The sequence below is a fragment of the Rattus rattus genome, chromosome 2 (genome assembly GCF_011064425.1).
Source record: "Rattus rattus isolate New Zealand chromosome 2, Rrattus_CSIRO_v1, whole genome shotgun sequence".
NCBI lineage: Eukaryota > Metazoa > Chordata > Mammalia > Rodentia > Muridae > Rattus > Rattus rattus.
The window spans coordinates 83,150,938-83,289,150 of record NC_046155.1 but is presented as its reverse complement, the minus strand read 5'-3'; the positions used below and the strand labels follow the sequence as shown (position 1 = coordinate 83,289,150).

The 138,213-nt window shown below is 47.9% G+C and overlaps 2 protein-coding genes across 7 annotated transcripts; both read right to left on the bottom strand.

Annotated features, from left to right (window-relative positions):
• Positions 1–16,611: 16,611 nt before the first annotated feature.
• Positions 16,612–83,174, bottom strand: Syt17 (synaptotagmin 17). Of its 6 annotated transcripts, none has more exons than XM_032892812.1 (8): positions 82,774–83,174; positions 78,370–78,387; positions 77,628–77,776; positions 71,800–71,948; positions 69,507–70,126; positions 44,836–44,956; positions 42,975–43,130; positions 16,612–17,930 (listed from the first exon to the last, which is right to left on the bottom strand). In XM_032892812.1, the coding sequence occupies exons 1-8, from the start codon at positions 82,786–82,788 to the stop codon at positions 17,734–17,736; spliced, it is 1,425 nt and encodes a 474-aa protein (XP_032748703.1). In that variant the 5' UTR covers positions 82,789–83,174; the 3' UTR covers positions 16,612–17,733. The 6 variants fall into 6 exon arrangements, with proteins under 6 accessions (XP_032748703.1, XP_032748707.1, XP_032748708.1 ...); XM_032892816.1 differs by having other exon boundaries at positions 78,370–78,392; positions 82,774–83,173; XM_032892817.1 differs by lacking the exon at positions 82,774–83,174 and adding an exon at positions 78,905–78,927.
• A 38,718-nt stretch (positions 83,175–121,892) lies between these two features.
• Itpripl2 (ITPRIP like 2) lies at positions 121,893–125,398 on the bottom strand. The gene is made up of 2 exons (XM_032895063.1): positions 125,332–125,398; positions 121,893–124,004 (listed from the first exon to the last, which is right to left on the bottom strand). Exons 1-2 carry the CDS (start codon positions 125,396–125,398, stop codon positions 122,155–122,157), a joined length of 1,917 nt encoding a protein of 638 aa, XP_032750954.1. The 3' UTR covers positions 121,893–122,154.
• Positions 125,399–138,213: the final 12,815 nt, after the last annotated feature.

Below are 138,213 nucleotides of genomic sequence, written 5' to 3'. Positions count from 1 at the left end.
TATCACAGGCCCAGGGACCCCTGAGCCAGCTCCTGTGGCCCCACCTCCCTGGGCTGCCCTACAGCCCAATACCCACCTGGGGACCGCTTAGGGTAAGCATGGTCGACTCCCCGAGTCCCGCCTCCCCGAGCAGCTGAGTCTGTATTGAAACAGTACTGAAGACTTGCTGAAGTTCCCAGATCTGAGTTTTCCAGATTGTTCTGCACTATCATGTGATTGATGAGTAACATGGCCTGGTCTGGACTCTCACAATCGATACCCAAGGCTGGGGGGTGGGGGAGGTGGGGGTGGCAGTGGGGTCTGGCAAAGCACATGGTGATAACAAATATGGGTGATTGAAAAAGTGTGAAATCTTGGAACTGCTCATCTGTAAGTAGAAAGATGAAGCCTGTAGAAGGACCACTCTTTCTCCCTCCCTCCTCCCTCCTCCCTTCTTCCTCTCTCTCCTTTCCCCTCCCTTCTCCCTCTTCCCTCCTTCCCTTTTCCTTCTCCTTCCCCCCCTTCTCCTCCCTTTCCCTCATCCTTCCATCTCCCTTCCCCCCCCCTCCCCCCTCCCCCCTTTCCCTCCCTCCTCCCTTCCTCTTCTTTCTTTCATTCCTCTTGCCCTTCCCTCCTTGGATAGGGCTTGGTAAAGAGGAATTAATAATTAATGAAGTGGGGCTGGGTGGTAAGAGGAGGGGCAAATGCCATTTGGTCTCGAAGCCTTCTTCCCTCAGGAAGAAAGACTTCCAGAACTACTTGCACCTCCCTAATTCTGGTCTCTTTGAAGACACCCCCACCTCCCCAGGAAAGAGGCGTTCCTGCATGCCTGAGCTGAAGTGAACCAGAAAATGGGCTGTGACAGGTCACGCCCCATTGCTCTCCTTTGGTGCAGGCCAGCAGAGACCTTTAATCAGAGGGTTGGGCCCCTCTGGAATTTCCCTTCTCCCATTAGCTTAGCAGCTGACCTTCCTTAGAGGGGTTTTCATCAACTGGACCCCTAACCGACCTCCGCTAGCCTGTTGGTCTTCACAGTCACACCCTTGGATTTCTATGTCGACCTTCAGAAAGCAGTGGTAATGTAATAACCAAACCGACCTTTACTAATCACTCGAGGTGTGCCATGCACCATGCCAAGAGCTTTGAACATACTAATTTAATCTTTACATATCTGGTAAGGTAAACACCACAACTGCTGCTGCTGTACAAAGAAAGGCAGAGCACAGAGAGGTTGACTACCTTGTTAAAGGTCACAGAATTCCTCATAGGTAGCCGTGGGACCTGAGAATTGACAGAGAGAGAGAGAGAGAGAGAGAGAGAGAGAGAGAGAGAGAGAGAGAGAGAGAGAGAGAGAGAGAGAAGGGGGGGAGGGAGACAGAGAGTCAGAGAGACAGAGACAGAGAGACAGAGCTCGCACACAGAAATGATGTCATTAATACTTAACTTGTGGATGTGAGTCTTGCAGGCAAAACTGGAAACTTGTTATTTGTTTGCCCCTTAGGGGGAAAGATTTAATGGCTCTCTGGTCCCTGTCAATGAGGACCTCACAAATAGAACAGAGCACCTCAAGCCTCCCCCAACCCCCATGGGTGAGGGCAAGGGTTAGTCCTGAAGCATCTAGACACTGCACACAAGCCAGATGTGAAGATTCAAGAGGCTTCCTGGAAAAGGTGATGTCAGTAGAGACCAAGGATGGATTGAATCACAGTGTTTGAGGCAGAGGACACGGCTCAGGCAGACGATGGAGTTGGTGGGGTGGGATGGGGGGGAATGGTTCAGCAGGACTAAGAATCTGAGAGGAGCAGGAATCCAAGGTGAGGCTGGAGGAGGGTAGTGGGGGGGATAGAGGGAGCAAGGCAGACAGGAGGTGCCAAGCAGGAGGAGGAGGCTTGTTGCTCAGGAAACCAAGAAGCCAACTGCATGGTCTTTTTCTCAATTAGCAGCAGCCAAGGTCTCCCAGCTGGGGGTGTGGGGGGAGTCGAAGCCGTTGAGAGCTTGTTCTGGGATGAAAACACATCGGTGGAATCCAGCTCTCCCACTTTGAAAGAATAAATTGTCACCTTCCCACTCAATCTGGCTGTGAGCTCCCCTGGCCCTTCTCCAGCCGCCCACAGATGCAACACTCTGCTCTCTGCTGCCTCCTGCAGATGCACTGCTTTGTGGCCACTGCCTCCTGCTGGGATCAGCGGGGCGGGGTGCACCGGGGACAAGAAGGGAACAGCGGATGGGACGGAGGGGGTGGGGGAGAACGGACAGACAGCAGACCAGACACGAGGGGAGGTGGGGAAGTTATGAGGCCATTCACCTTCCTCATTCCCAGAGTGAGCCCCAGACACTCCTGGGAGCTAAAAGGAAGTTTTCCAGACTCCAGCAAGGTGGTGGAGGGCGGGGTCATCCTCTTGTCTGTCTTGTGGCCTCAATGCTTGGCAATCCTTAAAAGTATGCCTTGCTTTTTTCCATCTTGAGCTCTGCCTTTCCCTCTCTGAGCCTCTGCAGAGGCCGGAGAGCACAGAGGAAAAGCTCGAGACCCACTGCTTAGATTGACCTAGCAGGGAGCATTCACTGCGTGCTTCGTGTTTGATTCCAGGAGGCCAGGCCTGGAGAGATACTAGACCTGAAACGACTTTGCAGATTGGAGAGGCTACCACTCGCTCCTGACAATCACGTGCATAACTCTGTCACTCCTGAGCACTGTAATACTGCTGGAAGACATGGTTCCGTGGTCATGGTTCTCTCAGTGGTAAAATAAGAGCAGTTGGCCTCCATACCTACAGGCTTTGATCCGTGAATTCAACACAGAGTGGAGAGAAAGCATCTGAGGGGCAGGTACTGCATCTGTGCTGAACATAGACATCTGGGTCCTGGGAATCTTGCCTGGGGACTTGAATATGCCAGGCAAACACTCTACCCAGTCCCCAGACTTTGGTGTTTTGAGATAGGGTCTCATATGGAGCTCAGGCTGGCCTTAGATCTGGGATTCTCCTGAGATTCCTAAGTGACATAGAGATAGACCGTTTTTGTTTGCCATCATCATCTCTACACAACACACTCCAGCAACTGTTGGCTTTGCATTGATATGAGTGAGTTCCAGAGCACAGGAGATGGCGCTTGGTTAGACGCAACCTTCTACAGGAGGAGCCGGCATCTGAGAATGTTGGCATCCTCAGGAATGCTGGAACCGATCCCCTGCAGATGGCTGAGGGACCACAGTCTATTAAACACCAGATTTAACCATGATTTAATTAAAGACATCAGCATTTCCTGGGTTCCTATATGTCCCTAAGCATGTGACCTCACGCTGTTCCCATATGGTATTCGTTACCGTATGCTAAAGAGCATTTCAAAGCATGTGTAGAGCACGCTGTGACTACAGAGGAGGAGTAAAATGACCCAGAGTGCCTGAGGCTCGCTCCAGGACTGGGCCTGCTCTAGGAGGTAGGACATCTAGTTGCTCGAGCCTCTGTGCTCCAGCTTAGGAACTTGGACTCTAACACCAGATGACCCTGTTTGGGCCTTGCTTTCCTCCCTGGGCATGGGTGGGGCTGAGTGGGGAGATGGCTCTGTGGGTAAAGTGCCAGTCGAGTAAGCATGAGGACCTGATTTTATCAGATTCCCCAGCACTGATGCAAAAAGCCAGGCACAGCGACACAACTCCCAGTGCTGGAGAATTAGAGAGACGCAGGTCCCTGAAACTCCTTAGCCAACCAGCCTAGCCGAATCAGTGAGTCTCTGTATCCATGACACACACACATACACACACACACACACACACACACACACACACACACACACACACACACACACACACGCTCTGAGCACGCCTGATAATACTTTTTTTTTTCTGGAAAGATGCCTAGGCCGAGTGAGCACCCTAAGAGACTTTAGATATTATTACAGGAGACGCAGTCTGGGCCTCAGAACCTTCCCACAGCTAAGGATGCAAGGCCATGTTCCTGGAAGGTCAGGAGTGCTGACTAGCTTGCCTGCTCTCTCATCTGCACCCAGAGGCCCTGCAGCGGCAGATGCTGAGTTTCAAAGACCTGATGTCACATGCAGAGTTCTGAGTTCAGGAGCTGGGGGGAGGAACCAGCGTGGCTGAAGAATCCTAATAGCCGTTATCTTTGTATTCCTCCCAGGTGCTGGCTCTAAGTACTTGCAGGAACACACAGAAACAATGAGATCAAAGGCAATTTCAGAGGAAAGGCTTGGGGGGGGGGGAGTCCAGTCTGGCTATATCCTCCAAGGCATGTCTGAAGGATATTTTCTCAAAAGAAAACCCAAGAGTGAGGTTGGGAGGATCTGTGTCTAGATCAGCATGCTCAGGGGATGGATAATGAAAGGCCGGAGCTGTGGGGTGAATGGCCAATGGGTGCTCTGTGCTGCTTTGCATAGAATAGCTGGGGGTGTCCGGAAGAGGATGGAAAACCAAGCTTTGACTTCAGGGAGCACATTCACCCACAGGGTCTGCCAGGAACCACAGAGCCCTGTCAAGTCCTCTCTAGTCACCAGCAGTGCTTGCTCTCTGACTTGTATGTCCATCCCCTTGGGTTGACAGCATTTTCCTAGTCCTGTCTGCTGAACTGGAAGTCTGGGGAATGCAAAAAGTGACGACCTCCTCAGTCTGCAGCCTCGGTTTCCCTGCTGCAGCAGGGAAGGGTTGAGTGGAAAGGATTTATTGATTTGGGTGTGATCCTGGTTTACCTGTCTAAAAAGGAGAGTGGCATGTGAGGACAGATGTGGTGTCTGGAAGTTCCTGTCTACGACGAAGCCTGTTTGTCAAAACGAAATTCTCCTGCCTGTAATGTCATAAGACCAAGAACCACGATGACAGACGTGTTAAAAGAAAAATGATGCTTTTTCAATGCTTGTCATGTGGTCAGTACCGATCTGCACCATCACGTCATTATTATCCCCACCTCTGCGTTCGAGCATGCGTGCACATGTCTATGTGCACAGGAATGTATATGTGCATGTGTGTGTTGTGTATATGCTTCTGTGTGTGGGTGCACGAGTGGATGCAGGTGTATATGAGACTGGAGACTGAAGTTGGGGTTTTTCCCTCAGTCATTTTCCATTTATTTATTTATTTATTTATTTATTTATTTATTTATTTATTTTTGAGGCAGAGTCTTTCACTGAACCTCAGCTCACTGCTTCATCGAGGATGGCTGACCAGCAGGGTTCAGGATCCTCCTGCCTGTGCTTCCCCAGCTCTGTGATTGCGTGGTGCCAGGCTTTTTGCTTGGTACTAGGGTTAAACCTCAGCCGCTTATGTTTGTATAACAAGCACTTCCACACATAGGCTGAGAGAAAAGTGTCTACAGTTTCAAGCCCAGGCTGGATTCTGCCAGGTCAGCTTGAGTGGACACACAGAGAGCTTAGGTGGAGATGAAGCTCCCAGCCTTGCTCCCTACCTCCCTACCAGGATATCAACAAACAGAAGAGTGATTAGTGAGCTCAGAATTTTAGATAAATAACAAATGGCTTTTAGTATAAGTATGTCCAGGCAATAGCTGAGGTACATTTACAGTAACAAAGAACTTTTTATTGGTATCTATTTGCTGGTTTTATCTAGTATCCCTGAGCACCCTGCACTCAACAGCCCAATAAGTGGCCTTATAACGATTTTTATCTGGAGATTTCATGATAGGTTTCACTTAAACTGGGATAAATGACTGATCTCTGCCACAGGGTTTTTGTAAAGACTATATAAATCCATACTGAAAGGAACTTGTGCTGACTGATATGCAAAAGTACTTTTGTCGATTGTAAGGGACTGGCGAGTCTTTCCCGGCAAATGTGGTCTTTGTGTGTGTACGTGTACATACACACATATGTGTATATGTATTTAAGACAGCATCACATATGCACCACAGGCTGGTCTGTCGTGTCATCTGTCACCTAGTCAGGCTTTGAACTCTCTATCCTCCTGCCAGGGACAAGGAGACGCAGGGTGCCCTCAGTTGAGAGCAGTCCCCTGTGTTAGCACCCAGCCTCTCCTTTGCAACATGGAAGCTCTCAAACTCACCACTGCCCCTCATCCCTCAGATGGCATATAGGGAGGTCACATGCTTGAGGTTAACGAGTCCCACTTCTTGGGGACATCCCACAAAGCCCATAGGGATGGATATCGCTAAACCGGGTTGCCAGGGAGACCAGCAGAGGGACAACTGTACTCACCCTGTGCCCCCGTCTTCAGTGACTCTGCATCTGAAAGTTCCCTGGAAATGGGCATTGCCAAAGTTGAAGAGGAGGGGGTCCCAGATATAAAATTTCTAACAAAAATACCGTTTTCCCCTGGTGCCAGATACTGTGCTAGGCACCTTCTCCATGGCCTGGTGCAGGTGACCTTACGAGCTCCACTTTCTAGAAGACACTGAGGCTCGCGATGACTACGGACTTGCCAGTTGTAGCAACACAATCTGTAATGACAGTGCACTCTGGAGCAGGAAGCAGAGGAATGAGGCTTCAGGACCAGCGCTGGGTCAATCGCAAGATCCTGTCTCGAAAATAATGATCAAATAACTAAATTTTAAAGGAAGGAAGTCTCTCAGGTTATACAGCTTGAAAACTGCAAAGCTGGGATTTAACTTTAAGGGTTTTGGAATAAAGAGAATGCTCCCTCATTTGGGGCTGATCTATCAGGAGGGTCAGCTAAGCTCCCCTCCCCCCAACACTCCCCCTCAGCACTGCGGCCAGGTAACTGGCCTTACTAGTGGGTCCTTAAGTCTGTAGGAATGATCTCCCCAACCTGTCCCTGTGTGTGCATGCGCGTGCACACACACACACACCACAGTGATTGATAATCAGTATATAAAAATCAGGAGGATTTAAGGCCAGTTTTCTGACTCCTGCTGCAAATCTGAAAGTGGGATAAGCCTTGGCTCTCCTTTCTGCATCAGAATCACTGCCCAGACCTGAGGAGGGCACTAAAATCAGGGCTCTAGCAAGGTGTGCTGAGGTCCTGTCCACTAGTCTGACCTTGAGGTCTCTGGGGTCTCTCAAGCTGCTTCCAGGGTTAGGGAGGCATCAGTAGGAAGGACACACAGTGAATTACAAATGTCACAATGGTCATCCTTGGCACTCAGCACTGTGTGGCTTGTTCATTCTTAAATGTCTTAAAGCCCACTAGTGTTCCTACTGGAATTTCACTGCATATAGGAACATTCCTATTGTTTTCCCTTTTGTGTGTATATGAGTACATGCATATTCATGTGCACATGTGTATATGGAAGCCTGAGGTTGGTGTCAAACATCTTCTGTAATGGCTCTCTATTTTGCATTTAGAGACAGGGTCTCTCACTGAACCTGGAGCTCACTGATCCTGCTAGACAGGTTGGCCAGTGAATGCTAAGGTTTTATTCTCTCCTCAGCTCTGGGATCACTGATAAATGTGACTGCACACAGCCTTTTACACGAGTGTGGACATTCAAATTCAGGTCCTTATGCTTGAGTAGCAAGCACTTTACCAACTGAGCCATTTCCCCAGGTTGAGAATTCCTATTGGGGAAAGCAAGAATTGTTCTTGGGCAAGCCACACTGTCTGGCTGAGTCTAAGTTTCTCTCCGTATCTCATGGATGATAACTAGTACATATCTCCAAGAGATTAAGTGAAATTCTTCACTTATACCATTCTTCCCTTGGAGAAAGCTCTTGAGACAAGATATAACTATATAGCCCTGCCTGGCCTGAGAATCGTGATCCCTCTGCTTCAGCTTCCCCAGGGCAGGGATGACAGGTATGTGCCACCACAGCCAGATGTTTATTCTCTTTAGCATGGATGCTGGCCAGTAGGAGACGCTCACTAAATAACAGCATGTGTTGCTATTATTGTGATTGATCTCATGAAAGACTTTCCCTGGCACCAGCTGCCTCCTCTCCATCTTGTTCGGCCCTTATCCTCCCCTGAAATGCTCAGCGAGGTGCTCTGACACTTCACGTAACTGGCATTCATGAGTAAGATGGGAATGTGTCAATTTGGTTTCCTAGTCACTTACCCTCCTCCCAATCCTCACTGCTATGCTTGTGAGGAACAACTTAGCTCTCACCCACACAGCATGCTTTGCCCCACTGGTGTTGGCACTGAAGTCTGCCAAGGCATGACTCAGTGTACAGGCTCAACTTAGGCCCAACTCTAGCCTACAGCAAGTCTGGGGTATACCAGTTGTCTAAAGACCATTGCATTAGGGCAGCTGACAAAGTATGTGTGTTTATTGAAAAGTGGTCAGCACTTAGTGCATGCTTATAAGGGTGCTGGCATTACTGTGAACGTGAACAGTAATGTGTGAATATCAGTATTCATCATTGGCTTATCTGGATTTGGGATCACTTAGAAGACATATTTCAGACTGTATCTCTGAATTTCTAGGGACGTTTGTCTGAAGAGGGACAATCCACCTTAAATGTGGGCAGCACCATCTAACAGACTAGGATCCCAGACTGAATGGAAGAGAAAAGGAAGAAGTCAATCTGGCATCAGTATTCATCTTCCTTTGCTTCCTGTCTGGGGATGTAATATGACCAGTTACCCCTCACAGCTAGAGCTGTTCTCTCCATCATGTGTTCCCTGCCACAATGGACTGTACCCTCAAACCTGTGAGCCCAACAAACCCCTCCTTCCTTGAATTTCTGCGTCGGGTATTCTGTCACAGCAATGAACAAAGGTAACTATTATAACAAAGTATAAGGTAGCCTTTTCCCTTTTGTGCTATTATCCTGGGAGTAGAAACATGGAGGTCCCTGCTTTCATCTATGTTTGTTGCTATAACAAAATACTTGAGACTGGATCATTTACAATGAAAAGAGATGATGATTTTCAGTTTCAAGGTTGTAAAATTCAGTATCAGGGTGTCTCCATCTTGCTGCAGCATCACATGTGTGAGGGAGGAAGAGGAGAAAAGGGAGGAGAGAGGCAGAAGAAGAGATAAATTCCTGAGGTAAACACCTTAATCCTCTCTTTATGAGACTGAAACACCTCACATTGACAAAATTCAATGTGAATTTTGGTGGGGACAAACATTCCAGCCATAGCAATGTCCTTCTGAGTATGAATATGACAGAAAGGGAGAATAGTTCAAAAGAGTTGCCCTGGAGGTTCCTGTGAAGAAAGGATAGATGGCATGTAGATAGTTTATAGATGATAGATAGGTAGGTAGATATATAGATAGGTAGATGATAGATAGATAGATAGATAGATAGATAGATAGACAGATAGACAGATAGACAGATGACAGATAGATAGATAGACAGATAGATGATAGATAGATGGATAGATAAATAGACAAACAGACAGACAGATATCGCTGAATCCCTAACTATAGCCATCTGTCGTGCACGATGGTGTCTGAGTGCTGTTGTCCATCAGTTCTGTTCCCTCTAGGAATATGTCCTTGTGGCCTGTGGAAATGTATCAGAATTGCAGAGTATCAGGCTCTGCCAGGAGCTGAAACTGAATCAGAAACTGCCCTTGGTTTGCTGTTCCCCAGTGGCTTGTGTGTTCATTAAAGTTTATAGAATATAGCTCTAGACAGGGGTACAAAACTTTTCTGTAAAGAAAAAGTATGTTTTTTAGGATTTACAGACTTTGCTAACCTATCACTATTGAGTTTTACCAAAGACCCAGGAATAGGTCTGGACGTGTTTCAGTAAAACTTTATTTATAAAAGCAGGCAATGGGTTGGGCATAGCCCAGGGTTGTGATTTGCCAACTCCTGATCTATGTTTCAACTTTACAGATAAAAAATGGATGATTTTTTCTCTTAACAAATATGTTTGCTGTCAATTGAAGATTGTAAAGATCTCTTATATATGTAGTAATATATATTACTACATAAACGTGTGTGTGTGTGTGTGTGTGTGTGTGTGTGTGTGTGTGTATTTTCTAGCTTCTTAAAATGACATTTACCAAATGGTATTCTGTCCTCCCTATACATGTGTTTAATGTGTTTATGAGAGGCTGGTCAAGTCAGTGAAGATCTGTTTAAAACATCTACTAATTATTATTATCTATCCATCCATCCATCCATCCATCCACCCACTCATCCATCCATCCATCCATCCATCCATCCATCCATCCATCCATCCATCCATCCATCCCATCCATCCATCCAATCTCCCTCACAATCTCTTAGCTTCTAAAAGTGCTATTTATGAGGCTGGAGAAATGGTTCAGAAGTTCGGAGCACTTGGTATGCAATCATAAGGATCAGAATTTGGATCACAGCATCCGAGGTAACAAGCTGGACATCTCAGATATTTTTGTGACTTCAGTTCCAAGGGAGGCAGAGACAGAAAGATGGCTGGGGCATGCTGGCTCCCAAGCTTAACCAAGAAACCATGAGCTTTGGGACGGAGAGTCCCTGTCTCAAAGTGAAGAGTGATGGAGGGGACACCTGGTGTCCTCTTCTGCTCTCTGCTTGCTCATACACACACCTGCACACACACATGTATATGCACTCAAAAATTTAAAGATAGTGTTTATTTAGTAAAGTTCCTCTGTTCACAACCATGATAAAAGAGGAGCTGATGCTTATTCACGTCGTAAACTGTGAGGCAGACACCTTCATGTTCTGCTGTGATTAGATACCAACTAGTAAATCTCTCTAAGACTCCGCTTTCCTGCCTACAGAATGTGAACAAACTGACCCCTCTCCCATACAAGTACGAAGAAAATGCTCGGCTAGTAAGAAGCACCAGTCATCCCAAACCTTAAATATTCCTGGGTAAAATGACCTAAAGTTGGGAACTAAAGGAGCTGGTGTGATCTAGATATGGTTTGAGTGTCCCCCATAGGTCCTTGTGATGGATCTGGCAGTATTGGGAAGTGGCTGAGCTTTCAAGAGGTTGACCCTAATGGGAAGTCACTGGGGGCATTTTCCTTGGAAGAGGTTAAGGTCATTCATGTGTGATCCCTCGAGGGTTATGAGATCAGCAAGCTAGCACTCCCACCCCCGACTCTGCTTCCTAGTTTCAATGACCTCATCAAAATATGACTCCATTCACTGCCCTCAGCAGACATCAAAACCTTAGCCTGCTTTGATCTTTCATACTTTCTCTCCCTCAGGTATTTTGTTACAGTGATGGAAAGCTAATACACTCTCCAAAGGTTAGCCACGTTGAAACTTAAAGGCATTGCCTTCCAACATTTTCTTCTAGGGGCAAACTATTTGTATCTTTACCTACCAATCCCCTTGGAGTTACTTCTGTTGGAATTTCTGGACACAGTGAAGGGCAGTTCTCCCATTGGTAGTGGACAACAGGATACTCAGGAAAGGGATGCTTCTTCCTTACAATTACTTTTGATCTGATAGGAACAAAGTTCCAGTGCTGGTGCCCTAAATGGCCCTGTTCCTTCAGTTTAGGCAGGGTATAGGTCTGTAGTTTGTGTCAAGTCTGGGGGTGTGGTCAAAAACCCAAGTTGTTCTGGAGTTGGTCTCAGCTCAGAGCTGCAGCAGAGGAAGAAGAGGGGAATACTTTCTCCAAGAGGTGAGAAGACTCAAGGGGTCCTGGGGAAATGAAAGTATCTTTAAAACTCCCCACCACTGTTCTCCGCCCACCTTTATTCTTTTAATTTGGGTCTCCACACCACAGAGTGGCGAAGTGGTCCAGGCATCTCTTTTCCCACCTCCTACCTGAGGAGGAGGAGGATGCTAATTAAAACAATGGGTAGCCCAAAGCAGGGCACCTTGGGCTCTGGTTTCTATAGAAACACAGTCCTCCTTTCACCTTTCAACACATCTCTCTGTCTCCTGACAAACTCTATTCCTGGAGATGTGAATGGCTCTGATCTGAGCTGCCAGCATTCCTACTTGTCCCCAGCAAAAGCTGTCTGATGCATGCCAGGTAATAATAGCCACTGAGTGCCGTGCCAAGACTCAAGCGAGGACTTTGCCAGCTTGATTCCAGCATGTCCTTACATCTATCCCTTGGGGTAGTTACTAATTGTCAGACAAAACAGACCAGAGGGACGGGTGGCCACACCTACTCTGGATTACAGGTGTCTGAGGGGACTAGTTCAAGGACACCCTGAGATACCGAAAGTCACGGATACTCAAGTGCTTCACATAAGATGGTGCAATGTTTCATAGAACACACCCTCGTCCTACCATATTACCCAGGACATGCCCTCTGAAGAGTACATCATCTTATACTGCTCACAATCTCGTGCTCTGGCCATGCTACTGATACAGCTGTTGCATCCACTGGGGACGAGGAGAAATCTGTGTGCATCTAATACAGACTGCTGTGGTTTGAATAAGGATCGTCCCAAAGACTCGTATATTTGAATGCTTAGGGAGTGGCACTATCTGAAGGACTAGAAGGGCTAAGAGGTTTGGCCTTGTTGGAGGAGGTATGTCACTGGGGGTGGGTTTTAAAGTTTCAAAAGCCCGCGCCAAGTTCAGAGACCCCATTTCTCTCTGTTTGTGGATCAGGATGTAGATCTCAGCTACAGCTCCAACATCTGCCTTCATGCTACCGTGCTTCCTGCCATGATAACAATGGGCTAAGTCTCTGAAACTGTAAGTAAGCCCGCAATTAAATGCTTTCCTTATAATAACTGCCTTGGTCATGGTGTCTCTTGACAGCAACAGAGCAATGACTGAGATGCAGAAAATATTTATTATTTGATTATTTACTTTGTGCACGGGAGTGCAGGCACATGTGTGCTACCACACTCGTGTAGAGGGCAGACAACTTCTGGGGAGTCAGTTCTCTCCCTCTACCTTGTCTCCTTAGGCAGGATCTCTCTTGTTTCTGCCACTGTGGTTCGTGAGCTCCGGGCAGATAGTCTTAAGAGTGATGGGACTGTAGATAGGCACCGCCACATCTGGCTCTTTATGTGGGTTCCATGTGGAACCTGGGCCATCGTCAGACTTACGTGGGAAGCTGGGCAGGCCTTCCAGCATCACTGCTGGCTTCATTAGTCTTTGACAGAACAGCACGGTCACCGCTGTAGGTTCCTGTGGGGAGACATTTGGTACTTCACACTGTTAGCCTCTTGCTACTACTGAGGAGGCCAGTGGAAGCTGTGACTGCTTGATCTCATATTTGCAGTCCTGCTGAGCTTCTCAGTGGCTACAGTGGGCTGGCTGTGCACGCACACAGCTCGCCCCATCAAACTCATGCACATCTCTCTCAGGTCAGGAGTTTCTCTGCTGCTGCAGGAGCTTGCCCCACCCACACAGCACAGTCCGTACTATCAAACACTAAATGCTGTCAGGAACAACCCTAGGGAGAAGGCTCCGTATTAAATCCTCCATTGTAACAATTCTGAGCTCCCAGTGTCCCCACTGTTAACATGGTAGCCTTATCTGCCTTAGTCCTTTTTCTTTAACTTATATTTCTTGGGGCTGTCTCCCCAGTAAATCATCTGCTTCCAAGTTCCCTCCTTGAATCTGCTTTTGGGGGGCTGTAAGACAACAGAAAGGCAGAAGCTTGGGGGAGTTGCCTGGTTCTCGTCTGAGTGCAGCTGAGGAAGCGTGGGTCAGGATTTGGGCTGTGACTTCTTCAGTGCTAGAGCTCGTGAGCCTGATCATTGTTCATCCCATCTTGGCTGCCGTACCCATCATCTACCTGTCCTCTCTCACGTTTGCCTTTTATGCTTTTGTTCTGCTCAGCCCCAGGAAGGATGATGGTAGCTGTCACCTTGACAGAATCTAGAATCACCTGGAAGATGGGCCTCTGGTCATACCTGTGGGAGATTAGGTTGATGTGGGAAACCCCTCTAAAATGTGGCCAGGACCATTCCCTGGGCAGGGTATCTTGGGTTGTATAAAGCAGACAGTGAGTGGGCACTAGTGTGCACACATTGCTTTCTGCTTTTTAACTGTGGGTGTGATGTGAACAGCTCCCCCAAATTCTCCCTGCCTTGACCTTTCTTCAACAACTGTTCCTTAACTACAAGACAAATAAACAAAACAAAACAAAATCCCCAAATCCTCTTCTCCCTTGCATTATTTATATCAGGGTATTCTATCACAGCAACAGAAATGAAACCCAGACAATACTTATTGTGGCCAACAGAGGCAAGACTTTTTTAGTCTGTGTAGCGTCTCTCTGAGCAGTGCATGGCTGATAAAAAAGCTAAGCCATGAATCTGGTGTGGGACAAATGGAGTTTTATGGAGAACAACAGACATAGAATAACTGACCATGCTATGCTGCTTAAATCAGGTGGACACACAGCACATACTCCACGTTCCTCTGTGACGTGACACATGGCGCTTGGTGTTCACAGTGTCTTTTTGACATCTAAAGCGGGGAGGGATCATAACAGATCCTATTTCAAAAGGTTGCTGTGAGGATTAAATAGCGCCTGAGTTTATCACGGCATTTGGCAGGTGGTAAGCCCCAGTAAGTGCTGGTTTTATTACTATCGTTAAATATAAACAGAAGTCCTGCTGTTGGGAGGATGGGAAGGAGATGTTATTTCACCCTTGGAAAATCAGGAAGTAGAAACTTAAGCCACATATGTAGAATCCAAGTTGTTGCCTGGCAGGCACGAGGCTGTGGGTTCAATACAGAGAACGAGTTAGGACTCTTGGTAGTCAAGAGGCTTCTTGTTTTCTTTTAAAGATCTATTTATTTATTATATACAGTGTCCTGCATGTACATCTGCATGTCAGAAGAAGGCACCAGATCTTATTACAGATGGTTGTGAACCACCATGTGGTTGCTGGAAATTGAACTCAGGACTTCTGAAAGAACAATCAGTGCTCTTAACCTCTGAGTCACCTCTCCAGCCCCCACCAAGAGGATTCTTAAGCAGGGGAGAGACTATCCAAGAGACAGAGTAAGAGACATAACCTCAATGGACCCCATCTGAACCCTGAAATCCAGCTATGTCTGAGGCTGGAACTTCTGTTGCTGACGTCCACAGCCATCTAAAATAAACACCATTCCTTTCATGTGGGGTCATCTCTTTTTTCTTTTTTTCTTTTTTTCGGAGCTGGGGACCGAACCCAGGGCCTTGCACTTGCTAGGCAAGCGCTCTACCACTGAGCTAAATCCCCAACCCCATGGGGTCATCTCTTAGTCCTCAAGTTGGTAGTGTAGTTCAGCTGCTCCTCCTCCCTAGACCACACCTTGTGTCAATGATGTCCAGCATGACATTGTACAGTCTGATTACCCCACTGTGCTAACTGTGTTTTTCAAAGATAGTATGCCCTGCATACCACACACCTTACAAGTTCTTCATACAATCAGTTTCTTCTTTCTTGATATTCTCCATGTCTCTGCCTCTTAATCAGAGTAGGTGTTTGTGATTGCTTCCAATCAAGATGTGATGGTGAGTTTGAAATGTCAACTGCTATCTACAATCACCTGGGCTAGGAGCCCCGGAGTAGGGCATACCTGTGAGGGATTACCTTGATTAGGTTAATTGAGGTGAGAAGGACCTGCCCACTTCCAGTGTGCAGTGAGTGGTACCACTTCCAGGGTTTGGGTCTCAGACTGCATACAATGGAGAAGGTAGCTAAGCAGTAGCATGCATATGCTGTCTGTTTCCTGGTTGTTGTTGCCATGTGATGCTTTAAACTTTCATATCCTCCTCCTCTTCCTCCTCCTCGTCTTCCTCTTCCTCTTCCTCCTCCTCCTCCCCTTTCTCCCCTTTCTCCTCTTCCTCCTCCTCTTCCTCCTCTTCTTCCTCCTTCTCCTCTTCCTCCATCTTTGAGAGAGAGTTTCACTGTATAGTCCTGACTTTCCTGGAACTCTGTAGACCAGGCTGGCCTGGAACTCAGAGATCTGCCTTCCTCTGCTTCTTGAGTGCTGGGATTAAAGGTGAGTGACACTACACCAGCAAACATGTTCTTCTTATGCCTTGTCCTTGGAAGCCATGGAGAATAATTTCTGCCACACACACCCCCACCCCGTGTAGTGTCCCTTTTCCTATTGCTGTGATAAAATACTCTGACGAAAGCAACTTAAGGGAGGACTTATTTTACCTCATGGTTCCAGAGGACTTTGTCTATGATGACTTGGCCTAGCCCTTGGGTAGAACACTACCGTGGCAGTAGTGTGTGGCATGGCTGACTTGGAACCAAGCACTCAAAACATTAGTTGGTGGTAACATTTCATATTTAAACCATCACATCAGCTACCAGGCTATGAGGAAGTTAGCCCCTGGAGGAGGCAGACTGTGCTGAAGCCTCCACGGATAGTGAAGAAGCCTTAGACAGTTTCATGCCCTAACCGTTAAGTATTCCAGCTTAGGTCCCTTTGTGATGCAGCTGTCTTTGAGTCGCTTCTGTTCCTGTAAGTAATTGCTCACACATACTTTTGAAAGTGTCCCCAATTATACTCATTGGTTTGCCAAATTAAACTTTGGTAGTATCTGTACTTTAGTCTGTTGTGAACTCCTTATCTGGAGGTAAATAAGACATATATGTTGGATTTCTCCAAGAAAAGTCTTGTCACAGAACACACACATGCATACACACATGCACACGCATGCACATATCACACTTTACACTAGGATTACAGATGCTTCTGTGGGGCCTGTCTTTACATGAGTACTAGGGATCCAACAGCAAGCACTTTACTAAGCCACCCCGTCTCTGGCTGGATTGCTTTATTATGCATATCAGCAGCCAAACACCTTCCCATCTTCTGTCATGAACAAAACAGATAACTCCAATGCAAGTCACAAATAAATAATCTTTTATTTCAACAACAGATAACTCCCCATCACAGAGGACAATACGCTGTGGAGAAAGATACAGAAGCATCCTGTGAGGGAACTCTATTCTAACTACACTAAAGCCTTAGCACATGAGACATGACTGTGGTGCACACGCAAACACAGCAGGATCACTGGAGTCTGGTTTGGGGGAGAGGTCATGGTGGAGGGATGTAGTACCATTCTCGTCCCCATGCCAAACCCCCAATGGGTTATAACCACCACAATTCAGTCAGACATGTTACCTCTGCTCTATCATAACCCTATTATGGACATATGTGAACTATCACTACCTCAGGCTGGGTCTCTGATGTGTGAGAGGATATGGGGTAAACTTGCATTGGATAAAAGGCAGAGGTAAGACAGCTTCATGGATGGAGGTCCTGGCCACTGCCTTGCTGTCTAATGGGATGAACAGGCACACATGTACTTACCCGTGAGGGCACACTCACAATAACATACTCACACACACCCACTGGGAGTCCCAGCAATAAGTTAACACAAGGACAAAGCAGGTGAGAGTGTGCTCCTGACACGAACTTACTGTCTTTTGCTACCCTTTGGTCTCTCCAAAGGGTCTAATCTATTTATCATAGTTGCTAAGGAGAAAATAAAGATACTTACACCGTTGGAGAAGGGACCCCAGTTAACAGTGGCCTGTCAGAATTTTCCTGGAAGATATGGTTTTGAAGTGGGGAATCAAGCCCCCCAGATAACAGCTGAACTCTTGGTAAACTGAGTCAGGCTCTTCCTAGGAAGGCCTCCTTTCTCTGGCCTGAGGGTCGAAAGTACATTTTGGGACATAGGTGTGGATAAGAGTAGGCACTGCTAGTAAGTCCCACAACAGAGTCTACCCGGCTTGTGATTTATGCATGAATGGAGTGTCTGGAAACTTCACAAGCTTTCCTCAACGAGGGTGGCTGTTTCATGATCAACTGTCAGCTGGCTCTCGGTACAGAGAGGGCGTTGTGTATGCACGTGCACATGTGTGAAAGTATACGTAGGTGTGGGCTGAATATTTATGTGACACATTTTTTTTCCTCTTTTTTTAACAAATGAAGGTTGCCTTCCTTGTGGCAATCAGGTCACCTCCAGGGAGGCCGGAGACACTCGGTCACACTCAGCCCGGGACCTCAGGCTATGCCACTGTTCCACAGCAGTGCGGTGCGTGTTGAGCATTCGCCGCCAGTGGTTGGATTCCGAGGGGCCGGAGGAATACTGGCCGATGACGATCCTCCCGATGAAGTCGTTGCTGCTTTTCATGTTGTGACCGAACACTAGAGAGCCAGAGGAATGAGGGCAGGCAGGGAAAGTGGGGGAGCAGGGGAGATAGGGTGGGAGGTAGGTACAAGACAGAGGTCATTAGTTTACACACTGCTCAGCGGCAAGCATGGGGTTGTTACTTTGGGGACATTGCTTTTTTTATGAGGACAGTCTTCTAAGCACAGCTGAGGCTCCTAAGCACTGCTGTCCCTTACCAAGTCAGCCATTCCCATTTACCAACCTTTGCACAGGATATTCCTTCTTTGAAATGTGCCACTCACAATATGCGACTATGAAGTTACACCTCACTGATTTACACATTGCCTGTAGAACTCTGTGAATGGACAGTTCTGGTGAGACAGCCAGCTGTCACCATAGTCCAGCTAAGTGGACACGCCAAGGTTTTTTGTGTGTGTTCTAAGTGCCCATACATGTGCCTATGTGTGCATTTGCAGAGATCAGAAGAGGACGGCGTGTCCTGCTCTGTCATACTCTCCTTTATTTCCTTGTGAAGGGTCTCTCAGTGAACCTGGAGCTAGACTGGTGACCAGCAAGCCCAGTGATCTTCCTGTCTCTATTCCCCCAAAGCACTTGGGTTGCAGGCACGCTCAGCTCATGCTTAGCTTTCCACACGAGTGCTGGGGATCAGAATTCAAATCCTCATGCTCTCATAGCAAGCACTCTTACCCACTGATCCAGATCTCCAGGGTCAAACAAGGGTATGCTAACAGCAGTATTATTGATATCATGGTTTGAAAAATACTTTACTATAGAGACTTGTCTGGTGGTGTGATTAGCAGCAACTCTTTCATCTACTACCTACTAGATGCCAGTAGCAGCATCCCTCAGGCTGTGACAATCCCAAATGTCTCTTGACATGGCCAATAGTCTTGTAGGCAGGCAGTCAATCTAACTCAAGTGAGAGTAACTAGGGTTGAACTAAGAGGATAGACGGTCTGAGGTGAATCTTAGTACTCTGAAGCAAGCAGGGGCGATTATTGATCTCAGCTGTCAACTTTGAAGAATCTAGGATCACCTTGAGAGACTGGCTCCTGAACATGCCTATGGGGGATTATCGTGTTTAACTTAAGTGGAAAGACCTGCCCACTGTGGGTGGCACCATTCCCAAGGCTTGGTGTCTTGAATTATATGGAAAAGGAGAAAATTTGCTGAACATATTGATTACTGTTTCTTGACCAGTACCCAATGTAATCAGCTCCCTCAAACTTCTTCTGCTTTGACTTCCTACCATAATGGACTGTACCAGAACTGTCAGCTAAAATAAGTTCTCTCTCTCTCTCTCTCTCTCTCTCTCTCTCCCTCTCTCTCTCTCTCTCTCTCTCTCTCTCCCTCCCTCTCTCTCTCTCCCCCCCCCTCTTTTTGTCAGGCTTTTGTCATCATCTTATCACAGCAAACAGGAAAAGTACCTATGACATAAGGCAAACTCTCTTATGCCTCCCTTTCCCCATTTAGTCGGGACCATTCTCACTGTCTTCAAAGTTGATACATGGTGGAGATAAATCATGTGTGTAGGGCTCCCAGCACACAGTGGCAAATGATATATTATTGTTTTGATCCTAAATTTCTGTCCATTGACCTTATTAAAAAAACACTTCCTCTTTTTCTCACAATGAAGGCAAGTTCGCTGAGAGAAATGGCAGGGTAGTTTCGTCCACGCCTTGTCACAGCTGCCTCTCAGGATTCTCTGCTAATTCCAGTGCAAGCTTAATTAGTCAGTGTCTTTGAAATCTAATGAGATGGTCGGGCTGATTTATCTTCCTGGCCAAGTTCAGCCTCATTTTTCATCTGTGTAGATGGCTTAAGTGTGCTGTTTCACTAATGGGGAAGCAGGCTGTGCCTGTGCTATAAATGAAAGGCTAAAGAATGGGAAATATCACGGATTCGCCCAGCCCGAGCCAAGCAACGTCAGGTTAGATCCCAGGAGGGGTACTGAGTATCAAACAAACCAGCTCAAATCCAGAGCCCCAAACAGAGCTTGAGTGCTAGCAGTGAACCTCCATTCTCCCTTGTGGGGTTCACATAGAGAATTCCAAATGATAAGCAATGGGGGTTGGGAGAAGAAAAGTGCAAACGCAAAGTCAAGAACACCATCCAACATCTGAAAACCAAAATGCCTAGTGAAACGGGGCAGAAGAACATGATGCTTGCTCGAGGGTGTCTGGTGCTTGCCAGCTCTGGGGGCAAAATTGGAACATGTATACTTTTTATTCAGCCAGTAATGAGCTTGGTATCCATAGATAGATCTCATTACACGAAGGTCCCTTATGACAGGAGGTTGCAATGGAATCTTGGCTTAGTGAGAAAATTGGTAAGGTGATGCATCGAAAAAAATGTTTTTGTGTAGGTAACAGTCAAGACCCTTTCTGAACCATGTTTAGCAAGGAACATAAGGCTTGATTTTGCCAGACACGACAGGTTATCACAGCTCATGCCTACAGTCCCAGCATGTGAGCAGTTAAGGCAGGAGAAATCCTGTGCCAAGCCAGACTAAGTTATAGACTGAATCCCCATTGCAGGAATGCCAAAGAAAAAACTGACAGCACACAGAAGCATCCCTCAAGTGAGCATAGGTCTTGTATCCTGGAGAAAGAAGTTTTAAGGAAGGAAATATTGGGTTGAGGGGAAGGCTCAGTCAATTAACTGTTTCTCTGTTTAAGCATGAGGGGCCAGAGTTTAGGTCCACAGCATCCACTGAAATGTCCAGAGACATTTCAGGGTATTCCCTGGTCCCAACCTAGCTGAATTGGTGAGCTCCAGGTTCAGAGAGAAAGTCTATCTCAAAAAAATAAGGAGATTGAAGAAGACACCCAGTCTTGACTTTTGGCCTTAACATGCATATGTACACACATGTACAAATGAACATGTGTGCACACACACAATATAGAGAGACACAGATACAGAGAGACAGAGAGAAAAAGAAGAGACAGACAGACAGGCAGAGAATAGAGACACAGAAAGACAGAGAAGAGAAAGAGAGAAACAAGGAAAAAATTTAAACATTCTCATACAATGAAGACTGAGTTGGTTCAACTTTTGGAATGGGTTCAAACTAAAAAGCAACTTGTAACCCAGCACATCTGCTCTAGGAATGTGTCCCACAGCACCACCTACAGAGCCAGATACAGATAATACATACGAGAATGTTTTATACAGTAGGAATTGACAGCATAAAGCTTCCAAGACGAATACACCCCTCCACCTATTTTTGTAAATAAAGTTTTATCGAAACATAGCCAACCCCATTTGCTTACATAATGATGAACTTGTGCTGCAAGACAGGGATGAGATCTTTGTGTTGCTATGGAAAAAAGCCATAACCCAGGGGCTTGCAAACAATAGAAATCTATTTCTCATTTCTGAAGACTGGGCAGCACAAGATCAAGACACAGTGTAGTCTCTCAGTTGGCTTTTTCATTTTTGTTGTTTTGTTTTTAAAGACAGGGTTTTCCTGGCTTTCCTGGAACTCACTTTGTAGACCAGGCTGGCCTTGAACTCTACCTGCCTCTGCCTCCCAAGTGCTGGGATTAAAGGCCTGTGCCACCACTGGCCAGCTGAGGTGGCATCTTCTTACTGTATAGGCACACACGGGGAAGGAGAAGTCAGCTCTCTGAGGCCTTTCATCAAGCTACATATCCCAAAAGTGAGTGCTCTGTCCCCATGACTTAACCATGTCCCAACAAAACCACATCCTGATAGGGTGACACTGGGCCTTAAGGCCTCAGCATCTGGATTTAGTAGCATGTGTAATGGCGAATATGTAAGCCACAAAAATGTGTTCAAGAGACATTACATAGGCTGTGAGCATCCAGATATTCACTACTGGATCCTTCCTGGAAAAAGAAATGCCAACTTAGGATACTGCTTGCAAGGACAGAAAATAACGGGAATGAAGTCTCTTGGAGCTACCAGCATCCTGCCTGCCCCACAGTCACCCTAGAAACTGTTCTAGGCTTCTGTGGAGCTGGACCCACTTTGGACACCATGGCAGTATAACCAATCATGTCAACCTGTCTGTATAGACAGTGTGATTGATGGTGGGTGACTTCACAAGGGCCTGGAGACTGGCGATCAGCTACTCAGGGGCTTACCTTTGCCTGTGTGGCCATACCCACTGAATTTCCCAGACAAGGCTCAAGGCAGCTTCCCCAGTTGCCAGAACTTTGAGCATGCTGCCACTCAGTGCGACGGGAATATCCCTCAGGGGGGATGGCTGGATGCCTGGACTGAGTCTCTCTTAGACTCCGCCCTATTTGCCTGGCTTGGTCTGTTCAGGTAGCTACGAGAAACTGCTATAAATTAGGCAGCTTGAAAACACCACAAACTCGTTTCTTATAGTTCTAGAGTCTGGGAAGTCCAAGACTGAGGCATAACACATTCAGAGTCTGGTGAGGAAGGCTTAGTCTCTTCGAAGATGGCTCCTTCTTGCTTCACTCTGGGTGGTGTGTGAAGGAAGGGTGAAGAAAGTCTCTGGGTCTCTCCCCTAAGACCATGGGTCCCAATCCTGAGAGTGGAGCCCGATCACCTAACGTCCCCTGGGGGTCCCATTACTCTTCCTTAGCAGCTCATTTGCACCACGTCTTCAACTTAGAATATGATTTGCAGGGTCCAACACCAAGAGTGGAGAGCATTAATTAACCTCTGATGGCTTATAATGCCACGGGATCCATAGGACTGCTTGAAACGAGACAGAGCCACATATTCAAAAGGAGGGGGGCATCTCCAAGACACACCGTTCACCTAACTGTCAAGAGAGCCTTTCTCTGGAGGGAGCGCCTACTTTTTGTGTTACATAAGTCTATAAGAATTTGAACTTCGTGTAACGAGCACATATTATGTTGGAAGAAAGCAAAAACAACCGTTATTAGAGAATCCACATCTAAATCGCCAGAAGGGAAGGGAAGGAAACGGAAGCATTATAGCCTACGCTTCCCAGCCCAATTTGCAAAGTAACTTGGCTGGCGAATTATTAGGCCTGGAGAGGCGGGAGTTCTCCTGGTGATTCAGCCCTGGTGGATGGGAAGGCTGCCTCTATGGCCATCTGAAGTAACTGGCAGGCACCGGCACTTGCAAACTGCTTAGTAAAGTTATGCAGTCCTGACAGTCTGTGGAAAAATACACAATTTTGAACGCAAATGTTAAGTTGAGGTTGAATAAAGTTAATGGGATCGAGTGTAAAAGCAGTGGGAGAAAAGTCCAGAGATGACGTCACCACAAATACTTAGTTCTGTGTCACTGCAGAGAACAGAGAATTAAGATTAGAGGCCAGGTGTGGTGGCACATGCCTTTGATCCCAGCATGCAGGAGGCAGAGGCTGATGGATCTCTGTGAGTTCAAGGCCAGCCTGGTTTACATAGTGAGACCTTGTCTCAAAAACAAAACAAAAAGATTAGAATGTAGCCTGCTGGGGCATCTCTGTAATCCCAGCCTATATGAGTCAGAGGTAAGAGTATCAGAAGTTTAAGATGAGTACAGACAGCATCTCAAACAAGCAAACACAAAAGAAACTGGTGTCTGAGGCAGTGGGGCAGATATCCTGCTCCTCTACCCATGGCTTAAGGAACCAAATCCTATAGCTAGTAAGTGACACAGTATTGAAGCTAAGGAAAGCAACCCCTTCTAACTGGATCTTTATGTTCCTTCTCTTTAGAAGGCATTCTCCCTGCAAATATTCCTTACTGGTTGTCATGGAGCATGCATGTAAAAGCAGACATTGATGTATTACTGTAACACACATGCACACAAGCACACATACACACGGACATATGCACACAAGCACACATACACACACACACACACACACATGCATACTCTCCTACTTGTCATTTAAAATCAATTTTCCAGAAGCCTGTGTAACCCAGACCATAGACAGTCAAGACAGATATCACAAACACAGGTATCAGTGTGTACCATCAGGAGGAATCCTCGGCCCTCCCCAAGGACCTGTTTACACTTCATGGGTTTTGGGGCCTCAGTGTGACAGTGAGAAGATGGTGGAACCTTTAAAAGGCAGAGGCCAGGGCAGGTGTTTAGGTTATTGGGCTCCTGTTTTCAGAAGGGAATAAGGTAGTGCTTAGGGGACCCTGGTGTGGTGCTGCAAAAGTAGGTCATTGTGGAGGAGTAAGCCAATTTCTCTAGCTTTCCATCTTGCCAAGTGACCCCTGGCCCTTGATGCCTTATTGAGATCTTTAATAAGAGACAAAACGTTGGGGTTGCTCAATCTTGACTTTCAGCCTCTCTGTGTTTGAAACAAACCTCTTATCTTTAGAACGTACCCAGCTTTGGGTATCTTGCTATAGTAATGGAAAATGAGCTAATAAGATTGGCCATCTCCTCCCCCCATCTGAAATAATACAAATTAATGTGGTGCACTGTGACTTTTGGACAGCAAAGAGTTGGAACAGAATGAGGGCTCCTGTGGAAGAGAACATCAGCTCTCTTTGTAGAGAGATGGAGATTCACTCTGCCTTGATTCCTTTCTATAATTATGACTCTCAGTCTACAAGAAAGCTCAACTCTCCACGGCGAGTCAATGGACACATGAGAAGTTTTGTTTCAGTGAAAGTCTAAGGGGAAAGTGTTCAGTAGGAGGGACTTCTCCTTGGGCAGAGTCCTTTAGCCTGTTCCTCGGCTGATGAGAGCCTCTGAACCATGGATCTCAAGCATCCCGACTCTGTCGCCCACTGTGGACAGCACACTGAAATCCAGTTCCCCTTCTCAGGCACTGAATAGACCCGACCCCCACTCTGCCCTGTGGAGTCCACTTCCTGAAATTTTGGACCCAACTTATCTCTAAAGAGTTGTCAACTAGACTGCAGACTTCTGGCGAGAGAAAGAGGGAATGTCCTGGATTCCATAGTCCAGCTCTAAAGGAGCACTGACGGCGTCCTAGCTTTATTGAACATGCACTATGTGTTAACTCTGGGTTAACCCCACATGGAACCTTCAGATGAGCTCTTTCCAGAACAGGAACAGTTTTCAACACTGGACATTTGGGACTAATCAATCTGTGATGTGAGGGATTAGTCATCTTGAGAAATGTAGGATGCTGATCAGCATTCTGGATTCTGCCCACTAAAAGCTGGTAACACACCTAACACACACACACACGCGCACACACACACACGGTGGGGAGGGAGACAGAAACAGAGAGACACATGCACATAGACTGGGGAGAGAGAGAGGAATATAGAGAGAGGGAGGGAAGAGACAGAGGGAGAGAGGGAGAAAAGAGAAAGAATGAGTGAGAAAGAGGGGGGATAGAGAAGAGAGACACACATGGTGGGGGGAGAGTGAGCCCAATCACCCATTTCACATCTGGGAAAACTGAGGTCCAGGGAAATAATGAGAAATCTCTTCAGGCTCCAGTCACAATCTAGCCACCCCAAACGAGCTGTGGTGAGCTGAAGCATCCCATGTTAACACTTGCTGTGAAGATGAATTCATTCTCCCTGTTGGAGCTAAGCTCCTTTGGTTGCTAATTCACTTTGCCAAGGCAGTTCTAGAAGGGAAGCTGGATGCCTTCAAATATGGGTGTGATGAATGCTACATGTCAAAAGGGGGATGGTCCTCCGCTTTGTCAAGGAGAACGGGCTCAGTTTCCTTTTGTGCATGCTGGGTCATAGGTAATTACAGGTTTTCCTCCATGTCCTCAGACCAGCACTGCACTTGCAGTGTAACCTTAGGCCTGGAGCACAGCATAGGCCCCTCCCCCATCATGTGTGGGACCCTAACAAGTTCGTACTACACTTGGAGATCGGCCTCTTGGGTGCTGGAGTAAGTTGCCTCCCCATTTCTAGAAAAATAAAGGTGGTCAGCTAGCAAGACCATCCTAGGTCATTTTACCACCATGGGGAGTAGGGAGGGCCTACATTTCAGGATGTTCGTGAGTTAACCCCTGAGAGACCCACAGGGTTGATGCATCTGATTCCCCCGACCCTTGCACAGATCAGTTCTCCACACTCCAACAAGGTGATCCCCCGTTATCTTTACTTTTTGCAAAATCTTTTCAGAAGCAAGTGCCCTTCTTCTCTTTGTCCTTTCTGAAATCAGTAAGTGGCTTCAGGCTTGTCTCCACAGCAAGTTACCTCAGGAGGCTGGAGATAGGGCTCAAGCAGGAAGACTTGGGCTCAATCCCAGAACCCTTGTAAAGAGCTGACTATGGTGGTGTGTGCTTGCCATCCCAGAGCTGGGGAGGAAGAAATGGGCAGGTCCCTGGGGCTCACTGGCCAGCCAGGCTAGCCTAACCTAAAAGCCCTGGGTCTCTGTGAGAGAGTTTGTCTCAAAAATCAAGGTGGATAACTTCTGAGGAATAGCAGCCAGGGTTGACCTCTGACTTCCAGACACTCAAGCAAACACATGTATGAACACACACATGAGCCCCTGCCTCCATATACCGGTTCTATCTAGCCCCTTTCTGGGTCTCAGTTTCCACACTAATCAATCCATGGGCACATGCAGGTTTTGTGTGCCTTGTCAGATGCTGTTTCACTGGGCTGAGGCAGAGAGCACTTGCTTGAGAGATTTCACCCTGACTCAATGTCTTCCTTAGAAGCTTTCCTGGCTCTGTTCATGCTTCACAGCAGCTACTCGTGTTTTCCTCCACCTTTTTCCTTCCACAGCCATAAGGACAGTCTGGATAACCACACTTTCACCACTGAGAACCAGCATCACTGATCCTGACCTCTGCCATCCAGGCACTGGGAAACCGCTTACTCCACAGCTCTACTGGCAAGGTATGGTTCACACGCCCAGTTCGCAGATGGGATATCCAGGGCTCAGAGGCAGAAATAGAAAGCTAGGCACCACTGTCCTTTCCCTACCTTGTCCCTCCCATAGGGAGAGCACAAGACTGAGAGTACAGTGCAGGACAAGCTGAGGAGATAACTCAGTCAGCAAAATGCTCCCCACACAAGCCTGAGGACCTGAGTTCAATCCCTGGAGCCAGGCACAGGTACACACCTGCAATCCCATTGATGGGGAGTTGGAGACAAGTGGATCTCTGGGGTCACTGTGAACCATTCTATCCAATCTGTAAGCTCCAAGTTATGTGAGACACCCTGTCTCAAAAACTGAGTGGGGTGTGATTGACAAATACAGCCAATGTGGGTCTCTCTCTCTCTCTCTCTCTCTCTCTCTCTCTCTCTCTCTCTCTCTCTCTCTCACACACACACACACACACAAGATATACAGAGGCTCCTTGATTTACAATGCTTGTGTCCCAATATACCTATCATTACTTAGAACAACCTGGAGGGGGGTTATTTTAGTTCACAATTCCATGGTTTAGTTCATCACAGAGAAGTCAACTTGGCCAGATCTAGAAGCAGTGTTGTTCACATCCACAGTCAAGGGCAGAGGGACATGAGTGCCTGCGGGCTAGTGCTCAGTTCACATTCTCCACTCACACGGTTCAGAAATTCCTTCTTAGGGAATGGTGCCACCCACAGTGTGAGGTGGGGTCTTCCAACATCAATTAATGGAATCAAAACACTGCCCCCTCTCCGCCTTGTGGGGACACGCTACCTAGGTAATTATAGAGTCCATCAATAATTAAAACTAACCAGAACCAGGTTTACCAATTAGATTTCTTTTCCTTCCCTAAGAAATGGAAGCCAAGATTAAAATCTCTTCAATTCCTCCGAACCACTTCTCTATGCATGCGTGTGGAGTCTATGGAGCCTGTGTCTATCTGTTAAGATGACATGAGCTGAAACTCCACTTTCAGATGTGGGTGTGAATCACACCGTTTTTTGGAAGCTTCTGAAGGTGTAACTACATAGCAATGTTTTTGTTTCACACGAGCCTCCAAAATTTATACTTAGGACTGACGACCGTTTCTGCCCATTCGTTCCAGAGATGCTGGCAGGGCTTTGGGGGAAACATTTTCTACTGACTATCTTCACAGCTCACACAAGACACCTGCTGATGCTTTAGGGGTACAATGAATTGTGTCTTCCTTGCTTGACCGACTACTGCTTCAGAGAGATTCTGTCAGTGGTCAGACCTGGGGTGTTTTCCAGATGCACCCCAGGCGAGTCTCATGTATCAGGCTCTGCGTAGGATTAAAAATTGCAGGTGGACTGAGCTCTTTGATGGGCTGTATAAAGGGACCCACCGTGGTCTGATCTTCATTGCCAACTTAATAGGACCAGGAAATGTCTAAGGCCTTTGTGAGCACACTTTGGGTGTGTCTGAGGGTGTGTCCAGAGACGGCGACGAGGGCTCTAAGATCACTAGTAGATTAGTAATCTGATGGAGTCCTAAGATGGTGGCATGGTGGCTTTATGGAGATGTGGCAAAAGCGGGGGGGTGGGGGGGGAGGCAGGGCCTAGAGGACAGAGGCCATGGTGGGAGGCGGGGTGCTGTGTCCCTGCCGCCTTCCTGCACGTCCACATTACTCTGCTTCCAGTCTGCCAGGAAGAAGCTCCTGGCTCAAAGGTAGAAATGGAGCCCTCTGAAGCGGTGGGCCCAAACCCCTCTCCTCCCCAGCTGCTCTCTCAGGGGTGGGCCACAGCTTTGCAGCCGTGACTAAATAGCAGTTGCCCCTGCTCTCTGCCCTCATTGGAACAAACCTTTGTGAACACAGCAGCCCTAACCAGAGGCTCGCTCGCTGAAGGGCTTATGGAGAACGTCGCCTAGGATGGGCAGGTCCCTTTAACACACCCTCTCACAAGACAACCAGGAATGTGTTCTTGGAAGTTCACCTGTTCCCAATTAAACAAGCCATCTCTCCCCTCAGGAGAGAGCAGATGGCTGCAAGACTGTGCAGAGATGTTACTTTAGGCCAGAGTGTATACACTGTGTCCATGAATAAACTGATTGGGAAGATTTTTAAGCTCTCTGCTGAAGTGATTCAACCGTGCTTTTTGAAGGAGAAACCAACTATAGCTGGTTGTCCACAAACAGGATATGACTGGGCATCAATAAAACTTTATTTGTAATAACAAGAAGTGGGCCTGGTTTGGACTATGGGCTGTAGTTTGCTCTCAAAGTGTGAGCCCCAGATCACAGACTTCTTCACTCTGCATCTGAAATGGACTCAAAAAGCTCAAACTCAGTTGCTACTAGGAGGTGGTGGATCCTTTAAGAGGCAGGGCCTCATAGGAATAAGTAGGTCATTGGGGTATAACCCCTCCCCCACTTTGAGAGGTGGGGAGAAAAGCATTTCATACATATGCAGCTCAAGTTGGTCTTGAACACACAATCCTCTTGCTTCAGGCCAATTGTCAGGATTACTAATTGCAGAGGGAAGGCCTTGAGGCCTACAATGGAGAGGCCAACAAGATGGCTCAGTGGGCAAAGGGCTTGCACTGCATCAGTCTGACTACTTAGGAGATCCCTGGAACCCACAGAGGAAGGAGAGAACTACTTTTCAAAGGTTTGTGTACACACACACACGCACACACACACACACACGCACACACACACACACACACACACAGAGCCACCACTACCATGATCATTATCAACAAAAGACCCTGTTAACATTTCCTCCCTCCCCCAATCAGTTCTGCCAGCCCTGCCACAGAGCTTCACCACAGGTTTAAAAGTCAACAGTGCCAATGACCTCCGACTGATACCCCTAAGGCTGTCAGCACAAAACAAATCTTTCCTTCTGTAAAACGCTCTAGCTCAGTTATCCTGTCTCAGGGATGGAGCAGGATGATGAATACAGGCTCCCAGCATCTGTGTTCTTTCTTTGCTTATGGAGACAGGGTCTCAGTGGGTGGCTCAGGCTAGCCTGAACTCGGCCAGTCTTTTGCTTTCATCTCCCCAAAGCTGGGGTTGCAGGTGTGTCCAGCCAGGTATCTGGACGCTTAAAATCCCTCATGGGTGACACCAATGACACCCAGGTTCCACAGGCACTGTCTGGCCTAAGAACCCTTGCAACATTAAGTTGGGGAATAGAATCCTCATAAAAATACCCAGAGAAATCGGATCCCCGTCCTTGGAATGGCTCCTTGGCCTTCCTTTTTGCTGAGCTTTGTTTCTGGTGACCCAGGCTGTTACAGACCTCTCACTTCAAAGGATAAAACTGTTAGCACAATGTTTGTCTTTTAAGATAGTATAGACTCTGAGATGTAGCTTTAAGATAAAAGGGAAGGTTACATGCTGTGAAGATTCCCTCGAGGGACCCACAAGATGGCTCAGTGGGTAAAGGCACTTGAGGCTGAGCACAACAACCTGAGTTTGATCCCCAGGATTTACACCGCTGAAGGACAGAACCAACGCCTGCAAGCTGGAGCCCAAACGTCACCTCTACACATGTGTTCTCTCTCTCTCTCTCTCTCTCTGTCACACACACACACACACACACACACACACACACACACACACACACAGGAGCACAGACACAGGAAACACACATGAGCACACACACACACATGAGCACATACACATGAGACACACATGAGCACATAAATACACACACACACATGAGCACATACACATGAGACACATGAGCACATACACATGAGACACATGAGTACACAAACATACACACAGACACACACACACAAGCACATACACATGAGACACACATGAGCACACAAACATACACACACACTCACACATGAGCACATACACATAAGACACACATGAGCACACAAACATATACACACACACACACACACAAGCACTTTCCTATAGGAAAGCAACAATAAACTGTTCAAAATGACTTCTTTATGTAGGTGAAATTTGAGACTCTTACTTTCTGTTCTAGGCCTCCCTTTTTTGGTTGCCAGGTATGTATTTGTATTTAATAATACAAATTTTATTTTATGTAAATATTACTAATATATAAATATGATAATTACTGTATTTACAGAAATGTATAGTGATACATACATATAAAATATAAATTATATAAATACAATATAAATTCTCATGTATATGTATACATACATATGTGTAATTTGTGTGTGTGCGTGCATGCGGGTGAGTGTGTGGAGACCAGAGGTCACCCCTCAGATGTCATTCCTCAGTCACCCTATATTTTAAGACTTGCCAGGCGAGCCTCAGAGCTCCATCTCTCTTCACCTCCCCAGCGCTGGGGTATATGTTGTGAGAATTTTAGAATTTTCATTTTTTTTAAAAACACATATAAAAATATTTTTTATTTTAATTCCAGGTGTTGAGATATGAGGCTGCTCTGGTCTGTCCTCAGCAGCTGACTATGATTTGCTTCGGGCTCTAGCAGAGGCATGGTTTTGCCAGCTGCAGATAGTTTCTGTGATTCTGTGGCCTTTGGAATTCTGGGGACTTTTCAGGGGGTACAAAAAGGCTAGGCCCCTGATAGGTGGTTTCAGTTTGTCAATGGTCATGCTCAAAGAAGAAATAAGAAAAAATTAGATGCAGGGATCTCTCTCTCTCTCTCTCTCCCCCTCCCTCCCTCCTCCTCTCCTTTCTCATTTAGTGATAGTGTGAAACTGGTGTGTGTGTGTGTGTGTGTGTGTGTGTGTGTGAAGCGCTCTGCAGGCAAGCACTGTACTAACTGATCTCTCTCTCCAGTCCTGGTGTCTGTGGTCCTGTATCTTTATAATAATATGGTGCCTTTGTGTCACTGTATGCAGGGGACATATACCCATGAGTCACAAGGTGCTAAAAGAGTAGAGACTGAATAGTAAAACCTCTGCTCACTCCCCAAGAGGCCTCCATCCTCTCCCTCTGTGGGGCCCTCGGTCCACCTGCCTAGGCTGCAACAGCTGGCCTACAGCATTTGTTTGCAGAGGAGGACATTTCTGTTTACACACATTTTTGTAGGGAATGGAGACAGGCAAAATGAAAGGCAGGCAAAATCTGCTGAAATCCACAAAGAGGAGCAGGCAGCTTGACTCCTCCCCTGCTTCATACTTGGCAGCTAAGGAAAGCTGCCCCAGGGAGAGTAACCAAGCCCCAGACAGGGCAGCAGAAGCCCCTTAGCTCCGCCCTCGCTGTGTGGATCCAGCCTTCTGGACTTCTGCCAGAGGCCACACCCTGGCACAGATCCCAGCTCTAGGCCGTGTGTCTCAGCCTCAACAGCACGGTCACTGATGCTTTGCCATTGTAACCTTCCTCTTTCCAGGACGCTGTACATTGCTGGGTGCTTAGCAGTGTCTCTGGCCTCTACTAGTACACTAGATGCCTGTAGCATCCCCTGGCTGTGGCAACCAAAAGTGGCCCCAGACATGTGCCAGAGGGACCACACATCTGATTTAACAGGTCCTCAGAGCATCCTGGGCTATGATTGGGCATTTAGTGATGGGACCTTCAAAGTTGACTCTGACCCTGAACTTGGAGAAAAAAGTACTCAGGAGGGCCAGAGAGGAAGCAGAGCAAGCTGTGCGGAGGCACAGAATAGCTTTGCTATTCGCTGGCTGCAGAAAAGGCTATGTGATCCTCAAAGCCTGATGGCCTGGCCTGCACAGCTGGACTACATTTCCCAGCCTCCTCTGCACTGATATGCATTCCTTCCATATGAGTGTGTGTGTGTGTGTGTGTGTGTGTGTGTGTGTGTGTGTGTGTGTGTGTGTGTGTGTGTGTGTAAAATCTCCCTATGCAATAATCAATGAATCAATGACTGTCCCTCTTTGGATCTCTGTCCTTGTCTCTTGTCCCTATTTCACCAAGTGGCTGGAAATGAAACCCAGAAAAACCCAAGATTATGGCAGAGTCCAGGAACCTGGGTCACACCTCCACATGGAAGCCACCCATGTTGGGAGCCTCAGGATCACTGTGCTGGGAAGCAGCAAGCTTCTGTTGCAGTCAGGCACACAGAGCCTCATGTGGAGGCTGACCTATTGCAGCAGATGCCCTTCCCTTAACTATACACGACCTCGAGCCTTTTAGTAAGTCATTTGAACTTTCCAGGCATTGCCCAGCCTTGAAAGATGGACTGATAGCAGCCCAGATGGTGCACCCCCAATTCAGACATGCAAAATCTCACACTTCCTGAGTACAGACATGATGAAGGATGTCACACCATGAGATCTTGTTTTATGCAAAAAATTGGGACACATTGTGTCAAAGTCTCTGTAGAGTGTATGTATAAGGTATACATGAAAGATAAGTGAACATCATGTTTATGCTTTTGTCTTAGTCCCAAGAGAGCTCTTTATGAATATGCAAATCATTTCTAAAGATCTGAAACACTTCTGGTCCTAGGCATTTTACACAAGTGGCACGTACTTTATCTGGTCATTGTGAAGTTCATTGAGACAGTGTGAGTGTCCAGGACAGGGCCAGGCAGACACTGTGTACTTTATCAAGGTTGGCTATTACTAGTGTGGGACCGTCGGACCCCTGCCACTCTCAGTTAAGAGTCCCCTGACCTCTACTCTGCTTTCTTGTCCAGCCTTCTGAGTAAACTTGGAAATGTTCTTAAACATCCTAGGGACTGGACTGGATTTTAGGAACACTTTTCCCCCTTTCTAGTACTGGGAGCCCTCATGCACTCTAGACAAGCAATCCGCCATTTAGCAACTCCCCCCCAGTCCTTTGTTTTCCTTTACTTTGCATTTTGAAACAGGCTTTCATTAAGTTGCTCAGACTGGCTGCGAGGATACTCTGTATCCCAGGTAGGACTTGAACTTTCCATCTTCCTCCTCAGTTAGCTGGAATTGCAAGCCAGGTCCAGCTGGAAATAGTTCTTCTAACAAGGGGCAGGGCACTTTCACTTGAGCATCAGGTTATCCGGACACATGTTAGGTGTCCTGCTTCTCCTCACTCAGAGGCCACTAAGAGGTCCAGGGTGGCCTTAAACTAATGGGACAGGAACTCAGCCATGAAACACCCAGAGATTCCTGCAGACTCTAATGCATTATGTAAGATGAGGCCCACCCCATAGCAGACACATAGTGACACTTTGGTTGCCACTTGTCAGTGGACAGGGCATGAGTCTGTTGGCCTAAAAGACCTGCCGCAAAGTCTCAAGTCCCTCCTGTGGCCAATGTGGGATGCCCCTTGATGAAGCTGGAAGGGAAGCCTGCTCCTTTGCTTCTCATGTATGTTAGCATATGTTCAGGTGTGTTCGTGCACATGAGCGCGCATACTTGGTGAGTGGCTGACACCAGTTGCCCTCCTCAGGCACTCTCCACATTACCTTTTGAGGCAGGGTTGCTTGCTGAACCCAGAGCTCACTGACTGGTTACCCTGGTTGGCCAGCAAACCGCAGAGATCCTGTCTCTATCTTCCCCAGGGTTGAGATTACTGATGCGTGTGGCCAGATCCTGTTTAATGTGGTTCTAGGGATCAGAACACAGGTCCTCATAGTTACATGGCCAGTACTTGCTCCAGAGTCCCTGCCTGTCCTTCGCTCCTGAGTGTTCTGGGTAAATGACACTGTCTAAACTTCTCCAAGAGTAACTCCCATAGAAGCAGCCACATTGTGCTCTGATGCTGGGGGGCTGAGGAAGCAGAAATCCAGAGAAGAAGTTTTCATGTAGACTTACAAACTGGAAAAGCGAGAAAGTGACACCCACAGAGCATCTGCTCTGTGCAAAGTCCTTGCGTGCACGCTGTCTTACCCAGTCCTTCACAGGACCATGAGCCGCATCTGTTCCAGTGCTAACAGCCTTAGGTATACAGTAGGTGTTGGATAAATACTCACCATCTACGCTCCTTACCGTAGCCCTGCACTCCCTTCATTAATTCTGATTTAGACATTCTGCCCCGCCCTTTCTCTGCCCTTATAATTTTCTCTATCCAGAATGTCCCTTTATCATCTTTTTTGCATAGATGGCCCTTTCTCAGCATCTGTTACCAAAGAGTTTCCCTTGGAACACTGTCTGGTAAGTGTTATATAAGTCCTTGTTATTACTATGGTCACTTATTTGCTTATCTGAGGGAGGGGTGGTGGTCAGAGGATAACTCTTGGGTGTTGGCATGTGGGTCATGAGACTCAACCTTGGGTTGTCATGTTAGCAGCAAGTGCCTTTACCCCACTGAGCCACTCGCTGGCTGGAGATAGATAGACTTTACCTGTATCTTGATAGGTGAAGAACAGGGGCCAAAGACATGAGACGGCTTTGCTCTTAGTGGCACAGTGGCTAAGCTGTGGGATTTGGGCTTCCCAGTCTAGGGTTGCAAAAGGCTCCCTGGAAATGGCAGACAGGGACACCCTCGTGCTCAGCGAGCTGTGTCTTCTCCTGCTGAGACCCCTCTGGGAGGGGTTCTTTGTTGCTCCTTGACTTCCAGCACATGCTGGTCCTGGCTCTTGAACAAAGGTAGCTTTGTGCAGCGTTTGAGACACAGCTGGGTGAAGGCCTGGCTCCTGCCGGCTCCCTTTCTCACCCAGTCTGGCTCAGGCCTTGCAGGACAGGTTTGATCCGTGAACCCTGGGCTTCCTGGTGCTTGCCCATCCCCTGCAGGTACCTTAGGTTCTTCGCTCACTGCAGAGATGAATTTCCTGAAAGAAGCAACTTAAGGGAGGAAGGGTTTGTTCTGGCTATGGTTTGAAGGATGGAGCCCATCATGGTGGACAAGGCTGGATGGTTCTCAGACACATCCGGGTGGAACTTTATCCTGACCTGACTCCCAGCTCTCTCTTTCCTGGCTGCCTCCTCCTGGCTGCTGTGGGGTCCACCCATGAGCATTTTATTTCAGTTCCACACCTTTGGTTCTGACGTCTCCACACTTCTTCTCTGCTGCTGGCTGACACACTCGTTCTTACCATTGTTCTCAAGAGGGTTTGCCCTACTTCTTAGAACAGTGGTTCTCAACCTTCCTAATGCTATGACCCCTTAATACAGTTTGTCATGTGGTGACCTCCAATCATTAAACTATTTTTGTTGCTGCTTCATAACTGTGATTTTGCTACTGTTATGAACCATAAAGTAAATATCTGATATGTAAGTTACCGGATATACGACCCCTGTGAAAAAGTTCTTTGACCCCCAAAGGGGTTGAGACCCACAGGTTAAGCCACTTAAGAGCGGTCACAGTTGCTCCCAAGTCCTGGGAAATTCCAACATCTGGGCAGTACTCCGGCTGGCCCCATCAACTCTATGTTTCCTAGGGAGTCTGTCAGGTTTTCTTGGTTCTTTATAACTATAATAATTTTGGATTGTTACAACATATATTTTGAACGCTCTGGGTCTCGTTTAATACCTATTTGTATGTTGGTGTTTAAACAAGTAAATCAGTTCGTTTCAGATCACAGGTGTGGCCTTCTGTGTGTCATTAGTCCACACAGCTCAGTTGTCAAGGCCTGTGCTATGGTACTTAGTCTGCCTGGGTATGTCCCCTAGGGACCAGTGAACGAGTTGGTGACTGCAGTTCAGCTCTCAAAGTCTCGGCTACACCATCTGAGGGTCATGTCCACTCCCGCTGACCCTGGGGTCCACACGCAGGTTGATGGGGACCCTTATCCAGCTCTCCCCTTTGCAAACTTCTCTAGTCTCTGGTTGCCAGGGTGACTTCACGGTCCTCTGCGGGACAGTGAGGACATTAACATGTCACTTAGCTGCTTGCTGCTCAGGACCAGGTCTGGGGCTAGAGCCTGGTGCAGACGCCAGCTCTTTCTCTGACCCGTCTCATATGCCTGGCAGGATGCTGTGTGAGCAACCCTGGTCAGGTCCTGAAGCTGGGCTGGCATGTCTGTGTCAGTTTCTGGGCACGGTACCAGCTGGTAGCTTTGGGGCGAGGGCAGTTCTGTGAGGAAGGTGCTTGGGCAACATCTGCAGTGAACTAGGCTAAGCGATGAACCTCCAAAGAGCCAGTGTATCAGCTCCCTCCCACACTGAGATGATTAAGACAGCAGACAGAACTCTTCAAGTGGCTGCCTGAGACAGGCAGGTCCATGGGCTGCTTTGCCTTTAATTCTCTGACTGGAATAATGTGTAGTGCATTTTACATGTGAGGAAGCTGGGTTCAGAGAGGTGGAAGGTCACATCTGACTAATGGTGGGTCAAGATTCATCCCAAGTCTTTGTAACTCCAGGGTCTGATCCTTCTAGTGCAGGACTACCTAGCATCAGCACCAGCACCAGCACCAGCACCAGCACCAGCACCAGCATCATCACCATCACAAGCACCAGCATCATCATCATCACCAGCACCAGTACCATCACCAGCACCATCACCAGCACCACCACCATCACCAGCATCAGCACCAGCATCAGCACCAGCACCAGCACCATCACCAGCACCAGCACCATCACCAGCCCCAGCACCCGCCCCATCACCATCACCACCATCACCAGCATCAGCACCAGCACCAGCACCATATCATCACCATCACCAGCACCAGCACCAGCACCATCACCACCACCACCACCATCACCAGCAGTGACTGGCCATTGAGACCCCAGTATCCCCCTGTCCCCACTCCCAAGTGCTGAGTTATAGCCATGTACCACCATGCCTGGCCTTTTAAACCTAATACTTCTTATGCACGCCATCTGGTGCCCATCAGACCCTAGGTCTTTTCAGGGTATGTGTTGGAAGCCCCACCCTCCAGCCTTTGAGCTGTTCCCACTGCCTCCCATCTACCTCCCTGCTGCAGCAGATTCAATTAACCAATTCTGTGCTCCAGCTGCAGAAAGATAGGCAATTATGGAACACAGACCAGGTGCCTTGGAACTCGCTCTCACACTGGGGCCTGGGAGACTTCCAAACGGACAGCGGGTGTGGGAGGGGGGAGCAGAAAGGTCCAGGCAAAGACTGGCTAACCTAATTTGTGCAAGAGAGCCACCACAAATCTTTGAGAGATAGATGTCCTGGCAGGTTCGATAACTGTAAGCTCTGAGGTCTGGATATCAGGATTTGAAAAAGTCCTTGTCAGGCTTGATGACTGGCAGGCTATGTTACCTGTCTGTAACCACAGCATTCTAGAAGCAGGCAGGGCATGGGCGCATGGGGGCAGGGAGAGCTGTAGAAGCAGGAGATGGTGAGTTTGAAGCCATCTTCAGATAGACAGCCTGTCCCCAGACATAAAACAAGTCCCCGTTTAGTTTGCTTTGCATTGCCGAGGAATTTATTAAGCATAGTGATTTACCTGCCTCACAAGTCTAATGGCCATGTAGCCCCAGCTGGTCTTGAACCCATGAGTTTCCTATTTCTCTCTCCTATGCACCAGCATTGCAGGCATGTGCCTTCACACCCGGCTAGACTCTGCATTGCCCCATGCATGTGAAAGTCAGAGGGTTGGCAGTGGGGGAGAGAGGGAGAGGTGCCTGATAGTCCCTGGTTTTCCTGGTCAGTTTCTATAGCATATACTCTAAGATCCAAGAAAGCAACTGGGTAAAAGGATGTGGGTCTTCCATGTGGACCCCTGCAGCCCATCGAAGAAGGATGACAGTGGCCTCTTTCCCTTCAGGGTGGGGCCCAGCTCTTTTAACAACCTGATTCCTCCACTGGTTGATGCTGCTCATCCCTTAGATCCTAGCTCATGTGCTTCTCTCACTCTTCAGTCTAGTCCTAAGCTCTCCAAGAGCATGGGACCTGAATATCTGAATTGAGTTGAATGTGTAGCATCTAACATAATCCCAGGTAGCCCAGAACACATAGGAGAACCTGAGGCAAACTGAGGAACAAACAAAAGACACAACTCCTTGTCCTAAGTTAAGTTTCCTTAAACTTCATCTCTGAGACAAGGTTTCTTGTAACTCTGGGAAGGAAGAGGTCAGAGGTGAGCTAGCTTTCTTTTAGAAGAGTCTCAAGGAGGAATCTGCCTGCAGAATAGTCATCTGTGGACACGTTGAGGAGTGATGATGCCAGGGCATATCTAGGGAGTATCTTCTCTGAAATAAGCAATATCAGTACACACACACACACACACACACACACACACACACACACACACACACATATATATATGTGTACATATGCTAATATATCTGAGCTTTAGAATAACCCATTGGGTGAAATGCTAGCACTCTCATTTTGCAGAAGAGGAAATTGAGAGAGGGAAGGTTTGCTTGGCGCAAAATGCCAACATGACAGAGCTCTAACCACTGGGTTATATTCCCTCCAGGCAGTGGAGGAGGATGGCTGGCTAGGGTTCCACATCCGCATCCCATCATGTCCTTAAAGTGCTTGAGTTCTCTGTGGTACAAACTGCATTTCTTTCCTTTGTTTAAAAAGTTACAAGTCGAGCATGCCTCCTAGTGAGAGGCAGAGGCAGGAGGATCACCACAAGTTGGAGATCAGCCTGGTCTACATAGCAAGTTTCAGGTCCAGCAGTGGCTGTATAACAAGCCTCTTTCTAAAAAGCCAACAGGGCTGAGGATGTTGGTCAGTCGGTAGAGAGCACAGAGAGCACCAAGTTCATACTCATGATCCCAGGCGTCCTACACAGAGTGAGCTTGTGCCTCTGAGACCCTGACACAAAACAGACAAACAAACAAACAAACAAACAAACAAACGCAAGCAAACCACAAAAGTTAGTGTACAATTCTGTGACACCTACTACACTGACATTAGTGCAGTCATCTCCGCTGTTTAAGCCCAGGTTTGAATGGGTGTTTTTCAGGGTCAGGGCCTCCCTACATAAGCTCCAGCTGGCCTTGAACCCATGCTCCTGCCTCCGTCCCCCGACTCCTGGTTTAAAGAAGTGTGACATCATGCTCAGACTAGAGAATTATTGTTTTTCGTCTTCCCAAAGTGAAACTCTGTGCCATTAAAAATAACTTCCAGGGGTTGGGGATTTAGCTCAGTGGTAGAGCGCTTACCTAGGAAGCAAGGCCCTGGGTTGGGTCCCCAGCTCAAAAAGACCCCCCAAAAAAACAACTTCCCATTGTCCTCTCTCAAGCCCAGAGACCTCCGTTCTCTACGTGTCCCTTTTTTGGCTGGCTTACTCTACGTCAAGCTTCATGTTGTAGCAGGCTGTGGAAGAGCCTCCCTTTTACATCTAATGGATGCGTCACAGTCTGGACAGGCCAGATTCTCTTTCCCTTCCGTCCATCACGGGACACCTGGGTGATCCCCCACCCCAGCTCCGTGGATGCTGCTGCAATGCCTTGAGATCCCCAATATCCCTTTCTACACCAAGAAGTAGAACTGGTGGACGGTAATAGAGTTCTATTTCCAAATGTGGAAAGAATCTGGTGTGGATTCTCTCCTCCCCCCCTCCCTCCTCTTCCTGCCTCCCATCCCCTTCCTCCCCCCCTCCCAGCTTCCCCTTCCTCCCTTCCTCTCCCTCCTTACCCACAGTTGCCATTTGCTTTCTAGTGCTGTGATAAACACCTGACCAAAAGCAATCTGGGGCAGAAAGGGTTTATTTGGCTTACACTCCAGCATCCCAGTAAGTCCCAGGAGGCAGGAGCTGATGCAGAGGCCATAAAGGGGTGCTGCTGCGTGGCTTGCTCCCCATAACTTGCTCAGCCTGCTTTCTTATGTACCCTGGGACCACCTGCCCAGGGGTAGCACCACTGGGTTGGGACCTCTCCTGCCAATCATTAAACAAGAAAATGCTCCACCGACTTGCCTATAGGCCAATCTAGCGGGGACACCTTTTCAGTTGAGATTCCTCTTCCCAGATGACCCTAGCTGTGTCAAGTTGACAAAAAGACTAACCAGCATACCTGCTCTCTCCCTCCCTTTTGTCCATCTCTACAGGGCCCCTCCTCCCTTCCCCCTCCCAAGCACTTCAGTGGCCAACTCACGTTCCCCTCTGCTCATGGAGGACCTTCATGGATTTTCCAGAAAAGTCCTGAATCATATGTTATGAAGTTAGGAAATCAGTCTTCCTCCCTTTTCTTTATTTCTGTTTAAACCTCAGCTGTAAAAATCACCTGACTGCGTGGCAGAAGCTTCCTCCTCCTACTGGAGAAGGGAACTGTTTAGAGTGCCCAGCCCCCAGGCTAATTACAGGTTTCCCCAGGGAGTCTCAGCAAATGCTTAAATTGCAGATCAACCTGACTTTCCCTGAGACGTGTTTGAAAACACAGGGCCTGGCTAGAATTCAGATCCTTGGCCTGGAGGTAACAGTGCAAGGCTGTCACCCAGCCAGCAAATAAAGCCAAGTCAGAGCTTTGTGGAGCTGCATGGGGAGGTTGTGGCTTTGCCTAGATCCAAATCACTCTTCCACATTTCTGCTACTACTCTAGTCCGAGCCCTTGAGGTAAAATGCCAGCCAGCTGTGGTTCCCGCTCATGCCTGTGCCTCGGCCTTAGAAATATCTGGGGTTCTTTGTAATGTGTATACAGTGGTCCTCCTTCATCTGTCGGAGACAGTCAGTGTGAGAGGTTCTGTGGGTGTACCCAACAGTTCACAGTACCAGCCCTGTATGCAATTCCTGTCCATGCTCACGACACAGCTTAACTTATGAACACAGCAGAGTAAGGGATGAGCAGTGACCAGTAATAAACACCACCACTCACATCTGGACACCGCCCTCCAGGGTGTGTGGCTGTGGACTGTGGGATTTTCCATTGAGTATCTTTGTACTTCATTTGACTGTGGCTGACTGAAACCCAGGCACCAACACGGTGGTGAGGTCCTGCTGCGATGTCTAGACCCAGTACTCTGCTCCAGTCTCTGGTTGCCGAACCTGACGACTTCAATTTGACCCTCAGGTCTTACATGTCGGAAGGAGAGGAGAATGGATACCATCAAACTGCCCTTTGCAAAACCATGTTATACAAATGTACAACACACACACACACACACACACACACACACAATTAAAAAGAGAGAGAAAACAGGCCTTGTCTGATGGGGCTTTGACAATGCTTTCCAACTAAAAACCCAAATCACCCAAGAGATGGGGCGCTGTGTGTGTGTGTGTGTGTGTGTGTGTGTGTGTGTGTGCGCGCACTGGAACATGTGTATGTGACAGCCAGAGGAAGAGGGTCGGTGTCAGCTGTGTTCTTACTCCCTTGAGAATATGACAGTCACTGTCAAGAGCCCCCAGTGCTGAGGTTACAAGCTCATGCAGCTATGCTTGGTCTCTACAGGAGTTCTGGGGATTTGAACCAAGGTCCTCAAGCTATTGCAGTGAGTACAGTGAGTACTCTTACCCTCTGAGCCATCTTTTCAGTATCGCATATAGATTTGGGTTATGGCAAGCATTCATGAAAGACCTAGAGACAAGGAGTTAGACTATCTACTATCTCTACTAAGGAGAGTTTCTGACAGCCCCAGGACTCCCAGAGCAGGACTCCCAGAGAGGGACATCAGATCAGTCAGAACTACACAGCACATCAGAGCTCTGCCCGAGTTTGTTTTTTATTTGTTTTGTTTTTAAGACAAGATCTCATGTAGCACAAGCAGTGGACTATAGCTTAGGCTGACCTTGAACTTCTAATCCTCATTAGGATTACGGTGAGCACCACACACCTGACTTATGTGGTATTGGGGATTGAATCTGGAGCTTCGTACATGCCAGGCAAGCTCTCTAGCTCCAAGCCCAGCTCCATGCCCAGGCTCTATGGAACTATGAGATGATACCTGTTCGATTGTTTGTTTATGCTATTAAAATTTAGAGTGATTTGTTATATAGTAACAGATAACTAGTAACCCCTAAAATTAAACACAATTATGCCCCAGAAAAGTAGATTATTTACAACCAGAGAGTGGCATGTGATCCCTGTACTTAAACTTTATATCCTCCAAATGCCTTTAACAACCGTCCTTTCTGTGTTAAGGGGTCTGGTTTTTTTCTATACTTACATTAAACCCAGCAACTTGAATCATCGACACCACCATCATCTCCAATACCAGGACCACCACCATCACCATCATCATCATCAAAGATGGTGTGGTATGCATCAGATGTTATTCGAGGGCCATAACTCATTTACTCTTCATCTACAGTAAACGTTTAACCATTATCCATATTTTGCAGATTAGGAAACTGAGACCAAGGGAAGCTGTTAACTTGCCAAAGCCCTCATTCTGTGATAGTTTCAAGGAGTCTAGCTTAATAATTATGTAACAGTTGTGTTCTAGGCTCCATGGGTCTTGTCCAAGCTTATAGATAGGAAGTGGGTTCAAATCTAGGTAGTCGACCATCAGACACCAAGTTTTCACACATAACGCTCTCTGGATGCCTTCCATTTTCGTGGAACAAGTTGAACATGCCTCACCAGGGCTTCCTTAGCATTTATAATGTTACCTTACCTGTGAATACTAGGCTGGCGTTTTCCAGTTCTTCCTGGGGAACTTTGAAGCTGAAGGATTCATTGTAGAAAGGATCGATTGTGCCTCGTAAGAATGATGTCTTCTTGGTTTTCACAAGCTTGAGTCCGTGTACCAGCTGGATTTTCACAAATGGGTCTGGGGATTGGACACAACATTATAGACTACTGGAGATGATAAAGTGTAATCTAGCCATCCCTCATCTCTTCAACTTCCTGGCCACCCTTGTCATTCTCCAGTTCTCCCATCCATCTATCCATCTATCATTTATCCCTCCATCCATCTATACAATTACTCATCCACTCTTTTGTCCATCTGTTTCCTATCTACTTATTAAGTCACTAATATACTCCATACAACATTAACTATTCTTTCATCCATCTATCATCCATCCATCCATCATTATCACTCCCTCCATCATCCATCCATCTATCCACATCCACCCATCATCCATCCATCCATCCATCATCCATCCATCCATCCACCCATCCATTCTTCCATCCAAGTGGTTATCTATGTAACAGAGTAACCATCTACCCCTCCCCATCTCTCTGTATCTTCACTGCTGAGGATGGAGTCTGGGGCCTCCTGTACACTGGGCAAGGGCTCTACTCCTGAATTCTTTTTTATTTTTCTATCAGTCTACCCACTGATTCATTTATTCATCTCACCACTCATCCATTTATTAATCTAGGTCTTAATCCATCAATAGTTTCATGTAATCATTCCCCATGGTCCAGCTGTTCTGTTGGACCATCCTTCCCACATCTAGCCAACTCCTCCCATAATTTAGGCACTGTGCTCATTTTAGAAATGGGAAAGTTGTAGACTTAGAGATTTGCTTCAGATCTAGCTGGTGAAGGCAATCCAGAAGCAGGAGCCATTTACAGGACAGTGGGCTTAGGAGAGTGAAGGCAGAATTAGAAACACCATGCTCTGGCCATTTTATAGTTTAGAGGGATTTGTGCAGGTTAAATTTAATATTTATTTAAGCAATCCGATCAGACAAATGCTGTCATTGTACAACTATAGTGATGAAGAGTTTGGTTAAGTAACTTCTCCGAGATCACAAGCAGCACAAAGACACTATGGCAGTCCGTGGGATGCCCTTTCTCACTTCAGCATCCTGACTCTACTGTAGCGGCTCTTCCTCCAGCTTTCGTGAAGCCTCTATTGTGTAGTGTGGCTTCCGAGAACACAAGGTGCATTCTAGATTCGACTGTCATCTCATTGCAAACAACTTCCTTTGGCTATTGGATCTGGAGAAGACAGCATTTCCACTACTGAGCACCCGTTGCTGTCATAGAAGAAACTACACACAGATGGAACAGAATCAGCTTTTTGTTAAGTGTGATTGAAATGGTTTTTAACAGAAAGTAGACAACACAGTAGCTCTTTCAGAGCTAGGATTTATAAAGATTTATGGTACACAGGAGACGAGCTGTAAAAAAAAAAAAGAAAAAAACCCTCAGGCTGGGCCTACTCTGCTTGTTGATCTGATCACTTGTGCACTACTGCCACCTAGAGTGTGGAATCTGCATTACAGGCATAGTATGTGGTGGGGTGGGATGACATGTTCTTAGGAAATCCAAAGACAGTTTCAGAAGTAATCACAACTGGCTACATGTGATAGGGTTCCTGAGATTCCCATCACTGACCTGTTCCATCCTAAGATATAGCAAATAATTTATTTTTCTTTTTGAACTAGTATTGTAGTTCTAGATGCTGTCCACCCTTGTGTTTCCTTAGCAACAGCATCCAGGACACAACACAACACAACACAGATCTCTCACACAACAGAGGGCCCCTTAGAGTCTTAGTGGATAAGGGGATTATACTGTACCTGAACCCTGGCTCACATCTGTCTGCAGGAGTTGCTTGGCTCGAATGATGTCCACATTCAGTCTGCCAGCACTTGGGAGATAGTTTAGAGAAAGCAGCAGCTCTCCCAGCTCCACTTCATTCTGGAGGGAAGAACACCATCAGAGGCCGGCTTTCTCCCCTTTCCTCCCGTGGTCCATGGTCCAGGAAACTGGTTCCCCAAACCCATGAACAAGTGCCCGAGAGCAGATCAGTAAACAGCAGGTGCCCTTTTCTTTTACTTTTTCTTTTGCATCTCTCTCTCTCTCTCTCTCTCTCTCTCTCTCTCTCTCTCTCTCTCTCTCTCTCTCTCTGTATGTATGTATGCATGTATGCACACGGGAGGACACTTTTATGTGCACATGTGTGTGATGTGTGTGAGTTTGTGTGGAGACAAGAGGACAGACAAACTTGGGTGTTGTCGTTTTGAACACCATCCACCTCATTTGAGACAGTATTTCTTATGGGTCTTGAACTCATAAACTAGGCTAGGCTGGCTGGCCAGTGAGCCTCCGGGATCCTCCTACCTCTGCCTTCCCAATGTTGAGATTATAAGCATGTGCTACCATGCCCAGAGTTTTTATGGAGGTTCTGGGGATTGAACTTGAATCATCAGGAGTATAAGTTTTTCACCAACTAAACCATGTTTGACTATTTTTGTTTTAGCTTCTGAATCCAACTATGTTCTTGCCTATCTTGGAAACTGTTTTCTTCTCTTCGAACCTCTAACAGCAACAACCAGCATCGCAACAATGGAAGTGACTGCCAAATGCTATGCTAAGTGCTATACATATAACAACTAATTTAATCCTCACGGTGAGTCCAAGGGTCAATAATGTTTGCTTCATTTAATAGGTGATGAAAACAAGACCCTGTCCAAAGTCACACAACTGGAAAGTTGTAGTTGGGACAAGAGAAATGATCCCAGACTCTTTCATCAGCAGAGTGGGGCCTGGGTAAGATACTGTTCTTAACCTGTGGCTAACATCAGAGTCCACACCCTTACTACAACCAAGCTCAGTGCATTACCTCTCCCTCCAAGTCAGGCTACCATACTTATAGAAAATCTGCATAAATACCAAGATGGGTGGCTCCATGTCGCCTAGAAAACAAAGCCTTCATTTTCATGTCTTTCGTTTTTTAAAAATTGTGAAAAGAATTGTCAGCCACTTATCGGTTATAAACTTTCACCAAATGGTGTTTTACTTATACTTACCTCTACATATAAAAAATTTACCTGAGTATTTTCAACAAAGTCCCAAGTGGGATATAACTTTATCTATGTAAGAAAGCATCTCTAGGTGATCAGGACATTAAAAGAAACACTCCTATGACACTGACAACCCTCAGGTGTATCCAAAGTCAAAAATGTCTAAGGAGGTGTCTCTGTCTCTCTCTGTCTCTCTGTCTCTCTGTCTCTCTCTGTCTCTCTGCCTCTCTGTCTCTCTCTGTCTCTCTGTCTCTCTCTGTTTCTCTCTGTCTCTCTCTGTCTGTCTCTCTCTGTCTCTCTCTCTTTCTCTCTCTCTCTCTCTCTCTCTCTCACACACACACACACACACACACACACACACACCATCATGTAGACTCAGGGATTGCCTTATGATCAATCTAGATTTGACATCTTCATTCAACTTCATATATGATTCTAAAGTACCTTCTAGACATACACCATTTTATTAGTAATACTTCAGAATGTGTCCCAAAAGATGTTTCATCCATCTATCCATGCATGCATTCACCCACCCATTCATCCACCCACCTACCCATCCATCCATCATCCACCCATCCATCCATCCATCATCCACCCATCCTCCCATAATCATCCATCCATGCATGTATCCATCCTTCCATCCATCCACGCATGCATGCATCTATCCTCCCATCCATCCATCCATCCATCCATCCATCCATCCATCCGTCCATGTATGTATCCATCCTCCCATCCATCCATCTATCCATCCATCCATCCATCTATCCATCCATCCATCCATCCATCCATCCACCCATCCATCCATCCTTCCATCCATGTTCTCTACTCCTTTCAATAAACTGATGGCAAATGATGTGTCTAAAACATGTATCACATTGCTAGCAGATGAAGACTCAAGCCAAGTGATTCATATATGGCCTGAGCATGGTGGTGCATGTTTTTAATCACAGTATTTGAGAGGCAGAGGCAGGCAAATCTGGATGAGTTTGAGGCCAAGCTGATCTACATAGGAAGTTCAGGGCCAGCCAGAGCTAAATGAAACCCTGTCTCAAACACAAAACAACAAAACCAGATTTCTATATGGATCAAGTTAATCTATAAACAAGAAACAACCTCATAGCTAACTACAGGTTTCAAACTTGTAGCCTGTGTGTTTTGTTTGGCTTACATCACATTAAAACAGTAGTAATTATGTATTTTTAAAGACCAAGCTACTTCACATTAAAATAAAAGGAATTTCTTGCTTTGTTTGAAAAACAGGAAGGTCTGCCAGTGCTGGGCCCATGTTCCCACTTGGCAACCAATGAAGATTCTTTGCTTGGGTAGACTTTAGTCCTGGGCCCATCTGTGTACTTACTTGTGAAAAGTTAGTTTTAGCCAAAGGCCCTGCTCCTCCCTTACTTTCTATTTATTTATTTTTTATTTAGTAGTTGGGGAGACACCCTTATACTGAGCCCTTGGTGGCCCCAAACCCCTGCTGTTAATATCTGACATCCTTACTGTTGGGTCAGGTTCCTCTCTTCCACCATCCCAAGGAAGGTGTCTAGTCACCTGGCTAATCACTAGCAAGGTTGATTTAGACAGAATCCCTCTTCCCTTGGAGGCAACCCTCAGTAAGAATTCCACTATTGATCCTGGATGAGGATTGAGCCTAATCTCTGCCCCTCTACAAAGTCTCATGGCTGTGCTCCCTATGCCATCAATCACGATGGTCCTGACCGAAGCTTGACTTACTGTGCTTTGAAGTATCATTTGGGAGCTGGGAAGATGGTTCTGTTGGGACCTGTTATCTGACACACAAGCCTGTGGATATAAGTCTCGATTCCCGCACCCACATGAAATCTGGGTGTGGTGGCACAGTTACTTCAGTGCTGCAAGTTGGGGGAGCAGAGACTGGAGGATCCCTGGAGCTCAATGGCAGACAGATCACCCTAGCTGAGTTCTGAGTTAGAGAAGCTGTCTAAAAAATGAGGTAGAGAGTGAATGAGAAAAATATTTGGTACACACCCACAAATGCATAGAAAACATGCACATAGGTATACACAAATATGAACATAAAAACATATATATCCACAAACATGTACACACTACACACACATGTATAATGCCCACACAAACATGTACATTCCCATAAATGCTTACACATGCACACAAATATGTACACACAAAGCATGTCTACCTGCAAACATGTATGCTACACATACACACTTACAAAAACATGTATACACTTACAAATATACATATATACAAATGTGTACACAGCCATATACACATAAATATGTACACGTACAAACATGTATACCCACAAACATATAATATCCACATATATATACACACACAAGCATGTACACACCCACAGACATACACTTACAAACATGTATACACCCAGACAAGTATGTACACATACACAAATATGTACATACCTATAAACATGTGCATACCCACACAAACATGTATACTCACATATATGTACACACGCACACACACACACTCAACACACACACACACACACACACACACACACACACTGTCTCTGATGGGGCTGGAGATGTATGTAGTTCAGTAATAGAGCACTTGCCTAGCAACCATAAGGGTTCCACCTCAGGACTGGGAAAAAAGTGTCATTTTAACAGCTCATACTACCCTTTCAGTGAGACCCAGCCTTGCCATTATGTCCCACCTGGTTGCCTTTGCCCTTCCAGGTTTTTCCTGCCTTGGCCTGGAGGGTAAGACTTTCAGGATAGGAAAGTTGACTTGGCCCTCTGGGTCATAAGAACAGTTCAGGGACTTGATGTAGTTGCTAGTGGCCTCCTGCTGGTCCTCTGGGGCAGAAGGCACAGCATCCTTAGCATCTGACCCTGCAGGAATGCCTGTGTTCCAGTGAGGCTGAGATTCCATAGATGCCCAGGCCAGGGGAAGCATCAGGTCCTCAAAAGCTTCCCCTCCCAGGCTTATAATCTGGGACCACACCTCCTTCCTTCTAATATCTGCAAGCTTCTTGTCTTGTGATGCTTTATATGTGGAGCTGGGGGATGGTGCCAGGAGGGGTTAATAGCTCACTCAGTCAGCCCGCCTAAACACAACGGAATAAACTTGAAGTGTTTAAAGAACAGAATGAAGGGTAAGATGGCTGGGGTTGGGGCTGGATTCTAGAGACATCATGGGAGCCATGACAAGCTGCTTAGCTGCCCCAGCGGGAGCCTGCTTTGGTCATTCTCAAAAGTGAACGAGGGCAGGAGGCCATTACCTGAGCTCTCAGTACCCAGGGACCTCTTGAGCCCTTTCTGCCATCTTCAAGGGCAGATAGATAGGGCTGCTGTCTACTTGGGCCACTGACTGAATTCTCTGAGGCAGCTGCATGGACTCATCCCCTTTCCAGGTATTTCGTGTCTTAAATAAAGCCAAGCTCTTTTGTGCTCTTGTTACTGTAGGCTTCACGCTTGCTTTCCCTCTCCCTCCCTCGTCCGCCCCACATCAACACCACCATGTTCGCTCTTATCCTCCCAGGGAAACACGTACATTGATCCAGCCGCTCCTCTTCTGGCTCATCTCGGGACTGATCAATCTGTAGCCTGAGGAGTCAGTGAAAACTAAAGAGAAGGCTGACTGAACAATAGCAGAGGCCTTGATGGTTCATTGAACAGGTCCTGGATCCTCAGTCCAGAAGGTGTCACCGTCATGACCAGCACAGCAAACTGCTGTAAGACATCACCGCAGGCCAGGCTCCATGCCTTGGACAGCTGCCATTCTGTCCTTCTAGAGGCTCCCCCTTCACAAATGAGCAAGGCCATCCTAACCATGCAGTTCAGATTCTGAATGAGACGGGTGGGATGCAAGCTCAGCTCCTGCATTTAGTCTTGCGTGACCTTGGCCATGAAGGTGCAGCCATAGACATTTAGCAAGCCACACACAGTCTAACGGGTGGGAAGAGGCAAAAAACAAATCAGAGAACCAGGGGCTGCATCCTACCAGCATGGTTATCACCAAGGCAAACAGATGAATATACAGGGGCAAGATTGTTCCGCCGCCATGCCGGAACACCACAAGGCAGAGATAGCTGATGCCTGCAAGTTGTCATCTGATCTCCATAAGCAAGCATAAGGCTCCCTAGAATTCATGTAACACACAGTGGACAGCACTGTAATCCCAGTGCCAGGAGGCAGAGACTAGTGGGTGCGTTCCTGGAACTTGCTGGTTAGCCAGCCCAACCAATTCGTGAGCCCCAGGTTCAGAGAGACTTTGTTTCATAACATCAGGTGGCAAGTGACTGAGGGACACCCCTAACATTGACATCTGAAGTCCATATGTATGTGCATACACACACACACACACACACACACACACACACACACACACACACACACACACACACACAGATACAACATTGTACCCATACACACAAAATTTGACACACAGTCATCATGGATCCAGCAATTCAGCTACTAGAGAAAAATAGATATTCACACAAAAACTTATCCATGAGCCAGGCTTGAGGTGTGGGAACCTCAGCATCTGGGAGGTGGAGGTGGGAGGTTCATGAGTTCAAGACCAAAAAACCAAAGCAAACCAAGAGAGAACCCAACGAAACTGCGCCAGGTGTTCATGGCAGTGCTGTGCACGGCAGCCCAGCGTCCGTCTGTAAGCACTGTGGTATATGTTCTTCAGTCAGAAGAAGGAATGGGGGTGGGCACCATGCTTAGTGGGTAAAGGCACGTTCCATGAAATCCTGCGTTGCAGGATAGTTGATCACATGTGAAACCCGAGATTGTGTTGTTTACTAGAAAAATCTGTTTCTGGTTGTGATATGTCTCAGCCCTAGCACACACCTTTAATCAAAGGGCTCTCTGTTTATCCTAAAAGGATCAAATAAAGGAAACCACGATCAAAGGTCAAGAGGTGGGGCAAGCAACCAATTGAGAGGGAGTGAACATGGGGGGAAAACAGAGAATAAGAGGAAGTCAGGAGGATGGATAGAGTGAGACAGGAAGTAGAAAGGAGGGACATTCAGTTTGAAGGGTTTTGAGACTGTGGAGAAGGACAGGTTCCTTTTGGGATGTCTGCCGAGGAGGAGGGTCAGGGGGTGCTTCTCTGCCTCTCTCAGCTAGCAGGCTTTCATCCCAGCATTTGGCTCCCGAGTCTTTATTGGTAAAACCAAATGTTTGAGATTTTGTTAAGAACAGCAAGCCCGAGGACCTGAGTCATATCCCTGGAACCCACGATGGGAGGAAAGAACTAACTCCAGAAAGTTGTCCTCCAACCTCCAAACATGCTGTGGTACTTATACGCATGCACGTGAGTACACACATGCTCTCTCTCTCTCTCTCTCTCTCTCTCTCTCTCTCTCTCTCTCTCTCACACACACACACACACACACACACACACACACACACACACACACACACTGAAAATATTTAAATGAAGGAATGAATTGCTGACACATGCTACAGATGAACCTGGAAAACATGCTTGACACAAAGGAGCATGTGCTGTACAATCCCATTAATAAAGGACCCAGGAGAGGAAATGGACACTGTGTGGTGGTTAACCTTGATGGTCCACTTGACTGAGTTGAATCACTCTTAGGTGGTTTTATATGCCTTGTGTGTCTGAGGGGATGTTTCCAGGGAGGCTTAATTGAAGAGGGAAGAAGCACCCTGAATGTGGGGCCCACTGCCTAATGGACTGGGGTCCCAGACAGAATGAAAAGGGAAAAGGAGATCAAGCTGAGGACCAGCTTTCATTTCTCTGTTCCCTGAAGGCAGATGCAGTGTGGCCCACTGCCTTTCTCTCCTGCCACCATGCCTTTCCCACTATGGCTGCCTGAAAGCTCAAATGAGCCAACTTCCTTCCTTAAGTTTCTCTTTGTAGGCATTTTGTCATAGCAACAAGGGAAATGACCCAGCAAGAGAGATCATAGTAGTGTTTTTCAGGATCTGAGAAGACGGGGAATGCGGGGTGGTCATTTCATGGATACAGAGCCTTGTCTGAGTGAAGGAATGTTCTGGAACTAGGTAGACATGGTGGTTGTTTCACCACTGATGGTACCAACGCCAGTGAACTTTAGACATCAAAGGCCTTTGGCATACTAGAGAGCCTCAAGTTTGACCCACCCACAGCTGGCTGTGGTCACCAAGGCTTCCTGGAGAAGGAGGCACTGGGGACAGGGCCTGAAATGTAAGTAGGATTTTGTCCAACTTATCTTGTTGCAGAGAAATATTGCTGGACGTTGGTGCCCAGCAGATGAAAAGAACCAGGAGCCTTTGCTCGAACCCCGTTGTCCTTTCTTGCCTAGATCCTGAATCCCTCCTCTTCATAACACGAAGTTCCAAGTAACTTGTTATTAATAATAAAGTATCTGAGATAGTTAATAGCTTAGAGTTTGAAAAAAGTAAATTATGACTCTCCTTTACAAATAGTCCCACCCCAGGCAATTAATTTCATGTTCCTTTTGGGTTGGTAAGTGGGGAAAATAAGGGCATCTTCCTACTTAGGCAGAATAGGGGTGTGCTTGGGACCCCTGTAGAAGCAGGTAGGACCCCCATCTCTATTTCAAATAAGACAGATGTATTTTGGGGGGCAAAAATATATTTCATAATAAGGAATTATTGAGAAACTAGAAAACTGGGGCCCGGGGAGATGAGTGAAAGTGTATGCTGCCCATGCATGAGGACCTGAGTTCAAAACCCCAGCATCCATGTAGAAAAAGATGGGCTGTGTGTGTGTGTGTGAGAGAGAGAGATGAGAGAGAGAGAGAGAGAGAGAGAGAGAGAGAGAGAGAGAGAGAGAGAGAGAGAATGAATATGAATCACTGGGACTTGTTGGCCACCAGCCTAGCTTCACATTCAGTGAGAGAACCTGTCTCAAAGGAATGAGGCCAAGAGTAGATGAGCAGAACAAGATACTAGATGTCCTCCTCAGGCATCCATGTGCATTCACTCACACAGACACATTCACATACATACCTGACACACTCATACACACAGAGAGATATGCATAGAGAGACAAAGAGATAACACAGCAAGAGAGATACACACACACAGACAGACACGGAGAATAAACAAAGGAAAAAATATGAGGTGATGGTTGGTGCAGGAGTCCTGCAGTTTCCAGGGAAATCTCAAATGTCACCTTCTTATCTAAGCTCCTCATTGAATTAGAAACAGACTGCCCCCCCCATCATGAAACCTTATTTATATTCTTTGTGGCGCTCTGTCCTTAACAGATGTCTTCGTGTTCTCCATAAAGGCCATCACAATGCCCATCTGTCTACCCCTATATAGAATGGGAGAGTCCACTCTTTTGAAATATGACATAATCATTTACAAATGTGTCAGGCCACATTCACAGCCACCTTGGGACACGTGTGGCACACTGATACAGACAATCCCTGACTTCCAGACTCAACTTGGCATTTCTTTTTTCCATATTGTCTTTGAGTTTAGTGTTTTGATCATTGCCTGAGCTGGGAGGCGGGACATGCATCTGTAGTTTCTCTTGCAGTGTTGTGAGCAGTAGACGTAGCTTCCACCACTCATGCGAGGACAAGGGAAGACACCAGTCCACAAGCGTGCTGTTCTACTAAACCGTGATGTTTGGAAGGTTAGATGCCATTTCCGTCATTCTCACTAAATGCCTGAGACTCTCAACTTATAAAGAGAAAAGGTTTATGGGGGTTTTAGTCCACCGCAAGCTGTCCCCTTTGCTCTGGGCCTGTGTGAGGCTTCATATCACAGTGGGAGTTCATGGTGGACCAAAACCACTTACATCGCGGTTGGTGAGATAGGAAATGTGTATTGGTGAATTGTCCTTTACTGTTCTAGCTCACTGAGAAGCTGCTCTGGGAGCAGGCACCTCCTCCCGTTTCAGACCCAATCACATTGGTCTCAAAGTGTCCTCCAAAGATCCCTGTCTTGGGGGCAGACTCCCCCTAATTGTGTAAGAGTGAGAGAATAGCAAGCAGTTAAGGGGGCTAACAACACTGTGCCCTTGAGAATCAGGAGACAGTACACCGTCTTCAGCGGAGGTCACTGTGGTTCATTGCACAGTATAACAATGCATACAGTGGGAAGTGGAAGCCGGAAGCTGGACCCCAGAGGGACTGGGTTGAGAGCCGAGGTGGCCACTTCTTCCCTGCGGTATTTCCATCAGATGTTTGTGATCCCAGATGGTATGGAGTTGTTTGTTCTCTTAGGCATCTCTGTCAGTTGTTGTAAACACCTGGCTTGATGGCTTGAGGGGCGGTGCCTGCTTCCAGAGCCAGCTTCTCAGTGAGCCTGAACAGCAGCACGTTACCAACGCATTTTCCATCTCACTTGCTATTCTGCTCATCTCCTCTTGCTGCTCTTATGCTGTCCGTGCACTTTCCAACGCACTCATTTGGAACCCAAAGCAGGCCTGCCAAAGACCTGCCACAGGTCCTCCTCTGGACCACAGAACAGCTGGAATGCTAAAGAGGAGAACGGGTCCTGGGCCCCTTTAACGGCACATCTCCGGTGACCTAAAGACCTTCCACTATGTCCCACTTAAAGGCCCCATCGCCTTGCTGTAGCACTGACTGTGGCTCAAGCCTTCACCACACGGAGTTAATGAAGATGCAGGCTACAGCATGCTTTCAGCTTTCAGTATTTTTAATTCAGGGTGGCTCTGTGGGAATGTGACTGCACTCTAAGTCGAGTGGTACTCATGCACCTCACACTACTCCAATCTGAGTGATCCTGAGACCAAGCTACGCAGTGCCCCAAATGGAGACAGAACCACTGTCACATCATGATCCCCCAAGTCATAGCCTCAGGCTACTGGAAGCTAAGGTTGGAGGAGCAACTGGGTGGGAGGAGCAACCGGTTGGGCGGGGCAACCTGAGTGGGAGGAGCAACTGGGTGGAAGAATTCATTTCTGTCTTTTCCCTTTTGAGGACATGTCACAAATAAACAAGCCTCATTTCCTTTTTGATAAAAGTCTGATGAGCTTAATTGAGTAGCACCACGTGGGGTGGGCTAGGGAGACCCAAAATAGACAGTCTGTAAATTACTCAGATGAATCCAGAGGCCCCCTGCCAGCTCTCCCAGCAGCCTGCTCCTGCAAATGCCATAGCTCTCCACCCAGGCAAAAAAAAAAAGAAAAGATAGGGAAAGGAAAAGAGAGGAGGAGAGGAGAGGAGAGGAGAGGAGAGGAGAGGAGAGGAGAGGAGAGAGGAGAGGAGAGGAGAGGAGGAAGAGGAGGGAGGGAGAGGAGAGAGGAGAGCAGGAAGAGGAAAGGAAGAAAGAAAGAAAGAAAGAAAGAAAGAAAGAAAGAAAGAAAGAAAGAAAGAAAGAAAAGAAAGAGAAAATGAAAACTCAAATTCTCTTCTGCAGCTTTTGAATGCAGTCAAGCTCTAATCAATAAAAAGGAAACCAAAGAAAACCATCTGGGACAAAGGACATTTTCTGGGGAAAACAAGAGCCAGGTTCTCTCCTCACAGGCTTCCTTTGAAGTGCTTCTAAATGCTCCTGCTCACCTCACAGAAAGCTTCACAAGTGTGCATTCAGCTTTTAATGAGGCACAAACACAGCTGCCCTATGGGTCCCCTCTGCCTTTATCCTGACCACCTGGGAGATGTCTTTTGTTTCCTAATTTACTGTACAAACAACCCTTTCTAAAGAAAACTTTTTTTTTTTTAGCAAAATCCATTTTCCAGAAAAACACATTTTAGTATTTACAAAATACAGCATTTCACACACTTGATCAGTATGTCCTTGTCTCCTCTCACTTCTCTGTCCATGCAGTTGCCTGTATTTACATAGCTTGTGTCCTGCTGAGGACACAAGCCGATTCCAAAATTTCCTTGTAGAAAACCTTAAACACATACATTTCCCACATAATGACGTAGCCAGGCATCAGCTATAAGTGTTATCTTGTATTCTACACTGGATTATAACTGTTTTCCTATTGATAGATACCTAAGTTGTGTGTGGTATGTGCATGTGTGTGTTCACATGTGTGCACATTTGTGTATATGTGTGTTGGCCAGAGGCTGACATAAGGAATCTTCCTCAATTCCTCTCCACCATATTCAGTGAAACGTGATCGCTCAGTAAAACCCATAGCTCACAGTACAACTAGTCTCCCTAGCTGGCGTGCTCGAGGGAACCCACTCTCTCTAGTGTCTGTACACTGCAATTACACGTATACTGCCATACCCACTGGGCATTTACATGGTGCTGGGGATCTATCTGGTCATGTTTATGCAGCTGAGAAATCTTCCTAGCCCCCAGCCCCTTCCAGCTATTTGTAGTGACCCCAGTGGAACACTTAGGAATGTTCTTTTAGATTATATCCTTCTCATAAACCCTAAGGTAGGAGCATTGGCTCAAGAAACACTAAGATCTTTTTTTAACGATCAATATGAATTGGACGATTGGTTGCTGAAGGGGTGAGTTAACTTCCTGGCCCCAGCAGACAAGATTTGAATCTGAGCTGGGGGAGGAGGGGGCAGGGACTAGAAAAGGGTGCTAATGCTTGAACAAACAGATTCAAGGTCATGGTGACTCTTAACGTACAGCTGTTGACATTCCCCAGTGGACTCTTGTCAGGGTTTGAATATGAAGCATCCCCCACAGGTTCCTGGGTTTGAATATTGGTCCCCAGCTGCCAGTGCTGTCTGGAGAGACTATGGGACCTTTGGGACATGGGGACTAGCTGGTGGGAGCAGTTCAGTGGGGCAGGTCTTGAAGGTTTTTTAATCTGCTTCTGCTGCTAGGATGAGGAGTGATGTACCCAGCCCCAAGCATTCACCTCTGTGGATCAAGACGCTCTATCCACCACACTGCCTCTGACATCTTCACATCTGAACTGTGAACCAAAGAAAGCCTCTTCCTTAAAGACGCTTCTGTTAAGTATTTTTTCTTAATGGCAAAAAAATGTGCAGAATTATCCGGTCAGGTGTCAATTTAATGGGCACTAGTCCCCTTTGTCACTTATTGATGTGGGATGTGGTTCAGCTTTCAGTGGGTGTCTGAAGGCACAGATAGTAATGAAGTCTGTACACTCCATGACTTCTCTATTCGTGTTTGCCTACAGTAAAACTAAATTTACTATAGGTCAGGCATATTAATAATATAGGAAGAATCAGAATAACACACTGTAATAAGTTGTTTAAAACTTATGAATCATTTCACAGATTTCCCATTTAGATCTTTAGATCATGTTTCACTGTGGTGAGACCATGGAAAGCAAAATCATGCTCATGAGAGGATTACTGTCTGTCCTCTTTGTTCAGAGCCATTGACTTCTGGCTTTCTAAGTCCAAGGTCCTCTCCGCACCCACAGCGTGGGTGATGATACAGTGGGCCACATCTGTCTGCCACAGTCAAGCCTTTCATCATTCTTGTCTAGTGATGTCTTGGTTAATTTACTCATGGCTGTGATAAAATATCTGCCCAAAGCAACTTCAAAACGAAAGGGGTTAATTCTGGCTTACAGTTCCAAGGGGTCACAGTTGCTGGTCAGTTCCGGCAACAGAAGCATGACTGATGGTCATACTGCAAAGCCTGGAGAAATAGAGTAATGGGAGTGGGCTCCAACTGGGGAAAAAGGAAGGGGGGTCAGTACAGAAGGAGAAGGAGGGACAAACACACTGAGGTCATTTGATAAAGACTCACAGAATCACATTATTTTACTTTTACCTAAAGTTATACATACAGTTGGTGTGTATGTATATATAAGTATATACATCAAGATATATGTTATATAGATATTTACACACACATACATATTAAGGAAATTAAGCCATTTGAGCTGACAGTGCTCCCCACAAGAACCATAGTCTAACAAAACTAGTAATACTAAAACCCTAATATCAGACACAAGTAGGAAACAATCTTTTGAAAGGTTGTTTAGGAAAATCCAAAGAAAAATAGAGGTCATCAGAGTAGCCCTTGGTTGCCTCTGAAGGGTTGAGGATGGGCTCCTCCTGCTGACAATACCACACACCAGACACAGGACTCAGATGATTGCAGCTGGGTCTGACCTAAACTCTTTCGTATGGTTTAGCTTCCATGGCTCCAGAAAATGGTATAGAAGCTGCCAAGGAAGGGAGCGATTCAATAGTCTGCCCAGCAGCAGCAGCCATGAATCACAATTACTAACGTGCCAACATACGAATAAAGGTGCAATAAGTGGTACCCATCTGTTGGTGGGTGCCAACCAACAGCTGTCTAGATGGACCCAAGGCCCACTCAAACAGGAGGGAAGTCACCCAGGTCCTGGAAACCTAGCTAGCTTCCTGGGGCTAGCGAGCCCAGCCCCAGGGGTTACATTTACACCCCAGCTCCTGCATCTATGGCTCAGGAAACATTGGGGAAGATGGGGTAAAGAAAGTGTAAGAGACAGGATGCCAGGAAGTCTGCTGTGAAATTCTTCCCTCGAGATGGTTGTACTAACAAGACCTGAATGATATCAATGGACATGTTAATGTGGAAGGGAGGAAATTTCCTCCCACTCCTAGACAATGAACTATTGAATGCTGGGAGAAGGAAAATAATTAGCTTCCCTTAGGGATAGGCTTCATACTGTTTGCCCAACTCAGAGTGGTCAGCCTGGAAATCATGTGTGTGTGTGTGTGTGTGTGTGTGTGTGTGTGTGTGTGTGTGTTTTATATATGAAATATATGTATATGCCACCAACAAAATGGACTCAGCAGATTTTGTGTGTGTGCATGAGTGCATGTATACATGCATGTGCATACATTTATCTACATGATTGTAACAGATATACTCAAAGAAAAAGAAACTATGAACTTGAGAGGGAGTACGTGGGAGGGATTCCAGGAAGGATAATTGGGGTTACAGAGCTGTAGGGAAGAAATAAGAAAGTGACGACCCAGTCCCAGTGACATATTTCTTCCAGTAAGGCGTCTCTTCCTAAAGTTCCACCGTCCCAAGCGGCATCATTTTCAATGCATGAGCCTGCGAGGGACATTTCATACTCAAACCACAGCAGACGAGTAGCTAATCGGGGAGTTTAGTTTGTGTTTTCCCAACTGCTGAGGAGAATGGGTGTTTTTTTCAGGGCTATAAAAATCCTGTCCGTTTCTTTTTGCTCATTTTTTCTATTGGTCATTATTCTTTTCTTACTAATATACAAGAGACCTTTGATATAATAGTTACTAATCATTCGGCAGTTATATGTTACTGGAGTTATGTCCCCACAACAAACATACTTGCTGTGTTCAATTTCAACCCCCAAGCATGTTAGAAAGACCTTCCTTATTTTAAACAGTCATGACAGGTAATGGGTCAAGATGAAACTGTTCTGGGGAGGGAGGACCCTGATCCGATATGGCTGACATCCCTATAAAGGGGAAATGGATTTAAATACAAAGAGAATACACATACAGATGACAATGAATGCCTAGATGACAGAGGACGCAAAGGATGGACAGCAAAAGCTAAGAGAAGTGCAGAGCAGACCCTTCCTGCCAAGGGCACATGACTCAAGCAACATCTTCCAGAGTCATGGGAACAGCTAACCCTTTTTGTTTGAGCTGCCCATGTGTGGTGCTTAATTACATGGTGTGGGCAAACCAACACATGAGGGCAAACACCTTCCCCAGCTCACAGTTTGTGTTCATGTCTTTCAGCAGAGCTTCTGGTCTAAAGGAAACCCACCAGCTTCACTTGGTGAATGCATTCATTTACTCCCTCTGTGGTGTCTACTTTTTTTGACCATTTAAAAAGATGCTTAGCTATGATTAAGTTATAAAAATAGTCATTATTTCCTTCAAAGGTGGACTTCCAAATGAAGGTTCTTGACTATGTGTACAGGGTAAGGCTCCATTTTTTCTTTTCCTTACCCCTCTTCCTCTTAAAAAATTTATTTATTTATTTATTTATTTATTTATTTATTTATTTATTTATTTGAGAAGTTTCATGTAAGCCAGGCTGGTCTCAAACTCAACAAGTAGCTGAGGATGGCCTTGAACTTCTGATCTTTCTTCTTGTCCCTACCTCCTGAGTACTGAAATACAGACATGCTCTACCATGTCTTGTTTAAGTAGTGCTGGGGAGAGAACCCAAGCCTTCACCTATGCTAGGGACACAGTTCACCCACTGAGCCCCAGCCCCAGCCTTCAGTTTTTATTTCTGTTCCTCAGGGCTCATTTGTAGCAGTAACTCTGTCTTCCCAATACTTCTGGCACACAGCAGACCCACTGTAGATGCCGCTCAGTGAAATGTTTACTTATAGCTTTGTGTGTGACACTCAGACCTCCAAGAAAGCTCAGAGAGCAGGTCAGTATCCTGGTGTCTGAGAGTTTCTGTCTTAGACTGGATGGCCATCCAGACACAGACGACCTACTTCTGATCTACTCCATCACAAAAGAGCGAGATTTATTCTGTACCAAATGGGCAGTCAGTGAGGATCTTACTGCGAGCGCTCAGCCCCGGTCTGAACCCAGGCTAGGCGTGCTGCCTGGTCTCCATGTACCCAGCGACCTCAGTGAAGAGCTAAGCAGATGTGTTAGACTCTGCACTGCTGTGACCAAACCCTGGATATACCCAGCAGAAGGGAGGAAGGGTTTATTTTAGCTCATGGCTTTGGAGGTCTCTGCTCACATCATAGGAAACAGGAAGCTAAGTAGGACAGAACATGGAAAGGGAAAATAGGACCCTCAAGGATGTGCCCCAGGGATGCTTCTCCTCTAACCAAACTCCACCTTCAACCACTTTACCACTTAACAACCGTCTATTGAAATCGAGACTCTACCAATGGATTAAATCATTCATTAGGGCATAACCTTCAAGATCTAATCATTTCTGGGCAGACACATCCTGAGGCATGCCTTACTAATCTCCAGTAAGTAAATTCAATCAAACTGACAAGATCAGTCATAAAGCAACCTTATGATTGGACATGGTCCCCCCCTCATGCCGAAGCACCACGAGGCAGGATGGCCTTGGGGACCTTCCAGGGAAGTGACTGGAAGACACAAAGGGAGAGGCTAAATCAGGAACACTGGCCCTATTATACCATTTCCTCCTTCCATTGCTGCACAGAAAGCCTTCTTCTGCCCTACATTGTGCCACCTCTCAGCAAACAGATACCCACAGAGGGAAGGACCGCCTGTCAGGCCCACAGCAAACTCATAGCAGGCATTTGTAGTGGTTTGAAGAGAATGACCCCTGGGTATTTGAATGCTTGGCCTCGTGTGTGAACGTCTGGCCCCTGGTTGGTGGAGCTGTTTAGGAAGAAGCAGGAGCTGTGTCCTTACTAGAAGGAGTTTGTCACTAGGGGTGGGCTTTGGAGTTTTGGTAACCCATGCCATTCCAATTAGCTCTTTCTCTGCCTCATCGTTGTGGATCAGATGCAAACCCCCAGCTACAGTACCATGCCTGCCTGTTTGCTGCCTTGCTCCCGGGCATGATGGTCATGGATCCACCCTGTGTCTTAGTCACGGTGTCTCCTCACTGAAATAGAAAATAACTAAGAAAGTGTTCAATAATCCTCCACTTTTTGAGTGACCACAGGATGTAGCAGTGACTCACACAGGTGAGAGACCCTGTGACAGCATCTCTAGTTTATAAACAACTCCCATAACCGATGACCTACTTATGCAATGACTTATTTAGGCCAACAGCATGTATCATAAAGAGTGAGAAATGCTATGGGAACTCGCCTTCCCTACCTCCCCTGCACAAACAAGGCTGAGCTGAGAAAGGAAGGAGAAACAGGAACTCAAGAGTTGCCGTAGTTTGCACGAGAAAGTTTGTTGATGCTTCATGTGTCAAAGGCTTGGCCCCTACCTCGGTGTTATCTGAGGTAGAGCTCTCAGTCGTCAGAGGTGTGTAGCCTATGTGGGGGCCTTTCGATGCCTGAGGGCTTGTCCTTGAGGGAAAATGAAGGACACTGGTTGCTCTTCTCTCGCACCCCAGTCACTTTGTGCCCACAGCATAAGGTCCCATCTCATTGCCAAAGCAGTGTTGTTTCAAGTCACTGTTCAGATAAGATCACTTAGGATCTGGACTTTAGACTCCTGCAGATTACAGAGGTCCTCCCCCATCACCTCAACATCCTGCATCCCAGTCAAAAATGAATCATCATCCTTACACTCCTCTTCTTCTCACCCTGGTCTCCTAATTCCCTGCCTAGCCCAGCTCAGCAAACCTTTCATTCTGCTAAACTTCATGACATCTTTGAGACCCTTCCTTTTATACTTCAGATAATCCACAGCAAGGTGGTGTTCACATGCTCTTTGACTATTAGGGAGAACGCTAGTGGATGCTGTGGAGAATCCATGGAGCTGGGCTCTGGTGCAGCTCTGAGCACCAGGTTGCAAATAGTCCTCTCAGAGGCTACTCTAGGGGAGTGCCAGTGTGAGGAACGGTTTAGAACTCTGGGTTCTATCACCCTCAGTCTAGACTTCAAGCCCCCATTCCCAGCTCCATACCCAAACCCACTTGGAACCCATTCATGAGAAACCTGCCATATTCAGTACATAAATGAACCACAGCCACGGCAGACAATGAATACTGGGCATGGTCCAAGTGTGACTCCATCCAGCTCTTAGAGAGCCCAGTGATGAGGATGGTGACAATGACGGCAACACTGTAGGGTTCAGACACAAATCTACCCAGCAGTAGACTGGTTCACCCACTAGTCAAGTGCAGAGCCTGACTGTATGTAAGAAGTTCATGTCTGATGTCTACACCCAGATCCTGGCACAGAGCTTCTAGGACATTTGGAATCCCATGGTGGGGAGAGTGCCTTTTATGGTGCCAATGGTGTTGCTTGATCACTGGGACCTCTAGGTAACTTAAGGCTGGAACTGACTACCAGGAAGACCAGGAGTAGAGAATTGGATACAATTATTCCCATTCTCTGACTTCCAGGGAGAGGTGCCTGGGTAGAGGCTTAGTTTAACCACTGGTTGTCAATGGTTCAATACATCATGATTGTTACCATGGGAGCTTCACACAAACTCACAAGCATCCGGGGTTGGAAAAAACTTCTAGATTGGAGATTCTAGCAGGGTAGTAATAGAGTGGTGTGTTTGAAGTGGGGGGAGACTTTTTGTTCGCCCCCATGCCTTTCCTTACATGGCCTACTGCTGGCAGTTCCTGGACTGGGTCCTCCATAAGGATACTGTCCTGATGTTCTCTGACCAGGTGCAAGGGGCCAAAGCCCCATGGGCTGATGCTGGTGAAAGTGTGAGCTAGCATCAGAAGTAAAGGGCTTCGCTGCGCTCCGTGAGCCTTTCTACACGTGACTGAACTTGAGGCTAGGGTCCGGGAACTTTTGATTTATAGTCTAGTCAGACTGAGAGGTTAAGTGGGACTTCTGAGTGACAGGCACTAACTTAGGCAGGGAAGAGTCTGACCTGAAACAAGGATGGTTTCAAGAGAAATGGAGGCTGGATCTGGGGGTTGACACACACATTTGGTATCAGCATTCTAAGTCACACAGGTCACAGTGACTGCTCCTAAGGAGACTGAAGTAGAGGCCAGGAGAGGCCGAATCTTCACACTGTACACGCCTCCTGTGACAGACAGAAAATTGGGGCTGAGCGTTGACATGGAAGCTTTCTGGTACATACCCCTAGCAGGTAGCAGAGCCAGGACTTGAACCCAGGCCTGTGCATTTCAGGGTCCCTGCTTTTACCCGTCACTGAACCTATTATCTGAGGGGTGTGGGCAGTAGAGATAGCTGGGACAGTAGCAAAACCTGTCTGAAAGCCAGGCAACTCAGCTAGTCCCAACTCTACCATGAACTTATGTGTGACCTTGAACAAGTCACTCAACTTCTCTGTGATGCAGTCTTCTCGCTTAAGCAATAAGTTCCTGTTGTAACTAGGGATCGAAACTCATGTTGGGGCCAATGAGATGGCACAGCAGGTATCCTGGTTGATTTTTTTTCAACTTGACACAAGCTAGAGTTATCTAGAAAGAGGCACCTCCATTGAGAAAATGTCTCTGTCAGATTGCCTGAAGGTAGGGCTGTGGGGCATTTTCTGGATAGAGGGCATTTCCAGCCTATTGTTGGTGGGGCCACTCCTGGGCAGGTGGTCCTGTGCTGTATAAGAAAGCAGACTGACAAACAGTGGACAGAGCTTGGGGACTCTTACGGAAGAGTCTGAAGGATTGCAGTCCTGAAGGGGACAGGAGCTCCATAAGAACTCCAGCAGACTCAACTAACCTGGGCCCTTGGAGCTCTCAGAGACTGAACCACCAACCAAAGAACATACATGGGCTGGACCTAGGCCTCCCAACACATATGTCACAGATGTGTAGTTTGGTCTTCATGTGGATCCCAAACAACTGAAGTTGGGGCATATCCCAAAAGCTTTTACCTGTCCACGGGGTATTTCTAGTTGGTCTGCCTTGTCTGGCCTCAATGGGAGAGGATGTGCCTAGCCTCATAGAAACTTGACGTACCAGGGTGGGGAGAATACCCAGGGAGGCTCCACCCTCTTAGAGGCCAGGGGGGATGGGGGAGGATTATGGGAGGGGTGACAGGGGTCAGTGAGTGGAATGTAAAATGAATAAATAAAAGATGCAATTAAAAAGGAAGGAAGGAAAGAAGGAAAGAAAGAAAGAAAGAACGAAAGAAGGAAGGAAGGAAGGAAAGAAAGAAAGAAAGAAAGAAAGAAAGAAAGAAAGAAAGAAAGAAAGAAAGAAAGAAAGAAAGCAAGCTAGCTAGCTAAATAAACCCATAGGGAGCAAGCCAGTAAGCAGCACTCTTTCCTGCCTTCTACTTTAGTACCTGCTCCATGTTTGTGCCTTGGCCTCTCTCAATGGACTGTGACCCATATATAGCCAAATAAAACCCTTTCCTATCCAGGTAGGTTCTGGTCATGATGTTTGTCAGCAGGTAAGGTGCTGGCTGCATGCCTGATGACCTGAGTTTGATCCTACACAGTTCCTGCAAGTTGTCCCCTGACCTCCTCAAGCACTCCATAGTATATGCACACTAAGTAAATAAAAATGCAATTAAAATGTTTAATAAGCTCTCGAGTGTGAAATTGCTTGCTACTGAGGGAGGAGGGGCACAAGAAGTCCTCACACAGGGAAACTTCTAGTTTCTGCTGCTCTAGAAGGCTCTGATCTGTCCCCCCGAAGCACTAAGGGGCTGTCTATCAGAAGCTAAGTCAGAAACACACACACACACACACACACACACACACACACACACACACACACACACACACACACCAGGGCTCTAAAAGGTCAAGGCTGACAGCATCTCAGAGCAAGTTTAAAGCGTTGCCATTTGCCTGGTTAAGGGCTGAATGGTGACAGTAGCAGTTGGTGAGGAATCTCAAAATACAGAAGGCAGTTAGGAGTCTCTGTTTACCAGGCTGTTTTTAGCAGTCCAGAAGGCAGGCTGGGGGCGTCAGTAACTCCAGGCAGTTTCCAGGTACTGAGCCCAATCAGAGCAGAACTCTGAGTATCTCACAAGCCCTGGTGACACCACTCTATCTGCTGCTATCACAGTCACATATGTCACTAGACATTTACCCAGATCCATGGGATGTACACGTTAACAGTGTATCCCAAACTGCAATAAGGATGTGTTAACGTGGGCTTATCTCTGGTACCAAACACTGCTGTGGTGAGTGAGGTGGGGAAGGGAGGACTGAGTGGGTGGGGTAGAGGGGATTGATGGGAAACCTAGAATTCTCCCCCCTGATTCTCCTGCAAGCCCCAGTTTCAAGTGCATGTGCATGTGTGTGCGTGCATGCGTGCTTGCATGTGTGCGTGCATATGTGCATGCACACACACATGTGTGTGTGTGATATATTGTATGTGGTCCTGTGTGTGCATTCATGCATTATATATATATGTTCATGATGTGTATGTGTGTATAAAGGGGGGTTGAAGGTCAATATCCAGTATCTTTCTCAATGGCTTTCCACCTTATTTTTTATATAAATATTTATTATACATATATTATATATATGAATGTTTTTCTTACATACACATATATGTACACTACATTCATGTCTAGTATGATGGATCCCCTGGAACTAGAGTTACAGACAGTTGTGAACTGTTGGGTAGGTGCTGGGAATTGAACCTCAGTCCTCTAGAGGAGCAGCCAGTGCTCCTAACCACTGAGTCATCCCTCCAATTCCCTTCCACCTTAATTTTTGAGGCAAGGTTTCACACTGAACCCAAACATCCTTCTGCCCCAGCCCCACAAGCACTGGGATTACAGACATATACCTGGAAATTAGGTTTTTAAATGGGTACTAAACTTTGGTCCTAATGCTTACGCAGCAAGCACATTACTAGCTGAGCCACCTGCCAAGACAATCCAACACACACACACACACACACACACACACACACACACACGCCACAGTTGAAGATAATTCTAACCAGGCATGATGATGCAAGCCTGTAATCCTAGCGCTTGGAGTCTGAAGCAGGAGGATTGTGAGTTCAAGGCTAGTCCGAGTTGCTGGTGCTTTGCCCAACTGATGTAGGTTTCTCTGTAAGAATGGCTAAGAGCAAAGCCCTCTGTATCTGGGTTCAAATGCCAGCAGGGTGGCCTTGGCCAGCAGGGTGGCCTTGGCTGCCAGCTTCATAGGAGGGGGGAGGTAAGGACAGGGAGGGAAGGAAGAGAAAGGGATTGGGAAAGAGAGAATGGGGAGAGGGAGGTAAGGAAGGAAGAAAAGGAGGGAGGGAGCGAACCACAGCGGGGCTCCCAGAGAACCAGGCTGGAGGGAGCTAGCACCGAGCAAGACCTCCAGGTCGGGGTGGGTGTCACACAGTTTCTCTGTTTCTCCAGGGTTCAAGATAAAGAATGGTGTTTGAGTTTGGCAAGATAGAACTCTCCCCCACCCCCCAACTGTAAATTTCTGAATGTCTGAGACGGGGTAATTCTTTGAACACCAATTGTGTCAGCTATTGCCTTAGACACAGGAAGCACCCAGCAGGTCCTGACGGCAATGCCAGAGGGAAGACCTGCCAGGCCCAGAGGAAGTGTCTATGGGATGAAGCCAGACTCATGACAGTCCCTGTGCCCTGCCTGCTCTCTCCTTGTCCTCCCTGCTTCAAAGGCCTGTGTCTGGATGCCACCTCCCACAATGGGCATCGAAGGTCTCTAACATGCTAGGACCACAGGCCAAAATTGCCAGGGAGTTAAGCTCGCAGTTCTCCATAGCCTTCACTTAACAGTTCTGTGGGTGAACAACATGGGCTCCCATGTGTGCCTTGTATAAACTCCTATGTCCCTGGCAGGTTTAAGGACCAGACAATGGCCCAGTGTGTTGACTTGTACATCACGTACCAAATCCCTCCTGGTGTTCCCAATTGGTGGCATGTCCCTGATAAATGATGTGCCTTGCCTCAGGGCCTTCTTCATGGGGAATCCATATGAAGAAAGGGGCAGACATTCATCTTGGAAGACACACACACACACAGGACAGTCCTCTGGTCCCCACCCTGGAGAGCCCATGTGCCATGAGGATGTGACATGGCTCGCAGGAAAGGGTACACTTAGTATGCACAATGCTCTGGGTTCAATCCTTAGCACATAATTCCCCATAAAGCAACTAATGTGCCTCTATGAAGGCAGCCCTGGGTCACTGAATTCTTGACCAAGATTGAACAGCTTTGAGATGCCCCCGGCATGTTCGTGTGCAAATACCCTGCTTGTAATTCACTGGGCTGGGCCAACCTCACCAGTGCAGTGCACAAGGTATGCCTCTTCCTGGCTGTGCCTTCTTCCTTGGACCGTTCAGCTCCCTCTGCCTGCAGAGGGTGTACACGGGAGTGCTTTAAGGAGTCACAGCCCAGCCTGTGGCCTTAGGGTGTCTTCCCCAGCAGCTAAGCACATGCTTCTGTCTCCAGACTGGACATGGGAAGGAAGCCGATCACTGCATGGTTTGTCTGAAAGACGTCTGTGCGTCAACTCCACTGCCCTCGTTTTTGTATTTTTTCTTCCATATCACTTTTTGAAAGTCAAAATAATTGATAGCTTTATACCCTGGACAATCCCTCCCCTGATCAAATGGTCAGCATTGGTGGCAAAGGTGTTGCTAGGGTGGCTGTACCATGAATCTGTACATCTGGAAGATTTCACAGAACTGGGGCTGGGGAGATGCCCCAGACGAGTCCTTGCTTCATAAGCACACGGACCTGAGTCTGGATCCCAAAGCCCACCTGAAGACCCAGGCATGGCCACACATGCTTATAACCCCTGTGCTGTGGGGCAGAGACAGGAGGACCTCTAGGGCTTGTTGGACACCAGTCTACTCCAGATTCAGTGAGAGCCCCTACTTCAGAGAAACGAGGCAGAGAGTGATAGAGCAGGACACATGACATCCTCCTCTAGCCTCCACATACAAATGCATATTCATACACCCTACATACTCCAGACCCATACAACTCCATACATACGCCAAAGAGTGAAAGATTTCATAGAACTTCTCTGTCTCGCTCTGTCTCTGTCTCTGTCTCTCTCTCTGTCTCTCTCTCTCTCACACACACACACCCACCCATATATATGCCCTTGCACACACGCACATACACATGCCCATGAAAATACACACACCCACACATGAATCTCCCTCCCCCACCTCTTACACACACAGACACAGATCCGTATGTATGGTCTTGCACACATGCAAATGCATGCCCATGCAAATACATATACTCACACATGAATATGCATGCACATGTGTAGATATACATACTCATATATACACATGCATACCCATATACAAACACTCATCCATGCATGCACATGGACACATATAAACACATACATACACACGCATGTCCATGCACAATGTATGCCCATGTGCTCACTCACATAGGTAAATGTACACACTCATACATATATGCATATGCACAGGCAAACACATACTCACACATATATGCCCCTGCACCCACAGACACTCACACATTCACACATACATGCTTATGCATACACAAACACACATTCATACATGTGTGTCCCTATACACCCACAATGTGTATGCATACACATACACATACTCATATTCACACATGCACACAAATATGGTGTGTGTGTGTGTGTGTGTGTGTGTGTGTGTGTGTGTGTGTGTGTGTGTTTGTGTAAAAACTACTGGAATCAGAACTTGGTCTACTCTAGTTTACAGTGGCCTGTGGTATAACCTATATTCTCTGGGTTGTAAAATGGAGCTCTGCTGTTTTTGAAATTTCATATAAGCATAAAACTATTTCACAATAGAAACAACTTAAATGTTTTTTTTCTTTTTGTCTTTGGCTTTTTTGACACAAGATCTTATATAGCCCAGGCTACCCTCGAATTCATTATGCAGCTAATGGTGACTCTGACCTTCTGACCCTCATCACACCTCCCAAGTGCTAGGACTGCAGGAAATTTGTCACCACACCCAGCTTCAAAAGAAAAATTTAAATAGTAAAATGAATTAAAATAACAATGTTTAAAAAAAGAATTTCGAGGGTGTCAAGCCTTACCTGAGAGCTGGGGATCAGAGCCTTCCACCAGTGGCCGCCCTTCACCAAGTCCACCTCACACAAAGGCACCGCTACTTTCCCAATCACACAGTGGCGGGAGAATTTGTCAAAATCCACCACCGTGAGCAGCAGGGTCCTCCTCTGGGCTTCTAGGAAGGGGATCTCGAAGGTGTAGCGTTCCTCAAACACAGGCTTCTGGGTCTTGCGTTTGACTCCCGTCTGCTTGGAGTTCTTCTGGTCAGGCAGGAGGCAGATCTTGACGTAGGGGTTGGAGTGGGCCATGTCCTGGCGGGAGCCATCATGGGAGATTGGAGGCGGCAGGTCCCGGGCCTCGATCACCCTCACGGTGAGGTGGTTGTGCAGCAGGTCATACTGGGTGCTGAAGTGCAGCATGCCCAGCTGGTACTTGGACATTATCTCCTCATCGGTCAGAGAGTCTACGTCATCAAGATTCGAGTCAAGGGAGTAAAGTCGGGGCTCAAACTTCCTGAAGTAGTCATCAGGGGTGTAGGTCCGGCGCAGCACAGATGGCTGGATGGGCTCCTTCTTGGCACTGAGAACACCGAACTCAATAGGTTTGATGTCAATGAGTGGGGAGCTGGGGCGCCGGGAATCCAGACCTAAACAGCCACCAAGAACAATGATCACCACCATCAGCCACCTGGTGACAACAGCAAAGGTCCCCAGATGCCCACATAGGCTTCTCTGCTTCAGTGGGCTCTCCTGTGCACACAGGAAATGCAGGTGTTTCGTGAGCTTTGGAATCCAGTTTACGGCCCCTGACACGCCCAAGCACTCAGATGAAATACCATGGGGGCTGACAAACCAGCTCAGTAAGTGAAGGGACTCACTGCCAAGCCTGGGGACCTGAGTTCAGTCCCACCTGCTAGAAAGAGAGCCCGGCCTCCCAGAAGTCGTTGTCTGACCTCCACACATGCACCAAGGTTCGCACATTTACTTACAGACACATATACACAGACAGACATAGAGACTGACACACAAAATTTAAAAACACGAAAGAACAACATATTACTCATACATTCATGTATGTCCAGTCTGAAGCACACAGGCAACATGCACTCCAGGACAGCTATGACTGCAGCTCAGTACACGTGTAGAGGACATTATATCCCAGTGCCAGAAGGCTGGATTCCCCCCTGCACCATCTTCAAATAGTTGCCATGCAGAGTACAGTCCAAGTACAATGAAATGAAACTTTCTAGGTTTGTCCTTCTCCTGCAGTGGGGTGGATTCAGTCCAGGGCTTTGTGCATCTAGAAAAGGCTACCGTGAGCTGCCGGTGTGTGCTTCTCTTCACTTTTTATTTTGAGATAGGACATCACCCAGTTGCACAAACTAGCCTTGAACTCATAATTCCCCTGCCTCAGCCTTTTCAGTGACTAGGACCATAGGCCTGCACCACCATGCATGGCTACTGCACCATATTGTTTAGGTAATAAAGACATGAAAAGAAAGTCCATGTTAAGTATGGACACATGCGCGCGCACACACACACACACACACACACACACACACACACACACACACAATCTTTTTTTTCTTGGTTCTTTGAGACAGGGTCTTGTTAAGTAGCCCCTAACAGCCTGCAATTCACCATGTAGTTTGGGCTGGCCTTGAATTTATAGTTCTCCTATCTCAGCCTCTAATTGCCGGGATCAGCCTCTAAAAGCCGAGGGTTTGGACTGTGTGCATACAGAGAAATAACTGCATTCTTGTTTATTGTGGGAGGTGGTGGCCACAGGAACATCGCCATCACAGTCTTCAGAGTAGCCTGGTACCAGGTAGTACTCTAAATGGATGATGTGCCCTGAGCCGTTGCCTTTTACAGTCCCTTGGATTATTGAGGCAATAGCACACCTTACGGAATACTTGCAAGTACAGGAACCAGGAGGGAAGCTTGCCTTCCCCAACTGAGGTGCAACACTGCCCCACTTCAGGAGGGTGAGCCCAGGAGCCAGCACGCCTGAGTGGAAGCCCAGTTAGGCTACAAATAACTGGAGGTCTACAGGTGCAATGCCCCTTGGGCTCCCTTACATTTGTTTTCCTGTTTCTACGACCCTGAGTGTAAGCACTGCTGTGGTTGTTTTGAGATAGGATCTCACTCTGAGGTAGCTCAGGCTAGCCTAGAACTCCTACCACTTCAGGCTATCCTAGATTCTCTTACCGCAGACTCCCGAGTGCAGTGGTTTCTGGCATGAGCCACCACGCTCTGCTAGCTTTTTCTCCTGTACTAAGAGAATGGCCCCTCAACCCCAACTGTCCCAGGCACTTACTGGAGATTCTCCGAGTCAGGCTGTACGTGGACTTGGATGTGTCTGAGGATGAGCGTCTCCCATCAGGGGAGTTGGTCCTTGGGGTCAAAGGAACATCGCTGGCTGTGTGCACAGAGTCACCATCCTTGTCATTGCTCCGGCTGGCCATCCTGGAGGAAGAGAAGGGGTTTCAATGGCTGCTGAGGCAACCCTCACCACATGGGCCTCTGCCTGCTCTCTGCCTTGTCCTACAGTCCAACTACTAACTATACCTTTCCCAAACCAGGAGCAACATTCAGCGGCTGAATACAAGGGCTCCTCTATCTTGGGGCATTCATGGCAATGATGCAGCCTCTGACCCATGCTACATCACTTAGAACAATGGAAATATAGTCTTGCTTTTTGCACAAACTGAAATAATTCAAAAGTGTTATCCCTGATTTAGAAAATAGCTTCAGTTGTGTGGAGGGCATGCAAACCTACACCATTGCCATATGGGGGCGCCACTGAGGGCGGACCAAAGCTGGAGATCTGTCAATCTTGGGTCTGGGAGGAACCATGTGGTTGTTTAGATGCATTTAGTTGCTCTTGGGGCTATGCGTCCTTCTATCCCAATTGTCTCCATGCCTCTGATTGATTTAACATCTTTAAAAATATGCCGTGACAATGTCACTCAAGGGTGGAGTGGCGGGAGAACTGCTACAAAGTGGCCCTGTGAATCAATGACTTGAGAACAGAAGTTGGAGGTGGAGAAGCAGTTATGGATTAGCAGGGGCGGTGACTCAACATGATGCTAATGAAGACGAGAAATGCTAAGGAACTGGGGGAGGCATGGGCAGGATGCAGAAGAGCAGATGGTGACGGAGATGAGAGATAAATGATAGATGATAGATAGGTAGGGAGATGGGTGGACTGACGGATGGACAGACAGACACACAGACACTTTCCATTGGAACTCTAGCTATCTGCCCCTGGGTGATTCCCTTCCCCTCTCTGTTCCTCCATTGCTCCATCCGTAAGATGGGAATAACCACAAAGCAGCCTTCTCTGGCTGCTAAACCCTCAGAATGAGTTAATAAGCAGTGAATGATGCAGCAAAGACATAGCTGGGTACTCGGAGTGTTTTGGCTGATATTACAATGGGGGTGGCTCTAAAGATACCCCTAAACTGGGCGCATTGTATACCTATACTCCCAGCATTCAGGAGACCGAGGCGGAAGACTCTTGAGCTTGAGGTCAGCCTATCAAGAAAGGCCTTATCTCAAACAAGTAAATAAAATGAGCCCTTGCAGTATGCAAGCTGGGCAGGGAAAGACAGAGGGAGAGCCTGCAAAGGGATATGGGTGCGAGTGACACTGTGCACAGGTGAGTATTGTGCACAGTGCACCCTGAGCCATAATGGCTGATTAAGGCCATCCCAGCCACATTCCCTCAACTTGACATTTAAGCCTATGAGGAAACAAAAATATGGAAAAATATGCAAGCTTTGAATTCCACGGGATCTTTGGAGATAGCCTGTGAGTGAGCTGGGACTGATTTAACTTCTCCCAGAGTGAGGAAAGGTGTCTGTCAGACAAGACAGACTGCAAAGGGGACTGGATACCTTGCTGGCTGGTGTGGACAGTGGATGAAGCATGCGAGGCAGGAGCATGGGGACAGGGAACGGGACAGGATCAACTCTCCTCCGTTAGAGGACGGCAGCATGCTCTGGAAGGAGAGGCTCCTGGACCCCTGCCTGCCTGTGACCCTGCTTCCCAGCTGCCAAGCTTCGCTGTGACAGCCACCTCCTCCTATGAGACCCGTGTACCTTCAACAGCCTTCAGCTTAAATGTTGACACCCTCGAGAGCCACTCAGACACAAGTGCCTGTGAGCACAGGGGCTGCCTCACCTCTGCTCCTCAGATACCCAGGGCCTCTCTGTTCCCTCTGCCTAAAGTGCTTTTCCAGGTTCTTCTCTTGTTCAGTTTTTGTTTTTTAACCACTCAAGTTTCTGTTTCAGTGGCCCCTTCTCTCAGGATCACGATCTTGCCCTCATGACTTTTCCCAGCCCTCTGTGTACAGATTCCATTCTCTTCAATGCTGCAGGGTCATCTCCAGGGCTGATTTGTGTCTCGCATCCCAGAATGATCTGGGGTCCGCAACACTGAGGTGTCCAGCCACTCCGGAACAGCGGGATCTGCACTGTGATCAGAAAGGGGCAGGGGGTGGTGCCCACCAGCACTATCTCGCGCCAGTCTCTGGGCAATCCTGTAGCTAGCTGTTCTGAACTCCTTCCCTTGCCGGTGGGAAATGCAAGCCTGTGATGGGTGCTGCTTTGTCCGTGGATGAACCACGGTGTCCCAGGGGATCCCAGTTCAGATGCATGTGCTTCCTGCACAGCAGGGCACTCCCTGTGCAACCCATGAGAACCTTGCCTAAAGAACCTACTCCAATAGACACACGAACAACTTGGCTTTCTCTCACTCCCCCATAAGGATCCTCCTGGCACTGCTTCCACAGAGCCCGGTACGCAGTGCAGCCACCAAGATCTTCACCTGTCCCTATGACATTAATACACGTGATAATGAGTACAGTGTCCCCAGAGATCTACCCAGAACACACCGAGGCCGGTGCATTCACCACGTGGCATAGCACAGAGACAGGCCCCAGATGTCATGGCAGGAGCAGCCTCCTGCAGCCTGAGCACTTGACATTTCTACTTCCTGTCTGTTTGATAACATGTAACTGCCCACTTGGTAAACAGATCTGGAGAAAATGCAAGCTGTGGATCTGCCTCTTGAACGATCAGACCCACTTCCCCCCCGCCATGCACATCCCTGTTCTTCTTTACGTTGTGTTAGACGCCAAGATGAAGGAAGAGCTACTCGGGCTCTGGGGGAGCCTGGCTCTTCCGGGGGAGCAGGAAGGTCATGTACAGCTGTTCACATTGCAGACTGTCCAGCTCCAAATGTCACAGTGCATAGTGCCATAGCATAAAGTATGACTCTGGTGTACTGACTCCCACACCTGCCCTGTGTCAAAATTGAAAAGTCCCTGCGCTCATTGACAAAAGCCCATCTAACCCCATGAAGAGGACAGTAACTCACACACAATATGCACTCAAAGAGAAAAATGACTACAGGGCTGGGAGAATGGTTCAGTGGGTAGTGATTGTCACATACTGCTAAGGATCTGAGCTCAGAGCCTCATGAAGGCCAGCATTCCTGCTGTAAGATGAGACACAGAGATAGGGAAATCCCCAGAAGGTCATAAGCCAGCTAGCCTGGTGTATAGTGGAGAACAGGAAGTCGCACTGTCTCAAGGTAGAAGGTGAAGACTTGTCCCATGACCTCCACAAAATGTACTCACAAAATGTACACATATGCACACATCATACACCGAAGTCAGGGAGGAGGAGGGGAAACAATTGCCAAGAGAGCTGAGCCTCACTTCTCTGTGACAAGGACTTAAGAGGCTTTCTCAGTCTCCTCCTAAGGTTTGTCAGATGGTCAACAGGCCCTTCAGTGGTACACACAGGCATGTGTACATTTGCGAGCCTGTATATTTGGGTGTCTTCTTCCCTTCAGTAGCTGTCTTCAGACAAACAAGAAGAAGGCATCAGATCCCATCACAGATGGTTGTGAGCCGTCATGTGGTTGCTGGGATTTGAACTCAGGACCTCCGGGAGAGCAGTCAGTGCTCTTAACCGCTGAGCCATCTCTGCAGCCCCTCCCTTCTGTTTTGTCTCTGGTTTGAGAATCAAACCTTGAGCCCCACTCATGCTGCAAGCACTGAACTCTGTCCCTAGCCCTTGGGTTTCTGAAACAGGGGCATCACTGTGCATCCCAGGCCTCGGACATATGATCCTCCCACCTCCGTCCAGTTTTTAGGACTGGGAATACAGGTGCGACGCTGTACTTGGCCAACAGCTATTCTATTGAGTGACTAAGACACACGGCTTTTAGGATCCAAATGGTCTGAACCACTCTGATAGAAGGACCCTATGAAATGGGACTGTCTCTCACATCTCAGCTCTGTGACACCTACTGGAGTCAGGCCTCAACCTGATAAATCGTGCCCTGGACATCAGCACAAGGCTTCTGTTGACACCCAACAAGACAGAAAGTCCTCTTGCTCCTGGGCTAAGTGTACTCTGAGGATAGCTCATTCACATTGGATTTTGAGACAGGGCCTCACTATGTAATGTAGCTCAGGTTGGTCTTGAACTCACAATCATCTTGTTTCTGCCTCTCCAGTCCTAGGCTTAATGGGCTTAATGGCTAGCCTTCTTCGTTTACTCTTAATTACAGCCTGTAAAACAAATTATTTTATTATTCTCATTCTCTAGCTAAGGAAATCAAAGGTAAAATTTTTTTTTTTTTTGTAAACCAGGGTTTACAAAAATTACAATCATAAGATTGGGGACATAGCTCCGTTGGAAGAATGCTCGCCCGACTTGCTTAGCTCTGTGTGGTGGCACGTGCCTGTAATTCCAGCACTTAGGAGGAAGGTGCAGGAAGATCAGAAGTTCAAGGTTATCTCTGGCTATGTAGCAAATTCAAGAGGTCAGCCTGGGCTACCTGAGACTCTGTCTTAAAAAACAAAAATAAGAAAGGCTACCGTGCCTTTAATCCCAGTTCCCAGGAGACAGAAGCAGGCAGATCTTTGTGAGTTCGAGGTTTGTTTGGTCTATAAAGACAGTTCCAGACAAGTCAAGGCTATATAGTAAGACCCTGTCTCAATAATAAACAAGCAAACAAACAAATGATGTAGATTTTGATCATCAACAAAGTCTGAAGCACACTTAAGTCTTTTCTAAACACAAATCCATCAAACCTATGTGGTAAATACTAACTTTTTTGTATCGTCCCATTTTACAGATGGGAAACCAGGGCTCAGAAAAGTCAAGTAACTCTCTCAGAGCTAGAAAGCTGTCATAGAAACTGAACTTGATTGAACTCACACATGCTGACATGAAGCCAGTGTGTCCTGGAAACATCTGAAACTTGCTTCTAGAAAGAACACACACGGCATGACCTCCAACCCAGAGGAAAGATGGGGCTCCAGGGACTTCTGGAATTTCAGCCCAAGACTCAGATGAGTCAGTTTCGAGTGCTACCCCTGGATTCCGTTTGCACCCAGCACCATCTCCTCTCTGGGCCTCCCTCCCAGAGTTCCTAGCAGCATCTGTTGTTAATTATTACTAGGTCTTTCCCAACCCTGGTCTCCTGGCTCCTCCCCAGACTCTGACCACATCCTTCTCCCTGCCACAGAGAGGTGGATCAGACATGTGGCTGAGCTTCAAAACTGCATTCCCAAAATATCTGAGCGACTGGCAGATGGAGATGTCGTATTCGGGTGCAGGAGGGGAGTGGATTAGAAATAAAATGGAAGAAGCTAGGGTGAGCACGACCAGCATTGGAGCATCCCTCCCTGGGGATCCAGGTTATAAGGCCTGGTTCAGGCCAGCTAAAAGCAGCATCGGAAAGGTGCCAGCATCTCAGATTCACTGAGCATTTACTTGGTGCAGGCTTGGGGCTGGGCATAATGTCAGTCTGCCATGCTGCCTGGGAAGGAGGCACTCAGACACTGTTACCTTCACAAAGTTCTTCGAAAAAGAACACAGATCCTTTTCTGCTTGGATACTTAGACTACTTAAAGTGTCCCCAAGATTAGCATCGCCCGGCTAGCGTCTCAGAAGCTTGGTGTGAGCAGGAGCCTCACCACCAGCTGGTGCAACCAGCTGGCCCACAAATGAGGGGGCACAAAGAGGCCCTTCTCAGCTATGTCCATGGAAACTCTCTCCCCCATCCTGCCCTCCCTCCAGTGGAGAAGCTGCTGGGAGGTAAATTTCCAAGCAGGGTACTCACAGCCATGGAGGAGTCTGGGCAGGGAAAGGTCCCAAGATCTCCACTTCATCTTCACTAGACTGGCAGCAGCTGGACTCATAGCACCTCTGACAGCAGTGTTGACAAGTCCATCCACACAGCAGCACATCAGAGATTCTGGAAAGAAAGCCCTGGGGCCATTGGGAGAGGAAGAGAGAGAAGAGAGATAACACCCCGAATTATAAGAAGCCCATCTGGGATTGACCCACCCATGATAAATAGGCACCCCAGAGCAGAATTGCAAGTAGGGGGAAAAATTTCTTATTTATGCGCTGTGGCATACAGGAAGGCAAACAGAAGTGGCTGCAGCCATTCGGAGCAAGCAAAACACTTGCAGGTGTTTGCCTTTGTAGTTTATGTGTGTGCCTTTCTTGACAGGTGGGCGGTTATTACAACATGGAGAGGGCCAGACAATATGTTCTCAAATACACAATGCATAGGGTTCTCTTCTGGCAAAAGGAAAAAGAGATAATTCAGAAAAAATAGCCCCAGGGACATGCAACTAAACTGGGGGAGTCCGGGTGAGTCAGGGCACACATGCTGTCTGTCCAGCGAGGTCCCTTTTGCCAGGGTCTCCCTTTTGGGAGAAGGGAAGAGAAACTGTACCCTTGTTAATATCCTGTGATTCAGGACTCAATCATGCCCCAGCCCCACACCAGACTCCAAACGGAAAAGCAAGCATTTGATTAGAATCCAGTCCAAACAGATGATTGAATTAACCCACCTCGTTCAGTGGTTCCAACTGCCCTTTTAGAGAGCCAAGGTGAAGCCAGGGTGAGGGGCAGAGGGGGAGAGGGAGAAGGAGAAGGGAGAGGGGAGGAGGGAAGGAGAGAGAGAGAGAGAGAGAGAGAGAGAGAGAGAGAGAGAGAGAGAGAGAGAAACCAGTTTAGCAATATTCCAGCAACTCAAAACAAGCAAGACAAAAACAACAGAAAGCAGCACCCCGCACCTTCTCCGCACTCACCATTCTGGGGAGGGAGCTGACTTTACTACCAAGGTATGGCTATGTTTGCAGGGCTGCTGGGAGCCTCTTGGTTAACTAACAGCGAATAAACGGGAAATGTGAGCTTTTCCATTTGATGTGCACCGTGTGCTGTTATGAATCAGAGCGGGCAGATAGATTGTCATGCTACTCAGCACACAGCCACACTTCAGGGGACTCGCAAACCTTCCCAGACTGAAATAGCCAGAAGCCAGCCCAAGAGGGCCTGATTAGCTAAACTGACAGGCTGACTCCCCCGCCCCTGCCAGGGTCCTACCTTCCAATCCTGCTCCAATCCTGCTGGTAGAGAGCATCCTTCGACCACCCACAAATGGGGGAGGGGCTGCAAGGAAGCCAGGAGCTGGTCCTCCCTCTCTGGTTCCACCCCATACCCCATCTTCTTCTCATAGGTCCCCAAGCTCTAAACTCCCTCCTCTTCTTCCAAGAAGGGCTCCTCTACGGACCCAGGATTCCAGGATTTCTTTTCTTTTAAAAAAATTGTAACATTTCCTCTCTCTCTCTCTCTCTCTCTCTCTCTCTCTCTCTCTCTCTCTCTCTCTGTGTGTGTGTGTGTGTGTGTGTGTGTGTACATGCACACGTGGGCGCGTGCATGTCTCTCTCTCTGATCACACACATCCACAGCACCATGTGGAGGTCAGAGGATGACTCTCGGGAGACCAGTCTCTACCTCCTCCACCGGCTCCAAGGATCAAACTCAGTTCATCAGACTTTGTGGCAAGCGCTTTTGCCAGCTAAGCCATCTTTACAGACCCAGGGTTTCATGATTTAAAAGGAAACGTGGTGGTATTAACCCATTAGGCAGGGGTCAAATCCTGATGACCAGCTTAGGACAGATCCTAGACAGGAAGGGAGGTGCAGTGCAAGCTAGGGCTTTGGGGCCAGTAGGGAGGAGACAGTCTGGGTTTGTTCAGCTACTTGACTCTTGCTCACTCCCATCCTTCCCTATAAACAAAGCAAGGTGGGCCCTCTAAAGCTGGAGATAGCCCAGTCCAGCCCGGATTTAATACTGTAGCATTCCCCTTGTGTTATTTTTTTCCAGCCGCCTTCTACCACCATCCTGTGATCCTGGCTCCCTTTGCCTGGTTCCCTGTAAGTAACTGTGCACATGTGTATGTGGAGGACAGTGCTCAATGTCAGGCGTCTTCCTCAGTTGCTCTTTCTGGGATGGAATCTGGAGCTCACCAACTCAAGGTTGGTTGGCCAGTGAGGCACAGGAATCCTCCTGTCTCTGCCTCCCAGCAAAGGGTAACACACCACCAAACTCAGCTTTTACATGGGTGCTGCGGACCTGAACTCAAGCCAAAAGAGTTCAATTCTAGGGAAAAAATCAATGAATAATAGCACAGGTGCTCAAGCTCCTGGAAGTGCCAGGGACAGCCTCCTGGGGAAGTACTTAAGGGCACTAATCACAGATCCCTCCAAAGCTCGAACTCAGTCGAGCACAAAGGCGGTGGGCCACAGAGTGTATGAACTAGTGAGCTGTGAAGGAGGTGGGCTCTGAGCCTGGGTCATTCATTCCTTTGGATGAGACAGGACCACGCTGTATGGCTCCCAGCCTCAAAGGAACACACCCTCTGTGGCTTCTGAGACAAGGTGGTTTGTTCTGGGCACTAAGAATCACCCTGGCAGGTGCAAGCCTGCCCTGGGGCTAGCATGAAAAAGGGCTTAAAGATGTTTGACATAAGCTGAGCATAGCATTGAGTGTGCCCATCATCCTGGCTCCAGGAGTCTGAGGCAGGGAGGTTGTGAATTTGAGGCCAGCCTGGACTAAATAAAACTAAATAAAACAAAACAAACAAAAAACAAACGAGAGCTGTGGGATGTAAAGGTCTTATCATCAAACCCAAAGATCTGAGTTAAGTCCTCAGGACCCACCAGATGGAAGGAGAGAACTGACTCCCAAAGGTGTTCTGTCACACACACGTGTCACACACACATGTCACACACGTCACACACACATGTCACACACACATGTTCGATCCCCTCCAGTCCTCCAGGTTCCCCCAACCAGCGCAGAGTGAGAATTTTGATGTAAAGTATTACTTTCCAACCATCTATGGCGTTCTAGCAATTTGTAGGTGTGTTCTCAGGATTTGGGTGGTCGAAAGAGATCCGTTTAACCTTTTATACAGCCATGGCGAACCCAGAAAAGCCACCATAAGCTTCCCCTATGACGCCCAGCTTCTTCAAAGCTCAGGTGCAAGATGGGGACCCAGGAGCAACCCAAGGTGGGGGCAAAGGGGACAGAAAAGAAGCCCCAAGCCCAGGGCCCCATTCTGCCTTATCGCATCCTCTGGGCTCGCTCTTCTGATACCAGCGGAGACCTGACTCAAGCCAGGAATCGTGAAGAGAAAACCCCAGGCACACAGAAGGAACACAGAGGAAACACAGAGGTCAGCAGACTCCAGCTCACTCAAACCCGCCCCACCGTTGGCTGGTACACAATCTTCAAACAGAGAAGACTCCTGCATTTCCAGACGTTCAGGAAGTATCTGAAACTCATTGACCAAAATACACCAAAGCTCTGTGGGTGCATAGCCATGTCCACTCTCTGACCTCCTTTTGTGCTTGCTTTTTTACTGTTTTCCCAATTGAAAAATTGTGACCAAAGAAAAAGAATATTACTCTCTGTGTGCTGTAAAAGTTCAAAGGCTTTTCACTAAGAGGGAAGCCAGGACTACTGAGATGTTTGATTTAAACATCTTCCTCCCGGTCTACAGTTTAGATCCCACCTTGACCGTTAAGTAGCAGTGTGGCCTTGACAAATGACTTAACTTCTCTGTGCTGACATATCGTTTAGGTAGCTGAATGCTGTGACCTACGACTGCAATCCCAGCATCAGAAGACAGAGGCAGGGGAATCACAGGCTAGCCTGGGCTACATAGCAAAGACCCTGCCTCAGAAAAAGAAAATGTATAATTCAATGAAGAACCATAAAAGCCAGTCTCACTGTTCTATGTTCACTCTCATGGTCATCAGAGGGGGCAAGGACTGCTACCCATGTCCTCAATGCTGGCCCATAATTGGTGTCAGCCAAGTGTTGACGAATGACTATTGAATACATATGCCAACAACTTTCAGGACACAGATGTACAGTAAGTGTGACCTTCATTGAACTTGAAATCAGAACCTAGGTAATCCATGAAAAGGCAAACCATCCCGGGGTATCAAAGCTAGAGGAGGAGAGGGTCAGGTTCCACCAGGTGACAGACCATCCGAAGAACTGGAACAAGGGAGCAGAAGAGTTGGGGGAGGTGGGGGGGTCCGCAGTCCCCACTCTGCTCCTGGGAGCCACTCTGCTCCTCTCCCCTAGGGGCAAGCAGCCTTAGAAGCCCGAAGCTCTTCTGGGTCTGTTTGCCAGGTGGGGGTGGAAGTCTGACCGTGTGACCTTGGAGTGACCTGTCATTACTTCACAATTTGTAAAGAAACTGGTTCCTTTGCCAATCCACACAATCCATCCCCACCCTCTAAAGGAGTGGCGGGCGGGGGGTGCGGGTACTTGGTATTTCTCCCCGTTCTGGGAGTCTTGTGGGCGCTCTGTGGGAGGCATGAGGGGCTGTCCTCCATTCTCAGACAGAGTAACCGTCCCTACTTCTCTCACCAGTGTGCTCTGGCCTCTGGATGTCCCCACCCCTCTGCACCCAGCGCCCGGGCGAACGATGTCCTTGTCCCTCCAGGTCTGAACAGCTGCCTCCAGCTGGCTCCACCGGCCAATTAGCCCGAGCCGTCACCACGGCAACGGGCGCTGGCGGGCCGGGTGGCTGGCATGCCCCGGGCCGCCCTCCCGCTGCCCCTCCTCTCGGGTGGGTACCAGGGGGCCCGGGGATGGGGAGTTACAAAGTCACCCAGCAGTCTCCCCTCCCAGGGAGGCAAGTGCGAGGGTGCAGGTCCTACGCAGGGCCCTCCATACCGAAATCTGGGGTCCTCTGCCCTAGCTCCAGAACACGCACAGGTGCCTGCTCTGGGGCACCCGTTGTTTTGTTGGTTTTTTTTGTGTTTTGTTTTTATTTTTTTTCCAGTAAGTTTGTGGGAGCTGGGTTGTGCACACTCCCGCGGCGCGCGCTCCCGGCGGAGGGGGCGCGGTCCCCGGTATTCCCTGGCCGTCGCCCCCAGCCACCGTCCTACCTGGATGTACGCCATCTTCGCCCGCGCTCACTCACTCCGGCCCGGGCATGGCGTCGCCACAGCCCCTTTGCCCTCGCCGGTCCGGCGAGGTGGCACGGCCAGCCAGCAAGACATCAGTGGGCGGCCGGGTGGCCCCAGACGTGACTGGCGTGGCTGATGAGCGGCGCCCGCCCCTCCGCCGACCGCCCCGTCCTTGCCCAGCCCTGCGGGGCCGCCTCCCTGGAGCGCAGAACCTGGATGCCCAAGGTCCTCCGGTTCGGTCTCTGGTGGGCCGGCACTGATACCCCAACCTTGGAGTGCTTCCTGGTTGCAAAAAAGCTGGGGCGCCTGGCCAGGGAGCCCCGGGCGAGCCGCGGGGACTGCGGCGACCCCGGCGCAGGCGGGGCCGGCGACGCTGGGGCCCGAGCGCGGGAGGCGGGGGTGGGGATTGGGACCTCAAAGGGGTGGATGGGGGCGGTGCCCGGGTCAGTGCTGCGGGCAGGCAATAGAGTGGCACCTATCCACTCCCTGATCGACAGCAGGGTTTTTGGGCGACTGCGAGGCGGAGGCGACACCGCGGTGCTGGCTGTGGGGTCTGGAATTGGAGGATCCCCTCCAACCCGCCCTCTCCCTGAGCGGCTTGGCGAAAGTTTTATACCAGCCGCACCCGACGCGCCTAGAACCCGGCTGTAGAGTGTGTAGAGGCTGAAGGGCAGGAGCCACCTATTTAGGGTGGACCTGGCAGCTCCCCAGGACAGTGCTGTGGCAGGGGGATGCTCATCCTCGCTGGGCTCTGCGTGGGCCCCTTTACCCTAACCCTCCCGACTGACCAGGACGCAACAGGTCTAGCGCAGGGCGGCCGCGCAGCGCCACCTAGCGTTTGGCTGCGCCTGGGGGCGTGACTCGGCCCGATGGCAGCTGGGTCCAGTGTCCCGGTCCTGTCGTCGCGGTTTGGCTTCTTCTGCGGGCCCTTCGGGGTGGGCCCCAGAACTGGAAGATCCACTAGCACATCTCCCAGCTCAGGGTCTCCATCGCAAGGTCACCGAGTTTGGCGCAACCCTCCAGCAAAGGACGTGAAGTGGAACGTGGTCCTCCTTAGGTTTCTATTTTTCCATGCCGGGCAGCTGGTGTCGCTGCTCACCAGCTCATCAAGCTTGTCATTTCAATCTCTTGGCGTCCTGCCTTTTCACCATTAAAAATGGGGTCAAATTTCTGCCTAGCCTAGCTTCTAGGGGAGATAAACGAGTTTTAAAAAAAAACACAAATAATTAAGTATGTAATGTACACGAGGAAAAATCTGGCATTTGGGAGTACGACATTTGTAGCACAGCATCCGACATGTTGAATAACTCATCCGCTGAGCCATCACCGTCATCAGAGCAGCTGTTCTATTTGCAAGAGAACCTGAGGTAGGGCTTGTTGACTGGTAGCCTTCCCTCAAAGTGGGATGAGTGGGGAGGGTCGGGGAATCCTCGCTTAGATGCTGGCTGCTCCCTCCTGCATCTCCCAGTCATGTAGGTAACTCTGCCCTAATTGAGTGAACCCTCTCTCCGAGATGCTAGAGCATATATATAGACAGACTGTGGAAGGTTAGTTGAAGCGATTTGGGTTGGGGGAATAACCTTCAGATATGCAGCTGAAGGAAAGAGAGTTGTTATTCCCAACGCGGTACAGCTGCTTTAGGGGTCACCCACGCTCCTGTAAGTAAACCATAGGTTTCCGTGGACTAGCTCTTTGTTTTGACTTTGGAACCCTTTGGATAAAGTGTTTGTTTGCCTTGGGAAAGTACACATTGAGGGTGAACAATGGGCCTAGCAAATCCGTGTTCCCAGAGCACCACTCCAGTACTTTACCCCACTCCCTATATCTCTACAGAGCCCAGAGCAGGGTAGGCCCTGGGCAAAGTGTCTGTGTGATGCTGCACATTCTGTCTCCTGCTCTGGGATAGCTCCTACTCACAGATTCATGAGGAGACTAAGGTGCAGAGAGGTAAGACCACACTTACCCCAAGGGACTGACTTCCCTTTGGCAGTCTTAACCACATTGACATATCTACCTGTGGTTATTCAGTGTTTCCTTGTGGGGGAGGGGGCTTCACAGAGGAAGGGTACTTGGAGAGATGGGAGGGGGTTAGAAGAGTTCGCTAGGAGTTTCTCTAAATGTTAATATCTAACTTAAATTATTATTATTAAAATTTGAAGTCAACTCTCACTATGTAGCCCAGGTTAGCCTCAGACTCTGGATCATGCTGTCCCCACCTCAGAGTGTGGGTTTACAAGTGTGCAAAGTGTGCCCTGCTAACCTACGCTCATTTCCATACCCATCTTCCAACAGGGCACACATTCAACATTTCGATTTTCAGATAAATTTGAGTAGACTCCTTTACTGTCTATCTACTTAGTTGTAGGGGGGAAATGGAGGCTTGTAGAGGTAAAGAAACTTGTCAAGAGGGTACACAGAATCCAGGGGTTAGGATCCAGATTCAGGAGGCTAAAACTTAAGCCCTAGGCACTATGGGATGCTTGATCCTAGGGGGAAGAGAGATGAACATCTTGGAGCAAACTTAAGACATTGATATCTCTTTCATCTGGCTCCATCTCCCCTCTGCTTTCTCCCTTGCCCTCTGTTGTACCTGCCTTCTCCCCTGCCATCCTCTTCCTCATCACCATCCCTTCCCTCCTTTCTGTAGGTAAGGTCCCACTGTGTACCCCAGGCTTGCCTCAAACTATTCATATAGCCAAGGCTGTCCTTGAACTCTCCACTTTCCTGCCTCTCCCTCTGGAGGGCTGAGATCACAAGTGTGCACCAGCACACTGGCCCCTGGTCCCTTCATCTCTTAAGATCCGAAGTCTGTGAGAATATTAAGCACCCCCAATAAGGAAATAAGTGTTTATTTGGTGTGGGCATCATAGAATCTGCTAATCTACTTCTGTCATTATGTCTTGGTTGTATGCAAGGTACCTAGAACAATGGGGGCTTAATAAATGTTTAGGTGCTTGCTGAGTGAGTAAATGTAAATGTTTGTTACACTGGGGTGCTGAGCACATCACACGGATCCTTGTTTAATCTCTGTTGGAATTCTGAAAAACTGCTACAGTTGATCTATCTCCCTTTCATAAGTGAGGAGGCTGAAGTATTGGATTGGAGGGCAATATGAGCTACGCAAAGTAAAGAAGGGGTAACAGGCCAGCGGCTCATGGCCGCCCCGTCCTCAGATGAAATAGTCAACCAGAGGTCAGCTTAAGGCCTTCAACAGATGAGTGTTTGAGGTCACTCCAAGACGGGACTCCAGGGGCAGTGGCCTTTTGATCATCTGTCCCTCACAGCTACTTGCAGCCCAGCTCTGAGATGTCACCTGGATTCAGACCAAGCTTCTGTCTGTTCCTTTGAGGCAGATGACACCTTTGCTTTGATGGACAAACAGAACTGCATGTGACTTGTGGAGTGACAAGAGGAAACCCCAGGGGTACAGAGAAGAGGTTCTGATCAAGAGTGCTGAGGGTCAGAGATGGCTTCTTGAGGGACTGTCGTTAAACCAAGCCTTGCAGACAGGGGGATTGTTCTAAAGGCCAGTGGTTCTTGATTTCAAGGATCTATGGAGAAGTGTCCCTGGGGCCTGTGGACTTAGAAAGGAAGAGTTACGTTTCCATTCTCACTCAGTCCTGCCAAATCCTATTATTTACATTCATAAGGCTGGCCACAAACCAGAAGAACACATTCTCTAACCAAGGAGACACCTGTAGCCCTGGGCTGTTTTCTGACTGCTGTAGACACTTGAAGGTCCACTTACACTTTTAAATAATTTTCTTTTTTATCAAACTTATTTATTAATTGTGTGTATATATGATGTATGTGTGGGAGGGAGGGAGCAGGCATATATGTACTGAAGGAGGCATGCAGAAGTCAGAGGACAACTTTCAAGCATCTATTCTTTCCTTCCTCCACGTGGGTCCAGGGATGGAACCGACATCGTCAGGCCGAGTAGCCAATGCCTGTAGATCCACAGAGCCCATGTTCGGACTCTTTATAGCTTGCAAATTGCAGTCATTAGCAGGCCCACCAGTATATCTTCGCATTGAGTGTATCAATAAATAAGCATATATAAGTTGGGTTTGATGGCACATGACTATAATGCCGAACACTCAAGAGACTGAGGCAAGGGAATTTGGCATTCCAGGCCAGCCTGTGCTATGCGGTGATACCCTGATTCAAAATCCAGAAGCTGACTACAGTCTACTTATTTGTCTCTATAATCACAGGTAAGTACAGGTCCCACTCCTCAGCAGGGAAAGTCTCTCTGCAGTAGACAGACAGCATTACAAAAACCCCACAACCAATCAAAACGCACCGTTGTGACGCTCAGCCCCAGTGGGTACGTGTACAGAACAACTCCTACACCTAAGGCTCAGAGAACTTTGTGGATGAGGGGGTGGGAAGAACCAGAGGATCAGGGAGCTTGATGTGATTGTGTCTCCTGGGAATGGCAGAAGCCACATCCATAAGTCTTGCCACTGTGACTGCCTCAACATTCACAGAACAGTGACAACAGCCACGCTAAGAGGGACAAGGAAAGACCATGAGGCCCCAATCCACACAGTAAACGGTAGGTAGCTAGGGAATGCTGAGAGCAGGAAAAATATTCTTCCCCAGGGAAGAGAACACCAGTTGGTTATCCAACACCCAGTGGTCAGCCCTGGAAACATACATATGAGTAACATTATACAGACCAAGCAGGTTACATTTAAGGATGTTATGTATACATGTAAGCATGTAACAATGAAAAGAGAGGTCGCGAATTTGAATGGGAGCAAGGAGGGGTATATGGGAAGGTTTGGATACAGGAAAAAGATGGGAGAGATGATGTAATTATAATCCCCAAAATTAAAGAAAGCATAAAATAAATAAATAAATAAATAAAATCGAGGAGAAAGAGAAGGAAGATAAACATTACTCATATTTCAATTTGTTTAAATATTTTGATGACTGCGTAGTCATCAAAAGTAGTTAATTTCTCTGCTCTGTGATGTACTGTGCTCTATAAATGCATTCTCCTAAATTCAGTCTTCAGGTTTTCATGGACTGGCCGTGGTCCAGTGGTACAGGGGATAAAGCCTCCACCTCCCCCAAAGGCAGCAGCTGCATGGGTTTAGCTGGGAGAGTAGGAACTGCAAGCAGTTCTCAGACTGCAGTGAGGCCAATGAGCTTCAGCTAGTGGAGAGGCCAAAGGTCACGCAGTCTCCTGTCACTCCATGAAGGAGAAGGGGGCAGCATGATAGGAAGGATATTTTGGCAGGTGTGTCTGTCTGTCTGTCTTTGTGTCTTTGTGCCTGTCTGTCTGTCTTTCAGCATAGAGTAAACAAGCCTGAAGTCCGGAAGCCAATGGGAAGGTGCTTACAACCCAGGCAAGGTGACACAATGTTGCACTAAATGACTGTAGAGAACAGCAGTGATGGCCGAGCTATGACAGCCATGGGAAGCAGGGGAGGGGAGGGCAGGCCAGCTGGGAAGAAGGAGTCTTATCATTCCATGTGTGGAATACCCAATATATGTTTCCTGAAGTTCCTAACAGAGGCCAAATTCAATCCCATTTAAGCATAAAAGAACACATGGGCTCCTTAGCTGGGAAGTCCAAGGGCGGATTCTCCAGAGACAGCTGGAATCAGGGGTAACCTAACAGCCAGGGAATCTCTACGGCTATCACACTTAAGCTTCTTTCAGAATGTTTCTCCCCTAGGGTAGATTTGCTTCCTGAGGCAAAAGAAAAAAGAAAATGGTCCTTGGTTTACATTTTTATATTTGTGGTCCCAAGAGACACTTTATGTCACATGTAATGGTCCTGCTTTGGTCCCTTACTGAGCCAGAGGACCCAGTACACTTGCTAGAGTAAGACCGGACAGACAGACAGACGTGTGGCTTCACAAACTACTGTCTGATGAGGACCACATAGGTGGCTGGAGAGGCTGGCTTTCTAAGAAAAAGATGCTGGAGACGAAACATTGGTCCCACCCTGAGGTAGCCGTGGCCCTTTTAGGCCAGAGAGAAGCATAGATGTTTCTGGAATTCTGTCCCTCCTAATGCAGTGTCTCTGGGAACTGGTATCCAGATCCTCTGTGGTGCCTCTGCCATTTCCAGCTCTTAAGATGAACCAGCCATCTTCTTAGAGCACCAGGCCCTGGGAGGGAGAGGCATGCACATAATAACAGTCTCCAGAAGGGAATTAGGGGTGGGAATGCCGTCTCAGGCCCTTATACTACCTATTATCATGCAAAAGCGCCGGGATGGCAGAAACAGCTGTTGCCACCCATCGGGCCATGCAGCTTCTGGTTTAGTGACTATCAATTCTGGGCATTCTCACTGATGAAACCTGTTGCCTACATCCTTTTAATTCTATGGCATATAAAACATGTCCTTCCCATTCCATCTCACCTTTCTCTGTATCCCTCCCGGGGCTGTGTTTCTACCCAGAATGCCTGGGTAGTAAGGAGGCTCAAAGCTAATTAAACAGTCTGAAATGGGGTCCCCAGACCTCAAGCTATGCTACATACTCATCAGAGTTCTTCTGGTCCCCATCTTTGCCAGGGGCAAGAGTTCTGTCTTGCCTATCTAATGGTTTGTGACCAGGGTCAAGTCATTTCACCTCTGTGAACCTCGGTTTTCTGCATCTGCAAAATGAGTATTATATGCTCTGGTGCCCGTGCTGAAGAGAACTCTAGCCTCTTAGGAAAAATCCACAAACCATAGACGCATAGTTCAGGAGTCGTTCCCTTTCCTTCCCCGCAAAGCCTGGGGCCTCTTGTTTTATTTTATGCTTGGAAAGGTGGAGTGTTGAGGAGGAAGGAGGGACCATGTGGAGGTTGAAATCCCAGCCGCTATCATTAGCTAGCCTGCCTGCAAGTCACGCTACTCACCTCTCCCTAGCCGTGAGGCCCAGTGTGCATTTCTCTGTGGGCCTCAGCCTCCTCCTCAGTGAATAAGGTCAAAACCAATGCTTCATGGCGGGGAGCACTCTCCCTGATGGCTGCATACAGTAACTGTATTTACCCCATAGCACTGTACCAGCCTTCAGGAGGTTCTCAGTAAATGCAACCACTACTCGATTTTTTATTCTCAAAGTGTATGGGCTGGAGATACAGCTCTGTGACAGAGCATGCCCCTAGAGGTGTGAGGTACACACACACAGCCATGCACACAGACACACACATGCACACACAGGCACACACTCACACATGAACTCACATGAACAAACACACACACACACAGCTGTGCACACACACACATGAGCTCACATGAACACAGACACACACATGCACACACAGGTACACACTCACACATGAACTCGCATGAACAAACACACACACAGCCATGCACACACACATACATGCACACACACATACATGCACACACACATGAACTCACATGAACACAGACACATACATGCACACACAGGCACACACTCACACATGAACTCACATGAACACAGACACATACATGCACACACAGGCACACACTCACACATGAACTCACATGAACAAACACACATACACCAGACAAGTCCCTATCCATGTGAGTGACCCCACTAGTTGCTCACCCTGAGTAGTTTTTCCTCTTTGTTCAAAGCATAGCTGAAATGACAGAGCTACCCCAGACACAGGTTATTCATAAGCTGGACTGTACAGCAGGGGGTAAAACCCCATTAAACTCCCTCTTCTCCCTTTTCCCAGACTCACTTGGACACTTGGATGCAGTAGGTTTAGGGGCAGAGTCTGGGGACCCCCGGTTCCCACCAAATTTCCAGAGGATGCTTATGGAAGCAGGCGCTACAAAGTCTAGCCTTCACCTTAGCATCTGTGATATCCCTGTACTTCCCAACCAGAAGGATGCTGTCCAACAGCCAGGCTGCCTCTGAGTGATGGTCACTCGTTGGCTGTCACAGCTCAGAGGAGGCGATGGCACGGGAGCGGGGCATGTTCCTGCTGCTCGTCAGCTCTGAGGGCATTTGACTCACCCGTGCTGCTTGACCTCCTGCTGGTCCCTGCCACCTACCAGACATCGCTTCATCTTGCATGCTGTCTGCTGGCGGCTCCCTCAAAGATCTCGATTAGGTGAAGAAGTCTGATGGCCTCGTCTTCATCGACCCCTGGAACCCTGACACTGGCTCAAGACTGAGGCTGGTAACTACAGTCAGACAAATCCTCTCCACCTCATGATTCAGAAAAGGATAGCTAATGATGTAGTTTTCAAAAAGGAAAATCTGAGGGCGACTTAATAACAGCCTGTACATATGAAGGGGTATCTTCAGGGGGCGGGTGACCACCTGTTCATATTCTCTCTCTCTCTCTCTCTCTCTCTCTCTCTCTCTCTCTCTCTTTCTCTCCCCTCAGTTAGGAATAATGGAGAACTGTAGAAATATAAGAGAATGCTGGGGTTGGCATAGACATGACCATACAGATGTAGCTTCAAGGGACAGCACATAAACTCTGCTTTCCTGGACTAAAGATGAAAAACCAGCTCTGGATCTGCTGTGTGGTTTGTCCCAGAGGCAGGAAGAGGATTTGAGACCGGGAGTGACTTGCAGATGAGAATGGCACTGGCACCATAGTTAGCCCTGCTCTTCTGTGTCCTGAGAACCACAGTAATTCTGCTCTTTCCTTTCTCCTCCTGTGTCCCTTCCCCTCCTCTCATTCCCCTCCCCTCCCTGTCCTTCCCCTCCCCTTTCCCCTTCCTCCCTTCCTTTCACTTTTGTTTTTTGGTTTTTCAAGACGGGGTTTCTGTGTGTAGCCCTGGCTATCCTGAAACTTTCTCTGTAGACCGGGCTGGCCTCAAATTCAAAGCTCTACCTGCTCTACCTCCCAACTGCTGGGATCAAAGGTGTGTGCCACCAGACTTGGCTCTCGTGTTGATTTGCAGGGGCCTGTCCTCTGGACCTGTATCTGAAGCAGCATCTGAGTGAGGGATCGCATCCTCACCAGGGGTGGCTAATTCTTCCCTGCTGGATGAGATGCCCTGGGCACTGGGGCCACAGGCCTGTGTGTGTACTGCACATGCAGGAGGTTCTGATGCTGGCCCCAGCTGGAGGGCCTCTTGCTTCATGATGCAGTTCTTACTTGGAATTTCCCATTCAGGAGACTGGGGGCAGGGTCTTCCATCTGCTCCTGCATTTCTAGCAAGCTCTACTGGGCATCTCCAACTTTTTCCACACTGCAACACTATGCTATCACATTGCAGAGAAATCTCAAACTCTTTGCCTGGTGAGATGGCTTAGTGGTGGAAGCACTTGCTGTACAAGCTTGAAGTCCAGAGTTTAACCTCTGGGACTCACATGACAGAAGGAGTTAGTTGACTTGCCCTCTACCTTCTCATGTGCACCATGGGGGATGTGCATGCTTGCGTGCACACACATATTAATTCACTTAAAATGGTTTTTAAAATAGGACGGCCCCCAGGGTTACACTGCTGGGAGTTGCTGAGACCTTTGGGAGGTGGGAACCTCATGGGATGCTGTTGGAGATTGGTGCTGATGCTTTGAATCTGCATGCCCGGATGCTGAAGGTCCTTGTCCCCAGTTGGTTTTTAATCTATCAATAAAGATGCCAGCAGCCGATGGCTGGGCATGGGGCCGGACACTGAGAGTTGTACAGGTAGGGTGCAGGTGAAATGGGAATCACCTGGACTGGGGGAAAAAGGGGATGCAGTAGTGGCAGGAGATAAACCCAGCCAGTCACGGGAGTTTTGGGGGTAAGTGGTTATGGGCCACTTCCCTGATTGGGCCTAGGGTAGCAGGGGAAGGTTTAGGAGTGCCCAGCATTTTAATTTAGCCAAGGCATTTTAAAATTAATTTGTGTGTGTGTGTGTGTGTGTGTGTGTGTGTGTGTGTGTGTGTGTGTGTGTGTTTCCATTTGTAGATCTGAGATAGCTTCTGAGTGGGTCCATGTGTGTGACTCGCTGGGAGCACAGAGTGGTGCAGTCAAGAACTACAACAGGGTGTGCTCTTGGAGGGGATGGTGCTCCTCCTTTTTTCCTGTTCTTCCTTCCTTCCTGGCTTTGGAGCGAGTGGGTTTGTTCTGCCATACTGAAGTGCTACCTTACCTCAGCCCAGAGGAACCAGGCTAGGCAGTTGAACATAAGCCTCCTCCATTTCTATGTAGCTCGGGGGTCTCATGCAGTGATAGGAACCTCGCTTGTGCGGATACCAATGCTGCTGGCTCATGGACCTGTCTGTGTATCAAGGATCTAGAAAAAGGGCCCCTTCTGGATATGGGGGTCCTTTCACCAATAACCCCCTCCCACAGAACGGATGAGAAAGGCCGGTAGGCAGATGGATCCTGTCCTTAGACAGGTAGAGCGCAGAAGGTGGAGTGTGGATCACAGAGACCCAGGTTCAGATGGAGAATACAGGCCAGTTTGGAGACCCTTAGTTTCTTCATTAGTCCATGACGTGTGCACAGGAGCTGAAAGGAACAGGTGGGTGAAAGAGTTGGGAGCCCTAGGCATCCTGTTGTCATGTGGCATGCATGTGGCATGCAATATACCTGCTTCTAAGTGATCAGCTCCTATTTATCAGATGGTCAGGGGGTACAGTCATACAGGCATTGCAAGAAATTCTCTCCTTGAGTGAGTGCCTGAAGTCTTCTAGAACCTCCTATGGATCAGGAAGCACCAGCTAGCTTCTTAAATCCTGCTCTTTCTCCTCATCTGTGTGTGTGCTTGCCCGTGTGGCTATGTGTGGGGGCCAGAGCCTGGCATTGGCGTGTCTTTCTCTAATGCTTTCCATGTTATGAGGCAGGGTCTCTCACAGGATGCCCAGTAAGCCCCAGGGAACTGTCTACCTGTTTTCATCCCCCAGGACTAAAGGTACACTATTATGACCAACTTTCTACATAGGTACCAGGGACTCAGGTACACACACACACACACACACACACACACACACACACACACACACACACCATCCCCTCCAAGAGCACACCCTGTTGTGTGTGAGGACACATGCTTTCAGATACTTAACCCACTGAGCCATATCCCCAATCCCCAGACCTACCTCTTTTTCATGGAAGTGAAGTCATGGCTGCGTAGCTAGCATCTATAGACTTGGTACGCACTCCTGAGCGTCAGATGGGGCCAGCTCAGAACATCCAGAGTGAGAATTTTGATTTCTTTAAAAACAAAGAAATGTTGTAAGAATATGTTTTCATCTTAATCCCAGGTGTGGGGTATGGGGATGCTTCAGGTTGTCGGCAGCAGCTGACTATGCTTTTCCTAGTGCTCCGGCAGGGGCATGATTTTGCCAGCTGCAAATAGTTTTTGTGATTTGGTGGTGTGTTTGGAATTCTGGGGACTTTTTAGAGGGCATAAGTGCTAGGGCCCTGAGAGGCAGAGTGGGTCATAGATTGGCTGTTGGTTGTTGTTGGTCACAGTTTGTTAAGTAATCACGCACCAAGAAGAGACCACAGTAACAAGAACTTAGATCTTCTGACAGCAAAGATCAAACTTGCCCCAAGCAACTCAGTGTTCCTAGTCAGCAGGAAGTAATCTAATGATATTGTTGCCCCTTCCCCTCTATTCTTTTCTCTCTCTTACAGAGTGTTAGAGGGTGGAAAGGGTGGAAAAGGGGGAGGGGAGAAAGATGGAAGAAAAAGGAACCCACAAAGTAGCCAGAAGTCTGGTTCTAAATGGGTGCCCAGCCCAAGCGCCCCGCAGAGCACCAACATCCCCTGTGTAAGAAGCTGTTCCATTTCTCCAGCCACAGGGAGGATGGGGCTCAGCAAACTGGCCAAGTGTGGCTTTACTGGGAGGCACGTTTCTGTGACAGTTGCCGGGATCAGTGGCAGAGACCTGGATTCCTGTTCAGTCAAAGCTTGATGCCAAAGCAATCTCCCCTAAGGAGCAGGAGCTGTGTGCTGGGGCCAGAGCTCAGCTGTATGATACCTGCCTGGCCTGTGTGGGACTTGGGTTTGATTCCAAGTACCACAATAAAACAAACAATAAAATAAGACAGCGTTGGCTATTAAAAAAAAAAAAAAAAAAAAACCAAATTCCTGCCCTGCCCTCTCTGTCCTAAACCTGTCTTTCTCACTGCCTTTCTTCTCCAGGTTGCTTGAGTTGGAACGGTATGCTCTGAGTCATCCTTGATGGGTAAACATGTGTCACAACCTCTCGTTGTAGCATTTGACTCTCGTAAAAGACAACCACTGGGCAATTTAAGCTATTTTATGAACATTAGAGTATATTTATATAAGCCTAGAGAGTGTAGGTTAGCCATTACATACCACCTCTCTCTCTCTCTCTCTCTCTCTCTCTCTCACACACACACACACACACACACACACACACACACACACACACACACACACTGTTTTATTTTGTTTTTATTTGCTTTGTTTTGAGACAGGGTCTCATATATGTCATGCTGGCCTCCAACTCACTCTGCAGCTGAGGGTGACCCAGAGCTCCTGCTCTTCCTGCTTCCGCCGTCCATGTCTGGGATGCTGGGGTGACAGGATGGTACTCCCACACCTAGTTTATAAAGTGCTGAGGGATCAAACCCAGAGTTTTGTGCATGTTAGGCAAGCAGTCCACCGACTAAGCTACCCATACCCAGCCACTGAGGCCTCTCCATGAAGGCGAAACATGAAATAAACAATAAGACGATGAAAGGGTCATGACATGCTGACCTTTTAAGGTGATATGCTGGTCAAGGTCACAGAACCTTTTTGTCTGACCTTGTCTCTGAAGGAAGGACACTAGCTCCAGGGCTCACTGCTCAAGCGTTCACAGAGGGAAGGGGGCAGCCAGCACAGCATCGCCTTGAGACCACAGGGGACTGAGAGAGAGAGAGTGAAATCCTGATTAGCCTGACCCTTGGTGACTGGTGATTTCCATTTCAGTGCAATCAAAGGACAGACGTGAGTTCTAAGAGCCACACTGGCTCAATCACAGGTAGAAGGAAAATCTAACGTTATGATTGGCTCAGCCTGAGTGACATGCACACCCTAAGTCCACTGAATCAGAACCTACATTTTAAGAAAATCTCTTGATTCATTAGAAGATAGAAATAGAAGGGTTACTGGCTGGAGCTAGCCTGGAATTTTTTGTACTTTTCTAGGTTAATGCCTCACTAGAGGTCACTAGCCCCTCTGGAGCTCAAGAATCACACAATCGAGTTATGTCCCATCCCATCTGGTCCCTGTCCAGTTCCCATCCCCATCTCCATCCCTGTCCCTGCCTCTGTCCCTCCCCTTCCACCACAACTATACTGTTTAAGTAAGATTAGAATTTTGAAGCAGACTGCACCCATCACTGTACTGGGAATCATGCAGCTCATGGGCCTCAGGCTAGACAGGCTTAACACTTGCTCCTAGAGCAAGTTCAGAGGAAACAGGGTGTGGGTAATTTGTAGGTTACATACTCCAACCTGATAGTAATACCAAGTTCATGCAAGCAGGGAGCAGCTGCTGTTACAGACGATGCTTAGACGTGGTCTGCACAGCCATGCCTAATTGACGGCCAGTTCACATTTGTGTCTGATTCTCAGACAAAAAGCAGAAATGTGGAGCTCTTCAAGAATTCAAGGGGCTGGGATGCAGCTCAATGGTAGGGCTTTTGCTTAGTGTGGACACGACCCTGGGTCTGATGCACAGCAGCATAGAAGGAGGAAGATGTCCGGCTGGAGGCTTCATTCCTGTTTTCTAAGTCGTGTCTGTTGGACAACACTTAAAAGCTTTACTATTTTCACTCCAAGCAGCAAGGGGTCACGGTTTAAGGTAACAGTGTAGAGCAGCGACGTTCTCACAACAGAAGCAGATAGAACTTCAGCTGCCAAGCTCCACTGTCAGCCGAATGAACTAATAGACCGCCTAGGGGATTAGTAAAGCACACTTGTAGGTGTTTACAGAGATGGCTCCATCGGAAAGCCTCCGGCCTAAGCGATGTTTAATCTGTTGATGGATCAAGCTGACCATAGACAGTTGAACAGTGGGAGAACAGTAGGAGAGCTTGGAAGGTGAAGCCTGTGAAAAGATTGTGAACCACCAGGGAATGTCTTTGAAGGGCACAGCCTGCTGACTCCTTTCTCTCTCTTCCTGATTCCTGTCCACCTGAAGTAAAGAGCCCCACCCCCACTTCCACCACCATAAGGCTCTGCCTCACCGTGGTCAGCAGAACCAAGAACTATGAACTGAGGTCTCTAAAACCATGAGTCATAATAAACCTTTTCCTCTTTTAAGTTGTGTATGTCTGGCATCCTGTCACAGTCTTGAGAAAGCAAAGCACAGACCAACATGCCATTCAGTTCCAGAAGGTGCCACCTACCGCCTGAGTGCTGAGCCATCTCTCTCACACCCATTTTAAAAATAGATTAGGGGTTGGGGATTTAACTCAGTGGTAGAGCGCTTGCCTACCATGCGCAAGGCCCTGGGTTCGGTCCTCAGCTCCAAAAAAAAAAAAAAAATTAATGAAAAAATTTTCTTTTATTATATTTATTTCTTCAGAGAAATGTATAGCACACACGTGGTCGTCAGAGGGCAGCTTGTAGGAATCAATTCTTTCACCATGTGGGTCCTGAGGATTGAATTCAGGTCTTAAGCCTTAGCGGCAAATTTCTTTGATCCCAGAGCCATCTCACCAACTTCAGTATTTCTATTTATAAAGCAACCATAGACCACACACAGGCGCTCGCACACACACACACACACACACACACACACACTAAAAGAACATCAAGGCATCTTATGTCTTATCCCAAAATCTGGGTGTTTCCTTGCAATGTACTGAATAGAATTGGTAATGGAACACACACACACACACAGACCCCTTCTGCCTTTTTGATTATAAAACATCCTTGCTGTCAACAAGCACACTCAGGTGCTGATGTCATCAGAAGCAAAGCGTGTTTGCAGTAGTGTGAAAGTGTTCTTCCTCCCACTCAGAGCAACTGTAAGCCAAGCTCTGATCCTTGAAGCACACACACAGTGGGCAACACGCCTTCTGTGAGTCAGCATGACCTTTTTTGCATATCCATCTCCTCCCAGGAGGGCCGGGCCCTTTTATTACATTTTCCCAGCCAGGAGTTGAGCTCTGCGGGCAACCTCCTGTCATTTGTTTGTCTGATGGGCATCATTTCTTCTAAGAATCTAATTAGGATCTTTTCAAGAGTTCAGCCTGGGAGCGAGGGAATTAAATATGACTCAGAGGCTGGGCAGAGGCAAGATGATGGTCCTTGATTTATGCACCCATTTGCTCCATGTGCAAGTCCTGACAGCGTGTCCTTTCTGTGCCAAGCCACGGGCCACAGCAAGTGTGTAGACGCAGAGGCTGTCTGTTTCACAGACAGGGCTACACTAAAAGAAAAGCCATTAAACTTGGGATGCACAAGGCCACACTCACCGAGGACCCTTTCATGGACCGCTTTTTGTAATCAAAGGAAGTCTGTATTTCCTAGGTCTCTTCACCTAGTGGAAGTCATGTAACTACTTTTAACCAAAAGGATATAGCAAAGACAACCAAAATATGTAGCCCAGGCTGACTTCACACCCTGCAGCTTCCTGCCTCTGCTTCCTGAGTGCTGGGCTCACACCGTGCACATATTCAGGGCTTTCGACTCCCCCCACCCCCACCCCCCCCCCCCCCACCCCCGCCTTGCTCTTCAAGCATCAAGAGGCCTGTGAGGAGGCCTCTTGATGTCCTGAGATGTGCAGGAAACAGAGCGATGCAGTTTGTTTTTCCTACGCCACTGAGATCCGATGATGATCTGTGAGTTACTGTGGCTGGCTGGAGCCCTGCCTGCTTGATTTGTAATCTTAACTTTCAACGTTTGTCAGCACTGAGATGGTAGAGGTAGGAGAATGTCGAATGCCTGGCCGGCCTCTGCTACATAGTAAGAACCTGTCTCAAATAACACAGGGCTGGTAAGATGCTCCAGAGAGTCCACACAAGCTTATGGTTTGAGTCCCGGAACACACATAAAGGGAAAGAATAAAATGACTACACAAAGTTACCTAGTGCATGAGCGCACGCACACACACACACACACACACACACACACACACACACACACACACACAATGCAGTGTGTGTGCCTCTCATACAAACACGCTAATAAATCTAAAAGAAAGGCAAAGCACACCACCATAAAACTTCAACCTTTCAACCAGTTAAACAGATAATGGCAGACTTAGGGAGAACAATTATATGCCTGGTTTACTTGGTGAATGTTTGCAGGACACAGACTGAATGCCAGATATTGTGTTAGGGCCAAAAAGGGAGTTTGGTCTCTGCCCTCACAGTGATCTGATAAGAGCAACACAATGCTGACAATTGCTCAATAAATAATATGTTCTGAAGTGCAGCAGAGGCGGAAGGAGGGCGTCCATACAGCCACGAGCTCACACCAGCCCCCAGGCAGACACTCACAAGCACAGCATTGTACTTGTCTTTCTGCCATGGTTCTGTGAAACTTGACTAATTTTTGAAAGCTTCAAACCACTTCTATTTACAAAATCTTAGCCCCTTGCCTTCTTGTAATAAGAGGTAAACAGATATCTATCCCCAAATATTGGACTTTAAAAGAAAATCAAAGTTACCAATATGATATGAGATCTAGATTTGGGGTCAGAGAAGGGGTGTCAGTAGGAAAATGTCATGAGTTTCATATTTAAGTCTGGGGCCTAGGGAGATTGTCCAGTTGGTAGAGTGTTTGTCATGCAAGCAGAAGAGCCCAGAACCCATAGTAAAAATGTAAAAAGCAAGAAGTGTTGGTGTGCGCTTGGAATCCTATCACCAGGCTCATGGAGAGAGGCAGATCTCTGGGCCCACTGGCCAGCCAGCCTAGTCCACTTGAAAAGTTCAAGGCCAGTGATAGACCCTGCCTTGAAAGCAAGGTGGAGAAGAATGGCAGGCCCTGGCCTTGACATACACATACACATATGTGCAGATACACTGGAACACACATATGCATACACACACAGCACCTTCATGTATGCACACACATGCACACACACACAACATGAATACGTGGAGAGAAGCAGGGAGGGGAATGAGGAGAGAAGGAACAAAGGGGAAGAACAAGAGAGCAAGAGCGGGTTCACACAGTTCCTTTTCACCGATTTCTTTACTTTTCTCCTCCCTTTCCTTGCTCCCACCTTCTTCCTTTCATTTTTTCCCCTCTCTCTCTCTCCCTCCCCCCTCCCCCTCTCTCTTTCTCTCCCTCTTTCTCTCTGCCCTACTACCCTCTTAACTTCCCTCCCTATGCCCTGAACAAAAAAAAAATGTATGAATTCTATGGGAAAAAATAAAACATCAGAAATATAATAAGGCTTTTTAAAGTGCCTGCCATCCACCACAAGCCGGGAAATGGAGAGACTGTGCTCTCTCCACCACAGCGTCCATGTCACAAGTGCAATTCCAAATGAGAAGACAGTCGAGGCTGTGGTCCCAGCTACTAGGAGACTGAGGTAGGAAGAGCTGACGTCCAAGAGCTCTGGGAACTATAGAGTGAATTCAAGACAGCCTGGGTGACCCTGTCTTGACGTAATAGCTGAAAATATGGGTGTCACTCAGCGGTAAAGCACTTACCTTGGAAGGAGCAAGGTGGGGGTGGGGTGGGAAATTAACCAGAGGGACTGATCTGAAAACGTGGCTCCAGTGTCATCACCTTAGACTGCCACTTCATCCAAGAGTGTGGGCTCCATTCTCCTCCCAGAAGGACAAGGCTTCATTTGCCTACACCTCTCCCACAGCAGTTTGTGATATGAGGTCTACCACAAGCCCCTCATCCAGCATGCTTTAGCATGATCCTTCTGCCTTCCAGCTGGGTCGTCCCTTCCTCCAGTTTGGTTTCTGGTGTCCCACCAAAGAAATGGCAGACACCTGCCTAGTCCCCCTAAAGACCTCAGCTAGACTGTCATTCCCAAGACTTTGACATTTTGATATGTACATGTTCATGCTAGTGTCCATGAATATGTGTGTATGTACACATGTCTGTATGTGTATAAGTGTGTAGGCCAGAGGCAGATGTCAGGTGTCTTCTTCAATCTCTTCCTTGTTTGAGACAGGGCTTCTCTCTGGCCTGGAGATTATTAGTTTGGTCAGATGGACTAGCAAGCAAGCTACCCTGATTTGAACATTATTCTCTGGGCATTCCCCTGTCTCTGCCTCTACTGAGATTACAGGTACTTTCCACCACACCTGGCTTTTACATCTGTTCAAGGCCTTGAAGTCAAGTCCCTATGTCTGCGTGGCAAACACTTTACTGGCTGAGCCATCTTCCCAGCACAGAGACTTCAGTGTATATCTCAAGGCAGTGCTTGCAGACAGTGGTCTACACAAATCTTGAGTTCCTCGTCCTCTGTGTCTGACAACACCCACAGTAGTGTAGCCCGGACTTGTTCTGTAGCAGGAATAGGAAGCTCACCGGGGCAAGACAGTGCCTGATGGGGGTTTCCACCTTAGTAAGCTGTCTCCATGGGTAAAATTAAAGAGAAATGTTCATGACTCTGAAGAGCACTGGCGGCTGGCAAGCCAACAGGAGGCAGGGTGGACCACTGAGCATCCCAGAGTCTGGGCTGTGGGGCAGCTCTTGGCTTCAGAAGCAACACCTCTTCATCTTCTCCCACCTGGAAAAGAACAGTGAATGAACTCAGGGGAGAGACAAAAATCTCTTCACTTCTACCACAGGGAGGGTCCTGGAGGCAACAAGGCACGTGAAACACTCCAGGAACAGAAGGCCTGGAAAAGTTAGTGTTGAAGACGATGAGGCGTGAAGAGCTGCAGTAAAGGTGGGTAGAGAGTCTGGGCGCTCAGTGGGGAACATAGTTGTAGGTCAACCAGAAGTCAGTTCTGACCTGCTACTGCCCAGCAGGGACTGTGGGACAACACTGCAGTATGCACTTCAAAAGCTAAACAAAAGCTTTGCCATGAAGAAATGTTAAGTGTGGTGAGTGCTTCAGGAATTTGAATGTTTACCACAATTTAAAAAAAAATTCTAATTCAGCTTTTGACAGTTTTGCTACAAATGTATCCTGTATCTTGACCATATCCAGCTCAAGTCTCCTCTTCCACTGCCCCAGACCCTCCTAGCAGTGTCCTCCTCTGTTTTGTTTGTTTGTTTAATAACCAAGGGGTCCGGTTGTATACACCCTGTATACACCCTGTATACAGCCGCCTGTGTACACCCAGATAACACCCCTGTGGGGGAAAACATACAGCAATGAAGAAGTAACTTCTGACACCCCAGTTCATGGTCAGCACCACAGAGAGTGACATTCCATAGAGTGTGGGCCAGTGGCAGTGATGTCACAGCATTAGAGTGGGGTCTGGGAAACCCACTAAGCTGTCAGCTGAGCTCACACCTGCCTGAGCTGCCATGTGTGTGGGTGCAGAATGAAGTGAAAAGGGTTGTAATTTTCCCAAAAACAGCAACAAAAATGTCTCAGCCTGGTCAACTTAACCAACAGAAATCCTTCCTCCAGCTCTGTCAGTAGGGTGAGTTTTTCTCTGGAGACCCCTTGCCCTGTCTTGCAGGTGGTAGTCACACTCCTGGGTCCTCATGTAGTCACTCCACACCTCTGTGTAGTCCATGACCTTCTAACCTCTTCTGAAGGCACCGGTCACTAGAGTCCACCCATGCGACTTCATTTTATCTTAGTTATGTTTTGGAATTTTTATTTTGTTTTTGAAATAAAATAAAATACCTGGTAGCCCAGACTGGCCTGGACTCACTCACTATGCCATCCAGGCTGGACTTGAACTCATGATTCTCCTGTGCTGGTTGGCGTGTCCACCATAGCTGGTAGTTTAGTCATATCTTACAGGCCACATTTCAAAACATAACCACACCCTAAGCTGCAGGGGTTAGGGCTTCAGCATGTACATTTTAGTGGACAAAACTCCAATCTGTAACAGTGAATGAATATATGAGTGAGTGAGTGAGTGAGTGAGTGAATGAATGAATGAACTACTGTGCTGTTTTTCTTCTGGGAGAGATTAGAGCAGTCAGAAAAATACAGTTGGGAAAGGCAAACAACCACATCAGGAGAAAAGGCAAGAACTTGACATGTGCTGCTTCTCAATTCCCTCTCGGCCAATTTCAAATGGTTTTTCCCCAGCTCTGGCTCTTAACTATTTCCGGAAATGGTTTTGTTAACTCTGGCTGCAGTAGAACAAACGCTGAACTTGGAGGCAGAAGATCTGGGTTCTGCTCTGGTGGGTGACCTTGGGGACGTCCCATAACCTCTTCTCTCTCTCTCTCTCTCTCTCTCTCTCTCTCTCTCTCTGTGTGTGTGTGTGTGTGTGTGTGTGTGTGTGTGTGTGAGAGAGAGAGAGAGAGAGAGAGAGAGAGAGAGAGAGAGAGAGAGAGAGAGAGAGAGAGCCTGATGTACTATGTCCCCTGCTCTGCTTTGCAGAAAGTTTAGGACGGAATCCAGACCTTGGTGATGTTTGCTGAATCTGGGTGTTGTCTTCCTTGATGGTGACTGTGTTTTAAAATTTCTGCTCTGTTGATTCCGTTTTTCTGCTAACATAGTTGAAAGAGATTGTTGATCCAGCTGCTTGAAACATCAGTGGCATGGCCAGGGGGATGGATAGCTCAGTGGATGGACCGCTTGCCGTTCAAGCATGAGCCTACAGTTTGGATCCGCAGGATCCATGCTAACTAGTAGGTGGGCATGATGGCCCATCTGAAACTCCAGCACTCACGCTGGAGAGGCGAAAGATCCTGGGCAAGCTCCCTGACTAGAACAGCCATATTGAAGAGTTGTAGGTACTGGGAAGATCCTATCTCAGTAAACAAACTGGAGAGTGATGAAAGAAATTACCTGATGTCAGCCTCTGGCTTCTGTACACATATGTGCACATATGAACACACACACACACACACACACACAAAAACACACACACACACACACACACACACACACACACACACACACACACATACACACACACACACACACACACACACACACACACACACATACACACACACACACACACACACACACACCACACACACACACACACACACACACACACACACACACAAGGAAAAATATTTGTGACCCCAAGATGACTAATGCAAGTCATACAGTCACCGTGTGCTCAAGAGTGAAAGCATTACCCAAGCTGGAATTTTAGACACAGACCAAAGGTTCCTGGATGCTCCAGGTGAAATTCCAAGTAGAATTAGTCCACAACAGGCATCTAGGAGACAGGAAACACATAGCAACATCTCACCCCACCCCTGAGCCACTCTACTCTTCTTGTAGGCAGGAAGTTTATTCCAGGGCCTGGGGCCCCTCCCAAAGGGACACTTAGCTCTTCTGAGTCCCAGAGCAGGGGCCTGTCCCATCCTCCCAGTCAGGGAGGGGCTTCCTGTTTATCTTTCCAGTGCACAAGATGTAAAACCAGAGCAGAAGCCAAAACAATCAGCTCTATCTTAGGGTGCTCATCAAATGCTGAGCATAGAGAGTGGAGATCTACATATAAATGAAGCTTCTGCCACAGTCCTATTTCAGGAAGAACAATGTGTGTGTGTGTGTGTGTGTGTGTGTGTGTGTGTGTGTGTGTGCGCGCGCGCACTCATGGGTGCATGAGTCTGTGTATGTGTGTATAATTCTGTGTGGTGGTGTGTGTGTGGAGAGGAGTCTGTGTGTGTGTTTGTGTACACACTTGTGCATGCATGATGCATGAGTTTGTGTATGTGATGTGTGAGTGTGAGTGTGTGTATCTGTGTGCACCTTTGTGCGTGCGTGAGTCTGTGTGTATGTTTGAATCTATGTGTGTATGAGTCTGTGTGTATGTTTATGTGGTGTGTGACTAGATAGTGGTATTCTGACTAGATAGACTGTTCATTTGGCACTGCTGTTGTGACCAAAAGATGGGGGGAGAAGTTATTCACTAGGAACTGGTAAGATGTCAGAATTGAAAGAGAAAGAGGACATAGCCCACTTCAGAATGTGGTTTGGCCCTGTCCAGTATTGCTGAGTGCACGCTAGGCCATTGCCTCTCCATCGCCCCTGTACTCCTCATTTTTCTTTGTTTTGACATGGGGTCTTTCTCTTAGGCTAAACTGATCTCAAACTCATGATGCTCCCGCCTCCCCTCCCACACACGTTAGGCTGAGAGGCATGTGTCCTTATCCCTACCATCTCCACTGATCTTCAAATACAATCCGAACCTCTTAGTCTGTTCTACAGTGGATTTCTGCACTTCAGCATGTCTGACACCCAGAGAAGTTCCTTTCTTTGCTTTGGGGGTTCTCAGGACTGTGGGATGATGAACAGATTTAGTGTGTGACTCCTGGGGAGACTTAGGCATATTTAACCCAAAGATATACTGATTATAGACAAAAGTAATGATACCACTAAAGTCCAATTTGCTGAAGCATGAGTTATTGGAGTTAATTTAAGGAGTATGGGTGATGCATTGCTTATGAAAGCAAAACTGACTCAAAGACAGCTGCATCACCAAAGCTCACATCAATATGAGTGTCTGTTAACATAAGCTAGAAACCTGGAGCATACTGCAAAACTTGCAGGCAGCTCCATAGGTTGTAGAGTCTCCTCTCCTGAGCAGTTCTTACTGCTTATATTACCTTAGGAAGAGAAAAGACCTTGTAAATTTGGTAAGTTTTAGGGACTTCCTGAGACTTTTGAGTTGCTCACTACTGGAATGTTAACCAGCTTCCCTTTAAAATTTTTTGAGACTTAATGAACTTCCCTCCAGGATAGAATATTTCAGTTTAGAGGAAATTGCTACACAATAGGTTCCTCTGATAGATGATAATAGAATCTCACCTCTGCAGGTAAAGACAACCCACAAGACCTGCAGACATTGCCATGGGACAGCCTGTTATACCTCACAAACGTACCATTTATCCAGTGTAGCCCAGGTTATGTACATCTATTACGTATATAAAGCATGTGAATTAGAGAAGACAGGGGATGGAAAGTGGCTTCTAATAATGAGGGAAGTGTTGGCTGCTGGGTTCAAGTTGTGAAGTTTGTACAAGAAGTTTTCACAAGAAGATTCTTGTGAATCTTAAGTTACATATTTTACTATAATTGTGTTAGAATTCAATGGTATGCTGAAACCGAGGCACATCAGGAAGGGTTGCTAGGCAAAGCCCTCCAATACACAAGGTATCTATTGATGTGACAAAATATCACATTAACCAAGGTAACCTATAACCGAAAGCATTTTAATTGGGCTTATGGTTTCAGAGGGTTAGCTTCCACAATGGCAGAGCAAAAGTCATGATGGCAGGAACAGCTGACAACTCACATCCTGATTCACAGCTCAGAGGCAGACAGGACACCAAGAATGACATGGAGTTTTAAAATCTCAAAGCCCACCCCTGTGACCACCTCCTCCAACAAGGCTACACCTTCAAATCCTTCCTCAAAAGTTCCAACAATGGCCACTAAGTATCCAAGCATATAAACCTATGGGAGCCATTCTCATTCAAACCACCACACAGGGTAAGTGGTGGCGAGGGGAGCAGGGTGTGGGAGGGGAGAGCATGGTGAGGAATATTCATGCCATAGGATGTTTTTATATAAGGGATTCATGGCATACATGGGGTGCAGGGGTATACATGCCTATTGTTGTCTGAGTGTGAATTGTTCTTGCTGTAGATTGTCCCTGCCTCTTGTGAATCTTATTAAAGTTGTGGGGGTTGGGGATTTAGCTCAGTGGTAGAGCACTTGCCTAGCAAGCACAAGGCCCTGGGTTCGGTCCCCAGCTCCGGAAAAAAAAAAAAAAAAAGAATAAAGTTGTGCAGATCCATCAATTGAGCACAGCTGACACACCCCCAGGGCTGTTTCCCCAGAGAGCATTTATCCAGCCCTTCTAGAGTATGCTCACTGCAGACTTTGCTCAGAGGTTGTGGTGGTTTGAATAGGCTCATAGATCTGAGTGGTTAGTCATGAGGAAATAGTACTACTTGAGAAGGATTAGGAGGTATTGTTGCGGTAGGTGTTGCCTTGTTTGAGGCAGTGTGTCGTTAGGAGCTTTGAGGTTTCAGAACCTCAGGCCAGGCCCAGTGTACGGCTCCTGCTGTTGTATATGGATTCAGATGTAGAACTCTCAGCTACGCCTCCAGCACCATGTCTGACTGTGTGTTGCTATGCTTCCCACTGTGACAATAATGGACTAAACCTCTCAAGTTGAAAGCCAGTTCCAATTAAATGCTTTCTTTTTTTAAGAGTTACCTTGGTCATGGTGTCTCTTCATGGCAACAGAACAGTAGTTAAGGAACTTAGTGAAATCATCATCTATATAGTAGTATAGTAAAGCCGAGACCTGATCCCAGGTCAGTCAAATTCGAATCGAGCACTTTATCACCAAGCCGTAGGCCCACTCCAGTCCCTGTTGCATCGATGGCTGGGAGGCACAGATGAGACGCCCAGGAACAGCACAGCTGTAGGCACAGGTGGCATCCCAAGGACGGCTTCATCCGCTCCTCCTCGAAGCTGCATCAACCCGATAGGCGTGGTTTTCTTCCATCCTCTGAGATCGTTTCCCTAGGTATAGACCTCTCTCTTCAGCTCCCACAGCCTGAAGGATCACTCCAAACCAACCCTTCCTCCTCCTCAGTTGTCTCAGAGAGAGAAGGCTCTGGTCAACTCCTTGTCAACTAATTGATGAAGAGCATGTGTCCCCAGCAGCAGCTCCAGGTCTGGCTCTGCTGCTTTCCAGCTCTGTGAGTTTGGGTTGGTTACTTTACTTCCCTGAGCGACTTCCTCTTGTGTGTCTTTGCTCGTCAGCTTTCTGTTGCTGTAACAAATACCCGACACAGTCAGCTTATAGCACAAAAAGGTTTACTGTGGCTCACGGTTTGAAGGCTTCAGCCTATGGTCTGTTGGCCCTGTCACTTTTGTGACTGAAACAAAGCAGTGATGAGAATGTGTTGTGGGGCAAAAACCACTCACCTCACGATTGAGACTCAAAAAGAGAGGGCTTCCAGGGGACACCCCAATGACTTGAAGACCTCCTACTATTCCACCTCTTAAAGGCCTCATAGCCTTCGATAATGCCTCTCTAGGGAACACACCTTCAGCACATGGCCTATGGGGGCACAGTCACCATGGGAAATAGACCAGTCACTATGCTGTGGTGTGCTCAGGTCTGAGTTAGCTAGCCTGTGACTGATGGGTGGAATTCAGGGAGTGTCCAGGCAACAGCCATATTATTAGTCACTCCAGACATAGGATCTGGGCTCAAGCCCAGTGATTCCTCCCCAGAGGCACAGAGAGCCTCTGGGCCAAGTCCTTTCCAACCAGGCTGATGTCAAGAGCTAAATTGGAAGGCTGCATCCTGCCATTGTCCCCATACCACAGTCCCAGGTCAAAGAGATGACGTCATGAAAATGGCTGGTTTTATTCTGAAGCCATGCTGGGTGGAGAAGCCCTCCTAGGGAGCCCTTCTCTCTCACTCTGAAACCAAATGAGGAAGCCCTGCCTTGAAATTTTAGGGGTATTTGGTGATCCCCATTTCCTGCCATACCACTGTGCATTCTTCAGATTTCTATAATCTCAAACACAAGAACACTGTTTCCATCATGAAAAACCCACCCTGCATTGACTGGCATTCCTCTACATGCCTGGGGTCAGTTTCTGATTTACCTGGGCCACATGCTCCTTGTCTTGGCTTTCTGGAAACTACCCAGCAGAATCAGGAGGTTCTCCTGAGGTCTAATTATCTATAGATACTGAGCAGAGAGTGGAACTAACACAAGCCCTCTAGTAAGCCTCAGATTTAAAGTACTTAGGGTAATGCTTGTCTCGATGTGACCAGAACAACAGCAACAACAGCAACAGCAGCAACAACAACAACAACAACGAAAGCAACTTAGGGAGAAAGGAATTGTTTGGCTCACAGTTGCTGGAGGACAGGTGCTGCCTGGTCCTCCATGGTAGGGAGGGACATCAGTGGGAGCTTGGGGCTACAGCTTGCATTGTGTGGACCGTCAGAAAGCAGAGGGCAGCGAATGCTGACACTCAGTTTGCTTTCCCCTTTTCAGCCAGCCCAGGACGCCAGCCTATGGGAGAGCATTGCCCACATCTACAGTGGCTCTTCCCACCTCAGTTAACCTAATCCTGGCCTTAAACAAACTCAGAGATTTGTTTCCATGGTGATTTTAAACTCCATCAAGTTGTCAGTCAAGATTAGCCATCACATTGGATATATGAGAAGGCCCCTAGGGGCTGGAGAGATGACTCACCAGTTAAGAGCACTTACTGCTTTTCCAGAGGACCCACGTTCAATTTCTGAAAATCACAGGGTACCTAACAACCATCTGTAACTCCAGTTGCAGGGCATCCAACCCCCTCTTCAGGCCTCTGTAGGCATCAGGCACGTAAGTGGTATTCAGACACACGTGCAGACCAAATACTCATATACTTAAATAAAATTAAAATTTAAAAAAATGCGTGGAACACCACGGACAGACTGAGACCTATGGTCGCTTTGTCCAAAGCCAGCTACCACAGTAAAAGCAACTGTGTCTGGGTGTCCACTGTGACAGAGTCACTGGTGGAAGGCCATGGGAGTCAGCATTCAAGAGCAGAGAGAGGGCATGTCCTGCCAAGAGTAGCTAATTCTGCAGAGAAAACCCAGCAGCCAAGCTGAGGTCCCATGCAGACGTCTCTGTTTTGAATTCCAGCAGATACCTTTCTTCTCCTTTGTAGCCCCCTGTAGCATCTTCCTATAGCAGCTTCTCTAGGACCAGTCAGGGTCCAGTCCTGATACACATTAGAACCACCTGAAGCTTTAACCAGGTACTAAGGCCCAGCCCAGCCCAAGGGACTCTTAGTCTCTGGGGATGGAACTCAGGCATCGCTGTGCATTAAAACAAGGAAAATATTATTGAGGCTGGAGAGATAGCTCTGTGGGAGAGCACTCAGGTAGCAGGCAGGCCCTGGCTTTGATCCCCAGCACTACAAGTTAATTAACTAAAAAACGTTTACGCTTACTAGTGTTTAATAGGTGCTCAGTTTCTATAACAAAATACTCGAGATGGATACTTTATAAAGAGTATCAGGGGACCGGGAAGATGGCCCGGCAGGTAAAGTGTTTCTGAGCAAGCCATGAGAACCTGAGTTCAGATGCAGTGAAAAGCTGGGCACACACAGTGTGTGTGTGTGTGTGTGTGTGTGTGTGTGTGTGTGTGTGTCTGTAATTTCAGCACCGGAAACAGAGAGCAAGGTCCTTGGCCTATTACACTAGTTGAGTAGAACTAGAACCATAGAGTGAAGTCCCACACACACACACACACACACACACACACAGAGTAGGGGGGAGGTGAGTGGGGGAGGGGGAGATGGAGATGTATGCACACAGATATATTACACATATACAAACACATACAGATATACATACACATACAAGCACACACACACAAGTATACACACATACAAGTACACACATACAGAAAGTATAGATATACAAACATAAACACAGATATGCACATATACAGATATACAAACACATACAAGTACACACACATATAGAAAGTACATAGATATGCAAACACACACATACACAGTCATACACATATCTGTACATACCTCTGTACACACATGCATACATACACACAAATACACATACCCAATACATCACTACTGAATAGGCACCTGTAGCCCACTTATTCCTGGACACTGTGGAGCACCACTGTGCTCAGACTTTCCACAAAGTGTGGTTAGCAGGCACCACTAACTCAGGGGCTTCGCTGCCACCCAGGAACACAGGCTGAGCTCATCTGTGATTAGCAGTTTCCTCCACACGGGGGAAGTGAGCAGAGGTGCCAGGGCTTCAGATCTTACGTCATAGATAGTTATACTGCCTGGCCCAGCTTGATCAACATGCAGAACCATGAGAGAGGCCACTGTGGTGGTGGTGGTAGTGGTGGTGATGGTGGTGGTGGTGGTGGTAGTGGTGGTGTGTGTGTGTGTGTGTGTGTGTGTGTGTGTGTGTGTGTGTGTGTGTGTGTGTGTGTGTGTGTTTGGAGACGGTGCATCTGAGGTCAGCCTGGGGAATTATGAGCATGCACTGCCATTCATTGGGGTTACAAATACAACCACACCCTAGCCTTACACAGCTCCTCACCCTGGCCTTACACAGCTCCTCACCCTGGCCTTACACAGCTCCTCACCCTGGCCTTACACAGCTCCTCACCCTGGCCTTACACGGCTCCTCACGCTCCCTTGGCAGGCACTTTACTGACTTTGACATCTTCCCAGCCCTTCCAGTGGGGTCTGAGCAGCTAATTTTAAGGTGTTTGGTTACACGCCTGTAAGTAGCAGGCCCTTCCCAGAACACTGGAAGAAGGACGAACAAGAACGGGGCTTACTTTTCCTGTTGAGAGGCAAATAAATACTTTAGGTTTTGAAAATCACAGGTAATAAGGTCGCTTGCAGCACATTTAGTGCCAAACACAGTCACAGATGTGATGTTAGGGAATGAGTGTTTGAATAAACCTTTATTTACAGTGGCTGGCAGGCTAAGGTTTGTCCTGCCTAAACAGTTGTTGAATACGTGTGACCCTGTGCACATACATCTATCTCCACGGGAGACATGTATCTGAATATGTATCAGTGTGTCCCTGTCTGGGCTCTGTAAGGGAAAGCAATGAGCTTAACCCAGGCAACGTTTCAACATAGTGATCCGAGGACTTCCTGCTTCTGTAGCAAGGAGAAAGGGAAACATCAGAGGAAGCCAAGAGAAGAGACAGCTGCTGTGTCCTTCTTGTTTGTCTCTGGATTAAGTCTGGAGGGGAAGGCCAGTGGCTGGGCTACTGTAGGGCCAGCCGCCCACACTTTCCCCATCTGCTGCAAGAGAAATGAAATCACCCTGAGGGTGGGGGTGGGGAGAAGAAGCTGTAAAAATGAAAAGGAACCAGAGAGCTTTTAAAGAGAGACTTGAAGGCTGTACACTCCTCCTGCGGGGCGACTGTGGACACTGGACTGCCCATTTCATTTTGATCTTCCCCTGGGACTCTCAAAGGGTTACTTCCTGCCTGAGTCATTTCTCTGGCTGAATTTAAAAAGCCAGGAATACAGGGGCTGCAGAGAGTTTGGGGTTTTTTGTTTTTTGGGTTTTTTTGTTTGTTTGTTTGTTTTGTTTTGTTTTTAATAGGGCCTGCAGATGTGGGTTCAAAACCCGATGTGTATTTCCTTGGGGCCTATGACCTTATTCTGCTGAGCCAAGAGCTCCTTATCGGTAAAGTGGGGTGGCTCCTAGAGCCACCTCTTGGAAAAGTGGCAGTAATGAGGACTGCGGATGTCAAATGTCTGACGCAGAACTTTGTGCATGTGAAGCATTCCCCAAGGCGGCACCCTGAGACAGACTTTCAGTGTTCTTCTGGGATTCCAGATTTTAGAGATGTCATCCCAATACCTCTGGGCTATGCTAGGTTCATTTATGATATCATAGAAACCTGTTTCTTTGGCTCAGAGCATGCACCTTTATTGACCCTTGTGTCTGATAACGATCTCTCTCTAGCCAGTTGTACGTAAGCTCCAGTTACCAGAGGTTCTGTCTGCTAACCATTCCATCCCCGTCCTCTGTACAGAGCCAATATATTTGATATATTGATATCTGATATATACTTCTCAGCTCCCAGGGAGATCCTCTAAAGCAACAGTTCTTAGCCTTCTTAGTGCTGTAACCCTTTAATACCTTGTGTTGTGGTGACCCCCAACCAGAAAATTATTTTCGCTACTTCATAACTGTAAATTTGCACCATTATGAATCATAATATAAATATGTTTTCCCCCAGTGGTCTTAGACCACCCCTGAGAAATGAAAGAATTGTTTAATCCATAAAGGGATTGAGAACTGCCGGGCTAATGGGTAGCATCCTGATGCCCCAGTTAGGTTACTTTAGGCTAGGTTAGGCTGTGTTGTAGGGACAAGAAACCCCAACGTTTAGCTTCAGAAGCCTGACGTCACAAAGGTTGACTTCTAGGCCATCTAAATATAATTCCTGTGACTTACAGGCAGGATTATGTGTTAATGACTCAGTTGCAATTTATGATGCTGTCATTAAAACTGGTGGCTGTTATTGCCCCTGCAGGACCGAGCACATGTCTCCTCTGCTCCCTGCCCCTTGCACATAATTGTCACTTGGCCCTGCGCACCTGCAGGGAGGGGACTTTGAAGTGGAGGGTTACTCATAGCAAGCATGTGGAAGCACCTCTGCTTTAGAGGGCTCAGTCTCAGAGGGCAGTTTCATGTATCTGTGTATGCGGAGAGGAAGACCCCATGCTCTCTGGAGAGTTGAAAAGAACAGATCACTACTAACCAGTCGGCTTCTGAAAACCAGGTCAAATAGCAGCTCAGCACCCTTGATATCAGCTCTAAGACCCACTCCAAGACCCACCAAAGCTGTGGATGCCCAGGTCTTCTGCATACAACAGCTAAAAAAACAACGACAACAAAATAAAAAGTAAACGAACACTGACTCATGCATGTAATCCTAGCACTCAGGACACCCTGTTCTAGGTGAACCAGAGCTACAGAGTGAGGTCCTTTCTCCCCAAACTATGAATGTCTCCCATGTTATTTAAATCCATGTGTGCCACAGCATACATACATGTAGAAGCCAGAGAACAATGTTAAGAAGACAGCCCCTTCTGGGTTGCAGGGGTCAGTTTAGGTTGGCCAACCACGTACCTGTATCAGGGGAGCCATCTTGTCATCCTCAGATATAATTTTCTAAATGTATTATTATTGTACGAGTGTATATATGTGTACATGTGGGTATGAATATACCACAAGTGTTTATGTGAAGATCAGAGGGCAATTTTTAAGAGTCAGTTCCCAGCATGCTTTCTGGGCAAGTGTTTTTACTTGCTGAGCCATTGTGCTGGCCTCCAGGGTCCATCCGTCCTTCCTTCCTTCCTTCCTTCCTTCCTTCCCTCCCTCCCTCCTTTCTTTCTCTCTTCCCCTCTTTCTCTCTTTCTCTCTTTCTTTCTTTTGAACCTTTGACTTGTGGTTGGCTAAATTCACAGATGTGCAAGCCATGGATATGAAAAGTTAACTGTATTTATCAGCAAAAGCATCGGGCTCACACAGCCTTTGCCCGTGTGACATCTGAGTCGTGTGAGGCAGTGTCTTCTGTCTGCAGTTTCTTGCCCTTGAGGCTGCTCGTCCCAGGCACCTTGGCCATTTGCCTCCATGACAGAAATGTTTTGATGCTTTCATTTTGATAAGGTATCGATAGCCACTGAGGCTTAGCTCCTGCTTTGAAGTGACTAATGATTAAATAAGCCATAGAGACAAACCTCTTTCGAGAGATTAGGTCCTTAAAAGCTTTTGGTTGGGTCTGGAAGGCAAAGGGATGCTTGGGTTATTTCCCCCACTTGGCTTCAGTGGAAGGTGAATTTCTTTTTCAGGGCCAGCTCAGAGTCACTATACCTCCAGAGGGGTTGGAGAGAGAGTGAGATAGACGGTGGCTAGGAGTTGGGTAGCGATCTGTCCTTCTGCTATCGTTAAAGCATTTGCCTTGGTTTCATGAGAACCTGAGTTATGTCACCAGGACCTATGTGAAGCCAGGTGTGGTGGCACATGGTTGCAATGTCAGTGCTGGGAAGGTGGATGGATTCTGGGGGGCTTTGTGGCAACCAAATCAGTTCAGACAACTGGGTGAGTTCTAGGCCACTTGGAGGATATGTTTTGAAACAAAACCAAAACCAAAAAAATCATAAACAGGTGGCAGATGGAGCCTCAGAATTACACCTGAGGTTAACCGCTGATTGCCACGTGCATATGCACAAGTATGCATGCACTCCGACATCTGCCTTCACACACACACACACACACACACACACACACACACACACACACACACACACGGGGCATGTGCATGCACACGTGAATGAAGAAGTCACTGGATGCTCATGTAAAGAGCTAGAATTCTATGAAGACAGACAATAGCTGTTGCACATTGAATCCTGAATGTCTCTCCCTGAAGTCCATGCATTAACAACTTGGTTCCCAGTCCATGGTGTGATTGGAAGGGATGCAGGGGGTTGAACTGCTATGCACTTAGGCCTGGTGGGAAGAAGTTAGGTCACTGGAGGTCATGCCATTGAAGGGAAGGTCAGCCCCATCTCTTTCTTGGTGTTTCCCAGTGGCAATGAGGGAGAAACAATGGAACCAACTGACCATAGCCTGAAGCCTTCAGGACTGTGCCGGAGTATTATTCTTCCTCCTCCTCTTCCTCCTCTTTTTCTTCTTGAGACAGGCTTTCTCTGACTGTTTCTTCTTAAAAATGTGACTGTGTCTGGTATCTTGTCAGTGACAGAAAGCAAGAGTCTGGGGGATGCTCTCTCCCGGACGGTAGATTATAGAAGGGTTGTCGTGTCTTTCTTCCTGATATTGGAGCTTTTCTCTGTGGAGAAGTTTCATTATGACTCCTACATCTTACCCAGCTCGTCCCTGTCTTCCTGGAGTTGGAGAAAGGAGAAGAGCCTGCAAATGCAAGTCCCATGCCTGCTCAGCAATAATGCTGTGTGTTTCTCAGCCCAAGAACTCTGCCCGTTATCACCGCTGCTGCCCACCCTTCAACCTTTCTGTCTCTGCCAGGAAGCAGATATGACAAATACCAACTGGTTCCATCATTCTTGGTGTTGAAATCACAGGCAGAAGGTTCTGGAAGGGCCACCAGACAGAAGTCAGTGGTTAATGACTCTAGTCTACATTCATCCATGGAGTTCTGTCCTTGCTTAGGCTGCTCCCCGTCGTAAGGTTCTGATCTTATCGGCATACGGTAGGACCCCAAGTTTGGGTATCCTAACACTGCAAAGTCTCTGGTGTATCCTAAGAAGGCTACTGAGAACCTGAGCCTTGTGTCTGGAACTGTAGCAATTAAGACAACTGGAGAACATTTGGTGAGAGGACAAGGCCCCGTGGAAGAAGGAAATGGCCACGGGCAAGCCTCTAACTGGATGGACGTCTTTCTACAGTCAGCTACTCCTGTTCAAAACTGCAGTCATCCTTGGTCCCACTGAGAAGAACTCTTGTGATAGAGGAACAATGGACTGAGGCTTGAGGAGGATCCCCTCTTGTAAACTCACCCTCATTCCAAAAATCTGGTGTGCAGATCCTAGGGGTAGACTGCTAACATCTGACTCACTCCCCCACCCCCAACCCGTGTTCGTGCATTGTTCTTCCAGCACCCCTATCAAGGGGTGAGTTTTCACTCTGATGTTGAACATTGGAAGGTGGTATTAAAAACAATTAACTGACTTATCAAAATAATAATCATCGTCATGAATAAACATGGCCCTGAGACCAGGCACACCTGTCAAATTTATGACATGCTGACAGTCTAAATCAAATAGATATGAAACCATAGGTCCTCCACTGCTCCCTCTGTGGTAGAATCTTCTGGAATTTGTTTCTAGGACTTTGCTGATTGGCAGATTCTATGGCAAGTAGGCACGAATACTCATTGGCCATTCCTATTTCACTCAGGGCTGCTTAAAGCCGTGCACCAGGCTCCTTCCCAGCCTCCCTTGCAAATATGTCATGTGACCGGGCTCTGTTCATTAGGAATTGAGAGGAAGACCTCTGCTTTGTGTAGTCAGTTCCCCTTTCTCTTAACAAGTCAACTATAGGAAAAGAATAGTGGTCATTGTGGAATCATGACATACACTGCATGAAGTTAAGATAAAACTATCTGGAAAGCCAAAGCGAATAGATGCCCGGATCCTGAATCATCCCTCCCCCGTGGAACTCTACATCCAGGCTAGTAGAGGGTATGGGTTTTGAAATCCTTGCTTGTTGATGTCACTGTAGATCAGATTTTTATAAGTTGTAGCTAAATGTAGCCTTTTCTTCATGCCCTTCTGGGATGGCTTGGGTCTTAATGTCTCCCTGAGTCCCTATGGTAGCGGCTTGGTCCTCCGGCTGTGGTGCTATGGGCAGATCTCGGAGCCTTTGGGGGTTGGGCCATAGAGAAAGCCGGGTCATTGAGAGTAGATACTGTGACTGTAGGTCCTTTTCCTTGCTTCCTGGTGACTTGAGGTGACCAGTTTTCCCCTGCTACATAGTTCCCTCACTGTGGGGTTGAGTGTAGTGTTCCACAGCAGCTCCACTTCCTTGGCTTGGCTAATTCCTGCCTGTCTTTACCTCTCTACTTAGGCACCACCCACTCCAAGCACCCTCCTGGAAATCTCTACACCCTATGCGGTGTCTCTCTTGTTGGTTTCCTTGACTTCCCTGCCCGGTACCCTCATCCGCTGTCTGTAATTTGGAAGCTTGATTGCCAACCCCTGTCTGTAAACTTGGAAGACGCACTGTGTCTCTTTGCTATCTCTGCTCTGCCTTCAACGGCCTGGGACTCTATGACTTTAATGGAGAACCAAATAAAACGTACTCATCAACTTTCCCTGAGGCTTAACCCACAACTAGTCGTCGATAGCTGCGGCTTTCCTTGAGGCCTACCTGGCTGAGATGTCAACCGCCCAACTTGGTCCCCAAGATTCCATCTCCGCTAAGCCGGGTGTTTTTCAGCGTTAGCAGTTAACCGTGTCGAGAGGGCCCCAGGGCCCAGAGAGTTTCTGGGCAAAATGTTTGAACTATGAATTACACAGGCCAATACTTGAATCATGTTGGAGGGGGCTGGGAAGGGCACAGCTGTACGTCTGCGGGGCATTTTCTTCCACATGGGCAAACAATTCTCTCCAGCAGGATCATGAGACAGAGTTCCAGAAAAGCCTCTGAGGTAGGCTGGTGAGGTGGCTCAGCTGGTAATGTGATTGCTACCCAAACAGGAGGAGGACCTGAGTTTAATCCCCAGAACCCATCACACACACACACACACACACACACACACACACACACACACACACACTGGGGAATGGGGGGAGGTGCCACTGAAGTTTATACAAAGAAGTTAAAGCTGGTGCAGGCCTAGGCACCAGCACCCGGATCCCCAAAGCCACACATAGTCCAGAAGTTTCCAGAAATTCCTTTATTGATATAGCAAAATTGGAAAGAACAAGGTCCCTAAGTGACCCACAGGATCGAAAGTGCAAATACACTCCACTTCGAATGAAGATGAGTGACAGGCCTTGCCCACTGGGGCCACGGAAACAGCGTGATGAAGACATCCTTAATCACACAGTCTTACGCAGCCAGCCAGGTCTGATTAACTCTTTGGTCTCTTTTATTGGAATTAACTTAGGCTGTAACTGTGACCCCAAACTGTATCCCAATATGCAGTTTGGGGTCAGAAGGCACGTCAAAAACAGCCGGAGCTGGAATGCTTCAAGTCAAGCGACTGAGCCAAGGCATCCTCCCCACCCCCAAAAGGTGCTAAAATATCCCTGCCTATCTAATACTTCCAGAACCAGACTACATAGCAGTTAGCTGCAGATCTCGGCTTATTTTTTTTTTCTGTGTACATGATCTGGAATTTACCAGATCTCTCTTGACTTATACACCAGCATTACTCCCACCCCACCGTGTGCCATAAAAAAATAAATAGATATGTCTAAGTTACAGACAAGCAATTAAAGAAAGGGGAAAAAACTAACACGTACCACAGGGGTAACACTGAGCCAGTTTTCCTCTTGGGGATGTCAGAGATTTAGGTGAGGTTCATTTTTTCCACCACAGGAGAAAATTTTCCTTTGTGTATGTAGACATGGGGGAAAAAACCTCTTTGTCAAGGCCAAAGCTGGGAAGCACAATTCTGGGGGGAGAGGGGGACATGGCTTCCTCTGGGAAGTGACAAAAGGTGCTTTGGGAGGAGGCTCACCTGGTGCTCATTTTGGTGGGAGACACTGAGTCAGAGAGAATAGAAAGCCTGCCAGTGCTCTTGGAGGTGGGAATCGTACAAATCCATGCAATTTGGTCAAAGGTTGGACCACTGGCTGTGGATACTGGTTTGGTTTTGCTGGTGTTTAATGTCTCCAACCAACATTGGAAAGGCCCAGGCCAGGTTACCATGGGCAACAAAGAAAGAAGTTATTCTGCAATTCTTCTTCATTACTCATCTGCAAGCTCCAGCCAGGCTGAGAAGTCGACCTCAAATCACCAGGAAAAAAAAAAATCGCCCCAAGTGCTATAGCTGGGATTTTAACTGGAGAGCCAGGCTTGCATGGGAGCCCTACCAGGAACTGGGGATAAATGTTATCTGTGGCTGTGTTAATTTTTTCTGCTGTAATTCCTATCACAAAGCTTAACTCTGAGAGATAAAGTAGAAATGAACTAACACACCCCCACTTATATATAAATAATCATCGTCTCCTTGGCAAAGAATATAAGCCTATATATACCTGGGGGAAGGCTAACTGTGTAAGGCAAGGGGTCACAAACTGGTGTCCTCATCCTACCAAATATCATATCTGCCTCACTTGGTTTCAGACATTTTAAATTACTTCTTAAATTAAAAACCAATGAGCTTCAGTATTTTCATTGGAAATCCTGATTCTTAGCCCCACCCTTTCTTTTCCAGCCTGGAGCTGAGGTGAGCTGCCTCCCGTGAGGTAGGCACAGTCCCCAACCACACCCTCCCCCCTCTTATTTATTTCCCTGCCTTTAGGCTACAGAGTTTGTGACTCCTGGCCGGAAATAGCACATACCTAAAAACCCATTTCCTCACCTAAAACCCTCTCCCACCCATGAGGTGTCCTCACTTGTCTCCCCGCCATCTCTTCCTTTCACATCCATCTTCAGCCTCCTTCCCTAAATCCTCACAGAATATTTGCATCCACGCAAACTGTCCTCTTTCCACTCAAACTTCATTTTGCAGAACACATATTCTTCCAGCCCACGACAAGCATTCCAGGAAGGCTCCGAGCTGAGCAGTGGGAGTTACTAAATGTCTGCCTGCAGAAGGACTGAGTCATCTTCCTCAAACGTTTCCTTTGGGCACTGGCTAAACAACTTTTTACTTTTTGGTAGAGCCATCTTATATGAGAATATTGGCATACATGAGTCTCCAGCACCAAAAATGTATACATGTCAAATAGAGGCCATGACAGCTGCCATAATGAAATGCAGAACTGAGTTGAATTTAAAGGCCTTGGGCAGCCACTGTACTCCGTTAACAGCCATATTATTGCATCTGTACACAGTACATGTTTCAGATCACTAAAAATTGATCAAGATTGATCGAAGTCTCTTAAGTTTTTGTTGCCACATAGCAAGAACAACTGTTCAGCATGGCATTTAAATAAAACATTAATTTTTTTTTAAATTCACAAACACAATGCCCATTAATTTAATAATAATAACAATAATAATAATAATAAATTTTAACAGTTTGAGGATGGATGAAGCTTTGGGTAATTAACACAAAAAAGAAAAAACCTTGCAAGAGAGATATTTATATAAGCTACTCATATCTGTGATCCTAACCAGATTTATACTTTAAAATATTATCAAGATATTTTTAAAAAAGGATTCCTTAGCTAGAACTAGTTGGAAACTCACCTCTCCCCTGTTCTAATTTAATGACTACAGAGGAAGCAACAGGCTGAGTATAGAAATCATGTGTGTATTGTACACACAGACACAGACACACACAGACACACACAGACACACACACACACACACACACACACGCACGCACACACACGCGCATGCACGCACAATCTTCCCTTGGCATTGACTTTTTAAAGTAATTAAAATCAAACCCACTGTGCAGTTTCTATCTTTGCGAGAGGCTGACAGAACAACCCTTTCATCCGATGCTGTACCTTATGACCAAATATTGGCCTCAAAAAAACTAGGAATGATCTCTGGGGTATCAAGAGGAATGGTCCCCAAAACAAATCAACGAGATAGCTCTTTCTCTTTCACTCGGAGTTGCCAAGGACAAATGAGAAGGTGTCCCAGAGAAAGGGGGTTTGCAGAGTTCCCCAAATGGCTAAGAATTAAACATTGACCCTATTCATGTGACTTTTTTTGACTTCCAACCTTCACTTTAAAGAGTCTAAGGGAACACAGGTCTTTGTTGTTGTTGTTGTTGCTGCTGCTGCTGCTGCTGCTGCTGCTGCTGCTGCTGTGTTTTAAATCCTAAGTATTACTGAGACTGGCCACACTTCCCATCAGGAGAGAGGAAGACGAAACTTTCTAAACTTGAGCTGCTACTGGACATTGTCTGGAAGCTGGGAGGACAGGAGGCTCTGGAGAATGGGCTCCTCCCAACAGCAAAAGGCACCCAGGCCAGGGAAGCTTAAGGCCAAGAAAAGCAAAGCACCGTAAGGCCAGCTCCTTCCTTTCTCCTGCGGCTGCTGTCATCTATGTCTGCACACTGCTGGGGACTGACAGGTCTCCTGGCACATACCTCAAGCTACTATATTACATACAAGTCATAAGCAGAAGCAAGAACTGACCTTCAGGATGATGTAAGACTGTCTGGGCAATGAAGAACCCCCAACCACTCCCCGGATATCAGGCAGCACGCCAAGCATTTTCTCCTCAGAGGTCCTTATGCTCTGAGACAAGCCTGCAGGGCCCTTGCTCAGAAGCTTTGAAACATAAGCCGGTTGTGTCCAGCTTACGGTGAGCCCTAGGCAGGATCATTTCAAGGCTTCTGTTCTACACTTTTGCCAGAGCCGTTTTAATTAAGGATCTTTTCCCTCTGCATTCTGCCTGGCTCAGACCAACAGGTATTGAGTGTCAAGTGCAGATCCCCACCTGTGACCTGGAAGAGCGCTGAACGGCTGCTCTTCAGAGCCCTGGTCTTTCATATAACTGTGCAGAAGCTCTTTGGAACAGCCCTTGGTTCCGACAAACATAGAACAAAAAAATGACTGGACATAAAGTGCCACTTGCTCTGAAAGTCTCTAACCAGCTCCTGGCCACCTCTTAGCATGTGGGTCACTTAATTTATGACAACTCCATTAGTCTTATTCAACAAACCTGTGATTGCACTACGAAAAAATACATGCATGCTCATGGAAATAACTAAGTTAGGACTCTGGAATGCTAACAGCTGGACTAGAATTTCAATTCCAGTTGTGGATAAGGATTCTTTAAAAACAAAACAAAAACAAAGTAGGGGCCTAGGACGTAGCTTCGTGGTAGAGGGCCAGCCTAGCATAGGATTCCAGCCCCAGCATTGAAGCATACATACAATGCCCCTCCAAAACTGTGGGCCAATTGAGAACCTAGTATCTACCCAGTAAGTAAATAAAAAATGATTGCTTTTAATAATTTGGGGGACAGAGAGATAGGTGTATAAGACCACCCAGGATACTCTACTAGGTCTGCAGAAGATGCCACTGCTATCTTAGGCCATGGAGCCTTAGGACAGAACATTCGTGCCACCAAATCCTGTGACATCCTTCAAATTTTCCAACACCTGGGACAGCTCATCTATTATTTGGCTGCCATCGGTGCTCTCATCCGTGGGAAAGGGGCATCTGGTCAGTGGTGTGTAATCAGTGTTCATGGTTCATCTTCCGGGAAGCCCTGGATGCGTTGACTCCGGGGTGCAGGACACCTGGCAAGGTAACGGGGACCACCATAGACCTGGAGAAGCTGGGGCAACCTTCGCCAGGTGGACAGTAACCGCGCTGCTGCAAGCTCCCGGGCATGCTGGTCGAAGGGTGCCAGGAGGTCAACTGGAGGGGCCTCACGCAGCACCTTGGGCAGGGGTCCAACCTCGGCAGCTGCCCCAGCCGGGCCTAGGACACAATGGAAGAGGTCTCGGCGTCGCAGCAGGCAGTCCCTAAGGAACTTCACCAACTTCTCCAAGCACTCACTCAGGTATGCCTCGTCCCAGCTAGGTGTTGGGCCCCCCTCATTCAGAAGCACCTCGAGCACCGCTGTTTTGAGCACGTAGGAGGACAGGATGCGTCCCCAGTGTGTAGCAGCCATCGGGTCCAGCCCGCGGGCACCCAAGTCTCGAAGGGCCTTAAGCAGCTGCAGGCACTTGAGGTAGCAGGCACCTGGAGGCGCCCGTTCCTGAAGCCAGCCCAGCAGTTTCTGCTCCTGACGTGCTGTGTTCACACCCCACAGTGCCTCAGCGCGCAGGCCACCTGGGAGCTCTGACAGAGCCCCACTAGGCGAGGGTGGTGGCGGCGGTGCCACAAGGAAGACGCCTTCACCCAGGTGGACAGCCGGGATGAGGCGCACGGCCATGGAAAGGCGGCAGCAGCCATAGTCCGTGCGGCAGGGAAGGATGTGGAGGGTGGGAGGCTGCTCCAGACCCCCTGGGGTCAGGCTGACGCGACAGCGACCCTCCAAACTGTAGCGCACGGTGGCCAAGGAGCGCTGGAGGTGCGCCTGGAACCAGCGCAGCACCAGGGTAGCTGAGAGGTGGCGACGGCCCTGCACATCCACACAGAAGCCTTCAGCGAAGGGCTTGCAGTCGCGATGCCACTGGCCCGTCGAGGTCCCCGACGGCGAGGGCGGTGCCTTGAGGGTGCACACGAAGCAGCTGCGGAAGGCCGGGGTCAGAGCAGGTTCAGTCCCTAGGCTCCGTGGCTCCAGCGCCACCTGCGGCGGGAGTCTCAGTGGCACCAGCACGTCGAAGCTGTCGGGTCGCCGGATTTTATGCTGTTCGTAGGCGCTGCCCACCTGGATGAAGTCTCCCCGGAAGGCCAAAGCCAGCGCTCCACCGGTGATGGGGCCCGGAGACCCTCGGGCTCGGCCAGCTTGCACCAGTTCCCCTACGATCCGGCTCACATGCGCCTTGCTGTGACCTAGCACATGTGGCGATAGGCGCACTTCGTGCTCATAGTAACTCTCCAGCAAGATGCTCAGGCCTGGCTCTTGCAAGGATCTGGCTGAGAAGTTGGCATGGCCACATGGGCGGGAAGAGCCTGGCAAGAGGCGCTGGCGGATGGTGTGGCGACATCGTAGGAGGATGTAGCAGAGGAGAAGAAGGATTGCCACCTTGAGCAGCGGGAAGCCGCTGTCTGCGCCGTCGGGGGGCTCGGCCCGGGCACCCTCGCTGCTGCGTAGGGCATGGTAGAGGCACACCAGCGCCGTGCACAGCCCGGTCACCAAGGGCCAGAAGACCCTCAGGTTGAGCGTGTACCGCACGGACGTGCCGGGAGCCCGGGCGGCCCAGGGCGCGAGCCCGGGTGGTGTCCCCTGCCCAGCATGCGCGCGGCGTCCCGGCGGCCCCGAGGCCCCCGTGTCCTTGGCCTTGGAGGAGGCTCCGGGCTCGCAGCGCCGGGGCCAGCAGTACCGCTGCTCAGCCTCCACTCCCAGCTCAAGTTCCCCTTCCAGGCGCCGCCCGCGCAGCTCGCTTCGGCCCCTGACCGCGCCCTGTTCCTGTCCCGCTCCGTCTCAGCCGCGCTGCCCTCGGCTGGCTTCTGCCCCGGACTTCTACCCTACCCTGGGCGGCCCTCCTGGCTCCAGCGCAACAGCGCACCGGGGCGATCGGCCAGGTTACTCGGGCCCGGAGATTTTCTTCTTTCGGAGGGGAAGGCCGCGCCGGGCAGCCGGGAGGAAGTGCCGGAGTCTGGAGCCTCGCGGGGAGGGCGGGCCCCTCCTAGCCTCCGCCTGGTTCGACGCCGGGTGGCCAGAAGGACTTCGGGACTTGCTGGAGACTGCCTTCCCGGGGGCTATTCCTGGGCCCCCTCCTGGAAGGCAGAACAGGGAAGGCCTGGTTCCGGGGCGGTGGCTGCATCTGATCCCGCACTTACTGGGAAGTTGCCGGAGGAAGGCTTGCAGTCCCACCGCCCGGCCCTCCCTTCGCCCGGCCCCACCCCCAACGAGTCCCGCTGGTGGCGTGGCAGACTCGGGCGGAAGTGGCCCCTAGCTGTCTGCGGCTGTGCTGTCTTGTAAACCTACATTAAGTACCTACTAAGCACTAGGCAGGAGCTTAAGGGCTGGCAATGCAGTTGAGGAGGTTCTCTTGCCTGTCATTTAAGCTCACGGCCTTGTAAAAATTGGACTATGAACAAAAAGGTGGTGGTGACTGCCTCTGATCTCTGTACTCCAGAGGATGGAGTCATGAGTTCAAGGCCAGTCTGGGCTACACAGAGAGACTCAGTCTCAAAAACAGAGATCCCACCGGTAGATGTTCTGAAAGGAAGCTGAATGAAGGAGTACAGGTTGATCCTCCAAAGGGCGATTCCCCAGAGTCCTCCCCAAACCGTACGGTGTCTGAGGGGGTAGTGTTGGATCTGAAACCTGGAAGAGCTGGAGCAAGGAGATAATGATAGTTTTTACAGGGCAGGAGACAGGCTTGATGGCCAGCTTCACCACCTGAGTTTTGGTCTGGAGCCTACATAGTGGAGGGAGGGAAGTGTTCCACAAGTTATCCTCCGACCTCCTTGTGTATGCAAGCACACGTGTGCATGTACACACACACACACGTTTTCAAAAAGAAATAACTATTTTTGCTTTGTTTTGCAAAGGACTTATGCCTGCATTAGTCATGTGGTACATATTAGTGCTAATATCTATGTTAATAGGTAGTATCTTCTCTGTTTTTCTGATACTAAGCCCAGCCAGGTTCCAAAGATCACCCAAAGTCATACAACCTTTGCAGAGCTATGCTTCCATCTGGAGGAGTCAGAGGGCAGGGTGCCCAGGGGTGAGGTCCACAGGTCCCTTCTCATCCTTTGGGCATTTTTTCCCCTGAGTCCTTCGTGAGGACTCTCCCACCTGGAAACGCTTTTTCATAACTCGATAGTCCCAGGAACAATCTGAATGTATTTGAATAGTCGTCCATATTCGTTCACACTTATTCCACCCTGCGGCCGTATAAGGAGAGCAAGGGTAAGTGAGTTAGAGCATATGAGAGCCCAACCATTGAACCAGGACAGATGCTCCTCCCAGCACTAGTCCAGGAGATCCTGACTGAACCAGTCAGGCTAAGGTGTGTGTGTGTGTGTGTGTGTGTGTGTGTGTGTGTGTGTGTGTGTGTTGTGTGTTCATATAGATGTGGAAGCCATAAGTCAACCTTGGGTGTTATTCCTCAGGTCCACCTTGGTTTTTGAGGCAGGGTCTCTTACTGGATCTGAGGTTGCTGCTGATTCGGTGGCCAGTAGCTCCAGGGATCTGCTCGTTCCCAGCATCCTGTGCGGGGACTTCACGAATGCTACCATGTGCTGCCCTTCCATTCCTGCCTCCTCACAGTGGTTCTGTGGATGGAACTAGGCTCTTCGTGCTTGTGAGGGAAATGCTGTATTGATTGAAGCATCTCCCCAGCCCCCAGATTTATTTTTTAGATCCAGTGTATTCTGTTGCCAGAGTCCCAGAGGATTTCTAGGGAGCTACTGGTCCTCAGTCTATGCTGGAATCCTGAAGAAGTGGGTTCTAACATCAGTGAAGGAATGCTCAGCTGCAGAGTGGATGAACTTGCCAGCAAGGGTGAGGACCAGCAGGCAAAAAGCGAAAGCTTGCCTCTTCCATGACCTTTTATCTGGGGTGTCACCAAAATCTGAGGCCCAGATTTAGGGTGACTAGTCCCACTTCAAATGATCCAATCAAGAAAAGCATGGGGGTGCCCAGACCCTCATGTTTCAGTTGATACCAGATGCAGCCAAGTGGACAGCCAAGATCTGCCACCACACATCCACCCCTTGACAACCTGACACATAGTCACACGGCTTTATATCATGCTTAATTTCCGGGTGAAAACAATCGGCCAGAATTCTGCCCCACATGATATAACTAGCCACATACAGTCGCTAATGCATTATGTATTTTAGAATAGATGGCAATGTCCCTTGGGGAATGCCTAGTTTTTTAGTTTCTCATGATTTAACTATGGTAATAATCACTGATATAATCTCAGCCTATGTTCTATTATGTTAGAGAAATGGAAGAAAGCGCAAGTATCTGCTTGGTGGGTGTGTCCATAGGCACAAACAAATTCTTGACAAAGTGCAACAGAAACACTTGTGTTCCTTATTATCATGTCTGCAACAGGTCTCGTGGCCTTTACTGGTTTTTATAACCACCTTCCTCTCCTTTCTCTACTTCCTCCGTTCTCAGTAAGCACTTCAGCAGGTCTTGGCTCTCTTCCTGCTGGAGTAACCATCCATTCATTCCTGGGGAATGGGATCATATCTATTGGTCTCTGCTGCTGGTAGATCTGGCCCTCAGCAGCAGCTGTAGCCAGGTCAGGCTTGGTGAGCAGAAGTCTGTTTGGCTGAGCCCATCTATAACCTGCAGCTCTACCACCATGGCTACTTTGTTCATGGGTCTATTGGGCAGTGACAGGGATGCAAAGAGGCTGACTGTCCCAGAATGTGTATTAGATAAGCAATTACAGACTAGCTAACAAGTTAAAGGGGACAGAAATACAGCCAGACATGGTTTAAAGGAAAACTTGTTGCATCAAGGACATGCAGCAGTCCAAGGTGATCCTACTTCAGGTTAAGCTGGGTCTAGGTCCAGTAAGTCCGCATGTACCTGTTTTCCTTCTGTTTCTCAGCTCTGTCTTCTCCTAAGGGATTGGGCTCTGATAGGTCACCTCTATATGCCAAGGGTTAGCTTAGCCACACATTTTTCTGGGTTCAGAGGAAAAGAGAGTCTTGCTTTCTCAAAAGCTGTAACCAATGCTATGCCTTGGGGTACTGTCCGGTCATGTGTGAAAAGGGACCAAGTAAGGAAAGGCACTGGCTGTCCTCCCCTGGTTTGCACTCCCACCTCCAGATTCCATGTTCAAGGCCAGACTCCAAGAAGACCACATGGAGATGGGGCTTTGGGGAGTTTTACTACAGTTAAATGAGGTTGTGATGATGGGCCCCTAGTCTGATAGAATCTGTGATGAGACATGGATGCCTGGCTGCACACCACTCACGAAGGGCAGACCGACCCTGAGGATACAGGGAGAGGTGCCCGTTTCTGAACTGGGAAAGCAGGTCTCCTCAGAAACCTAACCTCAGCAGACCTCCATCTTTCCCTCCCAGCCCCCAGACCCAGGAGTAGATAAGTCCCATTGTTTAAGTTGCTCAACCTGTGGTATTTGCAGTCAGTCCACAATGACTAATACTCTGGCTACCCAGCCTGGGGAACAGGACACAAGGTCACTGTGGCAAGGGTGTTCCCCTAGAGCAAGTCACAGTGCTGACAGACGAGGGCTAGGAAGAACAGAGGCTGCCCCATTTATGTCTTAGTCTTACTTTTGGTCCTCTCATCTCTAGAGTAGGGAGGATTGTGACACTAACTAGGTGATTAATTTTCCCCTATTAAATATAGTGGCACACTATCTCCTACCACCCAAACAATGGCAACACTGTAGATCAGAGCTCAGCAAACACTTTGTGAGGACCCACCCTGTGAATAGTTTCAGACTGTAAGCCAGACTCCCACAGTTGAACAGGTCTGCCACAGTGTAGCTCCGTTCATTTCCTGGGCCACTAGAATGAAGTAGTACAAGTGGAGTGGCCTGAAAACGAAGCTATCGGGCATGGTGACACACCTATCTGTAATCCTGGTGCTCGAGAAGTTCAGGCAGGAGGATCATAAACTTAGGGCCAGCCTGGGCTCCATAATAAAGTCATGTCTCAAAATATGAGAACAACCAAATTGATTCTTTACAGTTCTAGAGGCTTCTGTGGCAAAGCACATGGCTTGGATCTTCTTCCCCCTAAAGCCCCAAAGGGGTAACACCATAGCCTTGGCCATCTTTTTCCTCTGAGTTTGTTGACATCTCTGTCTCCAAAAATCTCACATTTGGGAATGGGAGGTGGGGATGTGTGGGCTTCATCTCATGGTGGACAGGATATGAAGCAGAGACCAGGTATCCACTTCAAAATCATACCCTAGTGACCCACATTCTTCCAGCTAGGTCCACTTCCTAAAGTTTCTAGAGCCTCCTAGAATAGTGAGACCAACTTGGGACCATGACATATGAACCAGTGGAGGACATTTCTCGTTCAAACAGCAAAGACATGTAGATTCCCTGGTCTGTTGAGCTGGCAGGTCTGACTGAAGTACATGTCCAAATTTAAGTCTAAGAAAGAACTTCTCTTTTGCTCAAGGCAAAATGACAAGGGCAAAAGGAATGAGAGTGCTGGGTAGTCGGTGCTCAGTCACTGCACAGTACTGGGCAGTAAGTGCTCAGTCACTGCAGAGTACTGGGCAGCCAGTGCTCAGTCACTGCACTGTGCTTGGTGCTGGGATCAGCAGTCGTCATTTCTAAGACTTGTTTGCTACAGCCTCAAGCAGAGCCCTCTCCCACCAATGTGGTCAAAACCATGTCTTCCTCCCTGTCTTGTTCCAGCAGCACCCTGCTGGGTCCTCCATTCAAAATCCCCATAACCCTGACACAGTCCTCAGCTTGGCTTTTCTACAACCTGATCAAATCACATGGGCTCTCTGCTGAAACTTGACACACTTCCTTTTTGTTCAGAATAAAATCCTAAGAACCCAGCCTCTGTAGTCTCCAAGATCCTGCAGAAAGTGCCACACACTCATACTCCTCTCCTGTGCTCTCTCCTCTCCTCCCCGCAGCTCCCTGTCCTTTAGTCACATGCCTGCCTTTAACCTTGCTGTTCCCCATGTGTCTTAGCTTGTTTTTCTGTTATTGTGATAAAAACAGTGACCAAGAACAACTTCCAAGTCATGTGTCATCACTGAGGGAAGTCAGGGCAGGAACTCAAGTCAGAACCTGGAGGCAGGAACTGAAGAAGTGACCATAGGGGAGTGGCTTGTTTATATATAAATATATATATATATATATATATATACACACACATATACATATATATATATACATATATATATATATATATATATATATATATATACATACATACATACCAGGATCACTTGCCCAGGGGTGTGGCACCATCCACAGGAGACTTGGACCTCTCATATCAATCATTAATCAACGAAATGCCCACACACCACTCTGATGGAGGCTCTCTGAGTCACTGTTCTAGTGCTGTGAAAATACATCATGACCAAGGCAACTCTTACAAAAGAAAACACTTAGTTGCTACAGTTTCAGAAGTTAGTTCATTATCATCATGTGGGGAACATGGTGGCATGCAGGCAGACATGGCTGGTGCTGGTGAAGTAGTTGAGAACTATGTCCTGATCCAGGGCAGTATAAAGAAAGAGACACACTGGGCCTGGCACGGGCTTCTGAAACCTCACAGTCCATCCCCAGGGACACACTCCCTCCAACAAGGCCATATCTCCTAACCCTTCCAATCCTTTCAAAGAGTCCCACTCTCTGACAACTAAGAATTCAGATATATGAGCCAGTAGTGGCCATTGTTATTCAAACCACCAAAGAGGCAGTTCCTAAGTTCCCACTTCCCAGATGACTCTAGCTTGTGTCAAGTTAACAAGAAGCAACCGTCACACCATCCTCACTGCTCCTTCTCTAGGTTGTTCCTTCCTATACCTTATACTCATCCCTTTGACCAAGGTTCCGTGCCTGACTCATAGCTCACTCCCTCCCTTTTTCCACATCCTGTCAGGGACCCCTTCCTTAACTCTGCCCAATGAACCTAAGACAGCAGTCCTACCACTCTGTTCTCACAATCCGCCTTATTTTTCTTCTAAACATTATTTACCTCCTGCCACATGCCACAGTTGGCTGTCTATATCCTTGGATTCAACCAGTTGTGTGTTGAAAACATTGTTTAAATGTCTCTGAGACTACAGAGATGGGTGAAGCATTTGCCTCAAAATCATGAAAAATGGAGCCCAAATCTCCATGAAGCCAAGTCAGGATTGGCAGCATACATCTCAATTCAGGGCTCCTACAGTGGAAGGAAAGAGTACTGATGCCGAGGTTGTCCTCTGACCTCTACACACATGCTGTGGCAGGACATACGAGCACTCAAGAGCACACACAGAGACAGACAGAGAGACAGAGAGACAGAGAGATAGGGAGATTAATATGTCCTGAATGTGTGCAGAATTCTACATTGCAGAGAGTTCCCTACAGAGGACTGTGGAATAAGAATTTACACAGCCTTGACATTTGTATGAGGCATCTATCACAAGTCATCTAGAAATGATTTCGAATCAGGGGTTACACATATATACTCTGCCTTGGGTTTTAGTATCCACAGGGGTTCTAAATAAATCCCCACTCCCAATACTGAGGCATGTGGGATATATGCCACCCTGGGTACTCAGGGATGTGGAGTATATGTTGGCCATTCTGTGATTTATTCTTTTGTCCTTGTGAAGGGTACTACAGAAGCAGACCTGTGTCTGTTTCTCCTGTTCACTAATGTACTCCCAGCTCCCAGAACAGTGTCCGAGACATGGTAATCCCTGATAAATATGGTTGGGCATTTGCTTAATGGCAGGTTACATTCTGCACGAAGCTGTGCTCTGCAGTCTCGTTGTTTCGAGAACATCACAGACTATACTTGTACACACTAAGGGTGTCATCATCGACAGGACCACCGGGGTCCATTCTGGAACAAAGCACACCGCCCTTGGCTGAATTTGCTGAGTGTTTCCATTTCCTGTAACTGCTGTGAAACCACCACACACTGGATGGCTTAAAGCTGCCCAGGTGTGTCTGCTCGGTGCTGTGGTCTGGGTGAGGGACAGCCACACAGGCTGAGGTTGGCTCAGCTCGGCAGTGCTGTCTGGGGAGGCTGGAGAACCTTGGTACGGGAGGCTTGGCTGCCAGAGGTGAGTCACAGGTGTGGAGGGGGCGGGGAAGTTTGCACCTTTGAGAATTATGCCCTGTCCCCACCCCACCAGAGCTCTCTGCTTCCTGAGCCACCTGGATATGAACAAGTCTAGCCCCATCCCCCCATCCCTTCTTTACCATGATAGACTCTGCCCTCTAAGCCACAAGCCAAAATAAGTCCTTCCTTCCTATATGGGTTACTTTTCTGTTGCTATGAGAAGACACCATGACAAAGGCAACTTGTAGAGCGAAGGGTTTATTAAGAATTACGGCCCCAGAGTGATAAGAGTTTGTCACCATCACAGCAGAGAGGTGTGGAAGCAGGCAGGTGGAGAGGGCAAGAGGACTCACAGATAAGAGGAAGCAAGGAGTGTTAATTGCACAGGCCCACCTCCTCAGTGGAGGAAATGTATACCTTGCTTCCACCCAGGATGGGAGCAGATGTTGTTACCCTGGTGAGCGTTCCTGTCTGTAGCGTCAGACCTCACCCCAATCCCCGGAGCATTTACCCTGACTCTCCCTCACCGGACTCGTGCCTTTAGCTTTGATTCTCAGCCAACAGAAAGCATCCTTAGGGGAGATGTCACATGCACTTTACAGTCTGGTGACCTCTACGCTATGTCCGGCTCCTAGGCCCTTACGCTATAAAGCCCATCCTCGTGGTAGAGGACAGGTGTACTTGGCAAAGACTTTTGATGCAGTCCCACCTGAAGCTTTATTTGTACACAGAGGACTGGGATAATTGTTACCAGAAAACGTTTTTTTCCAAAATTGTACAGGGCTTAAAGATGTCTAAAATAAACTGGTGTCAGACTTCAGACGTCTGAACCAGCACGACTAAGACACACTGAACCGGTTTCCTTCTTACCTCATTCAGACCGGCGCTGACAGCTGTAACGTTTCCAGGGATCCCCACAGGTAAGCACGGCAGCAGAAACAGCTGAAAGCAGGAGGCAGAGCGAGCACACTGGGATCTGCACACAGGGCGTTTGAAACCCCAAAACCTACACTCAGGGTCATACTTCTTCCAGTAAGGCCACAACTCCTAAACCTACCTGAAAAGCTTCACCAACCGGGGACCATATATTCTGCTGCCTGAGACTGTGGAGCACATCTCGCGCAAACCACCACATTTACCACAGTCCCTTAGGTTGAGTAACACGAAAGCAGTGGCTGTGCTTCCATGTCCAGAACAGAAGTCAAGGTGTCAGAGGGCTGGCCCCCTTCCAAAGAGGCGGTTTTCCTTGCCCTTTCCATGGCTTGATGTTCTAGCACTCCAGGGCTGTAGACGCAAAATTCCAACCCTTACCTATGTCTGCGCATGAACTTCTCTGGGATTCTGTCTCCTTTTCTGCTTCTTATAAGAACTCACCCCCTCCCAGCATTCATTAAGAGATGCTTAATTTATGAGTCTTTAGTCCAAGATCTTTAATTATATCTGAAAAGATTCCTTTTCTGAATAAGGAAAGACTCAGGGTGGGCACATCTTTTTAGGAGGTGTGATGGTCAATCTTCATTGCCAACCTGTCTAGATTTATAATCCTCAAAGAAGCCTAATTCTGGGCCTGTCTGTGAACCCCCAGAGGGGTTCAACGGAAGAGCAAGGACCTTCCCTGAATGTAGGCAGCACAACCCTGTGGGCTGGCATCCTAGACTGAAAAACAAACAAACGGAAAAAAAAAAAAAACCATGGGAAAGAAAGCCAAACCAGTGGCAGCACCCACCGCTATCTGCTACCCAACCCACCCCCATGTGAACATGCAGCCTCCCGGCACATGCCTTCTTGTCAGGATCAGCTCTCCTCTCTAACTGGGGGGGCCCAAGCCAACCCTCCCTCCTTTAAAAGTTGCTTTTGGGGCGATATTTGGTCACAATGAGACACGTGATGACTACAGGGGCACCTAGACTTGCCCAGCTGGGCTGGGTGACCACACGTCTTGCTGTTCTATTCTTGGCACCTGTTTCCTCAGAGCATTTTCTCCTAAGGCTGGAGCTAGAACCTCAGAGCTGGGAGCTGGGAGCATCTGCTGTTGGTGTTGGACCAAACACAAGTTCATCCATTGCTTCCTCCACCACCCACGTCTTCAGTGTGCCAGACAGCAGAAGGGAACCTGAAGGAAATGAGACATTCTGAGGTTACAAGATAAAAAGGTCCACAGAGAGGAGGTGACTTCAGAAAAGAGCCAGTCCCTTGGACTTCAGGTAATCTTTTCTTTTTTCTAAAAAAAAAAAAAGATTTATTATTTATGTTATTTATATGAGGACACTGTAGCTGTCACACACATGAGAAGAAGGCGTCAGATCCCATCACAGATGGTTGTGAGCCATCGTGTAGTTGCTGGGAATTGAACTCAGGACCTCTGGAAGAGCAGTCAGTGCTCTTAACCACTGAGTCATCTCTCCAGCCACAGATAATCTTTTCATTAAAAAAAAAATCACGGGCTGGAGAGATGGCTCAGTGGTTAAGAGCACCGACTGCTCTTCCAGAGGTCCTGAGTTCAAATCCCAGCAACCACATGGTGGCTCACAACCATCTGTAATGGGATCTGATGCCCTATTCTGGTGTGTCTGAAGACTGCTACAGTGTACTCATATACAAAATAAATAAGTAAATCTTCAGAAAAAATCACAGCTGATGTTCACTGTGTGATGTGAGGCACACTTGGACCTTGGTGGTCCAGCAAGGCTATGCACACATGTCTTTGGTGTAGAGAGGTGTCCTGGCACCAGAAGAGGGAAGAGAAAGGAGTGGCTGCTTTTACATAGGAGGTCCAGGGGATGCGACTGGAAGTCAGTGTGATGGGCAGTCTGGCAGATCTGTGTCAGGTGCCTCCTTGGGGTGACCTGTGCTGAGCAGATCTCCCGAAATGCTCAGAGACAGTGCAGTGAGGACAGTGTGTGAAAGAAACGGCTGAGAGGCAGTTGGAGCGTGCGGATCTGGTTCTGTTGCCTTCGTGGAGTGAGAGCTCACAGGGCCCACAGAACAAGGTGTGTGTGTATGTGTCTGTGACTGTGTCTGTGTGTGTGTGTGTGTGTGTGTGTGTGTGTGTGTGTGTGTGTGTGTGTGTGTGTGTGTGTGATGGTAATTACCGCCTAGGGTGACTGTGTGGAGAGGTCAGCTAAAAGGGAGACAGCCGGGAGAGGGTGGCTTTAGTCTTTGGGTGTGGCCATTCCCGGGGTCTCGTGGCAGAGTGCTTTCCTGCTGACATACAGCCTCTGTATTTGCTGTATTCTGGCTGTGTCTCTCAGGGCGATAGCAGCGATCATCCGCCAGCAGATCCGGCATCTAGAGAAGCATTTGGAATAGCAAATCAATGATCCATTTTTATTTTTACTCACCCAGGATGATAGTTTCAACAGAAAGGCTGCAGGTTTTGAAGTGGATGCTGGGGCTCCATTCCCATTCCACTGTTCCCAGCCTTCTTCCTGCGATGGAATATGAGTGGAGCATGTTTCTTTTTTATTTTGGGGCGTTCTCTCACACCCACATTCTGTGCTGCATGAACATCAGCTTTGCTGGTGTGGCAGGCCTCAGGGAATGGGTCTTTCCGAAGCCCCCGCCTGCAGCACCCCTGACTCCGTAAGCAGCTCCCCGTGTGATTTGAGCCTTGGTACCCAGCTCTGCAGGGTGGCTTTGGGGTCTTTGAAGTCCATTTAGCGTCTTGTGTACTCCTTTCTTCCAGTTCTTTCTCTGTATTCCTTCATTTGTTCTGATTCTCAAACTATATGTGACAAGTGACACACTGCTGGCTTCTTGTTTTTGTCTCGAGATTTTAAGTTATCTAGGGCTGGGGATGTGGCTCTGTTAGAATGCTTAGCTAGCTAACATGAGACACTGGATTTGATCCCCAAAGTCATCCTTGGTTACACAGAGAGTTGAAGGCTAACCTGGAATACATGAAACCCTGTTTCAAAAACAAATTTGTAGGTCTGCCACTCATATTATACTCAAATCATCAAACACGCCCTGCTGTACTCACAGAGAGAAGAGCCAATTGGTGACATCTGTATGGCTGTCCCAATGATGGTGAGTTAACACTGGTGTTTTAAGCTTCACAGGCCTGGTCCAGAGAAGCCAGGGAAAACAGGACCTGACACATAACACTACCAACAATGATCTATAAATGTAGCTTGTCTGAGGGTTTTATTGCTGCAAAGAGACCCCATGACCAGGGCAACTGTTATAAAGGAAAGCATTTAACCGGGGCTGGCTTACAGTTCAGCAGGTTAGCCCATAGTTACTGGCAGGAAGCATGGTGGCTGTAGGCAGACATGGTGCTACGGAGGTAGCTGAGAGTTCTATGTCTGAATCTGCAGGCAGCAAGAAGGAGGAGAGAGACACTGGGCCTTGCTTAGGCATTTGAAACTTCAAAATCCACGCCCAGTGACACACTCCCTCCAACGAGGCCTTACTTCCCAACAGTACCACTCCCCATAAGACTATGGGGTCACTTTCATTCAAACCCAATCTTCTCTCTTAACACATTTGCTAAATGGAACAGGGGAACCCCGGGGTGAGCAGGATTGAGAAATAAACAAAAGCTTTAAACATCAGAAATTTTGGAACTGGCAAAAACCTTCCAGTCAAGAAACCATGTAAGTCTTGAGGAGGAGAGAGCCATGGTGAGGCTGAAATGGTGAGGGGAGGCTGAAAATATCGGGCCCCAGCAGACCAGCTGACAGGAGGGCACAGAGCGGCTGTGAGGCCTCCAGCTTTGGGGCTCAACTTCTGGTTGAAGGAACAGCTGTCGTCTCTGTTCCCAGGATTCATCTAATTCCCTATGGGACCTGAGGCCATAGAATGAGTCTCTTCCTGGAAGTTCAGCTTTAGGAAGTGGGAGGGGCAGGGGTGGCACGGGATGAAAAGGCTTTTCCTGTTCCCTAGGAAACAGACCACAATCTACATCCACCTGCAAATGTTTCCTTGGACCGTGAACCCAAGAAAGCTTTGCAGCAAACTGACCCGGTTCCCTTCAGTCCAAAGAGGCTTAGAGCTCCTCCCACCTCCTGCCAGTCACAGAATAGACTGTGCCCATTGGGTGCTTGATGAAGCTAGAGTCCCAGCTAGTCAGGTCTATTGGTTGGTACCTCGTGGAGGAAGTGCTTGGTTTGGGACAGGAGCAGGTGGCGCTGAGTCTTTTTAACTGTGCAAGTGAGTGGCCTGAGTGATTGCTAGAGATGCTTCCTGCCCGAGAGACAAGGAGTGGAGCTAGGAATGGGTGCAAATGGGGCCAGATGGATCTGAAGCGACCTTTGAGCTGCTTTGGTAACAAACGTCCTTTGGCGCAGCTACCTGCCGAATTGACCTTGGATGATGAACTGATAACAGCCAGGGTGGAGAGGAGCACCCCCCAGTGTAGAGTCCTGGGGAAGCTGGTTTGGCTTTTAGTTGGTCTGAAGTGTAGGGAGAACGTTGGGCAGATGAGACTGCAGAGCTGTAAGCAAGGATATTCTCAGTGCAGCTGACAGAAGACACTGGACTGTCTAACAAAATAAAAACATGTTCTCTCCATAACCGGAAGAAGGGGTGAGAGAGCTTGTTTTTCTTCAATGGTTCACCCATGGTTCCTTCCGTCTCTCTGCTCTACCATGTACAGTGTCGCCCTCGTCCTGGTCAAAGACAACCGTCATGGCTCTGGGCAGTCATATTCACATATTGTAACAACCATCAAAAGGCATACCTGGGAGGCTCAGAGAGTAAAGTGCACGCCACTGAGCCCCATGACCGAGATTAAGTCCTGAAATCCACATAGAAAGAGAACCCATTTCTTCCTCACTGTTAGCAACCAGGTATCTCTCTCCACCTGCCTGCCCTCAGGCACCTAGCAACAGCAGGGTACATCTTCACTAGCTACCAAGGTTTGACCCAACAGCACATCACCACACCTATCCTCCCTTAGAAAAGGCCAGTGTGTCTTCTCCCCATTCTTGTTTTCCCCTCCACCCTCTCCCATAAACCTCCCATGCGAGACCTGTCCTATGGTGTGATTCTGTGGCTCCTGTCCCTTAGATCACAACACTCACTGTGTTCACTGGCTCCCACACTTGCACAGTGGCACACATAACCACCCCTCGCCCCCCCCCACACAATAAATATCCTTTAAAAAAGAAAAGAAAGAAAGAAAACCTACCTAGGAGCTAGGGAGATGGCTCAGTGGATAGGAGCAGTTGCTGTACAAACATGAGGGCCTGACTTGATCTCCAGCACCTCATATAGGCCTGCAGTGTCACCACTGTGTTGGGTAGAGACAGGAGGTTTGTGGGGACTTGCTGGCCACCAGCCTAGCTCCAGGTTCAGTGAGAGACTGTCTCAAATGAGAGATTCTGTCTCAAGTGAATAAGGTAAAGAGTGATTGAGTCTCCCTGGCAGTGGGCAGAGAGTCACCTTGTTGCTCTTATACCAGTCAGGGGCAGAGCAGAGGGCAGCCCTTTGTTCATCCGAGCTTGATACCTGGCTTAGTGCCCAAAGCTGTAAATATACATATATACATGTATATGTACACACACACAAACACACACACACACACACACACACACACACACACACACACACACACACAGTTGGAAGAGCTGGCCCTGGGGTCATGAGAGCTTGTAAGCTGGCCCTGCTCATTACCAGATGTAGCAAGCAGAAAAGTAGGGCCTGTACCTCTCCTGGGAAACACAGGAAAGTGGACCCCGCATCCTGCCCATGGTGCCATTGGTTGCCCTAGCCAGGACAGTGCTGGGGAGCTCGCCCTGGTGGTGAGCCAGAGTGATGACTGGCTCAGCTGCCACCCAGGCCCACATTCTGGGCTCTGAGTTGGCCCACCCCAATCTATACCATCTGCAAACGTTTGGGAAGCGTGAGAGGGCCAGGCTTGCTGATCTAAAGCTGCAGGATGTCCACGACACAGGGCAACAACAGGAAAACCAGGAGTCCTGGT

Bases quoted from the DNA above. Each gene is read 5' to 3' on its own strand.
- Syt17 (XM_032892812.1), bottom strand. The intron at 71,949-77,627 runs GTGAGTACCCTG...CTCTTCCTCCAG, and splicing joins GCCCAGACTCCTCCATGGCT to GATGGCCAGCCGGAGCAATG. The intron at 43,131-44,835 runs GTACAGTATAAT...TCCAATCCCCAG, and splicing joins AGATGTGAGCCAGGGTTCAG to ACCCATTTGTGAAAATCCAG.
- Itpripl2 (XM_032895063.1), bottom strand. From the start codon at position 125,398: ATGGACGACTATTCAAATACATTCAGATTGTTCCTGGGACTATCGAGT. The intron at 124,005-125,331 runs GTGGGAGAGTCC...AGCGCGGCTGAG, and splicing joins TTATGAAAAAGCGTTTCCAG to ACGGAGCGGGACAGGAACAG.